Source organism: Tinamus guttatus, unplaced genomic scaffold (genome assembly GCF_059628265.1).
Source record: "Tinamus guttatus ecotype Peru unplaced genomic scaffold, ASM5962826v1 Tinamus_guttatus_pri_ptg000287l, whole genome shotgun sequence".
Taxonomy (NCBI): domain Eukaryota; kingdom Metazoa; phylum Chordata; class Aves; order Tinamiformes; family Tinamidae; genus Tinamus; species Tinamus guttatus.
In genome coordinates this window covers 2,908,533-3,030,428 of record NW_028288821.1, presented here as the reverse complement: position 1 = coordinate 3,030,428, position 121,896 = coordinate 2,908,533, and the positions used below count along the sequence as shown (strand labels likewise).

General features: G+C 56.7%; 6 protein-coding genes across 10 annotated transcripts; 5 read left to right on the top strand and 1 right to left on the bottom strand.

The window, feature by feature from the left end:
- The first annotated feature begins 476 nt into the window (after positions 1–476).
- On the top strand, positions 477–1,982 carry BMP15 (bone morphogenetic protein 15). The gene is made up of 2 exons (XM_088527628.1): positions 477–786; positions 1,151–1,982. The coding sequence occupies exons 1-2, from the start codon at positions 477–479 to the stop codon at positions 1,933–1,935; spliced, it is 1,095 nt and encodes a 364-aa protein (XP_088383754.1). The 3' UTR covers positions 1,936–1,982.
- Positions 1,983–6,293: 4,311 nt separating this feature from the next.
- Positions 6,294–26,547, top strand: PHKA1 (phosphorylase kinase regulatory subunit alpha 1). Of its 3 annotated transcripts, XM_088527477.1 has the most exons (33): positions 6,294–6,431; positions 6,739–6,897; positions 7,403–7,450; positions 8,042–8,210; positions 8,650–8,732; positions 9,017–9,097; positions 9,530–9,628; positions 10,068–10,214; positions 10,405–10,458; positions 11,514–11,636; positions 11,737–11,832; positions 12,592–12,699; positions 12,912–12,990; positions 13,544–13,678; positions 14,775–14,884; positions 15,128–15,272; positions 16,071–16,149; positions 16,582–16,757; positions 18,768–18,944; positions 20,110–20,204; positions 20,415–20,554; positions 21,108–21,264; positions 21,470–21,549; positions 21,811–21,889; positions 21,990–22,119; positions 22,486–22,587; positions 23,019–23,134; positions 23,481–23,519; positions 24,516–24,560; positions 25,080–25,250; positions 25,785–25,838; positions 25,972–26,172; positions 26,275–26,547. In XM_088527477.1, exons 1-33 carry the CDS (start codon positions 6,354–6,356, stop codon positions 26,446–26,448), a joined length of 3,729 nt encoding a protein of 1,242 aa, XP_088383603.1. In that variant the 5' UTR covers positions 6,294–6,353; the 3' UTR covers positions 26,449–26,547. The 3 variants fall into 3 exon arrangements, with proteins under 3 accessions (XP_088383603.1, XP_088383605.1, XP_088383602.1); XM_088527479.1 differs by lacking the exons at positions 18,768–18,944; positions 23,481–23,519; positions 24,516–24,560; XM_088527476.1 differs by lacking the exons at positions 24,516–24,560; positions 25,080–25,250; positions 25,785–25,838; positions 25,972–26,172; positions 26,275–26,547 and having other exon boundaries at positions 16,582–16,661; positions 23,481–23,579.
- A 1,004-nt stretch (positions 26,548–27,551) lies between these two features.
- Positions 27,552–49,726, top strand: HDAC8 (histone deacetylase 8). 2 transcript variants are annotated; one of them, XM_088527480.1, is made up of 11 exons: positions 27,552–27,651; positions 27,812–27,864; positions 28,442–28,572; positions 29,834–29,975; positions 32,084–32,196; positions 33,279–33,356; positions 33,881–33,989; positions 39,537–39,709; positions 41,011–41,105; positions 48,516–48,621; positions 49,638–49,726. In XM_088527480.1, the coding sequence occupies exons 1-11, from the start codon at positions 27,571–27,573 to the stop codon at positions 49,658–49,660; spliced, it is 1,104 nt and encodes a 367-aa protein (XP_088383606.1). In that variant the 5' UTR covers positions 27,552–27,570; the 3' UTR covers positions 49,661–49,726. The 2 variants fall into 2 exon arrangements, with proteins under 2 accessions (XP_088383606.1, XP_088383607.1); XM_088527481.1 differs by lacking the exon at positions 49,638–49,726 and having other exon boundaries at positions 41,007–41,105; positions 48,516–48,622.
- Positions 49,727–52,341: 2,615 nt separating this feature from the next.
- Positions 52,342–52,788, top strand: CITED1 (Cbp/p300 interacting transactivator with ED-rich tail 1). Its single transcript, XM_088527646.1, has one exon. The coding sequence runs from the start codon at positions 52,342–52,344 to the stop codon at positions 52,786–52,788; it is 447 nt and encodes a 148-aa protein (XP_088383772.1).
- A 1,064-nt stretch (positions 52,789–53,852) lies between these two features.
- Positions 53,853–58,277, top strand: RPS4X (ribosomal protein S4 X-linked). The gene is made up of 7 exons (XM_088527475.1): positions 53,853–53,916; positions 54,087–54,164; positions 54,545–54,725; positions 55,396–55,493; positions 56,693–56,864; positions 57,328–57,485; positions 58,116–58,277. Exons 1-7 carry the CDS (start codon positions 53,914–53,916, stop codon positions 58,215–58,217), a joined length of 792 nt encoding a protein of 263 aa, XP_088383601.1. The 5' UTR covers positions 53,853–53,913; the 3' UTR covers positions 58,218–58,277.
- Positions 58,278–108,616: 50,339 nt separating this feature from the next.
- Positions 108,617–119,837, bottom strand: TSC22D3 (TSC22 domain family member 3). Of its 2 annotated transcripts, none has more exons than XM_088527470.1 (3): positions 119,454–119,837; positions 109,482–109,533; positions 108,617–109,022 (listed from the first exon to the last, which is right to left on the bottom strand). In XM_088527470.1, the coding sequence occupies exons 1-3, from the start codon at positions 119,774–119,776 to the stop codon at positions 108,777–108,779; spliced, it is 621 nt and encodes a 206-aa protein (XP_088383596.1). In that variant the 5' UTR covers positions 119,777–119,837; the 3' UTR covers positions 108,617–108,776. The 2 variants fall into 2 exon arrangements, with proteins under 2 accessions (XP_088383596.1, XP_010216163.1); XM_010217861.2 differs by lacking the exon at positions 119,454–119,837 and adding an exon at positions 109,750–109,900.
- Between the last annotated feature and the right edge of the window lie 2,059 nt (positions 119,838–121,896).

Here is a 121,896-nt window from a genome sequence, read left to right as displayed (position 1 = left end):
AAGCAAGGCGCTCCTGGCCCTTTAAACCCTGATTGGGACCTGGCCTTTAAAATGGGCCAGGGAGCTGGGACTCCTCTACCTGCTGGATCAGGCTGGCGAGGAGCAGGTGGGCTGAGCACGCTGGTCTTCCCCTCCCCACCCCACGCTGCCTCCCTCTCTTCCCTGCTGCTTTTTAAGGTCCCCTTAGCCAGGCCCCTCTCCAGTTGGCTTTGCCCCTGGCCCTGAGGCTGGGTTTTAGTCTGGAATTTGCACCCTTTTTTCTTGCAGAGCTAGGTTTTTTTGTGGTGCTTTATTTTTTTTGCCAAGCTGAAGAGGTTGGCATGGATGCGGTGGTCTGAGAGCAGCTGAGAGCACCTTGGGCCCTACTTTGGCTAGTGCCCCCCACTCTTGCCTCTCTGGGGGAGGAGGAGCATGAGCGCAGGGTTCCCCTAAGTCCCACTGCTCACCAGCCCTCCATTGCCCTGCTCGTGCCCACCATGGACCCCCTCGCCAGCCTGCTCTTCCTCGCCGCGCTGCTCTCCTGGGCGCTGGCGGCACTGCCGGCCTCCCGCAGCCCCCTGCCCGCCGGGCCCTCGTTGCCGCTGCTGCAAGCGCTGCAGGAGCGGGCACCGGGCGGCCGGGGCTGGCGCGCGCCGTCGCCGGCCGGCGGGCAGCCGCTGCGGTACATGCTGCAGCTGTACCGCCGCGCCGCCGACCGCCAAGGACGGCCCCGCCGCGACCGCCGCCTGGCCACCAACACCGTGCGCCTGGTGCGGGCCAGCTCCCCCGCGGGCCAGGCCTGGGCAGGTAAGGCACAGGGGTGAGGGCCCTTGGGGAGGGCAGAGGCTGGTGTGGGGCTCTTCCCCTAATGGTGTTGCTTGAGCTCGTGTGCTGGAGGTGGTGCAGAGCTACGGGAGGGTACCCAGCACCCGCCCCTAATATGCCCTTGATAGGGTCCTGTGGGCACCAGCTCAAACCCTGCTGTGGATGTGGTTGTGGGCACCGTGCTGGGTGCTTCTGCCCACACTGTGTTGTTCCTGGCATCCTGGATGTGACACCAGGCTTTTTCCTAGCTCTGGCATAACCCCAAGAGGGATCCTGCGCCCTGGTGCTGCCCAGGGCCATGCCATGCCCGGACAGTGCCCAGGCGCTGACTGCTGCTTCCCTGCAGGTCGCTGGTACGTGCAGCCCCTCACCTACCGCATGGAGGGCCGGCGCGCGGCCGAGCGGCTGCTGCGCGCCGTGGTGCTCTACCCGCAGAGCCTGCCCATGGCCCATGGTCGCCTCCTCTGTGCCCTGGAGCCCACTGCTACCGCCAAGGTGACACCGGCACCACCAGTAGCCCCCCGGCGGCCCCGTGGCTGGGCTGAAGCGGATGTCACGTCGTACCTGGCAGCGGGCAATGGCAGCGGGGCAGCGCTCCACCTGCAGCATGTGTGCGTCTGGGCCAGCAGCACCAATGACACTGCCACCACTGTTGTCCCCAGCGAGCCCTTCCTGCTGCTCTACCTGAACGACACCCAGGCTGGCCTGCAGCCCCGGCCGGGGGCCGCCGCGCTGCCGCCGAGCCGGCGGGCCCGTGAGGTGGCCAGCGCGGCGCAGGAGCTGCCCGGCCCGCCGCGGGAGCCGGCGGGCACCAAGGGCGAGTGCTCGCTGCGCTCCTTCCCCGTGAGGTTCGCCCAGCTCGGCTGGGAGCACTGGATCATCGCGCCGCACCGCTACAACCCGCGCTACTGCAAGGGCGCCTGCCCCCGGCTGCTCCGCTATGGCTACCACGCGCCCAACCACGCCGTGGTGCAGAACTTGGTGCACCAGTTGGTGGATGCCAGCGTGCCCCGGCCCTCCTGCGTGCCCTACCGCTACAGCCCCATCAGCGTCCTCATGATCGAGCACAACGGCGGCATCCTCTACAAGGAGTACGAGAACATGATCGCAGAGTCCTGCACGTGCCGGTAATGCTCACGGCCACCGATGCTCTGCTGTCCTGCGTGCCTGCTGTCTCTGGACTTTTTAGAGGGCTCACATTGCTTTTTCCTCCGGTGGACTGGACTGTCCTGTGGCCGTCCCCCGTGTCAGTGTGGCGCTCGTCGGGCAAGTTTTACAGTAGCTTTTTATGTGAATTGTGAGGTTTTTAAAGGCAGGAGCCTGCTGGGCCCCGTGCCAGGGCTATTGCCCTGGGACCCTGCGGTTGCTGCCTGCTTTGGGGAGGGCATCGGCCCAAGGTCCCGGCCTGATGCTTTTGGAGAAGAGCTGGGTCCCAGGACCAGAGCGCAAAGCTCTCGGTGCCGGCTGGGCCTCTCCTGCTGGAGCAGGGAGGGAGAGCTCTGTGTGGGCTGGGCTCTCCCATGTCCCTTCAGCCTGTCCCCATGCTTGTCCTCAAGCCAGCACTGGCTGCCCACAATCCTTTCCTGCCCCGTTGGCCACCCATGCCAGCGGTGCTCCTTCCTAGCTCACCGGTATCCCAAAGTGTCTAGTCCTGGCAGTGTCCGGACCTCACTGGGCTGGGGATGGGGCTGAGGTTGCAGGGGAGTGGGGTGGGAAAACCCTCTGCTCCTCTGCAGTTCCCCCTTTGGGGACTGTGGAAACTGGAGGGACCTGGTGAAGGGGTGACCCCAGGTGCTGGGGACCAGGTGGCTGCCCATGCAGGGTGCTGCCCTCTGCCTTCTCTGCGGTCCCCTCCCTTCCCCTCTTTGACTTGCCATGGTGGCAGGGCTCAGGTCTGCCCCTGGTCTGGGGGCTTGGACCCTCATCACGGTCTCCTCCTGTCTTCTCCCACCCTTGCTGTGCCATGTGGCTTGGGCTCTGCTTGGCTCCGGGACTGTCCCTGGCTCTGGATGTGTCCCTTCCACTTCCAGGCCTCCTGCAGCCTGGCTTTCTATTTATTGTTGACTGTGTAAATAAATAAAATGATGGATTTTGCTAAAGACCATCTAGGCCTGTCCTTACTGCATCCATGGGGTCTGGTGGCTGCTCTGCAGCCAGACCTGGGGTGCAGCAGCTCCGTGGGGATGCTTCTCTGCCCAGTGCCTGTGCTGGGTCTCCCTCAGACTGTGGCCGAGGTGCTGACCTGGGCATCTAGCCACAGGGGTTATTTTGGGAAGGTGTCTGGAGAGCGAACCAATCTGTTCCCAGGCATGATGCCCATGTTTGCAAACCAGGGGTAAAGTCCCCTTTCCCTGAGGCGGGGGGGAAAAAGGTGGCAGCCAGGGCCGGTGGAGGAGCCCGGCAGCCAGTCCCGCACCTTCGCCACACTGCCTGCTGCCAGGGCCACCAAGGCCTCAGCTTGTGGCTGCTGCTGGGATCTTGTATCTTACTTGGCCTCCAGCTTGATCTCTCTGTGCCTGTTCATGCTTCACAGTGATGCTTGATCATGCCCTGCCCTGGTCCCCCTCCAGCTCTCCCAGACCCCAGGCTCTTCTCCCCATCCTGCTGGGGTGAAAGGCTGGAGGCCCTTCAGGCTCCTTTCTTGCCCTGCAGAGAGACCACCTCGAGCAACAGGGCTGCGGAGAGGGAATGTTTTCATTTTAAACCTTGCAGAACCCTTGGGGGCAAAGAGCCCTGACCACCCTGGGAAGCTTTTGCGGGTGAATCATTAGACATGCAGTGTTGGCTCATCTGGGCAGGAGGTGATGAAAGTGCAACGAGTTGGGTGTGCTCCGAGCCCTGGATGCCTCCAGTCCTTCCCCCTTGCCACCACTGTGGTAGCCACAGGAGGGTCAGCACTTGCCGCTGCCCTCCAGGAGGGTCCTGAGCGAGAAGGGGTGCTCTGCCCCCTGGATGCCCGCTCAGTACTGTGCCAGCAGGACCTTGCACCTGCCTGCAGGGTGCCCTCCCCTGTGTGGCCACAGGGCTCATGTTGCCCAAGGTGCCCAGCGAAAGGGCTGTTGTCCCGGGGTGACCCCGGCCCTGTGCCAGTCTGGGGAGGGCAGAGCTCAAGGCACTGTGGCAGCAGCTGCTCCTGCCACGGGAGACCCGGTTGGTGTCGTCTGCGGGGAGCAGGGGGTGATGCCCACATGGGCCATGGCAGAGCTGGGGTGCTGCAGGTGTCCCACGGGTGCCCGCGCTGCTGACCCAGCTCAGCGCCCAGCCCAGGGGAGGACACAGGCAGCATGTGGGGGGCAGATAAGAGGCAGTGGCCCTGGGGGTGGCCTGCGGGCCGGGACCGCTCAAATATTTGTGCAGGGCCATGACCGGGGAGGAGCAGTGCCTGGCCAGAGGTGCAGCAGGCCCTGAAGCGGCAGCACCATGGCAGTTCCCGTCCCCCTGGTCCCAGGCAGGGGCACCCACCTGGTGCTGCTCCTGTCCATCTTCCTGCTGCTGACCAGCTCCATCCAGGTGGGTCCAGTGGGGACCTGGGGCCACCTCGGAGCAGCTGGGGTGTCCCCGGGTGACCGGCAGCGTGGCAGGGCCATGGCAGGGCACGTCTCCTTTCCCCTGCATGGAGCTGGGCACGGGAGAGCTCAGCACCTCCTTCTCATCTCCATCTCCGGGGGGCACAGGGAGGGCAGGAGCTCCGGGTGCTCTCCGGGACGGGCACGGGGTGCGTGGCCGGACACCCAGCCCGCCGAGTGGCCCGCATGACGCCCTTCTGGAGGATGATGGGCAGCAAGCCGCCGGGTGCCCACTGTCGGCACAGCCTCGAGTGCATCACCAAGGCCTGCAGGTGAGCGGGGACCCCAGTGTCCCCAGTCCCAGGACCCCACATGAACCCCAGCCCTCCCAGCGCCCCCAGCCCCAGCACCCTGCACGACCCAACCCCACCCATGCCCTCAGTTTGGGACCTCTCCATCCCACCCTCCACGTCCCCAGCCCTTGCACCCCATGTGTAACCCAGCCTCAGCAATGCCACCAGTCAGGGTCCCTCTCCCATCTCACTCCATACTGGTGCTCCCAGCCCAGGGGTGCCCCAGGGTCCCCAGGCCCAGGTGACGCTGGCATGAGGACCCCTGGCCACTCTGTCTTGCAGGGCCGGACGATGCTCCTTGCCACGGTATGAGTGCTGATGGCCACGGCCGTCCTGGGAACAGCAACCTCTCCTGCAGCAGGACCACAGAACAACGGACACCCCACGGACAGCTGGACATGCCGGACTCCAGAGAAGCCCCGCAGCAATGCTGTGCTGGCTGCAGGTGGCCCTGCAGGGGACAAGAGCTGGATGGGATGGTCCTCTGGACAATAAAAACTCTCTGCACGATGGCAACTTTTATGGGGCCTCTGCTTCCCTCTGGGAGCAGCAGGGCTCCTGTGGGCCAGACCCCGCAAGCCACCACACATGCCCAGCCTTGGAGCGTGGCCCAGGCCATCTCTGCACTGGAGCCCCGGTCTCCCTCAGAGAACGATGGGGACGTTCCCATCCCATTCCTTCTTGCAGACACCCCACGGGAGTGACCCTCACGCTGGGGATCTGCCAGCGCAGGGGCAAGAAGTGCTTCCCCCTGCGAGCTGCTCCTTGCACCGCCAGCAAGGGAGGGGACACAAACTCCCTTGGGCAGCAACAGGAGTAGGAATCCAAGTCCCCTGTGCCAGAGGTGCCTGCTCAGCACAGTGCCAGGGGCAGGGGCAGCACCCCGCATATGTGGGCATGTACCCGTTTAGTGGATGTGTGTGTCTCTGTGTGTGCTTACAGACATGTATGTATGCGTAGGTCTCTACATGGGTACACATGTGTGGATGCATGTACGCGTGTGTACAGGCGCATGCCTAAAATGCACGTGACCTTGCGTGCGTGCTCACACGTGTGTGTGTGTGCAAAGGGGGGCACACGTGGGTGTGCTCACATGCATGTGCACGTGTGCCTGTGCACGCGTGTGCACGCATGTGTGCATGCTTGTGCCTGTGCGCGTGCACGCACGCGTGTGCAGGTACGCACGTGCACGCGCACACAGCTGCCCACGTCCGCGCGTGCACGTCTGCGCGCGGGTGCTCGCGCACGTCCACGTGCACGCGCGTGCACGTCTGAAGCGGCCGGTACCCGCGCGTGCCCCGGGCCGGCAGGGGGCGCTGCCCGCCGCCCCCACGGCCCCGCACGGCCCCGCTGGGGCCCGGCCCGGCCCGGCGCGTCCTGTCCGCTCCGTAGTGAGCGGCCCCCGTGGGGCGGCTCCGCGCGGCGCCCTCGGGGCTGCGATGGATCGGGCCGGGCCGGAACGGGCCGGGGCGGCCTGGACGGCGCGAACGGGCTGGGGGCCGGCGGGGGCTGCGGGCGCCGAGCGGGCTCGGGCGGGCGGGGGGCAGCGGCGGCGCTGCCAGGACCCGCGGACACGGCCAGCGGGCGGAGCGCGGCGCGACGCGCCGGGGCGGGCCGGGCCGCGCCGGGCCGGGCCGGGCGGCGCTGTCCCCAGGTCACCCCGGGCGCCGCCGCCGCCGCCGCCATCGCCATGCGCAGCCGGAGCAACTCGGGCGTGCGGCTGGACGGCTACGGCCGCCTGGTGCAGCAGACCATCCTCCGGCACCAGGTGGGCGCGCAGCGGGGCGGCCCTTTGCCGGGCTCCGACCTAGTGCCCCGCGACGGGGCCGCACCGGGGCCCTGGGGCTCCGCGGGCAGGGTTTGCCCCCGGCCCGGGCACCTGCGTGGCCAGGGCGGGCTGGTGGAGGGCAGCGGAGCAGGGGGATGTTGGTGGCCGGGAGCTGCCACCCGGGCCGAGCTGCTACCCGGACCAGTAGCGCTCTCATAGATTGTAGAATCGTTATGGTTGGAAAAGACCTTCAAGATCATCGAGTCCAACCATAAGCCTGTCAGTCGTCTCACCTCCTTCCCCGCAGGACCCGGTGACGGGCTTGCTTCCTGCCAGCGAGGACCACAAGGATGCCTGGGTGCGCGACAATGTCTACAGCATCCTGGCCGTGTGGGGCCTGGGCTTGGCGTATCGCAAGAACGCCGACCGCGATGAGGACAAGGCAAAGGCCTACGAGCTGGAGCAGGTAGGGGCAACCTGGTGCGGGAAAGGGCTCCTCCCCACCGGGAGCTGTTTGAGACCCTCTGACTGATTTGCTGTTTATGTGGCCCAGTTCTAGATCTGAAAGGACATGAGGACCTGTGGCAAGTGAAAATACAGGGACAAGGCTGCCCTAGGGACTGGGAAGGCTGCAGAGGCAATAGGAGAGGGTCCTGGAGGCTGCTCTTTGCAGACTGTTCTGGACCTAGGGTTTAAATCCAGCCTGAGATTCAGCTCTGGGCCTCGGGTGATGCAGGGACTCAGCCCCGGTTCCCCGAGGCGGGGGAGCTGTGTCCCACCGGCTTGCCCTCCCGCTTCCAGCCCCGCAGCTTGGCCCAGAGCGCTGCCTAGAGAGTAAGGACTGGAAATGTGAGCAGGGGCTCTGATTACAGACACAGGAGTCCTGCAAAGGTCAGGGACCAGCTGGTCCTGAGTCAGGGCTTCTCCTCCCTGTGTGGGGGTTTACGAGCTTGTTTTCCTTGTTCCTGCAGAGCGTGGTGAAGCTGATGCGGGGACTGCTCCAGTGCATGATGAGACAGGTAGGGGCTCGGGGTCATTTCTGCGAATCAAACGATCCCCTTCTTGCAGCTCTGATCCATCACCAGGACAGCCAGACCCAGCTACGCAGGGTCTCCCCATCCGTCCCCAATGAGCAGAGGAATGGCCCCCTTCCAAGAAGTCTTAAAATAAGCCTAGCTGGCATCCGTCCTGCTGCTGAGCTCTCTTCCTGGGAGCCCTAGTGCTGTGGGATGGGGTCCAGTAGAGGTTTTGCCAGCTGCTCCCTCTCCTGGGGCCTGGCTGACCCTGAGGCTGTGTAGCTCCTATCCCTTGAGGCAGTTTGGGCTGCCCTTGTCTCTCAGTGTGGTACAAGTGCAAAGGTGTCTTCTCCGTGGCTCACAGATTTGCTGCAGTGGTACCCCATGCTGAGGGTGGTGTGTGAGCTCGGACCTGCTGTTCTCCATGTTGCAGGAGCTCAGACCTGTGGCTCAGGCAGAAAGGCCGGGAGTACCTACTTGAGCAGCATTAGGAGCTGCAGCTGGTCCCAACATGGGACTGTCCATAGCTCTGGGGCTGCAGAACCTCCCTGGTGCTTGTTTGACTGGCGCCTGCATCCCTTTGCTCTTCTCCAGGTGGACAAGGTGGAGGCGTTCAAGTACAGCCAGAGCACCAGGGACTGCCTGCACGCCAAGTACAACACCCACACGTGTGCCACGGTGGTGGGGGACAACGAGTGGGGTCACCTGCAGATGGACGCCACTTCCCTCTACCTGCTTATGCTCGCGCAAATGACGGCCTCAGGTGATGCTGCCGCAGGGGCATTGTTTTAGACCCTGCGTCTCGGAGGGGAAGGGGCTCCTGCTGCCTGCGTGAAGCAGCCCTGAGCGGCTGCCTTTCGGGCAGGCCCCTCCATGGAGGAGGGAGGAAACCCTGGGTGCGCGGATCTCCAGGGCTGCCCACATCCTCAGCGTGTCCATGGTGAGGCCACCAGAGTCCCCACCCCAACCTCACTGTTGTCAGGTACTCACAACCCCCGAGGCAAACAGGGGTCGTTCACGTTCCCTAAAAGACACCATTTCTGTGAAACCCCATGGGAGTGGGAGTGCTGGGGCCTATCAGGACAAGACTGACCCAGAGCAGATATGCAGGGAGGAGGAGAGGAGTTGAGTCTCGATTGCTGCAGCCCTCTCCTAGCAGCTTGCGGGCTTAAAGGGACTCAAGTGAGTTCTCCCCGCTGCAGGCCTTCACATAATTTACAGCTTGGATGAGGTCAACTTCATCCAGAACCTGGTGTTCTACATTGAGGCAGCCTACAAAACGGCGGTGAGTAATGTCATGGGCCAGCAGGATGGTGCCTGGGCTTCCTGGGGTGGCAAGACAGCCAGCTGGTGCCTGGGACACTTACATGGCTCCCACGAGCTGGATGCAAAGTCCTGCTGGGAGCCTCAGCGCTGCTGGGTGCTGCTGGCTTCGTGACCAGGCACAGGGCCAAGGGAAGCTCTCCAATGGGCCGTGCTCCTCAGCAGAGGGAGCAGGGTCCTCTGGGGCCAAGGCGATGAGGCTCGAGGGCTTCCAAGAGTGCTGTGAACCCCTGTGTCTTTGCACAGGACTTTGGCATATGGGAGCGTGGAGACAAGACAAACCGGGGCATCACCGAGCTGAACGCCAGCTCTGTTGGCATGGCCAAGGTGAGCTGGGGAGAGGTGCTGGGAGGCCAGGGGGAAGAGGGGTGACACTGCTGCCACGGCTGGATTTGAACAACCAGTGGCCTCTTTCCTCTCAGTGGGTGTACGAGGAAGACTGAACTTAAGTGTTGGAGCAGAGGGTGCTGAACACCGAGCCATGCTGGATAGTCATAGTTCCTGGGCATCAAACCCCTTCTACTGGTGTGCCAGGATAAAACCATGTTTCTGTCACCTGATCTGTGCCTTTGCTGGGAGGAAAGAATGAACTGGGTTGTTCAGCAGGAATAACTGTTCCCCTCCCGGGTCCAGTTGGCTTCTCTTTCCCTGTTTAAAGTTGGGCAGCGTGTTCTGCAGTGGGGCTGGCGTGGGTGTGAGCTCTTACGGAAGAGCAGCCTGGGGGAGGACTCACTGCCTTGCGTCTCTACCTGCTCACAGGCTGCCCTGGAGGCACTGGATGAGCTGGACCTCTTTGGAGCGAAGGGAGGCCCGCAGTCTGTGATCCGGGTGCTGTCTGATGAGGTGCAGCACTGCCAGGTGAGTCCTGGCTGCCTCCTCCTGCTCCAGAGCCCCAGGAGGCAAGTGCCACCCGTGCTTGGCTGCTCAGCAGAGCACAGGGTGCCTGCAGCAGATGCATCCTCAGGGAAGAGCCCAGCATGGGGCAGTCTGGGGTGCCCTGGTATCGTGCGATCAGCCTATTCCACAAGTTGTGTCAATGCTACAGCAAAGTACTCCCTGTGGAGTGGGTGCTGATCCTAGCAATGAGCCCACAATTATATGGGTGCTGTCTCGCAGATCACCCCTCTATTCCTTGCCACGCTTGTTCCTTGATCCTTTCACATGGCTGACATGTCATATCATGGGATTAACTTTGATCCGGTGGGGTTATAGCGTGAGCAGATCTGTTACTGGTCTGTACAGGGCTTCCCAGTGCCAGGCCTAGCGGTCTAAGCAGATCTCCTTTCCCTCTGCCCAGTCCATCCTTCACTCGATGCTGCCGAGGGCCTCCACATCCAAGGAGGTGGACGCCAGCGTGCTCTCCGTCATCTCCTACCCGGCATTCGCTGTGGAGGACAGCAAGCTGGTGGAAACCACCAAGCAAGAGATCATCACAAAGCTGCAGGTGAGCAGCTGCCTCGTCTTGCCCTTGATGGGGAACAACTGCAGAACCCAACTGAGATGACCTGCCCAAACCCTGGAGTCCTCGTCTCCTCCAAAACTCACTCTAGGAAGGGTTGCCAGGGCAATCCCCTTCTTTTCTCGGGGAGGGCCTCATGCTTCTCCTGCTCACTAACTCTTTGCCTCCCTTGCAGGGGCGCTACGGCTGCTGCCGTTTTCTCCGTGACGGATACAGGACCCCCAAAGAGGTAAGTGCCCCGGCAGCAGCCTCGGCACTTGCGCGTCTCTGCTCACGTCCTGGCTCTTGTCATTGCGTATCTCCCAGGTTTGAGGGGCAGTAAGACTGCTGCCCTGTGGGAGAGCCCTGCGCTGGCCAGCCAGGGCTCCCAGGGTGGCATGAAGCAAGGACCAGAGGCACCCGGAGTGGACAGTGCAGTGCCCCTTTCCAACAACCCCCAGTTTGCAGCATCCCTTGGATCATGGAGCTGCGTCTGCCTCTCCCAGGCTTGCGTGCAGCTTATGCCCTGCCAAACTTGCCTGCACGAAGCCAAGGGAGACTTGCTACTTTGGAGAGGAAAAACAGGAAGTTTTGTAAGCAACAGGCATTTTAATGACCCCCGAATCAGGAAACAGTGCTTGAAGGCTCTTTATATGTCAACAGCTGGCGGGTCCTTAACCTGATGGGGCTCCTGTGGGTGCTTACCCTGCCTGGGACTCTTCTGTGCATAACAGCGTGAGCGCCTCTAACAGCTTCTCCTCTGCTGTGTCTCTTCAAACCTGACCATAATAGGCAACGTGCATCCCTAGGGCTCTCCAGAGCCAGAGAAGAGCAACACCGTCTCCAGTCTTGTTTTTCCCAGCACTTGCGAGCTTTGCCAGCGATCCTGCTGAGGAGCTGAGCTCCTTTGAGGCCCAGGAGCAACAGCATTGCTTTTGCCTGGAGTCAAGTGGGAGCTATGGAGCTTGTCACCAGGAAAACCTCTGCTCCCTGAGTCTCCTTGGCCTGGCTGTTTGCTTCTTCTTTGATGCACATAGCGGAGGCTCAAGCGGAGGCTATTGGAGCACTCTATGCTGCATATACCAGGGTATGGGAGGGCACTTCTCCGTCCCGACCACTTTCGTGTCAGTCAAACAGGCCGTGTATTGGAGGTGAAACTGCTTCTTGACTCTGCCACCACCAGCCATCATCCACAGAGGTCAACGGTGGTGGCCTTTGAGGCTGGTCGCTCTGGAGAGCAGGAAATCCATTAGCTTGAGGAGACCCTGTAAGGTGGCTGAGCCTGCTCTTGTGTCTTCTCTGCAGGACTCCAACCGGCCCTACTACGAGCCTGCTGAGCTGCAGCTCTTTGAGAACATCGAGTGTGAGTGGCCTCTGTTCTGGACGTACCTGATGATTGATGGGGTTTTCAGTGGCAACATGGAGCAGGTAATGGATGCAACACATGTAGACAGGGAAAGAGAGTCTCTAGCAAGGAGGGCAGGAGGGGGAAGGATGCCAGGAACCCTCACATCTCTTCTCCTTCCAGGTGCAGGAGTATCGCGAAGCCCTCGAGGGGGTCCTCATCAAGGGGAAGAATGGTGTGCGCCTGCTGCCAGAGCTGTACAGTGTCCCGGCGGATAAGGTGAGCTGCCTTGGCCTACATTGTGGAGGTGTAGGGTGATAACTGTCTCAGTGCCAGACAACTAAGATTTTACCAGATGATTTACCCAAATTGGGAGCAAAACAGCAAATGTTCTGCACGGAAACTCCATCTAAAAAGGGTGGTTAGGAATGGCGTGGAGTCCTTAAAAAACATCTTAAATATGTTTGGTAAATAAAATACTTTTTTTTTTTCTCTCCAAAACATGCCTTGTCAACTGAGAAAGGCGTGCTTCAGTGACCCAGTCTGTATTGGAGTCCTCTGAGACCTCAGGATGATCAGAGCTGTGTTGGAAGCTCTGTGTTTAGCTCCTGCTAAACACTCCTGTGTTTAGCTCCTGCTAAACTCCCATTCAATGTGACAGGAGTGGCAATGTCTCCCTGGGCTGAAAGCATTGGTCTCCTGCTCCCCAGGTGGTGCTAGAGCAGTGCTCTCCTCGCTGGTGTTTGTGTTCCTCGGTGTTCCTGGCACATGTCAGTCATTCCTTTGAGATGGGCTGCGCTGGGAAGCTCCAGCCAGCTGACTGTGTTGCCTGAAGCATGTGCCTGGGGGGAGGAATATAGCCAGGATATTTCCAGCCCTCTGTGGCAAATGCTTTTGGAGGTTCTTGTTTTAGGCCTGAAATGGCTGGGTTCTAAATGCACATTTTTCTTATCTATACATGTCTATAAATAATAATAATTTTTCTTATCCATGCTGTGACTGTGGGCTTCCTCCCTGACCTCCTGTTTCATCTTCCAGGTGGATGAGGAGTGCAGGAACCCCCACACTGTGGACAGAATACCCATGGGCAAGCTCCCGCTGATGTGGGGCCAGTCCCTCTATATCCTGGGTTGCCTCATGGCTGAGGTATGTTCACCCCTCGCTCTGGGGAGTGCTGAGCTGGCCAGGCTCTGAGCTCTAAATGGGCCACCTACCAAGGCATGTTGTTGGAGAGAGGAAAGTTGTGCCTCCATCGCCCAGGACCTCTTAGAGATGATTGTGTTTGGATTTGCAGTGGGCATCACCAGCTCTGCTCTGCCCATGCGATGTCCATCTCCTTATGCTTTTTCTTTCTCTAGGGGTTTCTAGCTCCTGGCGAAATTGATCCCCTCAACCGCAGGTTTGCGACTGTCCCCAAACCCGACGTGGTGGTCCAAGGTGAGGGGAGCAGACTGGTCCCAAACTCCCTCCTCTAGAGCAGATTTCTGTGCCCACCAGAGTGGGGCTCTGCCCATGCCAAATTTATGTGGGTGGCGCTGCTTCTGGGGAGCCACAAGTGCAGCAAGATCTCAGGCCTGACAAGCCAGGGCCCTGATTTAGAGGAATTTTCTCCCTCTGAGAAACTGTGGGCTCGTACCCAAAGGTGGCTGCATCTGAGCTGCAGCTGAAAGGAGATGGGGATGTATTTAATGCTCGTGAAGTCCTTTGGGGGTCTGGAGATTGCAAGGGGGGAGAAGATGGGATGTAAGTCCTTCTTGTGGTCCCCATGTTGTCCCAGGGGCAGGCTGAAAACTGTCCTGTCCTTGCTGCTTAAGAAGGAGGCTTGGAATAAGTAACTTATTGGAAGAGGGAGCAAGGATGGCCTTCTCTGTAGTGGGAACTTGTCCCTGAAGGACCCCAGACCGCTCTCTACATGATGTGGCGCCTTGGGGCAGCAGTGTCACCCCACTGTGCTCCTGCCTGCACTGAGCCTGCTCTACTCGCTCCGTAGTGTGCATCCTGGCAGAGACAGAGGGCATCAAAGCCATCCTGAGGAAGGAGGGCATCCACGTGGAGACTGTGGCTGATGTGTACCCCATCAGAGTCCAACCTGCCCGCATCCTCAGCTACATCTATGCCCGCCTGGGTAAGCTACACTGTGGACTTCTGAAGCAAAGGGGATGAGGAAGGGTTGGTCCCATCCCCTGGTGATGTCCTGTTGCTCCCTGCCTGGCTGATCAGGGCTTCTGTAGATCCCTGGGTCTGGGAACACTGCTCCTGCCAGAAGGGGAACAAGGGTGGCAGCCAGTGCTGTTTAGGGAGATTCTGGAGGGGACAAAGCTCTGGTGTTGTGGTTTCAGGTTTGGCCCAGGATAGGCAGATATTCTGAGCAGGTGCCTTTAGGATGGGCCTGGTATGGGCATAAAGCAGCTCTTGTTCCTGCACCCATATCACAGTGTTGGGGGCAAGTCAGGTGCCAGGAAAGAGTTCCGTGGCAGCCTCTGGTAGAAGAGTCTGTGGGGATGTTATTGCAAGGGGAGGCAGTAAGAGCATGAAGGGATGTATGTGTTGAGAACTTTCCACGCTTATTCCCTCATGCAGCAACTCCTTAGGCACACAACTTGTTTTGCAGGAGCTGCAGATCTAGCCTGGGCCAAAGAAACCCAATCTGTGACAAGCTGCAAGCGCTGGCTAATTTAAGACCCCAAAAGGCCAAGTGTGACATTGGCAAAGGGAGCAGGGAGGATCTGTGTGCAGAGATGGAGGCAAGTGCTGCCTGGCAGCTGCTGGAGCATCTCTCCATGGGCTGGCCATGGCCAAGAGGCCATGCTGCTGCCCTGTCCTGGGCTCCAGGAGCCACCCGGGAGCCTGGGGGCGCTGACACAGGTGTCAGCTTCAGGGTGACAGGCAGCTGCCCAGTGGCAGCCAGGTGCAGTGGGGAAAGCCTGCGCCAGGATCTGACATCTGCAAAGACCTGGAAGTGTCTGGAATGCCTGGAAGTGTGGCATTTTGTTGAGGTCAGGACTGGTCTTATGCCCCTGCTCCAACAAAGGTCTCTCGGGAGGGTTTGGGGGGCCAGGACATTATTGTCCCTTAGAGCTGTGCCAGTGGAAAGCTGACTTTGGGGCTCCTGAACCAGAAACCAAGCTTTTCTTGCAGCCTAGTAGCATGGTGTTTGGCCTGATACCATATGCCCTTTTGCCTGGTGGCTTGGGAAATTTATGTTGTTTTCTTCCCCACAGGCCGCAACAAGGAAATGTCCCTCACAGGACGTCCCTTCCGGCAGATGGGTGTTCTTGGCACCTCCAAGCTCTATAACATCAGGAAGAACATTTTTACCTTTACCCCGCAGGTGGGTGGCCCTGCAGGGCCGATGGGGCTTGTTTCCAGCTTGTGGGTGTCATGAAGAGGGAAGCATGAAGCATTTATTTCAGGCTTCCAGAGGATGGGGGGCAATGGCGATGGAGTTGAGTCATGTGGGCATGGAGATTTCTCCTGGCCGAGCTTTCCAATTCATGACTGGGGTGGCTGGTGCCTGTTCAGGGGGCTTGGTGGCTGTGGAAAGGGCTGTTCATGTCTCCTGCTGTCCTTGCAGTTCATAGACCAGCAGCAATTCTACCTGGCTCTTGATAACAAGATGATCGTGGAGATGCTGCGGACGGACCTCTCGTACCTCTGCAGCCGCTGGAGGATGACTGGGCGGCCAACCGTCACCTTCCCCATCTCTCACACCATGCTTGGTACAGCTCCTCCTGCCCCACAAGGCATTTGGCTAAAACTGCCCCAGAAAGCAGCCTCTGCTGGAGGTGGCGCGGATGAATGTGGGACCATCTAGGTGACAGGGACATGGCAGGGATTAGCCAGGCAGCAGCATCCTGGAAAGAGCTCCCTGCCCCAAGGACTCGTGCTGAGGTGGCGGTTCTCCTGGTAGCAAGCAGGGCTGCGGGCCAAGCTTTAGCACACACAGCTCAAAGGATGTTCCCTGGCAAAGTGCTGTTGGATGTCCAAGCAGCTAGGACTTTTGGGAGGTCTTAGGGGAGCAAGAGAGAGATTTTTAGGCCACGAATATAATCGCCCTGTTGTGAAAGTGTTCTTGGGGCTGTTCCTGCATCCCGGTTTGACTCTTCACCAAGCCCATTTGTTGAAGGTGTTTTTTTTTTTTTTTTTTTTTTTTTTTTCCTAGAGGACAAGGAGGAGAAAATAGCAAGCCGGAAGGAACAGAAAGCTCTGCAATAGCTCAGAGCAAAACCGGCTTCCCTGGAGTAACCCTCTCTCTTCTGACCCCCTTTTGTTATTGGGCCATTTCAGTTCCCATTTTGTACCTGGAAACCCTTTAAATGTCTAAAACATACTGTGGTCCCTCTACTGCCCCTTCTTCCCCTCATCAGCTCCCCATCTGCTGATGCGTAGAAACCCAGGGAGGGAAGAGGGGCTGTGAGATCCCAGGGCATTGGCACGTGCTTGTCTGTACTGGGAATCCAGGCTAGACAGAGTCCTGAGTTTCCACCCGTCCAAGTGCCTGTTTCTGTCCTCAACAGATGACACGGGCAACAGTGTGCACCCTGCCGTTCTGGCGACGCTGCGCAAGCTGCAGGATGGATATTTTGGTGGCGCAAGGTGAGTGTGGGAGACCAGGAGGCTGATGGCCTCGTAGAGCCTGGTGGGGTGGGCGCCAGGCAAGCCTGAGCGCTGGAGCTGACCAGTTCTGTGGGGCAAGAGGTGGGGCAGGATGTGTTGGGCCACGGGTGCACCCTGGGGCTACAATCCCGACAGCAGAGGTGGAAGAGAAGAGGTATCTCTTCACGCTGTTCAATCCACAGCTGGGGGATTCCCCTTCCACTTTGGGCAGCCCTTTTAGTGCCCTGTGTCTTGTGCTCTCCGAGCACTCATCTGAGTGGGGATGCCGAGCAGGCACTGGGATGCTTGTGCTCGCTCCCTGGCAAGTGCATCTGTCCCCACTGGAGAGGCCTGCCCTGAATCTAGGAGGTGAGCCCACGGGTGCACCGCCTCCTCGCTCCCCTCTCCATGACTTCCCCTCCTCTCGCCCAGGACCCAGACGGGTAAGTTGTCTGAGTTCCTGACAACGTCATGCCGAACACACCTCAGCTTCATGGACCCCGGGCCGGAGGGTAAGGTCTTTGCCAACGATTACGAGCTCGGCATTGACAGCTTTGAGGAGCTAGATCCTGAGGAGTGGCTGCATGGCTTGCAGTTAGCAGATGATGGTAAGGGGGAACAGACCAGATGTTTCTGTGAGCTGGCAAATGCTAAACTCACCAGTAAACCCCTAACTCCTGGCCTTCCCGCCAGAGCCTGCCATCATGTTCTTAATACACTTGGTTTCCACCATGCCTTTGTTTCCATCTGACCCTCCATCCATTAACCTTGCCTGTGTGACATTTAGAGTGACATTAGCAGGGTGGAGCGCTGCGTGATCTGCTGCGGCTGTGGTAGCCCCCTCGCCAGCGGCCCTTCCCAGACATGTGTTGCTGAGGTGGATGGATGTGGCTGTGGAGAGCCCAGGAGATGTTCTTGAACGAGCCTTCCAAACCTCTATAGCCCGTTTCACAGGGAGGAGAGGAAGCCGCAGCGTGCCAGATCCGTGCTGGGGCTTTGCCTCCAGTGTTTTGGTGCAGTCACTATCAGCATAGCATAGCAAGTGGTGCTGGCACGGAAAACACAGAAAGTACCTGAGATGGCAGGGAAGAAGCCAGCTTCCGTGTCCTAGCGCAGTATCTGGGTGTTGTTTTCACAAGGTCTTTAGCCCTTCCTGAGTAGGGCTGTTGGGCAGCCGCTCCAGTGTATGCTGAACTGAGGCTTTGCTGCCATGGACACGTTGCCCACCGGGGACCTGCCCCATACCTGTGCCGTGGTAGGCTGATCTTGCCCTGAGAGGGTGCCCCTTGCAAGCAGGTCTGGATGTATCCCACGACTTGATGCTGGTCCTCTTCCCAGCCTTCCCAGCATCTGCTCTGCCCTGCTCCGTCAGCGCATCTGTAGCCAGCACAGAGAAGACTCTTATGCTTCTTCTCTCGCATAACTGTGCTCCTCTCACCGTATCTGCTCTTGGGCTATGCCGCAGCCTCTAGGCCTTTTGCAGGCCCCAAGATATCTGCATCCCCAGTCTCAGTGGGGGACAGGGCCAGCAGCATACCCACTTTCGCCTCTCTGCAGCAGCTTAAAGCTGCTCACTTTTCAGTTTCTCCTGTGATTGGGTGCTACATCCAGACAGCCAAAGGGGAGGGTGTTCTCGAGGCCGATGCTGTAGAGGGCTTCTCCAGTATGTTGGCCTCAGCAGAGTCCCCTGCACAGTGTGCCCGAGTGGCCACTCTGCCTGTCAGAGCCTCCCAGGGCTGGCACAGAGCATCCCCGGCACATGCTGGAGGGGATGTTGTGCTATGCTGGCCTCGGAGACCCCCCCCAGTTCATCTGCTGGAGCCTAAAGGCCACAGAAGAAGCGATGCCAAGGCTGCATGGAAGGCTGCAACCTACCCTGTGTCCTAGCTGGGCCTTGGCTCTCTGAACCAGGTGGCCCAGGTCCCAGGAGCAGAACTGCACAGTGTCTGGGGACCCATGTGACAAGCCCCACTGGCTGCGAGCACGCGCTGCCAGCTCAGCAGTGTGCTGCCCTGCCTGACGGCGCGCGTGGGCCCGTGCAGGGGCACCCTCTGCCCCTGCACCACTGTGCGGCACTGCCTGCCTTCTCCTGGGCCAGTGGAGATGTGGCTTCCGAACGCCATCCTCCGTGCTTCATGGAGTGGCTCTGGCGCTCCTGTTACCACATGGATGTCCTTCGAGCAAAGGTGTCCCTGTGCAGGCGGGAGCACGTGCACAGAGCAGTTACTTGGAGGGGTTGGGACCTGATGGCACTGCCAGAAATGCAGAGCTGAGTCAACTCTTCAGTCCCTAGCAGGAGCCTAGACAGCTCAGAGGAGGCATGTTCTTCAGCTGGACAACCTCCCTGCAGCAGGACTCGGAGGGACCCCAAGCTTGGAGCTGGTAGCTGGTGTCCTGGGAAGCCAAGGCACTTTGGAACAGGGGTGTCACAGCTTCTGCGCTTCGTGAGTCCTGTTGTCAGCGTTGTCCTGCTGCTGGCGCTAGCCCTGCACTGTTGCTTCGTGCAGCAAGCGGAGCTTTGCCCGCGCTGGGGTGCAGCTGGGGAGCTCTGCCCTCCACGTGGGGTGGATGCCGAGGTGCCGCGTGACGCCAGCCCTCTCTTGTGCCCGCCCTTGCAGACGACTCGATCGATGAGGTCGCTCAGTACTTAGACCACCTGCTGCAGCGCACGGCTCCCCAGTCCAGCCTCCCTCCCACCGCCCAGCGGGGAGGGCTGAATCGCTTCCGAGCTGCCATCCACACCACCCGTGATCTCATGTCCCTGGCGTCCAAAGCTAAAGACCTTCACGTGCAGAGTGAGTAACAGCCCCTTCCATCCTTGCAGGCTCGGTGCACTTGGCACCCTCCAGGTGTGAGGTCAGGCGAGGTTGTGGGGCTATGAGAGGCTGAAGTGCCTTGAAGAGACTTCCTAGGAATCCAGGACCCTGTGTGATGCTCTAGGGATGTGCTGCTGGCTTTGGTGGTGATGGGCTCTTGGGTGTGGTGACAGCAAAGGTGGCTTGAAGCAGCAGCAAGGACCAAGACACCTCATCTTCCATAGCTTTATGAACGTGTCCTTGGGGCTGTTTCTAGCAGAAGGCAACAGCCTGGTGTCTAGTGTGTTTGGATCGCCCTCCCTGCTCTCCTGGGACTGTTTTGTCTCCACAGCTGCTGTGTTACTAACACGGGCAGCTGCCGACGGAGGCGATCCTTGTGCTCAGGCACGTGTCCTACCTGTGTGTCTCATTCCATCTCTTCATGTGCTCCTGGGACCGAGCTGGTCCCTCAGGCTGTGAGTGTCTCCAGCTCTGCTCCAGCCATTGGGTCCTTCTGCCTGGGTCTCTCACTACAGACCTGGTTGCTTCCCTGGCTTTAAAGCCAGGCAGTTGCCAGAGGCTGGTGGCCCAGGCTTTGCCGGCTGCTTGCTTGGGCACCACGAAGCGCCCACGAAATGTGGCACAGGCAGCAGATGAGAGTCCTGCTGGGCTGCTGAGGGCTGTGTGAGCCAGCCGGGCAGCGCTGCAGCCGTCCTCCCCGGTGTCCCTCAGGTCTGCGCCCAGCACGGTGCCGGGGAGGAGACCACTGGAAACGGCAGACTAGGGTTTGGGGGAAAACCAAAGGTGTGCTCAAAGGGCAGACTCTGAACCTCTTAGCTTCTTTCTCTGTGACCAGGGGCTCTGGACTGGCTGGAGAGTTTGCCTGAGGGGGAAAAAGCCCCACACGTTAAAGCTCACATTGTTAGCTCTGGCCACAGAGTATCTTGGAGCCAGTGTCTGCTCATGGAAACTCCTGAGCAGGAACAGGTCACAAGCTGCCAGCGCACCATGCCATTCCTCTGTGGCTTTGTGGACAGCACTGCTGACTCCTCCACCAGCAATTCTGGGAAGAAGCAGAGCGTTAGACCTCCTTTGAGCTGCTTCATCACGTGAGGATGGGAATTGGGATGGAGAGGTGTCCATGCTAACCCCAGGTTTCTTTCAGATGTTGGGATGTACATCCCCAGCAAGATCTTCCAGGCATCCCAGCAGTCTGTCAACTTGCTGAGTTCTCCTCTCCAGCATGATACGGATGGCAAGGTGAGCACATCCCCTCCCTGCACAGGACCTGGCCAAGGGGTGACGTCCCTTCCTCTGGAGTGGGACAGTCCTTATGGGGCTGCCTTGGGCAAGCTTGACATTTTGGATGGGATGGCTATGGACTAGCAGCCTTGGCCCTGCATCCTGACTGCCATGCGAGTACCAGGTGGTGGGAGTGTTAACCAGGACTGTGGCTCTCCCTTGCCTTAGAGCTACGTGCTCCACGCGGAGATGAACTTACCCAGAGATGAAGCTGGTGAAGTGGACTTCAAGGCGCTGGTGGACCAGCTACGTGTCTGCCCCACACTGCAGGAGCAAGCAGACATCCTCTACATGCTCCACACCCTCAAGTACGAGTGCTGAGTCCCACTGCTCTGTCCCTCACATTTCTACCTTTGTCTTGACCACGCTTCTCTGAACAGCCTTCCTACTGAGGGCACCATAGATTTGTCACTCCAGCACACGGACCTGGGCTTGAGCATCCAGGGCTAGCCGTGGCTCAAAGCACACCCTAAAGGTTATGGCAGGTCTGGTCACACCTCTCTCCCCAGCAGCGTGTGGCCAGATAACCCAGAGCCCGTGCACTGAGCAGGGCACCTTGAGAAGCAGGGCTGCCAATGTGTGTGGTGACCTCCGGTGCCCACACACTGCTGTGAGCTGCCCTGGCAGGAGCTGCTGCCTATAACCCATGCCTGTAACCCAGCATGGGTGACAGAGCACTGGAACAGGCTGCCCAGAGAGGTTGTGGAATCTCCTCTGGAGATCTTCAAAACCCACCTGGATGCCACCCTGTGCCATGTGCTCGAAGTGCCCCTGCTTATGCAGGGGGCTTGGACTAGATGATCTCTAGAGGTCCCTTCCAACCTTAACCATTCTGTGATTCTGTGATCTCCTTTATTGCAGGGGGCCTGACTGGCACACTGGGCTTGAGAGCCAGCCCGGGCCCACCGTGAAGGAGCTCCTCACTGAGCTGTACGTGCGTGTGGGGACCACACGCCAGTGGGCCCTGATCCGTTACATCTCCAGCATCCTCAAGAAGAAGGTGGAAGCTCTGGATGAGGTAAAACGCTGCAGCCAAGCCCCAGGGAGTGGGGTGACATGTGTAGGGGAGGATGCAGCAAAGAGGGCCGCTGAACCTTGGCTGCATCTGCTCAGGGGACATGTCCCAGACTGTGGCTCATGCCAGGGCCCAAGAACCTGTGCAGTGCCTGTCCCTGTACCTGAGCTGGAGGGCCAGCACCTGAGGTGAGCTTTTCTTTCCCCAGGCCTGCACCAACCTCTTGTCTCACCAGAAGCATCTGACCGTGGGGTTACCCCCAGAGCCCCGTGAAAAGACCATCTCTGCGTGAGTGTGGCACTTGCCTCTCCCCACATGTGCTGGGCTGGGCCACATGGGAGCCCCTTGCTCTGTCTGCTCTGGGATCCGCGGGTATAGGTGGTTCTGGATGGCTGTCCCCGTCTTTCTTGTCTGGGCTGTGTGGTGTGAGCTTTCTGGTGTCACAGGGTGAGGCATTCTGTGCCTCAGCTGAACAGGCCAGGAGAAATGTGGGTGTCTCTCTGCTCCTGAGACTGTAGCACCTTACCTGTCCTGTCATCACATCCCTAGCCCGTTGCCCTACGAGGAGCTCGTTCACCTCATTGAGGAAGCCAGCGAGAAGAACCTCAGTGTCTCCATCCTGACCCAGGTGAGGGCACAAGGCAGCAGGGAGGTCCCATTGCTGGAGCTGGAGGATGGCTGCCTGCTCTGGTGAGCAGCTGTGGGGTGACCTGTTGCTTCCCCTCCAGGAGATCCTGGTGTACTTGGCCATGTACATCCGCACGCAGCCCTCGCTCTTCGCTGAGATGTTCCGCATCCGCGTTGGGCTCATCATCCAGGTGATGGTAACGGAGCTGGCGCACTCTCTGCACTGCTCGGGTACGTGCAGCCGGACGGGTATCCCAGCTGGGGGAGAGTGTTGTCACTGCGGCACTTGGTTGATTGCCATTGAAAAGGGCAGCCCTTGGCACCAGGTCAGGAGCTTGCATGAAAGGTCGGGGGGTTTCAGCTGGGACTGCTGCCTGGCAGCACAGACAGGCAGCTTTGCGGCTATCTCCATTCAGACATACTGGGCTGGCATGGGAAAGAGTTCTTGTTATAGGCTATACCTGGAGTTAGCGTGTCTTTGGAGATGCCTCCTGTACCAGTACTTACTCTGTTAACACCCAGGCTGCTGTGTAGGCTAGAAATCGCCCAGTGGGGCTTTGGAGGGGGGACACTATCCCAACTCTCTGTTCTTTCTAGCTGGAGAAGCCACCGAGAGCCTGATGAATCTCAGTCCATCAGATGTGAAGAATCTTCTCTTCCACATTCTCTCTGGAAAGGAGTTTGGGGTGGAAAAGAGTGGTGAGTGTCTCCTTGGGGCTTTGAGAGTGTCTCTGGGCAAAACTGAACTTTAGTGAGGAGCGCAGTTAACTTGAGGCTTTCAAATCGTTGTTTGGGTTACAACCGTGTGTGTTGTCCTGCGTGTGCAGCACACGGGCTTGTTCTGCATGGCAGTGCTCCAGCAAGAAACCCTGCACCTCAGCAGGGTGGTGCTGAGCAGGTTTCCTGGGACCGAATCCGTGTCACGGGGCTGGCGCTCTGTGCTTCCTTAGCTCAGCACTGTAGTCTGAGCCAGGGCTGAAGCGTGAGGCAGCTCTGCCCATGGGCCTCTCTGTGCTGCTGGTTGGGAGAGAGGGCAAGGCTGGGTGCAGGTCTCAGCACGAGGCATCCAGGCAGCAATGAGAGGCTCCTCGGAGCCGTGGTACTGACCTGCGCTCTCCGCTCTGCTCCAGTGCGATCAGTCGACTCGGCTCTCACCACCGCCATCTCCATCCGTGAAGTGGGGGCTGGCGGGGCCACCAAGCCCGAGCGGGCTGGCATCGTCCAGCTGAAAACTGAGATCAAACAGGTAAGCGCAGGTGGTGCCAGCCGCTCCCTTGGACAAGTGCAGGAGACAAGCGACATGTGGACTGTCAGCACACGGACAATGCTCCATGGGAGAGCAGGAGGAGTCGAGTCCTGGGCTTTAGAGAGCCCACAGCAGCCTTGAGGGCCTTGCTCCAGCTCCAGCCCTGCACCAGGGGGGCTGTGGTATAAATCTGCAGTTGCAGGGGGTGGAAGGGTGCAGTAAGGGGGAACACAGGGTGCTTGCGGAAGTGCAGGGATGGGAAGGACCTCACAGGGTGCCAGGTGTGGACGGTACCCTGGTGGGCCTCTTCCAGGAGTGGAAACTTCATTTCCTTCTTCTCTTTCAGCGACTGGATAAACGTAGGCAGTCTCTGCCTGGGATTAAGGTGAACCCACCCTGGCCCTCCTACAGCCTCAGCTTTTATCCCTAACACCAGCCCCCAAGGCAGCTTCCATGCACGCCTGAACTAACGAGCTTTGCGGAGCAGGCTGCCGCAGCAGGGAGCTGGCTTCCCTCCTGGCCGGCCCTGGGCTCCGACCGGGAAGGAGGTCTGGCTTCCCGGGAAGAGGCCAGCGTGGCAGAACATGCTGCAACATCGCCCTTTGTGGGAGCTCCCCTTGCAGAAGGGCACCTGGGAGATGGGAGCTGTGCTCTGAGGCTGGACAGATCTCATTATACCTGCAAAAAAAAAAAAAACCCAAATGTGCTGAGCAGCATGGCATGATGTCCCCAGTGCTGTGACCAGCTGCGGCCCTGCTGAGGACTTCGATGGCAAACATACTACCTTTGGAGCTGGCCTGCAGCCTGCCTGGGCTGTTTTGTGCAGAGAAGAGAGGCTGGTGCCCAGCTGTACAAGATGAGGGACCATGTCTCATGCCTGACCTGTGTGCTGGAGGGGTTCTGAGCCCTCTGGGGTTGGGGTGGGGGGGAGGTCCTCTCCTCATGGTCACTGTGGGGCCCAACAGGCCTTCCTGCATATGGTCAAGCTGCTGCAGCGTGGAGCCTGGTGTCACAGGGAAGCAAGGTGCGTGGCAGGAAGGCTCAGCTGGCTCTCGGATCTGTGACCGAGCCCTCTTTGCCTGTGCCAGCTGCCAAGGGAGCATTCGCAGCCCCGCTGCAGGAGAGTGCCACTGTCACCTTGGCGCTGGCGCGTGGGGACCCCGTAGCTGCTCCATGCCCTGGGGCATCCCTTCCCCTCTGACACTAATGTGGGACTCTCTACAGCTCGACTTTCAAAACCTCCTCTCGTCTCCAGCTAACCACAGCCCCTGGGATAACCGCCCTGTGATCCGAGCTTGGTCTGCGCTGCTGCTGCTGCTCTGCTCGCCCCGGGACCTGCTCTGCATGACCGGGGTCTCATTTCTCTCCTTCTCTCCTGCAGGCCATTGATGTGCTGTCCGGAGAGGCGGATGCGAAGGCCCCTGTGGTAATGCGCGCTCGGTGGATCCGTCTGCGGCGCGTCCTGTGTGTGTAGCTGTGCTCGGGCGAGGGCTCTTGTCCTCTGCGCCGTCCAGGAGGGAAGAGCACGGGCTGCCCGGGCAGTGTGACCGCAGGGCAGCGCCAGCAGTGCAGAGCTGGCCCTGGAGCGTGGCCTGATGTCCCCATGGAGGCCTTTGGAGGGGTCCCCGGCCAGCCTTGCGGTGACAAGCAGCAGTGCAGTGTGCCGGGGCCTGGACATGTGGGCGTTGAGTCCAGTGTGGCCCCATCCACAACAGACACTGTTTGGTGGCCTCTTGTCTTAGCAGTGGCCCAGGCTGCTCTTCCGTGCTTAGCTAGCAGAAAAACAGCAGGGTGGAGGAAGGCAGGGGAACAGAGCGGCATTGGGAGCCAGAGTCAATGCTCCTTGGCCCTGGGTACACATGAGCCCTTAGCAGGTGCAGGAATGTGCTCTTGTGGGGTGTCTAACGCTGCCATGGTCTCTGTGCTCCTTGTTTTGTCCGCCCAGTCTCCTGGGCACACGGAGCTGCCGGGCAAGGGCTCTGTCACAAGCTTGCTGGAAGGCCAGGCTGCCAAGGACAGCCGCCAAGGGCAATGGCAGCGCAGACGGCGGCTGGATGGGGCCCTCAACCGTGTCCCTGTGGGCTTCTACCAGAAGGTCTGGAAGGTCCTGCAGAAGGTGAGCTGCAAGTCTGGCTGCGTTCCGTGCATATGAGCCTGTGGTCCCAATCACTGGTGTCCACAGGAGACTTAAGCAGCCAGGGGTGGCTGCCAAGGTTGGGTAGATGCAAGCTTCACAGCTGACACCTGATGGGGAAAAGTTGGATGGTTCCGCAGCCGGAGCTGCCTGGGCGGCAGGCAGGACCTACTTCATCATCCTTGCAGGTGGGGCTGGGTCTGCTCAGCTGCTTCCCGCGTTAGCCTGGGAGCTGAACTGTGGGCTCTTGGAGCCAGTGCTGGAGACGCAGCTGAGGCAGCTCCAAGGTGCTCCTAGGGAGCAGAGCCCAGTGCTTCGAGTGGTAGGGCTCCATCCAGCCCCTCCGGAGCGTGGCTGATGGGAAGAAGAATGACAGGCTGATCTGAACGCTGGGAGGAAAGCTGGGAGGTGGAGCTGGGGTGCGTGGGCAGCACACGCAGCCCTTTGGATGGGACCGTGCGGGTGCATTGAACCTGCCCAGTGCCGTAACCACAGTCTCTCTGGCTTGTTCTGCAGTGCCACGGCCTCTCCGTGGAGGGATTTGTTCTCCCCTCTTCCACAACCAGGGAGGTAAGAGGTTTACGTGGGGAACATGGGGCGGCTGGGCTGGCGCTGACAGGGGAGCAGCGCTGGGCAGAGGGCAGTCACGGCTTGCGCTGGTGACACTGTGCTCGAGGCCCGTTTCTTCCTCTGCTTCTTGCAGATGACCCCGGGGGAGCTGAAGTTCGCGGTGCATGTGGAGTCCGTCCTCAACCGCGTGCCGCAGCCGGAGTACCGGCAGCTGCTGGTGGAAACCATCTTAGTGCTCACCATGTTGGTGGACATGGAGGTCCACACCATTGGCGGCATCATTGCTGTGGAGAAGATCTTGCATATTGCCAACGACATGTTCTACGAGGAGCAGGTACGGGGCCAGGCCTCACACAGGGTTGACGTGGCTGGAGGCTGCCGGGGGTGCTGTCCCCATTCCTAACGCTACTGTTCTCCTTTCATGTGCAAAACGCAGAAGGCACTGGGTGCTGATGACCACATGCTGGAGAAGGATCCCACCACTGGCATCTGCATCCTGCTGTACGACAGCGCGCCCAGCGGGAGGTTCGGCACCATGGCCTACCTCTCCAAATCGGTTGCCATCTACGTCTACGACTTCCTGCCCACCGAGGGCTGCTCCATGCAGTAGCTCCTGGCGCTCCTCTCCCTACTTTGCAGACGAGGGGTGTTTCGGACAGCTTTTCCAGCCAGGTCTTTGGCTAGTTTGCGAGCAGCCTTCGTAGTTATGGTGCCTCCCGGCCCTGGCAATGCCACCGCTCCCGAGGGGAAGAGCGGCTCCCCAAGGGCTCTGTGTGTGTCCGCCCTGGCCCGTGTGCGGGCACAGACTGCGGAGCTCACAGTGACTGGACGCTGGAGCCCGCGTGTGTTAGGAGTGCCTGTTTGCATGGCTTCTTGGGCTGCCACCCCAGGCAGGACAGTGGCCAGGGGACGCAGCATGAGGACCCGCTGCCCTGGCACCACCTGTGCTGCCGCAGTGCCTGGCCCAGGGGTGCTCCCCGCCACCTCCAGCAGACTTGGGTTTTATTTGTCTGCTCTGTGCTGCTTTTTGCTCCAAGCCTGCAGGCTTTGCAAGAAGGTGACTTGGAGCCTTTACTCGTGTGCTGCTGCTGCTGGAAAATGTGGCCTTGCCCTTGGAAGCAGTTCACAGGGGGCTGCTTGGTTTGGTCTTGTCCCTGTCCTGGGGCTTGAGCAGATGCTGGAGCCCGTGCTGCTGCTCAGGGCATGGAGGACAGGGCTGTTATGGAAGTCAGGCCCATGGGGCAGCCCCACAGCAGCTTTGGGGGCAGAGTGGGGCTCAGGCTCCTCATGAGGAGGCTGGGGGAGACCTTCGGCTCCAGCCCCACGGCTGTGGCATGGCCCCCTTGGCCTGCAGCTGGGCCTTGCCACCCCGCTCTGGCCCCCGGCACTGTCCCCTGCCGCTGCATCTTCAGGAGGGGAGCGCAACAGACGATCCATGCGGGCCTCGGGTTTGTTTCTTTCTCCTTCTTTTGTAATAAAAATTATATTAAAAAAAAAAAAACCCACGCAGTGGGGGTTGATGGTGGCGGTGGGAGGCTGCAACAAACCGGCCGCGCCCGCCGTGCCCGGGGCTGGCGGGGCGCGGGGCGACCCCGGTTGGGAGGCTGTCCTCAATGGGGACTACAACTGCTCCCTTGCGGACTACAACTCCCAGCGTGCCCCGCGCGCGGCGGCACTCCCCGCCCCGGCGTGCCCCGCGCGCGCGCGCGGGCGGGCGGCGCTCGGTGCCGGCATGGCGGCGCCGCCGCCCGTGTACGTGCACAGCGCCGAGTACGTGGCCCTCTGCGACTCCCTGTGCAAAGTGCCCAAGCGGGTCAGCGCCGCGCCGGGGAACCTGCTGGGGCGGGGGCGGCGGCCGGGAGGCCGCGCGGGGCAGGCTCCGTTTGCTCCGCGGTGCCGCGCGGTTGGGGGGCGGTTCAGCCCGTAGCGGCGCTCCCGAGAGCAGCTCTGACCTTGCCCTTCTTCCTCTTCAGGCCAGCATGGTCCATTCGCTGATTGAGGCGTATTCCTTGCTCGACCAGATGAGGTGAGCGGCTCCGTGGCCGTGTCTTGCCCTGCCGGGGCTCGAGGGTGTGGAGCGGTTGCCGGGCCCCCGCTGGCGGCCGGTTTGTGGGGCGCGCGGGTCGCTCCGAGGGGCGAGGAGGAGGCCGCCCGCTCCGCCGATTGCAGCGAGCCAGGCGGGACTGAGATGGCCCTTCCGTGCTCGTGCCGTCCCAGCGCGGCGCTCTGCACCTCACAGCGCCGGGGACGGAGCTGCCATCCCTGCCGGAGCCGCTCTGAATCCCCCGAAGTGCTGACACAGAGAGCGATCGCGTTGCTTTGCCGTGTTGCAATTTGGGAGACTTTTGGCGGGCTGTTAAGGCTCTGCAAGAGGGTTGATGTTGAAACTGAAGTTTGATGAAGAAGAGCAGCGACTCCTTAGTAGTCCATTAGGCTCTTGAAATTGGGGGTGGGGAGGGGAAAAGAAAGGCCTCGCGTGGCTTTCCTTGCATAGAATCTCCCAACATCTTAAAAGAATCTTGGGATGCTGTTTAGTAATCCTGGATTATCCTGATATCCTGGAGCCTCCTGTGCTGACTGTCCTCCTTACCCTCTCCGGCTAGGATAGTGAAGCCCAAAGTGGCTTCCATGGAGGAGATGGCGAGCTTCCACACGGACGCCTACCTGCAGCACCTGCAGAAGGTCAGCGAGGAGGGAGACGACGACCACCCCGAGTCCACGGAGTATGGGCTTGGTAAGAGCCTCTGGCAGTGGAGGAAGGGAAGGTGCTCAGTTCATTTTCAACCTGAAGCTTTGCATGCTGCCTGGAGAGAAGAGTCTTTTTTTTCTCTTCAGTGTTTCTTGATTTACTGTAGTGCCTTTTTTTTTGACAACTGTTCACTAACTCTTTTGTTCCAGTGTGCGTTAATTGCCTGAACAAGGTGCTTATTTGGTTCATGCCAACTGAAAAAAAAAAAAAAAAGCCATTCTCCAGAGCCTACAGAACCAGGGGCCAGCTGAATTCTGTTTTAGCTCTTGTATCTTTGCAGGAGATAGCTGTGTATGAGATCTAAAAACCTTTTTGCCGGGACTGATGTGAGGCAGGAAATGAGCTGAAGTTGGCTACTGGGTTGTGAGGGTGTGATTGCAGGTGAAGGACATGGTTTTGCTCAGGAACTGTAAACATTGTGAGAACACTCTGGTCCAGAACAGACAGATGAAAAGTTTGTGTTTCATAGCTGAGTTGATTTTTGTTGCCTCATATGTAAACAAATGATGACATAGAGGGTTTTTTTTTTTTGGCTTTTCAGGAACACTCACTAGAGAGCTACAGGCTTCAAATTGTAGCAGCCCTGGTGGGTTCCAAAGAGGATCAGGCTGATCCGGTGTAGCCAAGTGCCCTACTTCCAGCTGGGAGCAGCCACCCACGTTTTCAGTGTGGCCAGCAGAGGGTCCCCTCGTGCTGCTGGGTGCAGCTCCCGGGGCTGCTGGGGCCTTTTGCTGCTCCTTGGGTGCAGCCCTGGGTTTGAGCTGAGCTGGGGGGTGGCTCCAAGGAGCCTGCTGTGGGAATGAGATAAGATTGTGTTCTAAAGATTGTATTTGAAGGAGGCTGGGCTTCCTTGTGGACATCTCAGTTTCTAGAAGGACAATGTACCTCAGTTGCTGTGTCAGGACTATCCAAAGAAGCAAGGTGGGTTTTTTTTTCCAAGGTTGGTATTGGGTCCAAGCAGGCCTGGCACATGTATTAGAAGTTGGCTCAAGACCTTCCCGAGAGCCATTTGAGCACAAGAAAACATCTTGATTGCTGACATATCTATCTGTGCTACCTACGGCACCTGGATCTGCTGCGTGCGTCCGAATGCGGTATCTGCTGCGGGGACCTTGTGCCATCCTCCCCGCGTGCTCCGAACAGGGAGTCAGAGCTGTGCCTGTGCATTGGTAGCTCCAGGCAAAGGGGACACGCTTCTCCCGGAGGGAATGGGCGCCGTGGGTGATGCTCCGGTTCTCGCCTGCAGGTTATGACTGCCCCGCTACGGAAGGGATCTTTGACTACGCGGCAGCCGTAGGAGGAGCCACCATCACGGCAGCCCAGTGCCTGCTGGACGGCAAGTGCAAGGTAGCGATTAACTGGCCTGGAGGGTGGCATCATGCAAAGAAGTAAGAAAACAATCTCTTCCCTTATATTTTTTTCACCTGGTGTCTGACCCTCTTAGCCCCCAGCTCTGCCCTGGGAACCCTCAGAGTGAAGCGATTGAGTAGAAGAGAGGAAGGTGGGAAGACAGGAGGTGGATAACAAAGGTCCTGGTGTGGGGCAGAGGCTTGAGTGCCCAGTGGTTTCTGCCGGCGCTGATCCTATTGTGGACTGAAACGTGGCTCTCGGGCAGTAGTATTCCGTGGTTTCTTGAGCCCTCTATCCAGTGATACCTGCTAATCACCGGGAGGCCAAGGGAGAATTGATTTGGCCAAGCACTTTGTGGTCCCTAGAAGAAGGGCTGTGAAAAGACAAATGATAGGTATTACTTCAAACCCAGAAAAGAATATGAATGTTTATCTTTTGTGCCTTTTTCTTAAGAGGAGTGAGAGTGCAGCACTGACCTCTACTTTTTTTTCCATGCTCTAAGAGTGACTGTTTGCTCTGAACTCTGCTCTCAATAGTCAAACCTCCAGAACAGCAGCGAGGTAGAAATTTTGTCCCTGAGTACTGTGGTTCTTCAGGGCTAAAAACACTTGTTTCTAAATCACTGCACTCATGACTTCTTGTCACACAGAGCCTGTGGTGTCAGTAAGCCTTGTATTCCCTTTTGTTTACTTTCAACCTGTCAACTGCGAGCTTAACTGCACGCCTCCTCCTTCTCCTGCAGCGAGGCAGAATGCGTGTTTGTTCCCTACGAGCCTTTCTGTGCTGTTCATGATTTTTCAAACCTTTGTCATATCCATCGTGAGTCATCTCTCTTCTAGGTTGAAGAGTCCTGTGCCACATTTAGTAGCTGTTTGAAGCATGTTGTGAACTATTTTTATTCATACCAAAGGCCTCCAGAATTTACATTTATTAGCAAAACCTTTCAAAAGTCTTGCTTGGCACAGAGAGGGCTCTGTTTTGTCCTGGGTGCAGCTCCCTCTGGGCTGGGGGTGGGATATGGGCCAATAACCTGTCATGAACTGTTCTGTTCTCATTCTGTGGTAACCTGGGCCTCGGCTGGCAGGTGTGAGGGGTGCTGGTACTTGCCTCTTGGGGCAGTCCTCAGGTCATGCTGCTTATCAGGTGCATCATCAGAAACGAGAGAATTTTTTTCCATGCAGACTCCAACAAATTCAAGTTGTGCCCTTTCAGCTTTATTTTTAGGGTCTTGTGGAGTGTTTGGTGACCAACTGCCACCAGACTTGTGTGTGTAACCCTGTATCTGGGAGAAGACTCCCCTGTGAGATGCAGTGCAGCTCAGCATGAGCAGGTCCTTGCCAGCAGTCTCGTTGCATCTTCCACCCACTTCCTTCCATTGAGAAGTGCAGTTACTGCCCCTTGCTTTCTGGTTTTGTTGACTCTCAGAAGACATCTCTGTCTAAATCTATGTGACTTCTTAATCTGAGACACTTTATCTTACACACCGGCTAAAATCTAGTTCCTAATGCAGAGTCCCCCCATTCTGTCTTTTTAATAAAAATATCACGTTTGAAATTTCTGCAGGTTACATCTTTGCCCTGCTTAATGTTTCTGGCTCCAATAGCTGCTGGTCTCAGTAATTCCCTGCCTCCTGGGCTTTGAATCCAAGCTGCCTCTTTGGAGGGATGTGCCTTCCTCCCTCTCTTTCAGCATTGCCCTTCTCAGGAGCTGTGACCCAGACCAAGCAGCTACAGGATGGCTAGTAGCCTGGACTCAAAGAAAAATGATCAGCTGGGGCTCCACAGTGGGGCTGAGACAGAGGGAAACATGCTTGGTAGCAGCCTTGACGTTTCCAGTGGCCCTGAATTGCCTGGAAGTACTTCAGCTGCAGAAGGCTGGGGTTTGGGTTGTGCAATGGGCAGAGATGCCTTGCAGAGCCTCTCCTCAGCAGAGCTGGCTGGTGGGAGCCTGCACCTCGGCAGTGCCAGCGCGAGCGGTCGTGTTGCCTTGTGCTCTGATTTCTGCTGCTCCTCACCCATCCCTTGACGGCTCCTGGGCCTCAGCAGAGCTGCGTGTCCTTCTCCATCCCTGCAACGAGGGTGGGAAACGCGAGGGCAGCGCTGGTCGTGGTGGTGATGCTCAGCCTCGTGACCTTTGTTTTTCACAGGGACGAAGCTTCTGGCTTCTGCTACCTGAACGATGCTGTCCTGGGCATCCTGCGGCTGCGCCAGAAGTTTGACCGTGTCCTTTACATCGACTTGGATTTGCATCATGGGGATGGTAAGGCCAGTGCAGGCTGCACACAGCAGAGCAGCACAGACTGAGGGAGGAGCAGCAGAGGTGCAAGCCTGTCGGTGCAGTGGAGTTTCTCTGCTGCAACAGCAGTGACTATCTCCTTTCAGTGCAATCAGATTCCCTCAATCCCCTTCTACCTTGTCCCAGATTATAGACAAGCCTGCTTGTCAGCTTGGTGTTGCTGAAGTATCCTGCCCTCCCCCAAGGATCTTTTGGGCAGCAGTCATGTATCCGAAGTGGCAAACTGCAGTAGTGATGTGTGCTAATTGCCTCTGTCAGAGGCTCTGCAGCAAGAAGACCTCTCCCAGCCCCTCATCTCCCATCCAATAATGTCTAATTGCTTATTGTCACCAGTGCAGGATTATGAGAGGGAAGCAGTCAGTAATAAATGATACTCTTAAAAGAAGGCTTGATGCTATAAAACTAAAGCCAGAGCAGCTCTTGCTGAAGTTGCTCTTTGCTTCAGGGACTTTATTTCAACACCATTTAACACTTCCTGCTTTCCTAACTTTTATGGTGTGTTTCATTTTACTCCATTTTCCCCCCACATTTGGTTTCTGTTAAATTCTCCTGTTATTTCTTTTCCTACCCTTGCTATTTTAATACGTCTTTTAGACAAAGAGAGAGAAAACAAAAAACAAAAAAAAAACCCACTGTGTTGAATTGCAGCAGTGCTGAGAATGTGAGCCCAGTAGCTCTGGCTCTAATGAGAACCAAGCCCTGGTCAAGGCAGCCTCCCTCAGCTCCCTCCCTCAGCCCCCCAGTGCTGCTAATGCAGGCACTTCTCTGAGGTATTATGATTCATTCAGTTATGGTTAGCATGAGAGTTGCCAAATTCATTTCAATTGTGACCTTTGCTGCATCTGAATGCAGGTCTCCACTTCTTAAGGACAGATTTATTGAGCCACATCTGGTTTTCTGTTTCATTAGTTCTGCTCTGCTTGCTGTCCCTTACTTGTTGAGCGGCTCATTTAGGTGTTTGGGCTCTGTCACTTACCTGAAAGATCCATGAATGCTTGTGTGTTTTTTTTTTTTTTTTTTTTTTTTCCTGTCCCCCCTTTCCATAGGTGTTGAAGATGCCTTTAGTTTCACTTCGAAAGTCATGACTGTTTCTCTGCACAAGTTTTCACCCGGATTTTTTCCAGGCAAGTTGAACTTGTGAGGTTTGTTTCAGTTTACACATCACTGACAAGGCACTAGGGAAGGGAGCTCTCGTCCTCTCAGCTCAGCAGAGGTTTCTCACTGCCTCCCTGTCCAGGGCATTGAGTCCTGGCCTGTCCCTTAACCATAGGACCATCTTTTGCTCTTAAAAGATGATGGTCTCTGAACTCTCCTAGCTGGATGATGGTTGATGCCCAGAGTCCAAGAGCCCTTTCTGAGGTGCCATGATCCCTTGCCTGTGGCAGCCTTTCTCTGCATGATATAGTTTCTGCCATCAGTCAGAGCTCCCTTGAAAGCCAGAACCTGCAGGACTTGAAAGCTTAGCTCTGGGATAGGACAGATGACTAGAACCAGGTGCATCAGAGCCCTTCCTTTTGGGGATGGCAAGAGGGCCACCAGCAGGCTGAGCCCTGGCTCCCTGTTCTCATATGAGACATCCCAACCCTCTTTCTCTTGCAGCTGATCCCTTTTCTGCCTAAACTAACTGTGAGACGTTTCTGCTGTCCAGGCACTGGTGACGTGACAGATGTTGGCCTGGGGAAAGGTCGCTACTACAGCGTGAATGTGCCTATTCAAGATGGCATCCAGGATGAGAAGTATTACCAGATCTGTGAAACGTAAGCCCTCTTGCTCTGATACAGTTTGTTTTCAAGGGATTTTTAGAGAACAGAGACTGCACAGCATTATTTATTTATTTACTGTTTTTAATTAAAGTCTTTCCTGTAGGTTAAGGTTTGTCCTTTCCCCTGTTAGAGTTTTTGATTACGATGAACACAGATAATCCTCAGACATTCCAGAGGCTTCGTCCAAATCCTTGGGTGAACTGGTTATACAGAAGCCTTTGTCGTGGGAGGGAAGGTCTCCGTGCTGTGGGTCAGCCTTGTGTGTTTAAGGGAAGGGAAACGTACTCTTCATAGGACTCTTAGCTGGACACTTCTGTACTCTTGGCTGGACACTTTTCTTCAAATAAGTGCTCTGAACTCCTAAACATGCGTGAGACACATGTTTGGGGCTGAGCTACAAATGTTTTCAAAGCACCTTTTGTCTGTCCCAGAAGAATGAAAGGCCGAAGCCGTTTCTGTCGGTGACAGAACTGCCTCTTGGCAGACCCCTGCATCGCTTGACGGTGATGTATCTCGCAAGCTGTTGTCCGTGCTGAAGCTGAGCTGTTTGCCTGGCCCTTTCCTAGGGGAGATTAACGTTAGCTGAGGGCTGCAGGATGTGGTAGCACATCCACCTCTTACCGTAGCAGCTGAGGGCTATCACTGCTCAGGATGTGTAGGGCAGTCCCACTGCTCGTGGCATAGCAGCCCTCTTCCTGCTGGGGCTTGTGTTCCCTAAAGGCCGGGCAGCTTTGGGAGCCAAACAGGCAGTTTGGAGCCCAGGCAGGACTAGCCTCTCGCAGACATTCCCAGTTGTCTGCATAGGTCCTACCAGAGGTTTCAAGCTGTGTATCAACAAAGCATCTAAAAAGCAATTTGAAAACTCATGGGCCAACAGGAAGGGTTCTGTCCTGACCAGGAGATGATCATACGTGTGATCATGGGTATCTCACCCAGCTGATGCCAGAGGATCATTACAAGCTCAAATTGCCTATGCTTTCCAAAGCTGGATAGGAACTGGAGCTGGTGACCTGCTCTGACACGGATTTTGGTAAGTCCGTTACATCCTGTGCAGAGCATTTCCTCGTATTCTTCTCCTTGGTGTCCCCTGCTGGTGAGAGGAGATCTGCTCCTTGGCAGCCCATTCTTCTTGGTGGAGGTGCTGTCAGCTCAGGTGTTCCCAGAACAAGAAGCCAGGGAAACATGATGCAAAACCGTCTCCTCTCCCTGTGTCTTGGGGGTAACTGCTTCCCTTGTCCCTATGGAGACTTAACCACTGCAGCTCAATGACCTAAATAAAGAAGGAGTTTGCTCATGGGGTCTTGGAATATGTACCCTTTGAACTTGCCCTTCCATAAATTACCCTGCTTGTGTTTGATTGCTTTTGTTGTAGATAAACTCCTACCCTACTTGTGGGTGGCATGACCCATGTATAAGTGCCTATTGTTTCTGCAGAGCAAATGGCTCAGGCGCCACTTAAAATATAGTGTTAATAATAGCTACTGTGTGTGAAAGAGGGGCAAAGTGTGACTTTTTCATTTTATATTTTTTCCTGGAAGGTCTGATGTACCTCTAAACGTTTGAAGGCAAAGGCAGCCAGAGATGCAAAGCCTCCAGGCTGGGGTGGGGTTGGCAGCAGCAGCACTGGGTGCTGGGCTGCTGCAGTGGGCAGGAGACGCAGCCCGGGCACGTTTCCACTCACAGCCCTCGGGGAGCCGAGCTGCTCACAGAGCTTCTCCAGCAAAAGGAAAGTTACGAGGGTCTGGCTAATCATAAGAGCATCCCGAATGACTCACTTGTTTGATCACCTTCCAAAAAATGCCCAAATTAATAAATCAAATCCATTCTGCTGGTATGTCAGTATACTTACCTGGAATCTGGATATTAATCTTTTGAAGCTCAAAAGAAAGGTGCCACATGTGAGAGACATTGTTATAAGTGCAGAAAACTAAAATAAGAAATAATCCAGAGACATTCAAAAGACAAAAAGAAATCTGAGGTATTTAAATTGCTATAACATTTCATATTGCAAACTGGCACTCAGTTCTACCAGGATTGAATCATTTATTTCTTTTCTGATTCTGTCGGTAATGTTAGAAAAAAAAAATCTGACCAGTGTTTGCCTGTGTTGTTATAAATGATGCACACCCACTGTGTTAATACTGTGCATAGAGGTGGATGCAGGAGGAGGATTTGACGTTAGCTAGGGCAGGCTGAGCTGCACGACAAAAATCTGCTTATCTGGAGGTTGGATTGTGGCCATTTTTCAGTGGCGAAACAAGATAGAAATGTGAGTTCCTTCCAAAGAAAGCAGGCAGAACCTTTGTAGCACCAGTGCTTTGGCATGCCTTGCATGTAGCCAAGAAAGATGCTATTATTTCTATATTTACAGTGTATTTTCAGTATTTACACAGTGAAGGAGGGATGGTTGGATTGGGCATGTATCTCAGCAGCCAGAGGCCCGGGTGGTGGCCCAGCCTGGTGGCACTGATTGCTCTCAGGGATGTGACTCCCACAAGCAGAGCCAGTTCCTCTTTATCTGATCCCATGGGCAGCTGCAGAATCCTGGTGGCAACGTGGATCTCTGTAGGTGGATCCCACCTTTCAGACTCCTGAAAGGTGGCTGGCTCTTTTTACACTTCAAGGTGTAAGTGCAGAAGGCTTAAAAAGCACCTTGTGGCCTCCAAAACAGGGCTAGCATGTCTCAGAGGCAATGCTAGCCAACAGCTTTGTGGAAAGCTGCCTTTCTCTTTCCCCCTCCAGCTTGCTTTTCCCACTAGCCTTGCACTGGCCAGCCCTGCTTCATCTTGTCCATCCCAGTTCTCTTAATTAAGTTTTAGAGCACTGGAAGCCTCGGAGTGCAAGGAGCAAGAGCAGGGAGTTTCCCAGGCTGTTTCTGTGCCGGTAACAAAAGGCCACTTCTCTGGCAGCCATTCCCTGTTTTCCTTGGGGAGCTGAGGGGGAATGAATTGGATGCTGGTGAAAGAAGCGTCTTGGGGAGGTCTGGAAAGCAGGGAGCACCCGCTCGTCAGCGCCCCGCAGGGAGGCACCGCGAGGAGCAGCCCACGGAGCGCACCCGGGAGCGGGAACCGGAGCAGTTCTCACCAGGGTACTTCGCAAACTGCTTACGGGGGATCAGCTGAAGCATAGGCAGAAGGAAGGGGATGGGAAGCACGGGTGGAAGGGATTGCTGGCGCTCCGTCAGTTTAGCTTCATCGTCAGGTCAAACTTTTAGCCTGTGCGTGAGTGCCTGTAAAAAAATAGAAGGAGCTGAGGCTGCAGAAAAGCCCTTCTGACTTTCCAAAACACCAGGAGGAGTTGCGCTCTGCCTGAGCACAGTGCAGAGAAGGGAGCTAAACTATCTTCATGCATTAATGGATATCCCAGGAGTTATAGAAAATGCCGTCGTGTCAGGGGGATTTTTTTTTTTCATTTGGGTAATATCTGTAATGTGCTTTGAAGATAAACAGCCCTGGGAGGCAGCGAACTTGGTTTAAAAGTCCTAATGCAGCCAAGAAAAACTTGCAGGGATGTGCCGAAAGACTCTTCTCTATCCTTGCTGGGAGATCTTGCTGAGGAATATTAAGAAGTCCTGGCTCAAGGCTTAGTTCAGAGTGGCTGGGAACAGTTTATATATGTCCAAGTCAGTTTTGGTCCTCCTTGCTCCAAAAAAGAGTAGCGCTACGTGGGCCTTGGAGCCGGAGAGCTGTGTGAGCAGAGGAGGAAACGCAGCGCGCATCCCTCGGAGAGGCCTTGTCGCTCTCTACACCTGCCTGAAAGGAGGCTGTAATGAGGCAGGGGTTGGTCTCTTCTCCACAATAGCTATGGGTAGGACAGGAGGAAATGGCCTCGAGTTGCATCAGGGGAGGTTCAGGTTAGATATTAGGAAAAAATTCTACACACAAAGAGCGGTCAGGGCTGCCCAGGGTAGTGGTGGAGTCACCATCCCTGGCAATGCTCAAGAAATGTTTAGTTGAGGCACTTAAGGATGTGGTTTAGCAGGCCTGGTATGGAAGGGCTTGCAGTTGTACTCGATATTGAAGGTCTTTTCCAACCATAATGATTCTATAATCCCTAGTTCGGATTTACCCTAACCTTATACCTACACTAAGCCATAACCCTACACTATCTTCATAACCCTATCTTTGGCTGGTAGATCATCATGTGGGTATATTTGTTTTTTCTCCAGCTGCTAATGATTCCTGTGGTTCCTTATAGCTGCCATAAATGACACCTATGTAACGTAGCATGGCCTGGTGCTCTTGTGTGCGGGTTTTCTCCAGAGGTGCCTGTATGCCCGTGGTTTGTGGTGTTCACAGGGCTGGTGACCTCCTGCTCACGGACTTCTGCCTTCACCGAGGGCGTTTGCTCAGTGGGCTTCCTTGTCAGGGTGCAGTGACTCAATGAGTTGCCCAGGGAGCGGCTCCCGACTGGTTTGTAACTGCGTATCAGCTGGGATCTGGAGATTCTCAGGTTCTCTGTTTTGCTGCCTTAGCCAAGGCAGAACCGTTCAATCCACGGATCACATCTGCTTCTACTTTAGGGAATTAAAAACACTATTGAGAAAGGAACATGTTTTTCTCCCTTATTTGCCCTGTGTTTTGTGCTCCCCAGCACAGCGTTGGGAACTGTATTATTCCCTTTGTGTTCCTCTAAATACCAAAAATCTCCTGAAGTAGAACCAAATGCACGATGTGCCCAGCAGCCTTCTCCAAGAGAGTGTTTCTAATAGCAAATGGTCAACAGGATGCCATCCTTGCCGTGCTCCAGCGTCTGCTAGATCCTCAGGGAAGTGCTTTTCTGCCTTAAGAGCCATATGGGAGAGTGTAGTGAGAAGTGGGACAGAATCCTCCTCTGTTTGTCTTTTCCCATCTTTGAGAGAGATGTTCAGGAGTGTTTATTCACCAGTCACCACTCCTCAGTCATCCTAACTGTTCCAATGAGGAAAAGAGATGCACTGCTATGCCGGGGTCTGGAAAAAGGTGATTGGGTTTAGTAGTGTAGGTGAAGGCAAACCCTCTGGGGGTTTGAGTTGACGTGACAAGTGTGGGATAGAGCAAGTGGAGGCTCAGGAAATCTTGATAGGCACCAGGTGGCTTCCAGGGAGAAGGACTCTGCAGGGCAAGGAGCAGGTTTCCCCAGCCCAGCACTGATCACACATCATCTGATTAAGGCTTCGTCCCTGCCTCTGTTTAGTGGCAAGACCGCAGCTCTTTGAGGTCTTGTCTCAAGAAACCACTGGGTCTTTATAGTGTCTTCACCTTACTTTTTAGATGTTGTTGAAGTAATGGTTGGCAAGGAGGCAGTGAAGTCTTTTATTTGTGGGTCTGTCAGGGTCTGGGGTATGTGGGAAGGCCCTGCCTTGGGCCCAGCGCTTCCGTGAAGCGCTTGTGAAGCTGCCAGCCTGCGGTACGTGCGCGACGTTGAGGCGTGGGGCTCCCAGAGCTACCTCTGCCCTGGCGTTTTGGAAGGGGGGCAGGTTCTGGCCGCCGCAGCCCTGAGCAAGGCAGCAGCATCCATTTGGCACGGGTACCTGTGCTCACCCCAGCGCCTCTCCCGCAGCGTGCTTAAGGAGGTGTATGCAGCCTTCAACCCAGACGCCGTCGTGCTGCAGCTGGGGGCAGACACCATAGCCGGAGACCCCATGTGCTCCTTCAACATGACGCCCGAGGGAGTGGGCAAGTGCCTCAAGTACGTGCTGCAGTGGCAGCTGGCGACCCTCATCCTGGGAGGAGGTGAGTACGCGCGTGAGCTTCGGGGTCCCTGGAGGAGCAGGCTTCTCCTGATGTGGCCGTTCCTTGGGAATGTGCTCTCTGGACTCCAAACCCACCTGAGTTTAGAAGGGTGGCTCATGTGGTCATCATGAGGAAGGCACTATAGCTGCTACAGTGCTGTTTTTACACAACACGAGATCCTTGCAATCATCAGGTCCAAATCTCAATGCTGGTCCCAAAATCCTGAGTTAGAAGTTACTTAGCTCCTCTTGAGGAGAGCAGAGGCTTTTTACTTAGCTCCTCTTGAGGAGAGCAGAGGCTTTTAACCCTGGTGAGCTCTGCCCGTGGCTTCTCAATGCCATCCTTGAGTCCCAGCGCGGCTCATCTGCCCTGCAGGGCTTCTCCTTAAAAGTGAGTGCTGTTCCTGAACCTACTGTCTTTGGATGCAGGCTGGGGCTTTGTAGAAGGGCTGGCTGCTTGCATGGTGTAGCAGGGCTCTCGATCCCCAGTGAAAGCTAAAGTGGACCAGTCTATGCCAGCTGCTTGTCCCATAGGGAGAGCACAGTGCAGGCCTCTTGCAACCCAGTGTTTCTATAAAAAACGCTCTGTTGGGGAGACCGTCCCAGCTCTGGGCCTTAAATCTCAGATTGAATACAGTATGCTTAGTCTAAAATATAATATACCTGGTACGGACTGTTTTGGAAAGGCACCTTTAAAGCAGAGAGAAACCTCAAGACTTTTACCAAGAAATGTGAGAAAACTTCCTCATGGTGAAAACAACAAAGCAATGTCCCAGCACCACAGCTTGCAAAGACATGACACGTTGCAGTTGCAGGATGAGGTCAATGCTTCCTGAAAAGCAAAAGGAGGGGAAGATTGAAGATTATGGTCATCCTCTCCTGGAAGAAAAAAAAAAAAAAAAAAAACACCTCTTGAAGCTCTTTAGGATCTTTTAAATTATTTTAAGCCACAGTTCCTCCTTGTGAGGACATGCCCAGTTTTGACCATTGCCATGCTCACGAGGAGACCTCATTTACTGGGAAAGCAGTTACAAGTTGAACTTTCTGTGATCGCATTTGTCCTCACATCTGTGGTGGTGCTCCAGAGCCCACTGATGAACGTCCCCCTTTCCTGCAGGACCTTTTGCATGTGACCTTGCAGCAGGAGCAAAATGCAGTGGTTGTGCGTGGCTTGGGTGGGTGAAACAAGGAGCTTTATTCTGCAAGCTGCTAGTTTTACCCTCACAGTTTGTTCCTTCTAGTAAAACCTCTCCCCCTCTCCTCCCTTGCCCCTTCCAACATCTCAATTCTTGCTGGAGACAGGAGGCTACAACCTTGCCAACACAGCTCGTTGCTGGACATACTTGACGGGGATCATCCTCGGCAGAACGCTGTCCTCCGAGATCCCCGACCACGAGGTAAGGCTTTGACAATCCCTCCCTTCTCCGGGTGAGAGAGCTCAGCCATTCCACCTAATCTCGGCCGCGTCCTCGCCGCTCAATGCCGTTTTGTTGAGAGACCCTCCTGTAACAATACTGCACTGTCCCAGCTACATAGTGGCTGCTTGTTCCCCAAACCCAGACCATCTGCATCTTTTTGTGAGGCATCTCAGAGCCAATCAACTTCAGAGCCTCAGGTGATTGCAGAGGGGATGGGGATGGGGAGCTCACCTGTTTGCTCAAGGAGCTCTTCAGGATGTGCACATGCTTTTGCAAAGGAAGAGACAGACCTTGCTCAAACTTCACATTTTAGCGCTGCTTTCACCTGCTTAAAGAAAGCACCAGGTGCAACTTTCAAACTTTACTGACTGGGAGTCCTCCAAAGGCAAAATGCTGTTTATATGAACTACCACGAAAGGCTTTGTAGCCGTATTGCCATTCCGACAGCTTTGCTTATACATCATTCTGCTCCTTATGTAGTAGAAAAAATGGATATGTGCTCTCTGGCTCCTGGCTTTGAGGTGCTTATGAGCTGCTAATAAAAAGGCACCAGGAAGAGTGTTCCTTGTGGCTGGGCTTGTTCCCTTACTATCCGCTGCAGAACCCCCTGAGAGCTGATTTGCAGCTGGAAGTGAGATCTGGGGGCTATAGTGTGTCCCCCAGGCACGTGGAATCACTTGCAGCTCTCTGTGACCTGTGCAGGTCTTCAGCAATGGAGCAAGGCAAGAGCCGGGTGCCACGTACGTGTCTTTGCCCACATATGGCCGTTGTGGGCTTGCCTCACAGTAAGGAAGTTTGTATCTTTGCATCAGTGTGAAATTTTTGTCTTCCCTAGCTGGGCATTGGGCTCGTGTCCTCTAGCAGGAAACCAAGGGCCTAATTTCTATGCTCACTAATAGCTCCAGATGCTCTTTTTCATATCAATGTATAATCCTGTTTTGAAATGTATTAAGCAGTTTGTATGGAGTATCCTGAAGCCCAGAAACACAGGCCAAGGCCCACAGTTTTTCAAAGGATTTCCTTTATCAGTTTTAAATCTGTATTCTTGCCTCTTCCCATCGGAGATAGTCTGTGTTTTAGCTCTTGAACTAGAACCAAGATCAACATTTTCTGAAACCAACTGTCCTGAGAGGATCATTGAGGAATTGTGTTTGTTTTCTTTGATATAACTTTGATGCAGTTATCTGCCCCCTCTCTCTCCTCCTAAATTGGATCATTTCATAATGCTGAACATAATATTTACTCAGCCAGGAGTAAAGGTCCCTCTAATGCTTTCATTTTGGATGCTGCAAGGTCATTTGCATTGAAACTGAGATGGCTGAACTTTGCCTGCTGAAGAGCCCTGTTGGCAGCTTGCCCTGAGCCTGGGCAGCCTTGCCCGACAAGCAGGAGGTAAAGTGGCTTTTGCGTTTGCTCTCATGTTACTGCCCAGAGCGCGAGATAAACACTGGGCACTGAAGCACGCCGGGTTGAAGGGGCATCTGATCGTCTGCTGTCCAGATTCAGGAGGAGCGTGTGGTGCTTTGAATGGCCTTACTGAGTGTCCTGGGTGCTTCGGACCTTTTGGAAAGGTTCCGTGCTCTGGGATCCTCCAGCTGAGGAAGCCCCAGGGGACTATGCATCCTTGCTCTGCGAGCGCGCAGTGTAAGCAAGGCAGAAAAGGATTAAACGTAGCTCTGTTTTGCACCCGCCTGGGGACATTTCGGCTCTGTGGGATCGTGTGCTCTGGCTGCACTCGCGGGACCCAAAGGCTGTGGATCAGCTGCTGACTGCCTGTGTCGGGGCAGCAGGCAGCCTGCAGGGTGTTCAGGGCTCGGGACCACAAAGCAGCGCTCGCAGGGCACTGCTGGAGCCAAATGCCTCGGGGAAGGGAGATGGAGTGCCAGTGCCTGGCACAGGGGGTGGTGACAGAGGACACTGCTACTGTGGGAGGAGGTCCTGGGGCAGACCGAGTGCCCTGGGCCAGTTTGCAGAGGTCTTCCCTCTTCAATCCTGTCTTTTTTTATGCTCTTTTCATAAGCAGCAATCAAAGGGGCAAGCTGCAGCCCTGCTAAGGTAACACAATCTGGACACGGTCCCATTCCTGAGCTGTCCATCTTCTCCAAGGGACCCCAGGAGGGCTGGAGCAGCAGCAGCAGCTCGGCCCTGTTGAGGGAACAAGCAGCACTTTGTTCCTGCTGCTGCAGCTCCCACAGGCGCATCCTGGGCTTCCCAAGAAGCGCAAGCTCCCCAGCAAAACCCAAGAGAACTGGGAAGCAGAATGAAGCCCTCCTTGGAGAGGGCCTTTTCCCCTTCCCAAGCAAGCTTTCTTCCCAGACCGTGTCTGCACTGCTTTTGCACTCACTGCAAGTGTAGTTGTTTCATACATTTTACCCCTTGTTTCATTGGGATGTTCTTAAATAATAAATATGGGCATGCAACGGGGAGGACTGGGCCTCCTTCGCCACGTCAAGTGAGCAGTGCTGTCCACAAAAGTGTCAGTTTAGTCTCCTCCTTTATCAGTGGCCAAGAGCAGACTCAGAGTATAAACATCAGTGCAAATAGATGTTCTCAGGATACTCTTCCAGCTTTCAGTGATTTATGGCCAAGAAATATCCTACTGTCTCTGAATCTGAAAGTTCTTCATGGCATTTCTTTAGTGATTTTGTTCAATGGTTTGTTTAAATTACTAAAACTAATAACCGTGTCCTTTGGCCAGGCACTTCTCAGCTTAGTTGTGCATTCCATGGGGAATGTCCTTGTTTTCTTTACTTCTTAATATGTTATGGATGCGTATCCTAGGGTTTTCCCTGTTGACATTTCCAGGTGTTTTGCAAAACATGGCTTATCCAAAAGAAATAGGATGTGGCATTGTCCTCACCTGGAACCCCCTGGAGCAGGCCGATCCATTCCAGGGAATGAGGACAACAGGTCCAGTGCAATAATAGTGTCTGTAGCACTGAGATTTCAAGTGATGAACATAACTATACCTATATAACATACCAATCCTATGGATGGATTTTACATATGTACGGCACTGTCATCCTGCATCTTTTGAGCTTTCTGCTTGCCTAATACAATCCAACATTGACAAACTTCTGGATAGGTTATTTCTGCCAATTCTACCCACCCTGTGTACTACAGTGTGTAAGCTTTACTGTTTTTTTTTTTGGTGGGAAGTTTGTCGAAAGATACCTATAATGATATGTGCTGGGTTGGCAATAGTTACCAGGACTTCTAATTTAAAAAGAAATGAATTAGAAGAAAAAAAAAAAAAAAAAAAAAAAGAAAAAAAAACAGGCTCATGAAACCTAGACATGGAAAAAATAATGGCTTGAAGATATCAAAGCTCCCCCTCCAAAGTAAACTGGCACCCAGTGCAAAACATTCCCTTTTGTTTATGCTCTGGGGCTTTATCTGGGTTTAGATAATGGAAGCGGTTGGGCTTCCACCACTTCCTTTAGGAAAATTCCAGTTTCAAAGATATTTCCATAACAGGACGTGCTCAGATTTTTGGTTAGGTCCCTCTGTTTGGTTTTGTCCCAGGATTCCCAGTGTGATTCCCAGATGACACCCACTTGTTCTCAGGACCTAGACCTCACGATCTGGGACTCCAGCAGCTCTTTTTGCAGTGTGCATATTTCATTCTTGCCATCCTTCCTTCCACCATAAAAGTTTTCTGGCCTTCTCTCATTTGAGCTGGAAATGGCATCTTTCAGTTAATTTGTGTTCATGTTTTCAAGTAAAATGGGAAGCAGTGCAGCTGTGTAGCAAAACCCTGAGTAATTTCTCCAGCTGCTTCGCACCCAGTTGCTTGGCAGTGGCTGAGGTCTGTGCCCGAATCTCTGGTAGGAGAAAGGCTGCAGCACACAAATGTGCTGAAAGGCTTCTCCGAGTCAAGGCAGGAGATTTGCCTTTGATCGCAGGCACTGTCTCTGGAAGACAAGCCCAGACCCATTGTAAGAAATATCTGTAAGTTCAGGTTTGTCCACATGGATTTGTATGAGATGGTTCAAACTGACATTGTCGGCGTGGTCAGCTTGAGGAGAAGGACTAGAGCTTGGCTGTGGAGTGGCACTGCCGACCTGCCCAGTGCTGGTGATAGGACCATTCTGGCCTTTGGTGACATTTCTGGACAGTGCTGTGTGATCTCAAGGAACAGGAGACTCTCTAGGGCATTGAGGATGCTGCTAATTCCAGGCTTAGCCAAGTAAACCTCATAAACATCAGAAAACATCATCCCCAGCCTGCAAAGGGCTCATTCTTTTCTTCTCCATCAGCTTTGGGAAAAAGAGCAGGGCAGTAAATGATGCTATGACAGAGGTGGGCCTCTGACAGTAACACGGTGCCCCTTGTGCCTGTGGCAGCTCCAGCCTTCCACAGGGAGCCTTAAAAATGCTGAACCTCTGCTAAAATGCTCCGGATTTCACTGTCTTCAAATACAAACCCATGTGGGGCAGAGGGAGTGAAGAGTCTTCTGAGGCTGTGACATTTCTTGGGCCTTCATGTGCAGCATCGCGAAGGCCCAGCAGTCAGAGAACCATGTGCTGCCTCCTTCACAGGCCAGCGCAAACACGCCGTCAGGCAGCTGTTTTGTTTGCCTCTCCTGAGCCTAAAGTTTATGATAGGAAACAGCTCTGCATTATTTTCCAGTCCTTGTTTTGCAGCCTTTCAACTAATGCAGGAACCAACGTATCCGCCTGTCATTCTGGAGGAAGTGTTATTCCTGGAGGCTCCGCTGCAGCCCTTGCTGACCGGAGCCATTTACCTGTCAGCGGGAGGTTAAAAGCTGAGGCTGGTAAATGAGTGGAGCTGTGAAAAGGGACTCACAAGTTGTGCTCAGAAGGCAACTGCAGCCTGACGGGTGGAGGGAGGATGTTTTCTCGTGGTCAGGCTCGCACCCCTCCAGGGTGGCTGGCAAGGAGGGGTCCCTCTCCGTCCCTTAAGCTCAGAGGCTGCGAGGGTCAGTGCGTTACATAAAATGCACTTTATCTTTTTCTAGCAGATTCACCTTGCATCAGAGCATGATAGAAGGGAGTCAGGAGCTAGGCAGTGCTTTGCTTTGCCTTGCTGCAGTGCCTGGACGAGGCACTTTCCAAAGCCTTTCCTGCTGATGGAAATCCCTTCTCCTCCTTTCAGTTGCTCCTTGGCTCGCAGTGATTTCACTGTATATGCAGAGTACATTCACTGTATTTTTTTCCTCCTTTTGTCCAAATATACTAGTAGAAGATATTGTAGTTCCTCATCTTACTGCAGGTTCCACACCAGTGCTTTGAGGGGCTGCCTGATTGCTGCTGTTTTGCAGTTGAGAATGAGACATTATCATCTTGCCTGAATCTTGCAGAGCCTCCAGAGAGAAGATCCCGCAGTAGCTCCTGCTGACTGGCTTTGCATATGTGGGGAGTCCTTCCGAGCTGCACATTTTTGCCCTCTAATCTTTCCCTGACATAAACCCAGGCTGCCTGTGCAGTGCTGCAAGGGCAGGTCAGCATGTGTGGGGTAGGCTGCTGGAAGCAGATTTGAAAATAAATGCGTCCCAATGGTGGGAGATTGGCTAGTAAGTCTAGTGGGCACGTTGGGTGAAATATTTACACAGCTATGAGATAACTTGAAGGAAAGTAGTGTGGACAATGTGTGTACTTAGGTATGTACGTGTGCGTGTGGGCACGGAGCTGGTGTCCATTTGTCACATTCCCAGGTTTATTCTGCTGCTTCTGGCAAAGACCCACTAGTGATTTAATAGCTTGTCAGCACCTAGGCACAGAAACAAAGGTTGGTACTTCCTGATCTCTTATTTTCTCTGCTTTAAATAGGAATTCCTATTCTGATTAACACAGAACCTGGAAGTGGAGCTGTCAGTCTGGGCAGCTCTTTGCGTTCGGCACCGACTTCCCGAATGGGATCAGCCTGACCGCAGTCCAGGCTGCACTTTCCTGCTGTACAAACCCAGGGCTCCACTGGCCTTTCCAAGGAAGCTGCTGCGAGTTCACGGCTGGGACGGGGCACTGCTGAGGCACATGGCTGTGAAGCAGCGAGCTTGCTTGGCTCTCAGGGTATTTCTCTCCCTTTCAGCCATGTTCCTTCAGATCGGAACTGGAATCGGGAGGACAATTTTAGACTTTTGTAAGATAGCTTTTTTTTTTTCTTCTTTCCTCTTGGCATATTTGTCAGATCTGGAGTTACTCACAAGAAAATACCCTTCTCATTTAAAGACATTATTACTTCTCCCCAATTTTTAAATTTCTCCTCTTGATGCCACTGAAATCACAGGGAGATGCAGAACAGCTCCTTCCCCAGAATGAGCGGTGCCTCATATCGCCCAGCTTGGACGTATCGGACTGATGGCACAAAACCACACAAAACCTGCTGTCCCAACGCCTGTGTGACACGCAGCTGAGAGCAGCTACTGCTTGGTCTACAACTACTGTGGTTTTAGCGTGCTGTTTCATGAAAACTGCAGTCAAGATTTTATGTGTATTTCCTCTTTTTTTCCTTCAAACAAGAGAGCTTGGCTGTGAGCTTTGCCAGCAGAGCCTGTGTGCTCTTGGAGAAGCTGTTCCCTGCACACACTATGTGAGTGCAAACTTCAACCAGACTAGGGCTCCAGCCCTTGGTGAGGGCTTCCCCAAGAACCTGTTGGCTCCTTCTACTGTAGCCATTTTCATTCTTTTTAAGTCGAAAAAATGCTAAGCGTTCTCCTCTGCTTGTCAGTATTTCAGCAAGGGCTCCCCGGAGCGCTGTCTGGGCCGAGAGGGGGAAAGATGTGTGGAACAGACTGCTTGAAAACTGTGTCAGTCCCGGGGCTGCCCGCAGAGACACTTGGTAGAAGGAACATTTGGGCTCTAGGGAGCTGAGCGTGCGCTGCAGGGCTGGTGCCTCCCGTGTGCACTGGTTCTTTAATCAGCCGGGAGCAGTCAAAGCAGAATGCAGCTTCCTGCCGTCCCATGTTGGTTTGGGGGATGGAGGGAATCTCATCCTGATGCTATCGATAGCATAGATCAAATGAACGACTCGCTAGGAAGGAAATAATGCACGATCTGTGTTGCTTGCTGATGAAATAAGACTGCTAGTGATAACATATAGGATTCTACGTGATCGTGCAAAGGTGCTGTGGGTCTTGTTGAGCCTGGAGAGACGTGCGTTTTAACGTGGAGGCACTCGGATTTTCCACCTTCCAGGTGCTGGAAGGCACAGTCATACCAGCAGGTGTTGCCCAGTGGTCGCCGTCGCTAACTTCAAGCAGGCAGAGGCACTGCAGAAGCACGACTTTGGCATACTTGAACTATGTGTTTCCCCTCAGAAGGAGAAAATATGCTTTTCCTTTTCACAATCAGGTACCTGTGGGGAGCCATCCTGCAGCCTCAGGCAGCCAGAGACCTCTCTTTTGACTCTCTTCTCTCCTTCCTGCAGTTTTTCACGGAGTATGGTCCTGATTACGTGCTGGAGATCACACCGAGCTGCAGACCAGACCGCAATGAGCCACAGAGAATTCAAGAGATCCTCAATTCCATCAAAGGTGAGTTCTCCACCCCGAGACAGCTCTGCTGGTTCAGAGGGACCAGCGTATAATAGCATTATGCCAAGTACCCTGAAGCTTCTCAGGTCAAAGTGGCAACGTATAAGCTCCATGTGTCACACACCAAGACTTTCACATTCATCAACTTTGAGAAAGGAAACAAAAAACAAAGGGGCTAAACGTCATTTGAAATGGATCTGATTTTTACAGGGGACCCATTTTCACCATCTCAGCATTTGCAAGACATGGTGGAACAGGCTGGCACAGTGGCAGTATGCAGAGAACCCCTATTTGTTCTGGGATCTCCTGGTTTGTGGCCAGTGTCTTGGAATTAAAATTCCTCGGGGGCGGCCCTGGGGAAGGAAGAAGCCTTCGAGCCACTCTGGTGGCCTTGTTCGTCCTTTCCACCTGCGCCAGCTCATGAAGCCCATCGAGGAAGGCAGGGGGTGACAGAAGAGATGAGAAGTAAGAACAAGCAGATACCTGGAAGCCCTCACCCCCTGCCTGGCCTCATCTAGGCAGCTCTTGGGAAAGCAGCAGGCAGCAAGTGGAGCTCAGACAAGATGGGCTCTTCTGGCAAGCCTGGGCTGTCCTGTATGCCACGCTTTGCACTGCACGGGATGAGTCCTCAGGAGCGGACTGATTTAATAGGAGCCACATGCCCAAGCTCTTTTAAGACCGTGGCATGCAGACAGCCCAAATTAAAGCCAGTTTTTATTGAAATCTTCCCAGCACAGGGACTGCTGTCCACAGTATGTCGGGTAGTGACTTGGATCATGCTTCCCTTGGCTTGTTAAGAAGATTAAGAAAAAAAAAGTAAAATTGCTGTGGTCTCGGTTCTCAGTTGCAAGGCTCGGCCCCATCCCTTGTGTTCGTGCAAATCCAAGGCCTTTCCCCGCCCTTCACAGTAGGGGTTACCTGGAGAAGCGGCCTCTGCAGTCAGCCTCCCCCCCAGGTTGAGATAGCGCATCGTGGGTTACGTCTCAGTGGAAACATCTTTGTCTCTTTCTTTTCAGGGAACCTGAAGCACGTTGTTTAGTGGAGCAGGGAAGAGGGAGCACCCCGGAGCACGTCCCTGGTGTTGAAGACGGCGCTGTTTCTGGCAGCGGGGCTGCAGGGGAGACGCGGCAGGAGGGGCTTTCGCTTCGTGGGTCGTTTGATTTGTTTCTATCTCAAAAAAGTTGCCAGGCACCACAGCCCTCCCCGGGCAGGAGCGTATGGGCCTCGCAGCTCCAGCCTTCCCGCGCCGACCCAGCCGCGCTCACCCCCTTCTCTTTCCTTTTTAAACAACACAGAGTTTTATTCTCACCGCTGGGTTTAAGGGGTGTTAAGAGAGGGGCCGCTCAGAGCTGCAGCCCCTCCGCAGCTGGGCCCTGGCAGCAGCACCAGCTTTTACCTCGTTGCCTTCCTGGCAGGACCACGGCCTTCGCACGACGCCTCTGAGGTGCCCACCCAGGCAGAGGTGCCAGGGCCAGCCAGAAAGTCACAGCCGTTGGGTTTTTAAACTGTTGGGCATTTTTTACAAATAAAATACTTGAAATACCCATGCCCTTGCTTCTGTTGTTGTGTTCCGCCTGCCTTCGGGGAGCTCTTGTACAGCACCTTCCATGGGTCGGTCTGTGGAGGTCCCACGAGCTCTCTGGAAATGGGGCAGTGTGGGGGGCAGTCTGGCTTCCACCCCCCATCTCCTTGACTTTCTTCCACATTTTCCTGTGCGATGCGGGTGCCGGGCTCATCGCGGGGCGAGGGCAGCACCCCCATGGCTGGATTGAGGGAGCCCAGCAAGGCACCCTGGCTGCTGCAGCCCCTCGGGACAGGAGAGCCGGAGGGGGTTTGTGACCGTCCCTTTGGCTCCGACAACGTGAAGCAGCGCAGAGTGTTTGTGGGGGCAGGTGAGTCACCGAAATCCTGTGCGGGGCTGGTTCTGGGCAGATCCCTCCCGGCACCAACAGGGCACTCCAGGGACTGAGGCGTTGGCCTCCCTTGTCCCCTTGTTCATCTGGGCCACAGGGCTTATATTTGTATCATTTATTTTAAAAAAATACCTAATGGATGTGGGAAAGCAAATTTCCTGTTGCTTTAATTAGCTTTCGCTGGAATAAATAGCAAGACCAAGGGCCGCCTGGCCTGGCCCGGCTTTGTTTTGATCCCTTGTTTTCCACTTCTGCTGCAAACAACAGGAAATACAGCACGGATGGAGCTCGGCTGGACGTGGCTCCCACGTCCCTGTGCGCTGCCCGGTGACCCCGGCTCTGCCCGCCTGCCCGCAGGATGCTCACGCTGGAACCGGGCTGCCCCCTCCGTGCTGGAGGGAGCTCCTCGCCCCGCTGGGAGATGTGGTGCTTCAGGGGAGAGAAGAAAAACACATCTGGGTTAAAATGGGGACCTTCCTAGCGCAGTTTCCCTGTTGTTGCACAGAAAGCCCCGGGCACAGGGTTGGACAGCAGTACAGTGACAGAGAGCTGGGCCACCCCAAAGTCGCCTGCCAGGGAAGTGAGGCACCCACAAGAGTGTCCAGGACCCTCGTCGCTGCGCTCGTCGCACCCCATTTCTTGCAGTGTGGGAGAAAGAGGGCCCAAACGTGGGCAGCAGCCTCCCGGGCCTGCTGCAGCAGCGCGGCTGGGAGCGGGCGAAGGGGATAGACGCTGGGGCTGCCCCTGCTCTGCCCCGCGCGCCTGCGTCGCCGCGGCTCTGCTGCCTCGAGGTGCTGCGTGTGGAGGTGTTTGGAGCCGGTGCTCCCCGGTGCTGGGGGAAGGTTGGGGACCCAGGGTAAGGTTGGGGAGCCAGGGCATGGCTGTAGTCCCCGGTGGCCCCCACATCTCCCCTGAGACAGGGAGCCCCCATGGCTCCCGCTCTGGCCCAGCCTCTCCTTCCCCAGCTGCTCCCTGAGAGAAAAGGGCCAAGACTCAAACTCACTAAAAACTAGAAAAACAAATAAACAAACAAGGAAGCATCAGCCTAATGTCTAGCAGATGGAGCTGTAATAGCATTAGGTCAGGGACTGCAGTGAAAAGGGGCTGGACAGCGCTGGCGGGGGGACATCTGCCACACTGGGGCAAATACACCGGGGTCACCTGCCTGGGGGCAGCCGGGGAAGATTCGGGCTGGGGCAAGGCCACCTCTCTGGTCTCAGGGTGACCTCCCTGTCACCTCCCCAGCTGCTGAGGGGCGTCTGGGGCTTAGTGTGGCAGAGGGATGAGTGTGGAGCGGGACACAAGGGCTGCGGAGGGGCAGCCCTGTCCCCCTCACAGAGCTCCCCATCCCCGTGTCCCCCTCAGCTGGCGGGCCAAGGCCCGTGTCACCCTGGCCAGCTCTGGCACCCCTGTCCCCCCGTTCTGCCCCCAGCCTGCACGGGGGAACGGGGGGTCCAACAGGGCTCCCCACACGGCTGGGGGTCGGGTAGGGACCCGTGCTGGTCCGAGGCCGCGGGACAGGCGGGCCACAAGGGGTGTCGCAGCCTGGACGGGCAGAGGGTGCGTGCGGGGCCACCAGGTGCGGGGCCACCAGGGCAGCACGGGGAGGACATGGCAGTCCCGGGGCCGCGGGAGGGAGGCGCCGCCGCGGGGGCCGCCCCGTCCCGCCTGCTTCGTCGTTCCCCGCCGTCCGGCCGCTATAAAGGAGGCGGCAGCGGCGGCGGCGGCAGCGCTGACGGGGTGGGTGTTGTGCGGCTGAACCGAGCGGCTCCCACCGCGTCCGTCCCCCGCAGGCCCCGGCGATGCGATGAGCTCTCTGCTGGCTGTGAAGGACGGCGACGTGGTGACCATCCGGCACTACCCCCACGGCGGCGAGGCGGGCGGCGGGACGCACCCCGCCGGCGTGGCGGCGATGCCAGCCCCTGCCAAGGCCGCCTCCTTGGCCCTGCAGCCCGGCCCCCATCTCCTGGCCAGCAGGCACCTGCAGAGACTCAACAGACGGTACCGTGGTGCTGCAGCGGGGCACGGCCCGCGGCCTCCCTGGGCCTGCGGGGCTCAGCCCTCGGGCCCGGGGGCTCCAGGCCCCCTGTGCGGCACTGCCGGCCCTGATATTATCGACTTGGACCCTGTGGACGAGGAGGTCCTCACGGCTTTGGTGCTGGAGCTGGGCCTCGACAGGGCCAGCGAGCTGCCGGAGCTGTGGCTCGGGCACAACGAGTTTGACTTTGCTGCGGACTTCCCGGCTGCCCACTGAGGTCGGCAGGTGCCTGGGAACGCACGGGGCGGCTGCCGTCGCGCAGGCCGGGTGCCCACGTTTGTGCTGCCCAGGCCCTGCGCTAGGTGCACAGACGTGCCCGGGTGCCCCGCGGGGATGAGCGCCAGGGGCAGGGAGGGAGCCCTGAGCGGCTGCTGAGCGGGCCCGTGCGAGAGGCGGGTGGGAAGGGGCTCTCCTCGGCGCCGGGCGGCAGTCGGAGAGGCGGAGGGGCTGGTTTGTGGGGCCAGGTGGAGGCCTCCAGTGGCTGCTTAATAAAACCCTGAAGGACGTGTCCCGCCTGGTGGTGCTCGTGTCTCTGCCGTGCTAAGTGCTGGCCCCTGTGGGGGCAGGTCCCTGTGCTCTGTGTGGCAGGGACCGTGGGGAGGTTCTGAGGACCCCGGCTTGCTCCCTGCCAGGGGATCCTGAGGGGTGGCAGGTCTTTGGGAACAGGCACAGGGCAGGAGGAGGGCACAGCCCCTGCTGGGCTCTCAGGTGGGGGACGTTCCTCGCTGGCTGTCCCCATCGTGCCACCCTGCCCCTTCTTGTCCTGCCACATCCCTACCCGGCAGAGCCACGTCTGGGAACACGGAGCCTGGGGCTGCTGCCCCCCGCACCAGTGCCGCAGACGGGCCGCTCTGCTCACCTGCCTTGCCCGGGCCACAGCCGTCGCAGGTGCCCAGAGCACCAGCAGGCGGGCGCGGGCCTCCCGCGGAGGCCGGGGGGCCGGGGGGAGCCCTGCCGGGCGCGGGCCTCCCCCGGGGACCGTGGGGAGCCGTGCCGGGCGCTTCCCGGGGCCGAGGCCGGTGCCCCGAGCCAGCTCCCGGCCGGGCGGTGAAGCGAGGCCTGTGGGGCCTCGGCTCCGCGGCTGCGAGCCCGGGCGGAGGCTGTGACGGAGCGAGGAGAGGGCGGCGGGGCAGCACCGGGCTGGGGTCCGTGATGGGGCCCCTGTTAATTGCGGTGCCCTAATTAAAACGCCGGGGCGGGGGGGGGGGGGGGAGTATGCGGAGGCCTCCGGGCGGCAGGGGGCGCCGCTCCGGGGCGCGGCGCAGGGGCGGGCGCGGCGCGCGCGGGCGGATGTAGGCGGCGCGGCGGAAGCGGCGGCCCTTTCGCCGAGGCAGCGCAGCCATGGTGAGCGCCGGCCCGCGCCGCCATCCGCCCGCATCGGCGCCATCCGCCCGCGGCGCCGCGCGCGGGGCCCCGCGCACCCGGCGGCGGCCGCGGGGGGGACGGGCAGCGGCAGCGGCGCCGCGCGCGGGGCCGGGCCCGGCGGCGGCCGGTGACGTTTTCCCTCTCTCTAGGCCCGCGGCCCCAAGAAGCACCTGAAGCGCGTGGCGGCCCCCAAGCACTGGATGCTGGACAAGCTCACGGGCGTCTTCGTGAGTGCGGAGGACCCTGCGGGGCCTTTTTCTTGGTGGGGGAGGCGGCCGGGGTCTGTGCTCTCCACCCTCCTCCATCGCTCGGTGCCGCTTCCCGTTCCGGGGGTGGCAGGTCCCTGCTTGGCGTCTTGGAGAACTCCCTGCAGCGGCTCAAAGCGTGTCCAGGGTGAGGGTGGCACTGAGCTGGGCGGCTTGGGGAAGGGGCATCTGTTCTCGGGGACCCTGCGAGCTGCTTCTCTATCCCCTTCTTCACCCCTTTCTGCGGGTGAAGCTGCAAGGCCCAGGCCTCCCGCAGCAACCCTCGGGTGTCCCAGGAGATGGTGGGACGCCTGGTGCGTTTGAGCAGCCCGAGTAAGGGGTCTTTTTTGCTTTGTTTTTAGGCACCCCGTCCGTCCACAGGCCCGCACAAGCTGCGCGAGTGCCTCCCGCTCATCATCTTCCTGAGGAACCGGCTCAAGTACGCGCTGACAGGGGATGAGGTCAAGAAGATCTGCATGCAGAGGTTCATCAAGATAGATGGCAAAGTTCGCACGGACATCACCTATCCCGCCGGCTTCATGGGTTAGTGAGGAGGGTTGGGGTGGGTATGGAGGTTGCTCAGCAGTTGTGGAAGATACATGCTGGAGGAGGGATGCCCCAGCAGGGACTGCGACCTGCAGAGGAGCCCATGCTGGGATTTTGGGGACAGAGTTGGCATTTTCATTCATTCATTATAGCATTTAGAAGCTCTCCCCTCTGTGTGGGGGGTGCAAGGCATGGGCTCCACTGAAGGGACATGGGTGTTTCTTACTGACTGGTAACAGTTTTGCTTCCAGTTCTCTGACTGGATCACTAGTGGGGAGAATGCTTCTGCGAACGCAGCTGTGATTTAGATCTTAGTGAGAAAATAGCTTAAAAGTGCTGCTGCAGATTCTCTTGGCACTGCAAGCAACTTCAGCTGTTAGCTTCTCTCTCTCGACCTGTTTATTGCTGTGCTTTTCCTTTATTACAGTAGGTCAGTAGCCTGCAGCTGCCTCACAGTGCTGTTCTAGTATGCTGGGGGAATATCTTGCAAGGCTGAAAAGACTTGGAGGAAAGGGGCTTGTTGAGTTTGGCTGTAGAAATAACTGCTTTTGCAGGTTTTTCTTCTGAGCAGTTAGGATTTCATTTATAGTTGTGCTTTGCTGCGAGTATGAACTGTAGGTCTGAATACCTCAGTGTTACCTCGTTTTATTTCTCTTTCTGAAATCAGATGTCATCAGCATTGAGAAGACGGGCGAGCATTTCCGCCTGGTCTATGATACCAAGGGCCGATTTGCTGTTCACCGTATCACAGCAGAAGAGGCCAAGGTAAGGAGCTTGATCTCGGTGTAGGCAAGAACCAAGCTGCGTTTTGCTGGGGCAGTGTCTCCTGTCTGGTATCTCCTGGACAGGAGCTGTGTTCTCTCTCCCCTGAAAGCTCCATCTGCAGCCCCTTTCCAGGAGATTGGAGGAATAAGGTGCTTCTGGAAACAAGCTTGCTCACAGGCAGGAGAAGTAATAACAGGAACAATGGATTCTGTGTGTGTAGCTTTTGGGTGTCCCCTTTACAGTTATCTGGAGGCAGAATGGGCCTTAAGTTGAAGGGAGCAGGTTGAAGCAGTTCTAGCTGCATGGTCTTTGCTTTGGCAGTGCTCTCCAAAGCTTGCTCATGAACTTCTGGGCTGGCTTTGCTGTTGCACAGGGTTCTTGAGCTCTTATGGAACAGACATACAAGGTATTTTTGAGACTGCCCGTTAGCCCTCCCTGTCTACAAGGGTACATACAGCTCCTTGGCCCGAATGTGCTGGTGCTTCAGAGGTGCAAACGTGTGCTCCGCTCCTGTGCTCCGAGCGAACGGCTCTGCGGATGCCCCCTGCGCTGCGGAGCAGAGAGCTGTCTGGGGGGGGGACTGTGCTCTCTGCAGCTCTGCGGGGGACAGCCCCAACATGTCTTTGTGGCCCTGGGGTTTGTTTTTGATGGCTCCCCATCAGTGTTGTGTTGCGTGTCCCTTTGGGGGCATGAAGGAGTTGAAGGCTGCGAGGAGAGCAAGCCCCTTTGGGAAGGGGTGTGGATTTCTTGTAGGCCTCTGTCTCCCCTGTGTGACCAACAGGAGTTTAAGGCAAATGGAGGTGATTCCACCTTGCAGATGCTCTCCTAGGACAAGGCACCCGGTGTTTGTAGGAGATACTGAGTGGGTGGCTTTCGAAGGGTTGGCACTCGTGTGCACTGCAGGATGCTGGTACCGACAGGCGCTCCTGGACTGCAGAAAGCTGCTCCCAAAACAGGTGTTGGCTGGTGGGGCTGTGCCGTAGCCGCGTGGCAGCCCTGTGAGAGGAGCTCCCGGGCTGTGAACGAGCAGCAGGGAGTTCCTGTCTGGTCTCCTCTGGGGCTCCCAAGTCCTGAGATGTATCTGGATGCACTGAGGCCTGGTGGGCCCTCTTGAGAGGAGGGACGTGTGTGTGTGTGTGTGTGCTGGACTATGGTGCAGCACTCTGCCTTGGCTGAACAGAGTGTGTTTTCGTTTGCAGTACAAGTTGTGCAAGGTGAGGAAGATCTTTGTGGGCACCAAAGGAATCCCTCACCTGGTCACCCATGATGCCCGCACCATCCGCTATCCAGACCCCCTGATCAAGGTGAACGATACCATCCAGATCGATCTGGAGACAGGCAAGATCACAGACTTCATCAAGTTTGACACAGGTAGGTCTCACATTCTCTGTAAGATTTTGTTCCCTGGAGTTGGGGAGCAGTGTGGAAGCTAAGTACAGCTGCTGGGCACCTCCCCTTGGAAGTGGCAGTGGTGGCAGCCTTCTGCATGGCTTTGTTTCTGTGTGGCATCTCCAGTTACACCTGCAGCTGGGATTCCTGTTAGAATGAGGATCAGTCAAGCTGCTTGCTCTGTAGCAAAAAGAGGCTTTGCCTTGATGCTGATGCAAGTAATGAAGTGTAGGTAGTATTTTTTTGTAGGTCTTGCTGGACCAAGGTTCTAGCAGGACATAGGCATTAAAAGTTGTGTCCCCATGTTCTGGTAGCTGTTCTGTATCCCTGCATTGCTCTGCCTATGCCATCCTTCTGCAGCAGTTTCCTGAAGGACCCGTGCGGATGTTGTTCATCTTGGCTCCTTGTGTAAACTCCTGTCTCACCAGCCTTTCCTTTGCCTTAGGTAACCTGTGCATGGTGACTGGTGGTGCCAACTTGGGCCGTATTGGTGTGATCACCAACCGGGAGAGACATCCTGGCTCATTTGACGTGGTTCATGTGAAGGACGCCAATGGCAATAGCTTTGCCACCAGGCTCTCCAATATCTTTGTTATTGGCAAAGTAAGTGTGCAGGAAGAGGATTGATCCTCTCTTGTTGGGTGCTGCCGGCTCAAGATGGGAGCTGTTCCTGTCTTTGGTAGGCGGATGCCTTCCCACCCTTGACACCTGCAGAGTGAAACTGCAGCTGTGGCATCAGCTCTGGCCCTGTTGCCTGTGGCTCTGCTTTCTGCAGGCTGAGTCCGGTAGGGGGAGGTTACTGTAAATTTAGGAGATGTGGTGATGTCTTCAAGAAAAACATTTGTGGCTTTTCAAAGCACATTAAAATTTGGAACTGTGTCTCAGGTGGTGATGTAGTCCTGGCAGTGACTCAGACTGAGAGTCCCAAGAGGCCTTTCTCTTAAGAGTTCTTCTTTTGCCACTCTTGTGGTCCCTTTTGTTCAGACTGTGGAAAGGCCGTTCCAGTTTTAGCTAAAATGCCTTCCTTGGGGATGTAAATGAAGCGATAGCAGGCTTTTACACTGCAGCTCCGTGCCCGGCTTCTGTTGAACAGACCATGTGTCTGTTTTTGTCTGGCCAAGGTTCAGGAGGATCAGAATTTTGCTCCTTTTTTCTCCCAGGGAGGGAGGGCGGGCAGGCTTTGTTCCTATCAGAGTTTCTTGGTTTGATGTGTTGTGTTTTTTCTTGCTTCAGGGCAACAAGCCATGGATCTCCCTCCCCCGTGGAAAGGGCATCCGCCTGACCATCGCCGAAGAGAGAGACAAGAGACTGGCAGCCAAACAGAGCAGTGGGTAACTCCAGCTTGGGTGCAGCAGCAGACCCCTCTCAGTTTGTCAATTAAACTGTTTACCAAACCGTAGTTTGCGAGTATTGTCCTTCCTCTGCCCCGATTCTTGGTCAATGTAGGTCTGAGAAAGTGATGGAGCAAATCCTGGGAGCTGTGTCCAGAGTAATGATGGCTGAGAACAGGCTTGGGAAGAGCCAGCAGGGATTTACTAAGGACAGGTGGTACCAGGCAGACGCTGAGGCCTTCTCTAATTACTTGCTGGGCTGTGGAGAAGAATGTGGTGGATGTTTCACATTTGGTCTTTTGCAAGCTTTCCAGCGCACTGCAGTCTCCTAATCATAGAAGAGTTTGTGATTGGAAGGCCCTTGGAGATGATCTGATCCTAACTCCTGCTTAAACCCACAGGTGAGTGCCCTCAGCTCACCTAGAGGGCAACCTGTTCCAGTGTTCAACAAAAATATTTCTCTTGCATTTGGAAAGGATTTCCTTTTGGGTTCAGTTGCGCTTGTTACCTCTTGTCCTGTCACTGGACACACTTTAGAAGAAATTGGCCCCATTCTTTTGACACCCTCCTCTCGGGTATTTATGCACACTGCTAAATTCTTTCTTAGACCTTCTCTAGCCTGAGGAATCCCAGTCTCTCAACCTCTGCTCATAAGGGATGGTGTGTCTCCCTGTAGCATATTGCCACGTCGTGTTCAACGTGCTGTCCATCAGTATTCTCAAGTCCCCTGTACTACACTGCTCTTGAGCTTGTTGGCCTCCAGCCTGTACTAGCGCCTGGGGTTATTTCCTCTTAGGTGGGGGATTCTGCACTTGCTTTGGACCTGTTAAGAACTTCTGTCTACTAATTTGTCCAGCCTGTTGAGGTCCCTCTGACCAGCAGCACCACCCTCTGGTGTAAGGCACTCCTGGTTCTGTGTTCACAGTGATCTTGCTTTGGTGCCATCATCCGGGTCATTAAGATATGTTTTGGTCCCAGCATCAACCCCTGGAGGGAAACGGGCTGCATACCCTTTGGTGCCTGGCAGGCCAGCCAGTTTTCTGATCGCCTCCCTGACTGCTTATCTCCTCATGCTTCATCAACTGTGTTTAAGGAGGTGCCCTGTTTTGGGCCCCTTATTACAAGAAAGACTTCGAGGTGCCGGAGTGTGTTCAAAAGGGGCAACGAAGCTGGTGAAGGGGCTGGAGCACCCTCTGATGCATCTCCACAGGAGGATGATGCCTCTGCTTTGTGCTCAGAAGGAAACTGCAGTGGGAGAGCAAAAGCCCACAGGTGAGTGCTCTCAGCTCACCAAGAAACAGCACATGGTGTGAGGAGGCTGCCAATGGCCACAAGTGTCAAGCAAAGGCGCCTGCGCCTGCTGGGCCGGTGCTCGTGATAGGGCAGTAGCAGCAGGGCATGGCTGGAGGCCATAAAGGGCTGGGGGACAAATGGAGCCAGAGGAAGGGCCTGGGCCTCCGGCCCTGGGGCAGCGCTGCGCTCCCCAGCTAACGAAGGCTGCGTTAAGGCGGGCAGTAGCGTCGCGGGGCCTAAAGCGGCTGAGGAGCCGCCCGGTGCAGGCAGAGGTTTGGACTGCGCCTCAGGAAGGGCGGCCGCGACGCCGCGGCCCTCAGAGCGCCCGCGCGGCCGGGCTCGGGGCTCCCCGAGGGCCGCTCGCTCCCGCTCCGAGGCGGCGGCCGCCGCTTCCCCGCGCGGCTCAGGCCGCATGGGGGCGCCCCGGCCTCTGCCGCCCGCCTCCGCGGCGGTGCCGCCGGGGGAGGGACGCGAAGCGGCCGCTGAGGCGGCGGCGAGGGGTGATGGCGGCCGCCGCCTGCTTGCAGAGCGGCCGGGGGCTCCGCAGGGCGCTGGCTTCACTGGCGCGCAGAGGCTGCTCAGGGCCCATTGCGAACTCCTAAAGGGAGGCAGCGTGGAGGGGTTGGCACTACTTAGCGCCCCGTGTGTACCCTCCTCCTCAGCCACGCGTGTGTCCCGTGTCCCTGAGAGCAGCGCTGAGGAGAACATAGGGAAAAGGTGCAAACTCCAGAGGGAACCTCCTGCTGAGCCCCCGAAGTTAACTGGGAGCCCCTGCTTCTAGAAGGGCCTTTGCCTGTCCCCGTGTGGCTGGACCCCTGTCTGATCTCAGACTTGATCAGCAGCTCGTGTATAACACAAAACCCAACCAGCAACGTGCTCATCTCTGCCTAGTCACCTCTTGCGTTCGCCTTTTTTCCAATGGCGGGGCTGGCCTACAGGGCCTGAGCTGACTTGTGGTATTTCAAAAAGCCCTCCTGCAGTAATGTGCACCCACTTTGGGAGCCTGCACTGTGCCCCACCACCCCTGCAGGGATTTCCAGGGAGCTGGAGCTGAGTATTTGGTGACTTGAGGAGTGACTTGTGGTCCTCTGAAGGGCGATGCGTGAGGTCCGAGTCACTGCCCCAAATTGTGCCATAAATTCCTAAGACTTTTGTTGGGGTCACGACAGAAGCTCTATTTAGCTACTATAGGAGAGAGCATCTGGCAGTAGAAACCTCACCAAGACGGTCTCTGCTTACAAGAAAAAAACAAGGCTTTTCTGGTACTTTCTGCCTTCTCCAAGAAACTCCTTGGCCAAGCAAAAGTTGCAATCAACGGCTTTGGCTTTAAGGAAACCCTAGGCCTCCATTGCACCTCAAGAGCAATGGGAGCTGAGGTGATAATGAACTAAGAAGGAACAGGTTTTAGCTAAGATTGCCGTTTTGCAAATCACTGCACGCTAATCCCGGAGCAGGCAGCTTCAGCTGACTTGTCGTTGCTGCCATTTGGCTTCTACTTGTGTGCAGAGACACAAGAAGCCCCCAAGGCGTTTCTTCACTGTCTTCCCTCCTTTTTGCTGCCATTGGTCAGGCCTCGGACCAGGGTGAATCTTGTGCCTTGGTTCCTACGACCCCTGCTTGGGGGAGAGGTGCGCCCTGCGAGGTGCTGGTTGCTTCTCTGTCATCATCAGTGGCCTCATGACTGCGTGTGCAGGGCACCCGGTTTTTGTGGCACATGTGGGTCCCAGATATCAGGCTCTGCAAGCTGGGCCAGACCCAGATCCCACGGATGGAGGGGGGATTCTTCCAGCCGCTGCTGTTCTGGCAGGTCTTCAGCAGAATTCTGCAGCACATTGGTGCTTGCCCTGGCATTACTGTCTAGAAGAGAAGCAATGAGAAGGGCCGAGTTGCTGCGGTGTTTTCTCCCCTGCACTCCTTCCTTGCCAGGGGCTTTTCTGCAGGCAGCACAGGGTAGTAGTGAGAGCTGGGCTTGCAGACTCTTTTTATTTCATTAATGCTCTGTTCCTGTGTTGCCTTTGCAAGCTGTAACTTGCCACCATGACCCAGCAGCTTTCAAGGTTCTTTTTCCAAGTGTTTGCAAGTATCTTATAACCTGCAGAGGGCCACACAGGACAAGGGACTCCCAGCCACTGCCAGGGCTTGGCACAGCAGCACAAGGCACTGTAGTTCACCAGCAGAATGTGAGGGATGCCAAGGAGCAAAAAATACCCACATCAGCTGCTGCTTTTAATTTATTTTCAGCAGGTTTCCAGCTCTGTGAGCACCCCAGCACTGCTCTGCCCTGCTCCATGGGGGTTTCTTCTTGTGCCACACAGCTGCGGGTGCCCTGAGAGCAGAGATGCAGAGAGATCCTGCAGGAGCAGGCGACTCAGCTGCATGGCACGTAGGTGGCATGCACTTCTCTTGCACTTAGTCAAGCTGGCAGAGCACAAGAGCTGGAGACTGCTCATTCCTGGGGAGAAGCTGAACGTAGTGGAATTTCTTCATGGAGCGAAGTCTCACGGTTGTCCTGCTGCAGGACAGCTCAATGATAAATGAATTGCTAGGCAAAACTGTAGCAGTCTATAGTTATTCCCCATCCCCTGTGATGCTCATACACCTTCTCATGACACATGGCAGTATAGCCAGAGCTGGTGGCTTGTTGCCAGAGCCCTGGCTTGCTGCTCCAACATGCCATGGCAAGTCTCCCAGGGATGAGTGCTTCCTACAGGGAAGTCCCTTAACAACACACGAGGCCAATGCAATTTTGCTCCTGTGGTCGTTTCCAAGCCTCACTAGCTATGATCTCCTTGTCAGCATTTGGCTGAGATCCTGGAGGAGTTCAGATCTGCCTGGTTATGAGGAAGGCTCCTTCTATGGGCCAGGGTGGCAGGAGTGAGTGTAGTTTCCCACCTGATGTGCATGTCTTCCTTGTATAGCTGATTATCTGGGACTAACCTGGTGCTGGAGGGCCTGGGTAAAACACATATTTGGGACTACCACAAAATGCTTCCAGCGTAGGTGGGATTTTTGAAGACTCTGTGCCTTCCACAAGCACAGCTGGGGCGTGAAAAGGCCATGGTCCTGCAGGCTTTCATGACTGAACCTCTATCCCAGCATGGCTGCAAAAGGTCTGGTCTAAATAAAGCCAGAGCTGCTTTGTGCAGAGCAGCTACCTTGCCGTGTTGCCTGCCTAATTGCCCTCTCGGATCTGGCAGGAGCTGCTGGAAGCGGAGGGACGGCTTCTCTGCAGAGTGAGCAGGAAATTGGGGAGGGCAGATGTTTCCGTGATAGCCCGGAGCCGTCGGAGCGGCGCGTGGGGTCGCTCTGCTCCCACAGATGGATGTCCCTGGGCCGGGCTCCGCAGGGTCACAGCTGTTTCTGCTGTGCAGCGCCAGAGTACACTGTGTTCACCCGGCGTCCCTTATTAAACCAAATGTTTATGCATGCCTCTGCTCCGGCGCGCAGCTTGGCCGCCCCGCGCGGAGCCTGCTCCTCTCCGCCGCTCCAGCTGCGCCAGGGCGGGAGCCCCGGCTGGCAGGAGGGCTCGGGAAGGGCCTGTGCGCTGCTAACCGGAGGAGCCTGCCTGCCTTCCTCGGGTTCCTCCCCGCTCCTGGGATCCCCTTCAACCTGCTCTGTCAGTTAGGGAGCTTCTGGTCCCTTTGAGGGGACACTGGGAGCCACAATTTGCTTTTTTTTTACCCTAGGGAGGGCTGAAACCCACCCCACCTCCCAAACCTGCCACCCTTTACCCCACTGTCGCTCTGGGCAGGGATTTGTGATGGATCTCGATGCTTTAGAAACGGCTCAGGAATTGCTTTTCTGGGCTCTCCAGTTTCTCCAGCACCCCAGGTCAGCCAGTGCTCCTGCTATGGAGCCTCCTAACCCCTCCTGGGGGCTACCGGCTCGTGCCGTCATGTGCAGCACCATGGGTTAGCACGGAGCATCTCCAGCACCCCCAGGCCTGCCTGCTGCAGAGCACAGCACCCTCCTGCCCGTCCCCTGGGCACTGTCAAAGCTAGCGCTAGTTTCTAGCACTAGCTTGTTTGCTGATCCTCCTGTTCTCACTGATCCTTCCAAACCCCCCTGAGAGACTGGGATGGCTCCATTTCCCCTGTGAGAAAGCAGCGGCATGCCTTAGGCAAGGAGGACTGTCCTATTGAGTTCATTTGTCACCTCGCCACCTCAAACCAAACCCAACCAAAGGGTTGGAAGCTTATGGAGTGCTCTGGGCACAGATGTGGTCTGGGGATGGAAACTGGAGCTTGGATCTGCTTCATGGACCTAACAGTTGAATAGCACCTTGGAGACCGGAATTATCCAGTATTATCTAGTATTAGGGTACATGCCAAGGGTGTGAAGAGAGAGGAGCATGAGATGCAGTGTCCCAGCGTGCAGAGCTTAACAGTTCAAGTAACACATCTAGGGAAGGACAGGGAGTAAGATGGGAAGAAGCTGGGGAGGATTGGTGCTAAACTGTTGGTCTTTTGGCTGGTAATCAGCTGACAGGTACCTTGCACGAGAGACTGGACTATGTTGGCAGACCTTGCAAGGTGGGGGAAGAACTGAAATGGGGCAGACTGCGCAGCTCAGATCTCAGTGCCTTTAATTCTGGAGTCCAGAAAGGAGACTGCGCTGATGGCCAGCCAGGTGACAGCGGTCCTGCACTGTGAGTTTGCCACCGTTTCATGACTCGTTGCGCAGGGAAGGCTGGCAGCCTGTTTCCCAAGAGCGCCGGCTTTTGGCACAGCTGGTTGCCCAAGCGCCTTCTGTGCCCCCGCCAAGTTGTGTACCACGGCCCTTGCGAAACAGTGTTGATAAACACTCCAGGGCATGCCAAGTCCTGCAAGATGACAACTGATGTGCTTAGGCTGGAGAGAGCACCCGGCTTGGTGAGAGGAATTTTCCACTCCGCTCCTGCAAGCGGAGTCTCACCCAGCCGGGGGACTTTCCCAGCTGTCTACCCAAATGAAGACTCATTTGCAAGGCTCCCAGTTGTCCCTGTCTGGGGCTGTTTTCCCTGGTTGTGCAGGGCTGCTCCTGGGCACAGGTGCAGGGAGGAGATGGCTGGGTTACCTGGTCCATGGCTGCACCCCGAGCCAGCCCCATGCCACCATAGGGCCATTCTGGTGTCCTGGCAATGAACTGCCCCTTGTCCTTTACTTGCCAGACACTTGGGCCTGTCAGGTCTGCACTGGACCTGTCCTTGCTGCAAGAATTTGTTTTTTTAGCATGAGCTACTCCTATTCTCCCGCATCCCAGCGCATGCAGGTGCTAGGTTACCTCACAGGGCCATTCGGGCTGACTGGATAAGCTTTGCCTCCCTGCTTCTGCTGTCTCCTCTGGCATGTTAGAAATAACTTAAAGACGGACAGGTGCCTTTTCCCTCTGAACCCCTGTGACTCTGGAAAGTCCATTTCCCACAGGTCCAAACCTGGCCTTGGTGAAGGGTTTCTCTTTCCTTTGGAGGAAAGATGTCTCAGGAAGAGTGTTACTACCACTGAGAGCACTGCAGGACATATTTGTAGCATGAAGAGGGTGTGCTCCATCTCATGCTGGCTAATGTATATAATTAACGTGTTAATACCCAGTTTAATTTGAACAGCTAACATCTCAGGGAGGTAGCTTGCCTTTTCCACCCTCCAGTTCCAGTGTGTCCATACAGTTTCTTTCTCTTGGTGCCAGCAGGACCCTAGTTAGCTGTAGTTAAATGATGACTTGAGTTTTCTGCAGGGCTGGTTTGGTGCTGGGATGGGGAACTAAGGACTTTGTCCTTTCCCCGTTCCTGGGCACACATTTTTGGCCTGCCTTTCCCCTCCCATCCTGCACGGCTCCAAAAGGAGATCCATGCCTGGGCTGTGGGATCAGTGGGAGAGGCAGCCAGTTGCAGGACATGGTCATGCCACACGATGCAGATCCTATGTGGTGCACAAGGGCACAGTGAAACACATGTCCCTAGAAAACACCTCTTTCCTCTTGCAACTCAGCCTGCACGGCACTTGGCATGCCCGGCTGCAAGAGGCCTGGGGCTGCTCCCCGTGGTCCCAGGACCTGCAAAGGGATGTGTTTTGAGCCATGAGATCACACATGGCCTTCCACCAAGTGCCTCCATGAGGCCTGGACCGTGTTGATGAAGGCAGGATTTAGAGGGCGCTTGGAAAGCCTCTATGTCCCAGCCAACAGCCAGGGGCAGTTGTGGGATCTGCAGCTGACTGGCCAGCAGGGAAACGGGATTATTGGGGGTGACATTTGTAATTCAGCAGCTGCTGAGCTCTGGTAGAACTTGATCCCTGCGAAACAGAGCCTTCCTCCCCACATCCCTGGGCCAGAGTTGAACGAACCTTTGTGGAAAGTTACTGGTACCAGGACACACGTGAACCCGAGACTGCTGCGTTCCCCTGTTACATCAGCGAGCCCCAAAGAGGTGCTGGGTTCTTCTTCCCATGTCCCCCACACCTGCCTTTGGGACATTCCTGCAATAAATTTCCAGTGCTTTGTCCAACTCGGCTTAAAGTGACTTAAGTGACAGGATTCTTGGCTGTTCTTTTGGGAAACTATTTCAGAGGCTAATGTAGAGACCTTGTGTTTGCTGGTGAGCTCTCTCTGTCCCTCCTTGTTTCTTCTTTTTTTTTTTTCTTCTTTCATTTGTTTTCTGTCATTTTCTTTCATTCTTTTCTTCCTTCCTTCATCTGTCTCTTTTCTGCCTTTTGCACTCTCAGTCTCTTTCACTTCCTCTTTCTGTTTCTCTGTTTCTGTTTCCCTTTCTCTCTTTCCTCCTCTCTTTTTGCTTCCCCCTGAGAACCGTCAGGCTGCCAGCGTGATCCTGCCACCCTGGTGCCTCTGTACCCATCACCCTGACATCAGGGCTGGCAGCAGTAGAGCTGGAGTGACTATACAGAATCCCTGCGATTTCCTCCAGGAAAACCAGGCACATTGCCTGGTCCCAGTGTGTTCAAGGGGAATAAAAGGAATCAGTGCCCAGGGAAAACATGGTAGGCCTCTCATCTAGGAGCCTGTTCTCTCTGTGCTCCCCTTCATCAAGGTCTAAACACGCCTGGAATACATGTGCTGGCCTTGTCACATGTTCATCTGGAGATGGACAGTCTTGGTGGGGTGCCCCAGATGGACAAGGTGGGCAGGGAGAAGATGTGTTTTTCTGGGAAGGCGCTGATGATACGTTGCCTATATTTAACTGCATTAGCCATGCTGTTGTGGCGATGCGGGTCTAAAGATACAGGCGAGACATGGTTGGAACAAGGAGTAATAGCTATTATTAGCAAGCCAGTGTCATAGGAGAAGTCAACCTTTGGGCACAGCAGCTCCTCTCCTCGGCCCGGGTCGGGTAGGTGGCGAGTCCTTGCTGATGGTGAGACCAGCACGGCGAGCTGCTGCTGGCAGAGCCAGGCACCGAGGCATTCCTGGTGTGGCTTGAGTATGTCTGCTTGGTGTGAGAGCCCCTTTGTCCCTGCTTTCTCTTTGCCCTGTCTTGGACCACCTGTACCCCCTGCAAGCTGGAGCTGCCCTGGCACTGCTCGCCCCCCGGGGGCACGCACAGTGGGCAGGGAGGTCTCCTTTGCTTCTCTGCAAATCAGACTGGCACCTCCCAAAGCCAGAGTGTCCTTGCAGGTTCAAACCATTCCGGATGCGCAGGCTCCGTCGTGCTCAGATGCCACCAGCTAAAAGCGCCTTGGCAGGGCACTCGCCTTGCTGCCTGCTGCCCTCTCCGATGCGGTTTGAAGGATGAGCGAATGATGAGGAACTGTACGGCCAACGGGCTGCCGTAACTAGAAGCTCCAGCTGGCGTCACGGCTGCTCGCGACTCGGGATTGTTTGTACCCTTCTCCATCCTGCTGTTCCCAGGAAAGGGCAGACAGCTGGAACAGGGTACTCAGTGGTTGTGGATTCTCCACCAGAGAGGGACAGAGCAAACAACAGTGTAAGAGGCAGCAGGCCCAGTCCTGCTCCCCGGATACCTGGGACATGTTGTTCTCTCCAAGCAATGATAGGGACAATCAATAATAAAAACAGGCAGCCTGGAAGGAAGCCTGGTGTCTAGCACTGGCGACCTTCAGGAGCTGGGTTACTGGAGCAAGCTCAGGCATTTTTTGGCAATGGCATGAGGAATGCTTCGTCAGGAGCAAGTACAGAGTAAATGCTGCTGCTGGACACACGCGGCTGAGTGTACGGCCAGCACTGCCCAGGAATGCGTGCCCGGTGGACTGGCACCCCTCCTCGTGCAGCCCCTGCTCACGCGGGAAGCCCTGCTGTCCTTCACACCTTGGAATAGCTACGTCCACACAGATGCTGCTGCAAGAGTTCCCATGCACGTACACGTAAGCACACACTGAGCACCTCCGCAGAGCGCTCGCTAGATAACAGCGCTCTCACGGACGCACAGATTTGGGTGCTCATTACCCAAATCACAGTACGCACAGAGAGGCAGGCAGAACGTCACGCACATGCGCACACTGGTGAGGCAGGCCAGCGAGGACTCTGAAATAACCCTGAGCACTTACATAATGACCTACGTTTACAAACCGCTGCACAAACATGACCCACTCACCAAGAACACAACATATCTCAGCAAGATTCTGATATAGCAAAAAAACCTACAGCACCTGGACAGAGTTTGTTGAGATCAGTTGGGTTTTGTGATGTGGCAAGGGAAAATGTTCACATTTATGCAAGCCAGGCCCCTGCAGAGCTCCAGCATTTCGGCTCAAGCTTTGCATAACAGCCTGGAAGATTCAAGCTGGCCTCCAAAGTGAGTTTATGTCCTGCAGGAGGTTCTGGCTCTTTCTGAACTTGTTGGGGCTGGAATGAAACTCAGGGCTTTGCAGTTTTCCAGGCAAGGAAGCACTGTGGGGCCACACACAGTATCAACACAACTGCCTGGCCCAACTTCCCTGCCCCAGCTTCTCTGGAAGGAGAGAGTCTCAGAACAGCTCCACTGGCACAAGGCAGCTCTTTTAAGGGTTGAAATCATGGGGTCTCAGCAGCTTAGTCTCTGGTTGAGCTCTCACTTACTGCCTGATAAAGATTTAGGGCATTTCTTCCACTTGCTGCCGAGAGAGAGCTTTCATGTCACTAACACAGCTGTGGCGAGTGGTTCAGGACATGTTTTATGCTGTGTCCCCTCTCCTGCGAACAAGGGTAGTTCTGATCTCATTGGAGAAGCTCTGGCCACAGCACTGAGATATTTTGCTGGGACTGCTTGGCAGCACTGGTGGAAAGCTTCCTCCTCACGCTGTCCTCGCCTGTTTCGGCCCCTCTGGGGGGCAGGTCCGTATCCCACACCTGAATTTGACACCCACTGATCCCAACTCGGCCAGCCCCGTCGGATAGTTCCTGCCCAACAGCTGCTGTGTCAATCCCTCTTTCTGCATCTCCAGACCTTGCTCAGGATGTCTCTCCGCTGGATATCCAAATACCTCAGCACCCATCATTCTGGCATCTCCAGCCCTATAGATTTTTCCTCTTCCACTGGGCAAATGAAACCCAGGGCAGACTACTTGTTCCAGTCCTTTGAAAGTGCCTGCAGCAAAGATCTGCCTAGAAAAAGCTAAAAATAGCCTACACTGGAGGAAAAAAGTGACTCTGTTGCTCAGAAAAGAGCATAGCTGGTTGCCGCCTGGCAAAAATGAGAGAGGAACCATTAGTTAAAAATAACGTCTGCTCACAGGGAGCCAGCCCAGGCCACTGAGTTCCCAGCTCCTCTGCAGGCAGCCTGGGTCTGTGGGGAGATCACACTCGTGAGAACTGCGCTCCTACACCGTATCTGAATAATAAACCCTGCTGAGCTCCCATCTGGGACAACATGGTGACAGGGAGACCCATCCAAGTGTCAGCTGGACACTTTTCATCCTTGTAGGGAGAGCTGCCCACGCTTCTGTGCCTCCTGAGCGGAGAGCAGCGTGGCTCCGGCTCCCTGATTCCTGCCTCGCTGCTGTGCTGCCGGCAGATGTTCTCCTGGGTGTGTGGGGAGCCCCTCTGGGCTGTGCTCACATCAGCATCGCCAGCCAGCACCAGGACGTGGCTCTGTGTCTCCGGGCAGACCTTTGTGTCTGTTGGCAGCTGGCTGCACCGGCCTTGGGTCTGTGCTGCTTCACCCACAGGCACAAGGGCGACCGCATCCAGCAGGAGGGAGCTGTAATTCGGTGGTAACCATTGCCACGTTGGGCAATGGTAGGGGCAGAAAACACCACAGCATGGCCAAGGGAGCAGGGACCTGGGGAAAAGGTTGCTGGTGCTGAGTCCCAGTGTCAGCGCTGACTCCAGTATGAGTCAAGCAGTTCGTCTCTCCTATGCACAGCTCTTTCTGAGTCTGCAGGCAGAAACCTGGGTGTCTCTCCCAATCAAGGACAGTTTGCAGCGCTGTTCATGTCAGCTTCAGATGAGCCTGGAGCCCAGCAGCTTCGCAGGCACTACCGTAGGCATTCGCTCTTCAAAAGAACCTTACATCTAGGAATAAAAGTAGCGAAGAGACCGCCAGGAGGAAGAAGCAGACTCCACAGGAGGCTGAGCTCAGTGCTTTTAAATCCTATCAGCTGGGTTATCATCTCTGGCTTACACTGGCTCAGCATATGGCCCGTTTCTCTTATCTCCTTGCTAGGGACTCCCGAGGGGCTGCTGGAAGTCACAAGCGAGCAGATAGCATCATGTGGTTTCTGCCACTCTGGGCCAGGAGCATGCAAGAGCTCCTCTCTTGGCACAGGAGAATGCGAAACAGAGCTGGAGCCCGTGTTTGGCCCCAGAGCTGAAGAATGAACCTGAGGCCATGAGGAAGTTCACAAATGTGTAGCTTTGCTGCTGTCTCTGATCTTGCCTATTCCTTGTCATACTTGGCATGGAACTGTCGAGGTGCTGCCTGATATTATACACCCTGGGCAGTTTTCTAGGACACCCATCCTAGGTGAAGGCAAACCATGTGGCTTCCCTGGAATCATCCACCACCTTTTAAAATCCTGCTAGGAGGCATCCCATCCCATTCCCACTGTTGCCTGAGCAATCCAACCCCATGAGCTCCAAGAGCCCAGTGGCTCCTCCTTGGTGCGTTTCCCCAGCCCCTGTCAGTGGGTGAAGTTGGTCAGCAGGGGGGATGCAGAAGATGCTGGATACTTTGTTGAGATGCTGAGCATTAGTGTTGGGCCAGCAATGTGGCAGTTTTCAGGATGGTGATTTCACAGGTTCGTGGACCCCGGAGGAGCGAGGAGGGCTTGCAAAAGGACACCACTTTTCTGGGACCAACCGGGCAGCTTCTTGCCAGGCCATAAACTCTCTGTGTAGCGAGTGGAGCATCTGCAGAGCTAGCACACTGCCTGCTGCCTTGGTCATTATCCCTTCCCCATCTCGTCTCGTGCTCAGTGACCACAGCCTGAGTCAGTGCATGAGGTCTGGTCATGCTGTGGCAGTCACCCTATCTGACACGGCTCTTCAGCCCCAGTGCTCAACATTCTTCTGTCACCCTAGCCACCATGGCACAGAGCTTGATAACAGGTTAATGCCAGGAGGTGGCAAAGCTTGCTTGTGTCTTCAGCCTCCCTGGCAGCCCTGGTGACCTGGTTCCAGGAGAATGGCCTCAACTCAGCACCAGCGAGAGGTGTGGGCAGAGCTCTGGAGTTTGTCTGGACGCCTGTGCCCTCCATTGGCACAGCACAGCGATGCTACTGGGTTGCAAAATGATGTTAATTTAAGCCTTGCTTCTTCCCCAGTGCCCCAGAGGCGCTGCCCCTGTCTGAGCAGCAGCAGCCCTGGGCACCGCCTGGCCCACCAGCTCTGCAGGGCTGAGAGCCTGTCCAGGAGATGGCAGCAGCCCCTCACTGTGCTTCGAGGCCTGGGGCGCAGGGCTGAAACCCCACAAGCAAGCGGTCCTGCTTGTTTTGCTCTGCTGTACCCTGGCTTCCCCATTCCCTGGCGCAGGGAGGGTGCGTGGGCAGGAAGGCAGAGCTCCCCACGGTGCAGCGGGTGCTCTTGGCTCTGGAGAAGCCAGGTCAGGGCAGAGGGCCTGGATGGAGTTTCAGTGGGGCGCTGTGGGAGGAGGACGCAGGGGACCCTAGGACACGTGTGGCGAGGCGCTCAGCACGGAGGCTCTCCGGGCAGGCACAGTTGAGCCGCGCTCTAAGTATCTCAGCCCTGCAAGGCGTTGCGGTTTGAGGCAGCAGCAGCATGCGAGAGTCAGAAAGAACAAACTGTTCGGCTGCCAGCCCTTCCAGCTTCTGCTTTCGAAGTTATCTAACAGCCCAAACAAACACTGAAAGCCCTGGTTTGGCGGCAGCTGGCCGGCCCAGCCCAGCCAGCACAGGGCAGGCACAGCCTGTTCCATTCCTGCAGCTGTGCTGAGCTTGCAGTGCATGCTCATCACTTTTACAGCAGGCCTCAGTGGGGGGAGTGAGGGGCTTTGCTCCCCCATTCCCCAGCTCCAGATCCACTGCAAACCCCACCTGGCACAGGGCAATCACAACATGACAACATGCCCTCTCCACCTGGCCCCAGGCGCCTTGCCAGTCTGCAGCCTCTGCACCCAGACCTCTGCCTTTCTATTGCCTACTATATCCCACCTGCACTGCAAGAGTTCAGCGATAAATCATTACCCTTCTCCTAGTTGCAACGCACATCTGTGGTTTGGCTAGAAGGGGAAGGTTGCAGACCCTCAGCTGCTCCTGATCCTTTCTTGCCCTGGTCTCTGCCAGACCCAGATTTGCTCTTTGGTTCTCTGCAGCTCCCTCAGATCTCACTCTGTGGAGCCAGTTGTGAAGCTGTGTTGGATCAGATGACATGATGGGTCTGTGCCTGTCCAGTAATGACTAGGGATCACTGCAAAAGCTACACTATTCTTGCAGAAAGGATTAATCAAGATACCTTGGGAAGGTGTCCCTGTGCTTTTTGGCTTCAAACAAGATTGTGCTGTGAGTCTGGCCTCTGACGAATGGCTCTGGGTTGCCAAACTAAACCCTACCTATGAGAAAGTAACTAGCAGGGTGACATACGTGGTGCATGGATGTGCTGCGGCCAGACTGTGTGCAGAAGGAGAGCTCTGCTCCACCAAGCTCGGGTGCTTGGTCTAGCTGTGCCACACTCCTGCAGGGCTGCAGCGGCTCAGGCTGGGTGCTGTGCCCGGAGCTGGGCGGCTGCGGAGAGCCTGGAGCACGGCGGCTTCAGCAGGGCAGCCCTCTCGGCCCCAGCTGGCAGCAGAAAAGGGAAGCTGCGGGTTGTGCCCAGGCTCTGAAAAACAAGGTTGTATTGCGCTATCTTGTCACAAGCGCTGAATTCACACGCAGGGGGTGAGGGTGGGAGGGGGAAGTGGGAAAGGGGTGGAGAGCTGTTACGTAAAGTGAGTCCTCTAGCCTTCCTTCCTGCTGCTGCCCGGGCTGAGGGTATATAAACAGCTGAGCTATAATTATCTGGAGATGGTGAGCAGCCTGGGCGCTGCGCTGCCACAGGCACAGCTGTGGGGCAGGCGGGCGCAGAGCTCGCCCAGGTGTGGGGCAGCCAGGCACCCCTAGGCCTCCGCGGGCTGCACTGCCCGCTACCTGCCTCTCTGCAGCCTGGAAAAGGGGAAAAGGGAGAGATCCTCGAAGAGGGAATGGAGGCTGAAGGAAATGTCCCCACAAAGAGAACTGGAGGCTGAGCTCAACCATTGGATTTCCCATTCCAAACTAGCCACCATGTGTGGAGGGATGGTACAGGGAGACGACACCTGCTTCTGCCTTCTTTTTTGTTTGTTTGCATTTTGATCGTTTTGGTGTGTCTTGGGAATCCTTCTGTTTCTGTTCCTCAACAACCAGTGTTTCTGACAGGGGCCTGCTGGGGAAATGAAGGCAAGCACCGAAGATCCCCTGTCCCAGTGTCAACCCTGACTCCAACACTGAGTCAGGCAGTTCACTGCTAACACAGGCAGCTCTTGGTAAGCAAGCCCTGAAGATGCCAGTCCCCCAAGCAGCCAAGTGGATTCCTGTGAGCTGCCTGACAGCCTTGGCACCTCACCTCGGCCTTGGGAACCTTGGGCCATGGTGCCCAGTTCTTTTAGAGCAGGTGGATGCCCAAGGACTTTCCAAATGCTGCACAGTACTGCTTGGCACACACTGCTCAGCCAAGACCCCAGAATCCCAACAGGCAGGCTGGGTGGCACTGGATGCAGGCCCAGGCCAGGTGCCAGGTGCCCTTGCCCTCCTGTAACACCCGGAGATATCCAGCTTGCTTCCCAAGGAGCACCACTTTCCCCAGATGACATCAGCATGCATTCACCAGGAGTGAGAGAGAAGTAGGATGTGTCACAAGGCTACAAACTACTGCCGTGATTGGGAAGCTGAGCAGCTATTTTGGCTGATCCTTTGGAAGTGCTAGTTTGGTAGCAAGACAGGGCAGAGGGGGAAGGACCAACTGGAGTTTGGAGATTGTCACCTGCTGCTGACTGCTGGTGAGGTGTCAAGAAAAACTGTCTGTGAGGGAACCAACATCAGCATATGTAAGCTGCAGAAAGAGGCTTCTCTGTATGCCTCTCAGGAGCACACTGCCCTCCACACTGCTGTTGGCAAGAGGTGTGTGGGCCGGTGTGGGTGATGGCTGTGTGCCTTTGGGAGCACAAGGCTGCTCTCTGCTCCTTCTCTGGGCCCACGTGTAGGTCATGTAGGGCCAGGCCAGACTGAGATAGCTCTAGAGTTTAGCCTGGAATTTCTGGAGTGAATAGAGCTGAGAATGAGGAACTAAAACATGGCACATTGCAGAAGGCTCAGCCAAGGGCTGGCTGCAGGGTGTGGAAAGCACTTGGTTTTACCCTGTGCTTAAAATTTCCAGCTCCTTCAGCCTCCTTGGTCTCAGCTGAACATAGTGTTCGCTTTCACTTCCCTGCCTGGCCGCCAAAACAGGCAAATGCTGGGAATTTTCCATGTCCAAAACAACCAAAAACAAAAATAAAACACACACATAAGAAAGCAATATTCAGCTTTGGAAGGAAAGAAGGAATCCATCATTTCCGACCCAAAGAACAATCCACACTCAGGGGAGAAAAATGAAAACAACCACCTGAAAAAGCAGAATTGGTCACAAATGTTCTGGGTCCTGGCTGCTCAACTGGAGCTGTTGGCTTGGGATGAGTGATTTCTCCAGTGGCTCCAGGAAGCCCAGCGGCCGGCAGATTGGCTCCAGGGCGATGTGCTGGGGTGTCTCAGGGCACTTTGGAAGAGCTCGTCGGCATGTGGCCAGGTCAGAGCTCTGAGTTCTGAGCCGAGGAGGGCCGGGCGTGATGTCCCAGCGTGAGGAGGTGTCAGCCGGCATCTCCAGCATCGCTAGCTGCTGCCCACACAGAGGGAAGCCAGATCAGGCATGGGCATAGCACTTCGTTTGAGTACCAGGTTGTGCTTCCTCCTGTCGCTCTTGATGGTTTGAGCCTGTTCTGTGCACTCTTGAGTTAGAGTCTCTGCTCTGTGGCTACTGGGTCCCATCCTTCCATGCTGACTTAAACCATTTGTACCTGATGGGATTCAGCTTAAGCCCAGTGCTGTTGTACATGAACTCCTTGCTTTCTTCTAGGTGTCAGGTATGCTCAGGAGGTTGTCACGTTTCCCTGTCCCCATATTACTTCCAACGTGCTTGGCTCTGGCTGAGAACAACCCTGAGTCAGGGACAGCACTGAGCTCTGTGTACTCAGTTTCTCAGAGCTACCAAATGACATATTTGATGACAGAACCACAGTGGTTCAGAAGAGACCCCCTCCTCTTGCAAGAGAGAGAAGGGGACAACTACCTGCACAGATCTCAGTTTGGAACAGGAATAACTTGCATGGATATAGGGACCGCCATGGCCATCTACAGTAGGTAGATGAGTCAGCGATACAAGCAAGTCTAATGCAAATAGGATTAGGATCTCTAATGCTTGTGTGTCCCTCTCTCCCTCGTGCTGTGCTGGATAGGTAACTTTATGCAATGACTTTTAACGGTACTAGAAAGCTATGGTGTTGTCTTGGCGACTCTCCAGGCTCGCAAGGCCGTGTCACTGCCGCCTGGGAAGGCAGCACAAGTTACTGCTAAGTGATGTAGGAAGGCCAGCACCTAGAGTGCTGTCTCACTTACCCTGCTCCACCTCTCCTCCAGGGAAAGGCGAACCCAGTATTAACTGTTCCTTTGCACGTTCCAGTTATTTACTCAGTGGGGCTCCCACTCCAAAGCACTTTGCTGATGAAAGACACAGGTCTGAAACAGGCATTTGGCTGATGAAAGATACGGTCAAAGTTGCCAGCAGAGCAAGTTATTGGTGTCCTTACATCAGGCTCCCAGGTTTCGTCATGGGGAAATGCATGGTCAGCACCCTATGCTCTGTAAAGCTGTCATTTGTGACATGGATCTGCTTCCATTTCCAAAAACAAATGGGGGAGCTGCTGTGGGACTCTGGTCCACCTTGGAATATCTAGAGTGGACCTGGAAAATGTGGGACTTTTGCACAGACAGCCTTAAAAACAGATCATTTTCTCTTCTTCTGCTCTATACTTGCATGCCCTGGAGACAGCGGGTGAGTGGGGATGGGCTTTTGGCCTAGCTCTACTGCAGGATATGCAGCTGGTAGGAGCAAGGGGTGAGCAAGAGGACTCTGGAGACTGTATGAACACGAGCAAGTCCTTGCGAGTCTGAGAGGATCCACTTTGCAGGTAAAGGCAACATCCTGCATCACGAGCACTAGTACACATGTCCAGACGGACACCTGCCCACATACTTTCCACACCTTCTTGCTGTTGACCAAATGTTTATCTTCCATGGATGCAAGCAGAAGGTGAAACTCTCCCATTGCAGTATCGTAATCCTGAAATCACCCCAGAGACACTCTTCCAGATTGTGCTTTGCAAACTGACTCATGATTTCGGAATAAAATCACTTTTATTTTGGAACGTGACATGCCCAGAGGGTGCGCTTGTGAAGCAGCTTTGGTGGTGAGCTTTCCCTGTTGACAGGCCCTGCAGTTATAAAACATCCCTTAAAGGGAAGCAGAGACTGTTGACAGTCTGCCGAGTGACCAGGAGTGCATCGGGTGTGCAGATGACTAGAAAGCACAGTTGTGCTGGGCTCTTTGCATGCCTCTGAGCTGGAGGCCCAGCTGTGCGCTCCCACCAGGCTCCTTCCAACAGGATGAGCTGACCTGAATGTTACATAAATCTCCTTGCGGGGTGACAAGATGACGCACAAGCCACAGAGCACCATGCTGACCAGAGCGCTAGTCTTGACTCTCTGGCAGGGATGGGACTGATTTTTCCAGCAGGCCCATTTGGCTTGGGCTATGCAGGGAGGATGGAAGGATCACTGCTTTGGCATATGCCAAGCTGCTCTGCACAGCTGATGCTGAGCCAGGACCATGCATGGCAGGGTATCTAATGCAATCCAGAGCTGCAGGAGGGTTGCTGATCCCAGGTGTTGAGTGTTTGTCCTCTCCTCTTTCCCACTGAGATAGCATTTTCTCTAGGGAAGAGATAACCTCCTCCTGTTTGGGTAGCACCGGCTCTGGAGCACTGGGTTGAAGCTGGGACTTTCGGTGTTGGTCACCCCTATGATCAGAGGTCTTTGCTGGATACCCTGGATGCATTTTACCATGGGAACCACTTCCCTGGGAGGCTGAGTGGCAGTTGTCTGGGGCAGTGTGAGGGCCAATGGATGGTCTTGGCAGTGGGAGCCCAGAAGATGTTGTACAGTCATTGTGCGACTGTGTTGGCATCGACTTAATGCAATTTGTTGCCCCTTTGAGGAGAGAAGCCTCCCTTGGGAGAGACTGTCCCCTTGAAAACATCCTCCATGTGGTGTGACAGGTCCTGCAGCGCTTGCACTCGCCTCTTTCCTCCATGCCCATGCGTGCAGCCCTTCGTGAAGCGCTCCTGTAAGGCCGGGGTGTGGGGTGAGCTGCCTTGAGATCCAGCCTCCTTGGCTGCCTTGCTTTCACTTACTGGTTATTTTCTCCCAGCACAAACAGATCTGGACTGACTTGTGGGATCTGTTTTCTTCCTTGGGCAGAGAGTTGTGCCAGGAAAACAAAGCTTCTTCCCTATCCCTCCCCTTTCTAATTGTTTCCGTACGGCTCTGATTTCACCATGTCCTAGAGCAGGATTGGGTTCCCTCCTTACATAATGTTGAAAACAAGGGATTTGGCACTGGTTGTTGGCTGGAGAGCATGTCCACCCTATGATGCCTCTGGAGCATACACCAGCTTCCAGGATCGGCTTTTTCAGGTACCTGAGACATATGCACCCTCCTAGGACCAGCAATGCTGGCCCTACCTTTGCCTTGCAGTTGGAGAACTAGCTGTGGTGCTTGCTGTGCCTTCAGCACGTGTTCCCAGGACCATTGAGGTGGGAGCGGAAGACCAGAAACCACACAAGTTCATGCTGTGAAAGTCCCAGCTGAGCTAGAAAGCAGTATCTTGGACACAAAAGACACTGCATTCAGATAGGCTTGGCTTGGGCTTAGTCTTAGGGTGGCCAGCAGGGCCGTAACACTCCAGCAGAGCAAGGAGTAAGACATATGGCATCTTCTGGGCTGTGTGCTGGGGCCTTTCACTGAGATGGGCTTCCCAGCCTTGTCCTGAGCCCTGCAGCTGCTGCAGTGTGTGTGTCACCATGCTGGCCTACTGCTGCCACTGTCCTCCCAGAAGTTGTGCAGTGTGGCCCTGCAACCACCAAAATGAAGTCCCCACATAGGGTCTGTGCAGCACAGTGGCATGTTCTGCTCTGCTCTACTTCAGTCCAGGCAAGTGGTAGGTCCTGCTGCTGAGCATCCAGATTGCAGCTGGATGAGGAGTTTCTGAAGTAGGTGCCAACAGGCACCTATTCAGTGATCAGCAGGAAGGTAGGATGTGCCAGGCCTTCACATATGTGGAAGCAAGGTCACCAAAGCCCATTCCTAAAGCAAAAGTGGTGGAGGAGACACCAGTTTACCCTTGTTTCCAGCAATGCTGAGTGCAAGGGCAGGTACTTTTCTGTGCCAATGGTTTGACTGCAGCAGCCACATCTCTGTCTCGCCTCTCCTCAGTCTGTATCTCTAAAAAAGGCCTATGTTGTGTTCCAGCCTCCCTCCACCCTGCCAGCTCCCAGGCCAGGGGAACCTGGCAGGCTGATGCTTCTGTGGTCACATCTGCAGCCTCTTTCCTTGGGTGGTGACTCCTGCACGGTGGTTTGTGCCTCAGCAGCCCGGCCTGGCCTGGCGTCAGCCTGCCCAGCGGGCTGGGACTCGGGCTTCGCGTGCAGACAGCATTGGCTCAGCTAAGCAAAGCCGTAGTGCCACGCATGGCCCCAGGCGCATGCTGTACTGTTTGCAAACAGGAGCTTTACTGGCATGTGCGTGCCGCTTCCTCCTGCCTTCACCCCGTGCGCCCAGGGAAGCATGAGGTAGCCTTGCCTACCTGCTCCCTGTGTGTGCAGCCTGCATTCCGCCCTCCTCTGCGCAGGGCTTGGGCCTGGGCCAGGGCTTGCTCCAGGAGCTCCATCGCACGTGCCAGTTACTGGGTCCACCTGTGTCCAGCACAGCTGCTGCCTGAGGCTGCCTAGTGGTTGCTCCTGGCCAGCATGTGTGCAGACAGACACAGCTCTCCTTTCCCAGGCGATGATCTGGAAGTGTATGCTCGACTTCACTGGAGCAGAAGTATCCTTTTTTTTTTTTTTTCCAGAAATCCTGCTTCGAGAAGAGGGGATATTGCAGAAGACACTGCACTGCTTAGAGGCTGAATCCAGGAGTCCTGAGTGCCAACACTCCTCTGGCAACAGCCCTGGGAGCCCCTATGAGCACCAGAGTCTGCAGGACTGCAAGGCTCTCGAGGTCTTCCCAACCCCTTCAGCAGACTTTCGTGATGCCAGAGCAGATGGGAGCCAGTTGGGTTGGACTGTGTGATCAAAGGACCATATTGGCAAATCTGCCTGGATAAATGCTTCAGCGCTGTCTCTCCCGCACTGCCAGGTACTGTTGATCAACATGCCCTCTGCTTGCCTAGCTCAGATCAGTAAAGTTTGCCATGCAGCTGTCTGAGCCAGCACGTGGCTGGGTGGCACAGTGGAGTGGAGCTCCTGCGCCACCTCTCAGGAGCTAATGAGACCCCAAAGTGCTCCCAGCCTGGGGATCTGAATCCCCAGGGAGTGAGGCAGGCCTGAGTGCCTGCGAGCGTGGTGTGTATCTGCTGCTTGCATCTGGGCTGACTCAGCTGGTGCTTCTTTTCTTTGCCATCATGCACTGCTTGGAGGTGCCAGGCTGGGGGGTGGGATGGGGAGGCTGTTCCTGGTTACGTGCCTATGAAGTGTGAGTCACACTAACTTTCAAGTGATGGGGAGATGGGCTGGAGCAGAGCTTTTGGGATGGGGCAGAGTTTGGGGATGCAGAAAAGATTCAAAAGCAGCAAGGTCCAGGCACCCCAGCCTCTGGGTGCATTTTGCAAGGCCAAACCATGCTGAGTGGCCTATGGCAGGTCAGTGCTCCCAGCACCTACCAAGCACTGGGACCTCCATGCAGACCTTGGTTGGTGGAGCCTGTGCTGACCTGGCTCCAGTGGAATTGAGCTCCATGGCCTGGGCCATGCTGCATCAGAGGGAAAGCGTGGTAGCAGCAATAGATTGCAGAGAGTGGAGAAACTTCTGAGTGGTGGCTGATTCACAAAGGACTTTCTGTCTGTGGAGGACTCACACTGCTTTTGTCCCCCGTCCTAGTTTCAATGCCGGCTGCACACAGTGCCCTTGTTTCTAGGTCAGTGAAGTGGTCCTTTGTATGCCAACAAATGTCGCTCTCTCCAGCCACAGGGTCTTTCCCTCTCTCCTCGGATCATACTGCTTTGTTTGCACTGGTTTTGACTGGAGCATAAAATATCTTCTCACGTGCATCTGTCCTCCTCGCAGTGCTGCCAGCCTGGCACAGCCAGGCAGGGAAAGATGCACTCTGCCAGGTTTGCTCTGCCCAGCAGCGCTGCCGCCTGCTCCCCCTTCAGCACTGGCAGGGCAATGTATCCTGCAGTGCTGCTGAGGCCGCAGTATTTGGGAGCAGCGATGCCCTGGGATGAGGCTGGTAGCTCAGGGGCCCCCTCAGGACCCTGGTGTGGAGGGAAGGGCAGGGGAAGAGCAGAGCATGGAGATGCTGGAAGGACTCCTCTGCCATCCAACAACCCAAGCTATAATTAGAGCTTGTTCACAAGGAGCCAACTGTCCTGTTGAGAGGCTGCCTACCCTCAGCAGGAATTAAGCCACCTTCCAGGAAGAGAAGGTGGCCGGTGGAAGACAGTGCGGGGACAATGCCTTGCAGGAATGGTCATACAGAGACATCACAGGAATGTCTTAAGCATCCTGGCTGCAGAAAGGGTGGAGAGAGAATGCTGAGATGCAGGACCTATTAGACCTGCCAGTCTCCAGCAAGCAGCTACAGGGTGAAGGATCTCTGTTTCACTCCATGGACAGGGTGGTGGGGTCCAGAAAACCTTCACCTACTCAGAGATGTGATGGAGAAGGTGTCACAGGTGCTGGTAGCCCCAGAGCCATGGCTGACTAGAGACTCCCTGTGTGGTTTTCCCAGAGAGTATCAGTCCCAGGGGTCTTGAAGTCAGACTTTGGCTTTCCCAGGTGAGGACTTGTCCCACACCAACAAGTGCAGAGCTATGCACAGCCCTGCCAACTGCCCCTGCTCTTGATCAGCAGTTGTCTCGCCAGCAGTGCTATCTTGTCAAGGGATCCCGCAGCATCTTAGGGGCTGGAATTACTCCTGGCATTTTGGTGTAAAAGTAAGCAGGCAAGACCAGATGTAATCAGAAATCATGGCAAGGCAGGTACAGCAACTAGAGGGGCAGGTCTGGGAGGAAGCCAAGATAGAGATTTTAACTAGTTACAGACTGAGGGCTGTGAGCAAAGGAACTGGACCATTTATTGCCCATCTTATTTTTGCTGGGATCAAAGACAAGGATCCAAGGACTCCCTTGGAGTTAAGGAATTAATCAGAATTGATTCTCCGGTAGCTTCATGCACAAGTGCTGGATCCCAGGGGATTCACCTACCCAAGCTAGCATGTGTATGCATGCGTGTGCACACATGTGCTCTGTATGTAGCTGGGTCCTAGGGGTTCCGTATATCCCTGGCGGGATGCGTGTGCATTTGCGTGTGCATGCAGGCTCTCCCTGTGCAGCTCAGTGCCAGTGGCACTGACAGTAATTGCTGCAAGACTATTCTTTCTGCTATTATGCCTTGACATTTTTTTTTCCCCTTCAAAATGCAGTATTTCATCATTTCATGCCTCAGGAACATAATTGCTCTCCCTGATTAGCTAAATCGAAACCCTGCATGGGATGGGGGCAGATGCAAGGAAGTAGAGGCACGCGGTCCCTCCTGGGTAGCACTGTTTATGCTCGTTGTGTGCTTCCTGTTGCTGTGGCAACACGACACAGCCTGTTGGCTGCAATTTCAGAATTGCCCATCTGATGGAAACACACACTGAGAGCTGGAGGCACCGGCAGGCCCTGCACGGCCCGGCGCTCCCAGCTCGCACGTCTCCGCGGCATCACTGCCGCCTGCGTGCGAGGGACACTGTCCCCACCGGCCTGGGGTCTCTGCTGCAGCCAGTGACGTGGTGCTGCGCTCGCGGTGTCCCTGCCTGCCCCTGGGTCCCTGGGGATGGCGGGAGGGCCCTGCTGCCCCGGCAGGGCTGGGCGCGCGGTGCCGGGGAGCAGGCTGTGCCTGCTTTGCCTTCCGAGAGTTGCGGTCAACAGGGGGAAAGACCCTTTCCCCACACGTGTTATTTATCCGTGCAGCCTCCAGGAGAAAGGTCCTCTGCAGTGCATACGTGCGCCCAGGCACACCTGCCGGGCGGCTCTTCCTGTGCCCTTTGGCTCCCAGATCCTTCTGTGTCCCCAGGTCCCTGTCGCTCCCCGTGAGGCTCCCAGGACATCCCAGGCTGTGGGGAAGGGTCAAGCTGGAGCTCCATGGCCAGTGGCAGAGCAAACTCAGACCCCTGCAGCCCCCTTCCTGGGCTCAGCCCCATCGCAGCCTGAGCAGGACACTCTACTGTGTGCAGGACACCCAGCGCCCGCTTTTTCCCTCTCTGCCTGGCTTTTTCTGTGGATTTTGCCCTTATTTCAGCTGGCAAAAGCAGCCCCCCTTCCTTGAGTTCTCCCTGCACCGGCCCCACCTCTCTACGGATCCCAGCTGTTCTTCCTCTTGTTTTCAGCCCGCTCCTATCATGGAGCTAAAAATAACCAGGAATTTACAGCCGTTGACCTTGAACTCCGCCAAGCGCAGCGCTCCCACTTGGTGCTGTGTCAGCAGGAGCCTCAGGGCGCATCCCGGGTTTCCCTCGCTCCGTCTGCAAATCCCGTCCCCCGGGGACCCGGCGTGGGGCTCTGCTGTCAGAGATGCTGCAAACCGGTCATGCAGGAGGTGCAAAATGTGCCACATGGGCACGAGGAGGGCCTGCCTTGGGAAGCAGGAGCAGGGCTGTGTGTGATTCCAGCCATGGGAGAGCCGGAGAGCTCAAGTCCCCAAGACGTCACAGGATTCTTTTTTTCGTCTTCTCTAGTCACGTATTTTTGCTGTCTCTCTAGCGGCATTCCTTTGCAAGCATTTTCAGCCTTGTATTTAGGAAAGTTTCCAAGCGCTCCCAGTGCAATCAGGAAAGCAGGAAACTCACTATTTTTGTGCTGTTGTCTTTAAAAGGAAAACCGAGATTGCCATGTAATCGCAGGGCTCCAGGAGCCAAGGCCTGCAGGAAAGAGAGACTTTGCAGACTGAAAGTGCCGAGTTGTTTCTTTTGGAGTTATCAGGTTGAGAAATTTGCAGCCATGTTTTGGGAGATCTGGGAAAAAATCCATGTTGGGGGTGTAGTTAGGCTGACAATTTTCAGTCGTCAGACTGCAGGGTTCCTGTCCTGTTCCCAGAGGGAACATCCCTACAGCTGGAGGGGCTGCTGACGTGGACTATCCACAACCATAGGCTCAGCTCCATCAGTCTGACAGAGTTTGTTGCCTTTTCAGCTACATAGCGAACAGCCCAATCGGTTTGGAGCCAGTTTCCCCTTGCAATAAGTAGGATCTAAACCCCACAGACTGTCTGAGATCCCCAGGTCTGCACCAGTGATGAGCTCATGTGTAGTCCTTTAACGCCTCTGCTATTTGAGGAACCTGGTCAGACGCTGCTGGCTCTGGTCCCAACCCCAAAGCTACTTTGTACCCCTTGCCAGTGGATTTAGTGGGACTCTTGGAAATTTACGGTCAGAAAATCCTGCCCTTCTTTTGGCTTCTTCTGTCCACCCCATCTGTTCTATCCCCCTAGTCTCTTTGCACCCCATACCAGGGAAATAGCAGGGGCTTGTTGGAGCCACGTCCCATGTAGGTCCCTCCATCGTGCTCACTAGCAAAGCTCACAGCAAGGATGTGCTATGGAGGGAGCTCCAGGGCCACCTGCATTTCTCAGCCAGAATAGGCATCAGCAAACACCAACAGGAATGTTTCTTGTGATTGTCCTGACCTCGGCAATAGTTACTCGGCCCCAAGTAATTTGCTTCAAATGAAAGTCAGCAGAAATCAGGTAGGCAAGAAGTAAATTTGAAGAAAAGCACAGCAGTGCTGGAGCGGCACTTTTGAGATGTTATCTAAGCGCATAGGAGCCTCTCTCTTGCCAACAGCAGGGGAAATCAGAGGCCTGTACTGCTTGCTGCAAACACTACCTTTCATTTGTCTGTTGTGTGGGGGACCTGGAGCTGCTCTCTCAGTCTGACTCCAGCCTCTGCAGACCCCTGGCACCACAGGACAGGGCCAGGACACTCTCTCATTCCCTACCAGAAAGTGGTCATGGTTGTGAGCACTCCTAGGAGGGGATGAATGTCTCCTGGCCCAAGGGGCTTCAACTTCAGCACGCAACAAGCAGAGAGCATAGAGGGTCTGAGCCTGGGTCTACCTGCAGGAACTCTGACACAAAATGAGCCGGGGCCCCTCCTGAAGGATGTGCTAGAGTGAGAAAGGGCCATCAGACTGAACAGGAATGTCTTGATCTGCTGCTGACCACTTTCAAAGTACTGAGCTGGATGGGTATGTGGTCTGATGTGATCTGGCTTTCCTCTTCCTATGGGTGACCCTGGTCCTGCTCAGAGGGAAACATGGGACCCGCCAGGTCCCCAGGATCCAACCTCAGATCAGGGGAGGAAGGAGGTGCTGCACAGGGCCCTGGTTCTCACACATGTGCTCGCAGCGACAGCACAGCGTGAGGTTTTGCCCTCCCCTCCCTGCCACAAATTAGCACACAGCCTGCTTAATTGCTTCCTTGTGGGATGAGTTTGGAGAGCTTCCACCATCCAGAGAGGGAACACTCTGACATCATGTGGGACACATGGTACAGCGCTGATTGTGAAGATGAAGCCAGGACACCCTTGGCCAGTTGGTCATAGCGCTGGGCTAGTGCTCTCCTGCCCTTATTTGTCCGGCTGCACCACCCAGCTTCCTGCTGGGACACAACCCATGCTGTGGTCAGAAGGCCTGTGAGCAGCCTCAGGCAAGTAGTGATGATTTCACTGCTGTGATGCAGGGCTTGCTTCCCAGCTCCGCCACTGTGGAGATCCTCTGTCCCTGCTTGGAAGGCGTGAATCATGCGGGTGGGGACGGAGCAAAGCTGCGGGGATGTCGGCGGGGCTCCGGGGCTAGCACCCGTCTCAAGGAAGACTCCTGACGCGGCCTGACGTGAGCCTGGGCCTTGGCTGTGAGTCAGTGTGACATGGGCACGGAGCAACTCAAACTGTGCTCTTTTCCTTGCACAAACCTAGTGGTGCTTGGAGGCTAACCGCACAGCTGGGCTGTACCCACGGGCCAGGGATTATCTGGGAGACAATGGCTCTGGTGACAGGGTGCCAGTGCACAAGCGTCAGGGCAGAAAATTGTCCTTCGTTGCAGCCCTGGCCATTGGCAGAGCACCCAGGAGAGAAGACGGCCTTGTCTCTTTTTTTTCCTCATTTTCCCTGCCATGGGCATTGGGTCCATCTGGGACAGCAGTAGCAGGAAGGCTGTAGCCAGCACAAAGGTCAGGATTAGCCTGGCCTGTTACATGGCCCAGGAGAGCAGGGCCAGCACATACCTGAATGGGGAAGCTGTAGCTGGGAGACAGGCATGGGCCAGGCCATCACCAGGAGCCGTTCAGCTGTAGCTGTGACAACTGCCCCGGTGACCCACAAGGAAGGAAGCACCTCTGTTTCTGGGCACACAGCCAAAAGTGGAAGATAAGCAGCTCCTGGCCACTGCACCATGGGGTGCCATGTGTAACCCAGCGAGCAAGGAAGGTCCATACAGGCCAGTCGGAGGCTGCACCCCTCTCTGTGCTTCCTGGGCACAGTGTTCCAGGTCCAGCTGGGGTGGCCACTCTTTGAGGCTGCAGGTGAAGGCTGGGAGGTGAGGGTATCATGGTGACCCATTGCTTCCCACCTCCTGCTGCTCGGTCCTGCAGCATTTCTCTCACTTTCTCCTCAGCTGTTAGCATTATCCTGTGTTCCCAGCATCCATCCCATGCCCCTGCTTACATGGAGGATGTCTGGAACAGGGGATATGAAACTGGTCAAGCTAGGCAGCCTTGACTTATCCAACTTGATCTTCTGCTAGATGCCTTCATTTAGCTCCTAAAAACTCTTGCTGCTGGTTTTGACTGTATCCAAAAATCCCAAGCAGCTTTGAGAGGAAAGCATCCAGTTCATGGTGATGAGGGGAATTTTCACCAAGGAGCCCTGGATGAGGATTTGCAGGACAAGATTTGCCTGACAGGGTATTTTCTTTAGCATCTACTTCATGCTGCTGCCTTATTGCTCCCAGCTCTGCTGCAGACATCCTCTCCCGGGAGCCCCCTCTGATACTCGTGCTTGTTTCAACCCATTTGCCATTGTAGCTGCTCCCGGTGCCTGGCAGGCTGTTCCCTACTTGGCCCAGGAAGGCCGGGAGCTGGGAGCTGGAAGTTGTCTGGTGAGGTGGTTGGGAAATCCACGAGTCAGGGCGCCCAGGGTCACAACCATCCCCAGCTGAAAACACCAAGCAGCTCTCCAGCCCTTTTCAGGGCATCAGGGAGTTCTGGGAAGGGTGGTGAGCGTGCAGGGAAAAGCACCATCAGGCAATGCTGCTGTTGCTCAAGGGATGCCGCTTGTTTTCTTTTGTGGTTTCTCCCAGAGCAGAGGCTCAGCTCATAGGAAGGGAGACCAAGAGAAGCAGGAGTGATTCAGCAGGCTTATTAAGTTCATTTATAAGGTTATTTTTCAAATGAACGCTGTGTGTGTGTCATGCCATTCTGGCCTGCTCTGCATCCTCTGCATCACTGAACTGCTGCCAGCTCAGCGTCTGCCAAACCTCAGCCTTTCCACAAAAACAACTTCAGTGGGCAATAAAAATGGGATAAACACAGCAGCTGGGAGCCCAGCAGCACCAGCTCTGAAATAGAGCCGTGTATGAGGCTCCAAGAGGGTGCTCCATGGGGCACCCTATTATTTATTTGCAAGCACCGGTGCTGATCTCAGCAGAGGTGCAGTCAGTAGAGACTCATCCAGGGCATTTTGAGTTGGGGTTGGGCATTCTGTGCAGAGAGCAATTTTCAGAGGAAAAAAAAAAAGGTGTTATCGGTCCCTGGCTCCCTGTCTTGCAACATTTCAATTGCTCCATTCGGGAGCGGATAGCAAGCTTGGCGGGAACAGGGAGCCACTGCCTCGCACAACAGATGTCTTGCTCAACATGCCACCGAGGCCAGAAATGCTCTGTGAAAGGAGCACCACCATGAGAAGCAATGGTGGATGCAACAAGATACAGAGCAGCCCACAGATTTGTTCCAGTCTCCCTTGGCATCTTCTTGGGAAGTACCGTACCTGTTCCCAGAAAGCGGTTGCACAATCTGGGAAGACTTATTTTCCCTGTGTGCTGACCTGCACAGGGGCAGAGGGTGGCAATGCACCAGCTGTCAGCTCATGTTGGTAGTTCTACCATAGTTGGGGTTGAACATAGTCACCCCCGAGGCCTGTTGGCCCCTGGTCCATGCTGCACTGAGGGACATTGCTTGAGGACAGCCCAAAGAATATCCTCCAAACTGCAGAACCCAGTAATAATATTTCTGCAGTTCATGTCTTCCCATTACCCCCATTACACCAAGGCTGTGGCTTATGGCACATCATTGTCTTCCCTGCTGTGTTCCTTGGGACTGCAGCACCATTTCAGCCATGGGGCTCTTGGTCCAGCTTTGGTGGCTGCTCCGTCTTGGGCAGTGCATCTGGAGAGCCCATCTGCACTCCTGGGCATTCCAGATGCTCAGGAAAACACAGGTGCCCCACAATAACACACATTTGCACCAAACACTGCATTTTCATGCATGGCTTTTTTTTTTTTTTTCCTGCAGAAAATCACCAATTGATGTGAGTAAAATATCAGCTCCCTGCAGTCATGCCCCTGCAGTGTCCCCTGCACCCCTCACCTCGCTGAGGGCTAATCTGGCTGCACAGCCAGGCCAAGGACAAGCCTGCGGACTGTTTTGCTAAAGCAGCAGAAAAAAAAACAGGTCCTGAGACATTCCTGCCTGGAATTTGTTTCAAAGCTTCTAGAGAGGTTACAACCTTCCAAGAAATGTGTCTCTGGGAACTTGCCCAGTGGGAAACAGGACAGACCCAGAACATCACAGCAAAGAGGAAAGGTTGAAAACAAATTAGAAATATAAAAAAGCATAAAAGTATGACTATTTATATAAACATGCTGGGCAGAAAAGCCAACACTTCATCCTCTGTTCTTTATTTGTTGTTGTTGTTGTTAATCTTTGATTTGGGAACTTGCTGCTATTTATAACCCTCCCCTTTCCCTGCAGTGGTTAGCGGCGCTGATCCCTTCCAGATGCGGGTTCCTCGGCAGCGCTCGCAGAGGAGGGGGAGGGCTGGCAGGGGACGGGGCTGACGCAGCACGGAGCGGCTGGGGCTCGCGGAGGAGCTCCAGCAGCGCCGGCCTCCGCTGACCGCAGCCCTGGCGCACGCTGGCCGGGGGCTTGTTGCAACTGCCGGACTTCCAGAGGGACGGAACTGGATGGGTGGTGGTGGTGGAGAGCAACGTGCAGCCATTGGGTCCTCACTGGGTTGCGATCTGCAAGACCTTTGGGGAGCTCTGGGATCAGCACGCGGAGCCCTTGGAAAGGTCTGGGGTACAGGATGCCCCCCGGCCAGAGCCCCACGGCCTTCCCTGGGCAGCCCGGTCCTTCCTGCGGTGGGGTCAGTCTAGAGGAATTGGCCACTGAGTAGGGAGGGGAGGAGACAAGATGTGGGGCTAGTGAGCGGCCAAAGCTCTGCCCCGTAGCTGCTGGCTTGGTCCAGGCCCTTTGGTCTAGCTGCACCCAACACCAGCGGATGAAGCTTTCTGTGTCACCCTTCCTTGACTGCTGATAGACCTGCTGGATGGTGACCTGGGATGCCCCTGGCAGAGGGATCCCCCCATGCCATGCATTGCCACAAAACACAACTGCACCAGGCAGGCTTCAGCACCCTGGTTGCTGCTGGCACTCAGCCTCCCTTGCTTGCCATTTCCCTCCCTAGGCAGGCACGTGGAGGGCAGATGATGGGAAGGAGGCTGTGAGCAGCCTCAGCACCTGCTTGCCGGTTCCTCCTCCATGCGTGCGTGGGGTCTGCCTGCCCTCTTAGAGGAAAGGCTGGAGGTGACGTGCTGTCTATAGGAAGTGTGATTGCCCCACTGTCTGCAGGCGGCACGGTCACTGCCGCGCAGCAGCTCTCTAAACCCAGTCACCTCCGCCACTCGCAGGGGGCTTGCCAGTCTGTGATCTCCTTGCCAGTCTGTGATCTCCTTGCCAGTCTGTGATCTCCTCGTGTCCCTGTGTCCCACCCCAAGCTGTGGGCATGGAGAGGGTTTGCCACGCTGGTGCGGGCCTGGACCTTGCTGTGCAGCAAGCTCACGCCTTGGCTCTTGCTCTGCGCTGCCCAGCGTGCTGGGACCGTGGGAAGGGGCTCTGGCAATACCACTTCCAGAACTGCTAAGCCAACCAGTGAGCTCACACTGAGACATCGCCGAGCTGACCGTCAGGTTTCTCCTTCCACTTTCCCCAGAAGCAGCTGCTGTACGTCTGGGGCTGCTAAGTGACAGGCTCTGTTCGTCACACCAGAGCCCGCCTGCCAGCTCCTGTTGCCTCAGCTTTGCCTCATCTTGCTGTCATCTCAATTCACTTCCCCCAAGCTCCTGTCCTGCAACTAGGCCAGGCTCTGCCTGGAAACCCTGTCACCGCATACCTCGCTGTCAAGACTAAAGTGCAGGACTGGCAGGGCCCCAAAATACGGCCAAGCAGGTCATGGAGCACATTGTCCCACAGTCGCATCCATGTGTGGTGTGCACCTTCACAGCCCTGCATGGCTATAGCCATGCAGTCTGCAAATACCCTTCCCCAAAGGGACCAAGAAGCCCCATGCAGGGCTTTCAATTGAACCCAGCTGTGTCTGCATTGCCCAGCCTGTGTGGCATGTACGTGGAGTCTGCAGAACAGGGACCCCGGTCTTTTTGAGCCCCTTCACACCCAGGCTGACCAGGTCTCCGGGCCTGGGCAGTTGCTATGTGATGGTGTGTTGGAAACTCTCCCCACCTCAGAAATGTGAATGAGTCGTCGCGGGTTCCTATGGAAAATATAAGACAGACGGTGCATCTTGCCCCTGTAAGCAGCTTATGTGGTGACTCAGCGGCTGGTATCCAGGACAGCAGGCACACAAACACGCAGTGCTGAGCATCCCAGGCGTGAGGGGGATCCCCGGCAGACCAGGCCCATGCGAATTGGTAGTGTGTCCACAGAGATGGTCTGTGTGTCAGAGATAAGGAAGGACTCCAGAGGTCCAAGCTCCCAGCCTGAACCTTGGACTCTGGTCAGGGAGGGAGGTAGAAATCCAGAGTTTGCCTTAGAAACTCCAAGGAGAATATACCCTGGGACTCAGGAAAGCAAGCTGAGGGTTTTTGGGAGCCTCTCTCTGGTGTGTCCCAGTGTGGGCAGAGAAGTGCTCCCCTGGGACAGTCCCTGGCTTTCCCAGATGAGACGCTGCAGCACTGGGGAGAGGCTGGGATTTTAAGTGGCGTCTCTGCTGTTTCGTTGTTTGGATGGTTTTGATGGTGATGTTGAGCAGGTCTATACAGTACCAGGGACAGCTGTTCTGTTTGATCCTTCACTGTCTTCCCTGGAAAAATTGCTCCTCAAGAACATTAAACCACAAAGCACCAGCAAGCAGACCTGGCAGGACCTTTGGCCTGGGGTTGTTAGGCCAGCTTAGCTCTTGAGTGGCCACGTCCCTTTCTGTCAACAGGGGATGATGGAAAGGAGTTTTCTCCATCGAGGCTGCAGCCAGAGGTTTTCGCAGCCACATGCAGGATTTCACAGCCATCCAGAGCAGGGTAGTGTGTTGCCTGCTCTGGTCAGTTGCTCTGGTCAGTTCTGCCCAGAGAAGCCTGCAAGTATCTAGGGGAAGCTCTGCGGAGACCTTCAGGTGTTGGAGGAGGCTCTGCACAAGCTGGAGAAGGGCTGGAGTGCGTTTCTGCTCGTAGGCTCACGCAGGCTGAACACAGAGCTGCCGTATGGTGTGGCACGTAGGAGGGATCCGTGGGTCATCCTGAAACTAGAGTCAGAGCCAGCTTCTCGCACACCAGCACAAAGGGCTTTGGCCTTCGCAGAGGGATCAAACATGTTCCATAAATGGGAGTGACGAGGGCCTGCCCTGGATGCCGTCCACGGCTGCAGCTGCTCGCTGCCGGATGTGCCTTAAGCTGGTAAACACAATAGAAAGCTGCTGTAATCTCCCCGCTGACCGGTTATATAACAACCTGGGCTCGCTGCTGGCCTGCTGAGCAGGGAGGAGGCTGGAGGGGCTCCTGCTCCGCTACCACAGCCCTGCTCTGCCACGCGTCCCTGCTGGAGATGCCCACCTCAGCAGCCATGGCACAACACAGCCCGTCATGACACCCCTGCAGTGCTGGCAGGTGAAGAAGGAGGGTGTAGATGTGGAAGTGGCCTGGCTGCACCGGGCTAAGCTGTCGGGCTGCATATGAGAGCTGGGGGCATGGAGTTGGGGACAAATACTGTGGGGACCTTCTGCGAAGGTGTGCATGGGCCAGGAAGCCTGGGGATCTGTGCTGGTGGCCCATGCCGTCAATTGTGTCTTCTGCAAAACCGAGGGACCCCCGAGGCAGAGGACGGTCACCTTCTGGCAGCACTCCCATGCATCCTAGGTATGGGAGCTGCAAATGAAAGGGGCACATCTGAACAGCTCAGGTCATGAGACCTGGGGTCCGTGAGACCTCTGAGAGAGGCAACGTGAAAAGAAGGGCTCCTACAAAAGCTTGGATGATGGAAAGGAAAAAGCTAAAAGAGGAAATTTTTATGTAACCTCAGTTTAACAGAGGGGGATTAGCATGCCTTGGGAGATGCAAAGAACATAACCAGAAAGCTGATGCCTGAGAGGCAGAGTGTTTATCTGTGTACAGCTTACCCCATTCCCATTCCTGGGACCTATGAACTTCCCCACTGCCTCTAACTGAGCATCTCCCCCCAGTGCTTTGCTAGCTCACCCTTGGCATAGCAAGATTAACCTGAGGGTGCTAGGAAGCATTTTCCCTGAGGAGAGGATGCTCAGAGGCACCTCTGCTCATCTCCCCCTGCTCCCTGTCACTCAGCTCTGTGCTTCTTGTTAGCAGCACAGCGAGGTGTCTGCATGCTGTGGGGTTGGAACTCCTGCACATGTGGCTGGTCCTGCATGGCCCCAGGATGCCCAGAAGCTGATGGGAAGAGGAGGCAGGTGTGTGCAGAAAAATGGCCATGTTACCGCTACCATTTGTGAGACGGGCTAAGCCAGATCTGGAAAGAACGAGGATACCCAAATGGGCTCTTGTGCCCGCCTGCTCTCATGATGAGCTGTCAGGGATAGATGTGTCCAGTTCCATGGAAGAGCGAAAAGGTGGCTGCAGTGGGGCAAGTAGCAATCCAAAGACCTGGGGGGTGCATGCAAGACTTGGAGATGTCCAAGCGCAGTGAGGAAGGGTAAGAAGACGACGTGGGGAGCCACGTCCTCCTACCTCGATGGCCCTGGCAGCGCTGGGGCCTCAGGCAGCCCTGAGTCACTGCTGGAGCCGCTGGGTCACGTCTCCTGGAGGAGGCACCTCTGTGGGGAGCCGTGCGCCGCCGGAGCCACGCGCTGCTGACGTCCGCTCACCCCATTCCGAGGGAGGAAGCCGAAAGTGCCAAGCTGTTGCCGCAGCAACAGTTGTTTTCCTGCACAGCCCTGGAGGACTCACGCTCCCACGGGATGTATTTTGGGGCTGGTTCCTCCACCACCACCCACCCCCCTGCCCGCACACGCTCTCTCATCTTCCTCGGGCTACCGGATGGAGTGAGTGGGCAGCAGCAAGCTATTCTGGGGCCATTTGAGCTATTTTGGGCAGTGGCTGTGAGACGCCTGTGGCCAGGCAGGTGGGGCTAGGCCTTGAGTTTCCCATTTCAAAGAAGTGCTCAGATTCAGGAGGAAATTGCTGAGGTAAGACAGGATGGAGGAAAACCCGGGAATGTCTGGAGAGAGCAGCCAGGTGAGACCCCCTGAGAGCTGCCACGAGGAGGCAGACTCACCCCCCAAAGTTTCCTTCTGACTGGCAGAGGGTTCGTGGGATGCTCCGTGCAGGTGGTCACAGCTGGGCTGCCTGGCTCTTTACAGGGCACTTTGCTCTTGGTTGAATGGTTTCTGCCCTGGCCATCTCTCGGCCCTGCAAGACCTGGGTGACCTGGAGGTCGGGTGGGAGCAGAGCATTTTGTACCCCTCCACCATGGGCACTCGCATCCATATGTATTCACACACACATCCTAAGTTGCGTGGATTGGCAGGTGCTCACCCCATTCACACCCATGGAAACTTGAAGGAGTCCAAATCAGAAGGGTGGATGGCAGAACCAAAGGCAGTTTCCAGGAGGACAAGAGGCACAGCAAGGAGCTGCAGACGTGGAGGCTAAGCAGGAATGGAGAGCACCACACTGCAGTGGGAAGGAAGCATCACCCCATGGTCTCTGCAGGGTGGCTGGGGATATCGTGCCTGAGCCCCAAGGAGCTGCTACACCCAGGTTTGTGCTGCCATGGGTGGGCAGAGCTTCCCAGCAGAGCTTTGCTAAGGGGAAGCTCAAGGTGTGCAGCAAAGGAAAACAAATAGAAAAGCTGGAGGAGCCTGCTTTGATCAATTTTCCGTGTCTCTCTTCTTTGTCAAACAAATGTTTCATGACTGAGAACTGACTAATTGAAAAAATGTATTTGGAAAAAAGTTTGTTTCTTCAACACAAAATCAATACTCTCAGCAAAGAAGTCTGCTAAGATGAAAACTGTGGAGAAGGAAATGTCGCTTGTGGAGAAAACAGTGTTGCAGGGTTCTACGAGCATCAGCCTTCCCTCCTGCTAACTCTTGCGCTCATGCCCCTGGCCAGCTGAGTTGGAGCCAACCTGCTTAGTGCTAGCTGAACACCCAGAGCCTTTCCAAAAAGAATTCCCTGGCATCCAGGTGAAGGACTCCAGGTGAAGGAATCCAGGCCACGTGGAGAAGCCTTGAGGGGTTTGGAGACACCCAGCTCCTGCCGTGACTCCTAGTCTACATCAAGGCACAGTGCCAGGGGGTGTCCTTTTGGTCATGGGTATCGTCGGGTGCCAGGGCCAAGGCAGGAGAGCATTGAATCATTTCTCAGGGCTGGGGATTTTTGCACTGTGTTTGCAGAGCTGCTATTTGAGGCAGGCTGGGAAAAGCCCAGTTCCAAGAAACCATAATGGCAGCTCTGCTAGGCAGGAATGTGAAGGGATCCAGCTGCCACCTGCTGAAAAAGCCTGTCATGGGTCAGAAGAATATCTGTGCTGCTGGCACAACCATCATAACACAAGAAATTGCCTAGCATCAAGATAGGTGGAGAAAAAAAAAAGAAGCTATTGAGCCGATCCTGCTAGAAGGGGCTAGACCCAACTCTTCTGAACCCTATGTACCCGCCTGAGCCTGGGCTCTGCCTCCCAATTAAGCCTGCCCACACCATCCTTCAGCTCCTGGCCTGAGAAGGGCCCAGCAAGCTGGTTTCAAAGGGAGAAGCTGTCCCTGGCCCTGCCATGGCACAAGTGTGCGAGCAGGTGGCACGGCCGGCCGCACGTGCTGGCCACGGTGGGCAGCGTGTGGCCGCTCTGCTGCCAGCCGTGCTTTTCCTTCTCCTTTACCCTACAACAGTTGGGTAAACAAGCGCTGGGAATGAAGATCTGACTCATCAACCAGCTCAAAAACACCCAAAACATGGTAGCAGGCAGAACAATAGCTCCTGCGAAGCTGAACGAGAGCTCGGCTGGGGTCCAGACGCAGGAAGAGGTGCGGAATGGGCTCCTAACATCCAACACAGCTGTGGTTTTGTGGAACTCTGGGCCTGAAGAGTCCCAAAAACAGAAAAGTGTTTTTCTGCATGATGCTGTTGGCGTGGAAGTAGGCTGGATGCCGCAAAACATCCTGCCCCAAGGATCCAGAGTCAAAGCAAAGTGAAAAGGGTCCAGAGTAGTTGTGTAGGACGCAGCTGATGGAGGTGGTTGGTATGAAGCTGACTATCTCCAGCTTCTAAAAATAAAATGGCAATACTATTGCAATCTTCAGCCCAGAGATGATCCTCCCTGCCAGCCTTCCTTCAAGCTTGTCAAGCATCATGCGTGACATCTTTTAGGCCTGAAAATTGGGTGAGGAGAGGAGAATTACCAGAAGAAAGTCGGCAGGAAAACTGCCTGTTTACAGGGTTTATGGCTTCAGTTAAAAATAATCAGTTCTGATGAAAAAATTAAGGCTGGAGCAGGAAGGAAATGTCCTGGTTTTGATGTGCCTGGGAACTGACTGTTGGAAGTGGTTTGGGCTGGAAAGTCCCTCTAGCTTCTTCCTCAGCCCATAAGGGCATCATATTGCATCAGAGCAGAGTCGGCAAAGTAACTTGCAGGTGGGAAAGGACTGAGGCTGCATCAAGCCCCAGGGATAACATGTCTGGGGTCTGGTTCATCTCCCCAGACTCTTTTGTGGACTTTCTTTCTCCTTTATAGCCCTGTTCTTATAGGGAGGTAGGGGGAAAAGGGCATTTTTGGCCCAGTGCCTGCTTGACACTGGAATGGGAGCAGTAGGCAGAAAGCAAATGCCCTGAACTTATATAGAGTGCTGTGCCTGGCTCCTGGCACCTCGCTGCCCTGGATGCCATAGGGATGAGCACACTGGGTGGCTGGCCTATAGGCAGGGGAGGATGCGAAGTTCATGGATCTCAAAGCATCCTCCGGGTCATGAAGCAAACACGCCGCCTTCCCTCCTCGGGCTCCTGGCCCGTCATAGCTGCAGGTGACGGGAGTGAAGTCACTCCTGGCACCTGGGCGGTGGAAGGGAGAACACGGGCAATAGCCCTGGGCCATGGGCAGAAGTGGGTGGCCCCCAGCTATGGGGCAGGGATGCAGATAAAGAATGGCAGTGCTGGTAGCCGGACTTTCAGCAGAGTCAGTGAGCACCAGCTGCTGTTAGACACTCTGTGAGTGTGTAACCACAGGGATGTTTTCTCTCCTTGTCTTGGGCAGCACCCAGGAAAAAACTGGGTGCCCTGTCCCAGCTCCAAGATGGTGCCTTGAGTAATTAGCACTGTGGTTTTCCCATGGTGTGCCTGTGCAATTCAGAGCCCTTGGCAGCCTCCAGCTGCTTAATCACAGCTAGCAAGGTGCAGAGCCAGTGAATGCTCCTGCCCCTTGCTCTGCTCGGTGGGTGCTCTCAAGGGGCAAATTTTCCTGTTTGTAGCAGGCAGGCAGAGGAGAATGATGTTGCTACAGATGACTGGAGCTGTGCAGGAAGCTGGTGGGATTCAGCACTTGAGGGCAGGGCATGCCGGAGCAGAGCTGGATGGAAATATTCCACCAAAACGTGTCTTTTGACAGAAAACATTTTTTTTTCACGAGAGTAGGGCTGATCAGGAGAACATCAGTGTTTCTGCTGGGGAAACAGGCAGGCAGCTCTTCTGCAGGACAGGGCAGACCCGCAGGGACTGGGAGAGGCAGGATGTCTCTGCATGCTCATGCATCCCTACGTGCGTGCTCCTTCCCTGCCACTGCGGTGCCAGAGGCAGTGGGAAAGCTGTGGGGGCCGTCCTGCCGCTGCAGCAATCCCCTTAGCATAATCCTTAGCTCAGAGAAGGGATTTGTTTTCCGGGGTGAGAAAGAGCTTCCTGCTCTCCGCAGGGCTATGTATTACGTTTACACGTAGAGAATGCGTGTGTAGCGTCACTGCTGCGCTGTGCACAGCAGGACAGATGTGGGACTGAGCAGAAACCCTTCCTTGAGCTCCATTCTGCAAGGGACAGCGTGTCCCAGTGGCATTGCTCACTCCTCGGCCCCGGGCAGGCCAGGGGAGCACTGGTGCTTTGCTTCCCCAAGCCTGCCTGGAGGAAGCCAGTGAAGGCAGCCACAGCGCAGCAGAGAGGCCTTTGTTGGGTGTGAGCTGCATATTCTGGCTCTCCAAGTGCTTCTCGTAGGTGTGAAAATTAGGGAAGAGCAAATAGTTACGGGAAAGCGAGGACTGCCTCCCACTGCCCTGCAGCGTTTTGGGCAGTGCTGGCTCCCAAGTGCACTGCTCTTCACGCACGGTCTTTGCAGCAGAGCTGGGAGCCGCGGACATGCAGCAGGACCCGCCGTGGTCCCGTGGGCTCCCCGGGAGCTGGAGGTCGGAGCTGGGCAGCATCACCGCTTGCCTGTGCAGGGCTGGTGTGCCGGGATGCTCTCCCTGGGGCTTCCCAATGGAGTGGCGCCGGGTCTGGCCAGGCGGGTTGGGTGCCAGCCGCGCACGGGGCTCAGTGCTCTGCAGTGCAGAGCGGCGAGTCAGCTCCAGCTGGGGAGGTGCTGGCACGAAGCCACTGTCCCAGGGTAATCCCTGTCCCTAGGCAGCCCGCAAACCAGACCCGCTTATCTCACAAACCTGTAATTCCACAATAATCCACCCATTAGCAGAGACATTTATTGGGGTGGGAGGAGAGCTGGCAAGACAGGCAGTCCCTTCCCATGAATGGGGTGTCCTCCCTGGCAGACAGACCAGTGAGACCTGCCAGGGTACCTGCCAGGTAGACATCCTCTTGAAACACTATGAGTTTCTGCATGGCACTTAGGAGTTAGCCAGGGAAGAGACACATATCCCTTGGATCATTAGACTAACTTGGAGCTATCTCCTTGTCTCCAGTCGCATTCATCTGTCTGGATATTGAGGCACCTTCAGACTTTGAAGCTGAGTCCTGGGCAGTCAACCTGCTCCTGCATCTTTGGCACAGGCACCTACATGGGGTTTTTCCCAGCCTCCTGTTGCACTTCTTGCAATTAGAGCTGCAATTTCTATGTGAAATGATGATGGTGATGATGCCAGGGAAGATGCAATAGCAGTAATTTGTATTTGCTACTGTTACAGCACTAAGAACAGCAATAATAACCCTGTCTTCCCAAGTCTGCAGCACTCATCCTTTTGCCCCTCTGAGTACTGCGGATCAGATCCTGGCCACCTTTGAATTCATTCTCAGCATTTAGGGGAATGGCAGGTGCTTGCAAGATACCCACATCAGTGAAAAGCCTCTTTCTCATCTCTGCTTCAAGAGCTGAATCACCAAAACACGGTGTGTTGGCAGCACCCCACGCACACCTTCCTTTGCAGCAAGGTCTTTCTGGCATCTCCGGAGTGTTTGCCTTTCTTGCGTCCCTGGAGCCTGCGGCTCGTGCGTGTGGCTGCGTGCGTGGCCCCGTGCGTGCGCAGGTTCCCACGGTGCCAGCAGCAGTGGCAGCACCAGCAGGCTCTGTGTGCGGGCTGGTGGCAGCCAGCTCCAGCCTGCCCCAGCCCCGGTGTCCCCTGCGCTGATGCAATGCGCCTGGCAGCGCCCCAGACCTTGGGCTGGCACGGGGACCCGCACGGCCGGTGCTGCACACATGGTGCGGGGCATGCCTCCTTGCACGGGATCTGAGCGTTTGCTGCAAGATCCCTCCTGGCGCACAGATGGCCAGGCCAGCTCGCAAGGAGGAGAGAGGCCTTGCAAAGGAGACACAAGGGCCCCGGGGAAGGGGAGCACGCTGACCCCATGGGTTGCCCAGGCTGCCGCAGACTGCCGAGTCAAGGAGCAGGAAGCATCACTGCCATAAGCAAGCCCTTTCCCTGCTGCTGCATATCCCCGAGGCCTAGGAATGGGGGTGGGCAAGTAGCTGCACTTTGTGCTGGCCCCCAGACCCATGGGGTCCCTGCTTCTGCCTGCTTTCCTCCTCCCTGGCCGCATCCTCCCTCCCGGTGTTGCGGAGGGGGCAGCGAGGAGCCCAACAAGAAGGGCTTTGAAGTGCCATTTCGCTCGCGCCACGGCTCCTGGGCACAGCGGGCTGGCACCGGCGGGACCCGGGCTAGCCTGCGCGGCGCGGCCCGCGCGGCAGCTTCAGAGGCGCCTGCGGCTCTTGTCCCAGCGTGGCGCTGCCTTGTTTTTGCCTGGTGAGGCGGGACAGTCCCCCGGCACTCCGTATCCTGCTGGGATATGTTCCCAATCCGGTGCTTGCGGAGCAGCAGGGCCAGCCGGCGGCGCTGCCCCGGGAGGGAATCGGGGCCATGGTGTTATATAAGAGAGCAGGTGCTGCCCCGTGGATGGGGACGGCGCCCGGGGAGGGGAAAGGAGACCCCAGCGGTGGCCCGAGGGGCCTTGCAACTACAAAGCATCCGGCTCCTGCATGGCTGGAGCCATCCAAGAAATCAGTTTAATTAGGAGCCTCCATGGGAGGAAGCGGGTCCCAGCTGGGAGCTGACACGGTCAATAAAGGCCGCCGGGGCCCAGCAATCCCTCTTTGCTGCCAAAGGGGAGGACCAGGGGCTGCTGCTGTGCTGCCTTCCCTTCCTCGGTGGCACTGGTGTGTGGCCAGCGCCGGGGCGGAGGTGGCCCAAAGTGAGCGCTGCTGAGCCCCCGCTGTGGCCCCACACCAGCTCTTTTCCAGGTGGGAAAGCTGACACAGCGGGTTTGGAGTCAGGATTCTGCTCACCTGCCGGCCCCGATTCCCGAACTTTCCATGGACCAAAGGTCTCCCTTCTGGAGAATCAGTAACAAGGTGCTGGCAAGCCCTGCAATTCCCTGAGCTCCATCGATTCCCACACCCCCATCTGGGACCTGGGAGAACTTTCCCATGACACAGACCTGGCTGCTGCCTCATGATGTCCTGTCATCGGCAAAGCCTGTTTTGGTTCAAATGAGCTTTTGCTGGGGAGATGTTTAGGCTTGAAGAGAAGAGCCAAGAAGAGGAAGATAGGACATTCATCCAGGTGTAGAGAGGGGAGGATGGAGGGTTGTACCGATTTTGCACTGTCAGGAGCATGAATAGAGTCCATAGCTCCCTCAGAAGGGCAAAGATTTTCCTCAGACCATCTCTAGACATCTTGTTCGAGCCACAGGTGGCCTCATCCATATCTTGTCATTCACTGCAGCAAGTAGGGCCATGGCTTTTGTCTGGATTGCCCTTCTTGGAAATGCTCGGTGAACCACTTCCCTGCCTCTGCCACAAACTGCGGTGCCTGCCACAAAGCTGGCCAAGAAGAAAAACAAAAAGCAAAGGCCTGGCTTGTGCATGGCCCTCCCAACGAGCATACAGCCCGGACAGGCTAGCCCTGGGAAGCAGCTCTGGATCTTGCCCTGGGAGCAACCCCTACCTCTACCCAGGGTGAAAGCCGCAGACTTCAGCGCGCAGAGCCAGAGCAAGCAGCCGACGGTGTCACCTCTCGCATGCGATACCGGCAGGCACAAGAGAGCTCAGTCAAAACAAACACGCTTGAACACCAGGCTGCATCGCCAGCCAGCTGCGGGGCCTCTTATCTGAGCGCGCGGCGGCGGCGGGCCGTGACCCCACTGGCTGCAGGGAAGCCAGCAAGCCTCGAGCAGCCTTGCCACGCGGATCCCTGCAGCGCCGCCGTCTCATCTCCTCTGCACGGTGCCCCCTCACCAGGCCCAGGAGGGGGCCCTGGGGACACTCTGCAGGTGCTGAGCGCCCTGGCACCCACTCTGCGAGCGGAGGGGTTTCCTAGAGGCTACTGGGCATTGGTCCTGCCGCGGCTTAGGGGCAGCAGGGATGGGGTTGGAAGTGCCTTCTCAAGGCAGCTAGCAAACGGGGCTCTTCCCCTTCACAGGGGTCATGCTCTCCAGACAGGGCCCCATAAATCACCCTGTTGGACTGCATGATCTGGGCATTTTTTTTGACAGGATTGATGGCTTATTGTAGAAGAAGTAGTTTACAGTAAGTGCCCAACATTGCCACAGCTTATCAGAGCCTTTGCAGAACAGGTGCCGGACTTTGCCACCTCCTCAGGTTCCCCGAACAGGACAGAGGTCATGTGCAAGGCATGGCTATGGATGGAGCTCCACGCCGCTCCTGGAGACGGACACAAGCAAGGGCTTGGCCATGCTTAACATTTCCCAGGAGCATAGACTTCCGAGGAGGAGGCAGAAGTGACCACGGGTGCATTCGGGGTGACGGGCAGGTAGCAGGAGCTGGGTGCGACCTGTGCCCACATTCCTGCCCTTGTATGGCAGCAAAGTGGCCCGAGATTCCCCTCCTCCTCACCACACCTGACTTGGTAAACACGTAAGGCACGCAGGAGTGGAGATAAGAGTGGGAACCGGGCAGTGCCATGGTGACACCTACACCCATGGATGTTCAGGACCTGGCTGATGGAGGGTGAGCACCCCTGGAGGCTGCTAGTGCCAGTAACGGGAGCAGTCCTGGGGTTTCCAAGCAATGCCACAGGTCAGTTGGAGCCATGGAGGTCTTCCATGATGGTCCCTACTCAAACCTGACAGATGACAATCGTGCTGGGCCATTCTCAGGTCCCTTGGCCCAACCTCCTTCCCTCACTCCCAACTCAGAGAAGCTGCAGGGATAGGGATATTTCCACCCACGTGTTAGGAGACATGAACAAAACGTACACCCTGGTCTAGCTACTCACCTCAAAAGCCAAGACGTGCATAGATGTGGCTTGCTGGCAGCACTTGGCCCCATTACTCCACTCTACCTAGGCTCGACAAGATCATTTGGAAGCCACCACAGCCTGGCAGCTGCTCTGGAGCTCCCAGCAGCAGGGACAAGCATCAGCTGAGCTGCTCTGCAGCTCTCCAGCCAAGTCCCACTCTCCTTACAAGGACTGGAGGACCTTGGGCCACACCGTGCGGCTCCACCAGCGCCCCAGCAGTCACACATTGCACAGCAGGGGAAGGGATCAGGCTCCCATGGGTGTCTCTCTCACAAAATCCAGTTACCCTTCGGTGGCAAGGGGAAGGGTAGCCTCCCATGCCACCAACTGTGAGAGTAAATGGCTATTGTCGGAGTCACAAAACTGTAAACGACGAGGGGCTGGCACTGTTCCCAGGCCAAGGCTGTTTCTGTTTGTTCGGGGAAGGCAGTCTTGCTCAGTTTGTGTCCCAGTAGCTCTTAGGCAATCTGCGTCCCTGTTAATCATTAAGATACTCTGGAAGGTTCGCAGGTCAAACCATGAATGTCCTTAAAAACAAGCAAAGGAAACGTGGGTGCTGAGCTCAGGATAAATTTCCTTTGGCTGTGTTTAGGAGTGATGGGAATCTGTCACAGGGGAACAGGAATGGACCAGAGGCCCGAGTGAGGAGAGCCCATGGCCAGTGTCACAGGCGTGCAAACAACTGCAGGCAAGACGGTGCTGTGGCCCTCGTCCCCACACTGAGAAGAGCAGCCCCAATGCCATGTGCCCCCAAGAGTGGCAGGGCCACAGAACACTGCTGTGCAGGCAGGTCAGGATCAGCCATACAGGGTGCCAGCTGCAGGGGACAAGGCTTGTCCCCCCTCCAGCAGAGTTGAGGCACCCGACTGGATCAAATCCCATGTTTGGACATCTGTGTCACCTGTACCAAGGCCACCAGCTGGATTCTTGCCCCTTTCCAGGTCATGGACCCTAGGCAGACCTGGGCTTGGGGTGGAAGTGGAGCAAAAAGAGTAGGAGGGATAGGAGGCAGATATGAGCCTTCACCAAGGTGCAAACCAACCTGTGCCAGTCAGACCTGTCCCTCGGCTGTTCTCCAGTCTATGCAAAACTTTGCTCCTGGATCTGAGCATGGTGGGCAAATCCGCTCTGCAGAACGCAGAGCCGGCGTGGTTGACCCCTCCGCCAGGGCAGGGTCATGGTCGTCCCAGGGCAGAGGGTTTTGCAAGGCAAGCAAAGCAGCTCTTGCTTAGGAAGGTCTGCACCACCTCCTGTGGTGGAGACAACCCCTCAGTGACTCGTGCCCTCTTGTAAGCACCGGCTTACTGAGCTCCCCGAGCCTGGCCGCCTGGATTTCCCACACTGATTTCCCTGGTGATTATACTGTTTCTAATGATCAATTAAACCAAATTGGCAAGGTCCCTCAGGCCCCTAAATCCTGGCTAATCCCTAGCACCTTCTTTAACTCACATTGCTCATTCATTATGTTTCAGTCCCCTGGGCAGAAATGTTTGCTCCAAGTGTGCCTCTTCCTACATGAAAGCCTTCCGGGTTCCCGAGTGTTTATCTGGCTTGAAGGACTTGCTGTTTCTAATTGATTGATTTGCTCTGGTGCTGTTTACGCCAGATGAATCTCCCTTTCTCCTTCAAGAATGAGGAAGTTCACTTTCTTGGGAACATTTCAATGCTCAGTGGTGCTCTTATCTCCTCTAGCAGATACCATTAACCTTGCAGAGCAGCCACGCTGGCCCTGGCACAGACTCTTCTCTGTCAGGTTGGGAGGAGCAATTTCATGATGTTTGTGTATACTGTGTCACTCTCCAGCCTCCCACGTAGCGCTCCCGGTCTTCACCTTCTGCAGTTCCTCTTGGTGCTACCGGTCACCATCATTGCCCGCTGTTTGGCTGCCTGGTCTAAACGGCAGCCCTCAAACCCCATCTTCCTCCCATGGAGGTGAGAACGACTGCTCTTCTCTAGCCATTCCTTCCTTAAGCTCAGCTCCTTGGGGCTGTTCAACCTTGTTTGTGCCCAGGGAGTTGAAATTCTTTGCGGTTTTGCAATGCCAGCTTTTGCCACTGGCCCATCCCTGGAAGATGCCCATCCAGAGGGCTGCCATAACAAAAAGCCACTCCACCATGCAGACAAAACTTATCTTTCCATACGTCCTGCCTTGTGGAGACTCTAGAGAGCTAGGTAGCTTTTTCCACACTGGGCACAGCAGGGCTTGACTACATCTTCCCTGTAGTTTTGCTGCAGCTCCATCGTCTGTGTGGGAGAACTTGAGAGTTGTTAGGATGCAGGAAAGCTTTATTACATTGGAACGAGGAGGCAGTTTTGGTGAAATAAGTAAAGGGGTTTGAAGCAGAGAAAGGGTACAGTCTCTGGGGCCCGTTGGCCATGAGCGAGAGGGAGCTGGTGAATGTACAGCCCGTGGGACTTTTCAGAGAAGCTCGGTTTGAGCAAGACTCTAGATCTCCTAGTGAAGCTCCTGTCTGGAAAAATGCACAAATTAACATCCGAAAGCAGAAGTGTCATAAGGTAACAGTATGCTCCTGGTGACAGATCAGAGGGTTAACACACTGGGTGAGATTTTGGAGCCTGATGGACTCTGGAAAAATCCCTTGGACAAGCAGCTGTGACATGGATTCTTAGGGAACCAGCCTCTCCAACATTTGGCTAATAGACTGGCCGCAGGCCACAGCCTGAGGATACAGCTACAGACCATGGGATACGGGCTACAAACCATGTTGGTGTTTCCCATTTTTTTCCAATGGGAAAACTCATCCTGCTGTCCATGAGGTTGCAAGGATTGCAACCAACACTTGAGTCTAGAGGCAAGGGCAGAGGGGAGGAGCTGGCCAGGATGGACGTCTTCTGCCAGCTCTGTCCAGGCTCTATTCTCAGTGGAGCGGGGAGAGAAGCGACTCGCTCAAGGACAGGCAGCACAGCAGGGTCACAGGACGTGTCCCCGGCCTGTGCATCCCACACATCTGCAGCATCAGTTCTGCTCTGTGCGAGGTGCTCATTGACCACCTGGGGTTTCTATCACTTTCTGACACCAGCAGTGCCTGCAGGCTGGGTTTGAGGCAGAGCATTGGAGACCACAAACCACCAGGGAACAGGATGTGCCCAAATGAGTGTGCCTGGCCGCAGCCCCCGCCCTTGCTCAGATCCTGATGCCAGAGCCCCTTCCCTGCGGACACTGACACCATCCCTCCTGGGCAGGTCAGCTCATGCTCTGGCAGGGCACGACAGCACCAGGGCTGAGTGTGTGCATGGATGAGCAGGCAAGCTAAACCACCCTTCCACTCTGGGATACTCATTTAGGTGACAGACTTGGTCTCCTGGAGCTGTTCTCCCTGTGCTGGTGGCAGGTGTGGAGAATGCACATCTGGGCTGGTTCCCGGTTGTATAATGTTATCTAACGCCAGGACAGCAACAGCCTCTCCGTGAGGACTCCCTGTACCCTGGTGGGAGGTGCTATCCGGATCCTACGCTGCTGCCAGTGCCCCTGGGCAGGCAGAGCTGGCACAGGGCATGGTTGCAGCACACCTGCGATGGGCAACCTTGCCAGCAGCTCTGCCAGAAACTGGTCCTGGCATGTATGCTAGAAAGAGCTGCCTTCTCCTCTCTTGACTCGAACCGCAGGGAGTCCCTCCAATCTCATCCCAAGTGGTCCCATCGTTGAACCAGCTGAACCAGTTGCTCTGAAGTTGTTGGTGTTGCAGGCTGGAGGATGGAGCCCTTTGGGAGCTATTCTAGCTTGATGAGGCTGGGGGAAGGATAAGGAAGCTCCATGTCTCTGCTCTCTCATGCTAGGAGCATCTTCCCAAGCTTCTGCGCCACCTGCACTCAAGTGACGAGTAACCCCTGTGCTCCCCCATCTGTTTCGCTGCAGGGAGTCCTGGGCAGGTAAGTGACAGTGTCCCTGGTCCAGCCCTGGTGCTAGTTCATCCACCTGCCTTCTGACGTCTCCTTTGAAGCATTTGCTCAGGGGATGCAGCAGTTGCACTTGCATTCTTGGGCAAATAATGCCCATGATCCCTGGGGAGCTCCTGTTCCCCTTGGCCATGCTCCAGGTGGCTCTCACTCCCTCCATTCTGGGCCTGCCAATAGGTAGCACATGGGTGCCCACAACACTGAGCTGTTCCTTGCTCAGATCTGGGAGCATGACTCATACACACTGCTCTCCAGCGGGAGCTTCCATTTCTTAACCCAGCTTTCCCTTTTCAAAGGGCTTCTGGTCCCATGAGAGGTCCAACACAGCAGGAGCTGGGCTCACTCAAGGGCTAGAGGTGATGCAGATGCTTGAGGAGACCGGGATCTCTGGGCTACATGGAAACTCTCAGCCATTCCCTCGTGTGCGAGGCTCCCACGAGGCTGGGCTGGGCTGGGACACTGCGTACGTGAGGAGCTGGGAGGGATGCTTGCATAAGACCGTCCGCTTTGGCGGCAGCCGAATTTTCCCAGATGGACTCCTGGTGTTCAGAACGAGTGGAGCACAGCAGGGACTGGCAGGGCAGGAGGTGCTCCCTGACACAGCCCTGACTGCAGGGCCATCATCAGGAACCATCAGGGACTGTCCACATGCACATGTTGGGCCACATCCTGGTCTGGAGGGGGCTCAGCCTCGCCTGGCAGGGTGGCATAGTCCCCTCCTTGCCCCACGTACACCTTGGCCCAGGAGGAAGGAGCGGGTGCACAGTCCCCCCTGCTGCCAGTGCCCTCTTTGCAGCAAGTCTGAGGCACCAAGTCCGTGCCAGGAGCTGTTCCGTGCCCCGGCATGCTGGTGCAGGCTCTGCCGGCTCCCCAGCATCCGCATGGAGAGACATGTGCGGGGGCTGGATGCTGCTGCGCGGGAGCCCTGGGCCGGGCCTGCATCACGCCACGCCTGGGAACACGCGGCTCAGGGCGGCAGCCGCTTCTCATTTTTGACAAATAAGCCGTTTCTTGGAAGCTTCCTGAGGCGGCGCCTTAACCCTTCGGGCACTGCGGAGCAGCAGGAAGTGGTGCAGCCTGTGGTGCAGCCTTTGATGACCACGGGAACGTGTTAACCCTCTGCTGCCCACGCCAGGGCAGCCACACAGGCCCCTGCTAAAGACATGTGCTCAGTGGGACTTGTCCCTGTCCCCTGTCTCCTGTCCCCTTCCCCCCCACGCCAGGATGCCCAGGATAGAGCACTGCTGAGCACTTCTTGTGCCCAGTTTGTCAAGCTGGGCCCTCTCTTGGGGTGGTGGGAAGAGGTTGGCAGCATCATCAACTTGTCTGATGATGGGAATAGCATTGGGGAACTGGTGCTCGTGTGCCCATGGAGGAAGTAGGAGCACAGGAGGGGATGGGGACTTGCTCAGCAGCACCAGGGAATGAACATTCCCAAGGCCAGGAGCTGCACCAAAGTGGCCATGGGAGCTCAGCAAGGCACAGCAGTGGCTTCCAGCAGTGGCATGTGCCCACCGTGGGGAGGGGTTTCTGCCTGGGTTGCCCTGTGCCATTGGCTTGTGCAGTGTCACACCACACTTGGGAGCGGAAAGGGCTCTGCCCACGGGAGGAGGCTCCTCTGGAGCAGCGGGGGAAGGCCGTGGTTTGAGGGGGCTGAGCTACTGCACTGCAGGGCAGGGGGGCCCCACCGGACTGTCCCCAATCCCCCGTGGGACATCCTGGGAGCCCCCAGAGGGGAGTGAGGATGGGCAGAGGCAGCAGGCAAGACTTCCCTATTCCAAGCAATGCCCTCTCTGCATCCCTCGCAGGGAGCCAGGGCACAGACCTGCTCACACAGTGCCGGGGCTGGCTCCCAGCTCAGCATCAGCCCTGGAAAAGGCTGGACACCCCAAAACGGTTTCAGGCTGAGACACTGGCCCATGTTTTGGTGTTTACAGGAGGTTGCCAAGGAGCCGAGGGTGCTCAGCACTGGCGGCTCCGTGATGACTCACCCCACACTAGGGCTGATTAAGGCAGAGAGCTAAAGCAGTGGGGAAAAGGCCTTGCCTTGAGACCCCATGTGTCTCACATACCTCCTGGCGCTGCTGGTACCCCCTGGCCTTTAAGGGTCACCCCCATGTCATAGGCAGCCTTAGAACCCACACCTCATTGGCATGAACATGGCTGGGGAAGCACACACCATCCCAGCTGCCTCCAAGGGCAAGGAAGAAGCTGGGGACATGGTCTCAGGGAGGAAAAGCTGCCTGTGCTGCCCAAGAGCTGTGGGAGCAAGGATCTTTTCCCAGCCTTAAAGAAGAAGAGGCGCAGGATCTTGCGCAGGCCCCTGGGATCCAGAGTAGGGCAAAGATGGTCAATGCCTGCCCAGTACCTACCACCCCCCTACTACCAACCCGTTCCCGACCACGACAAACAGTTGCAGGAGCCAGGGTGTATAAAAAAAGTAGAGTTTATTGCCACCTCTACCTAGATTTACACAGCGATGTCACTGCTCTGACAGTCTGACGTCAAAGCAGACGTCCCGTCCCTTCCCAGCGCGCTGCCGGGGCGCAGGCTGGCGGCTCCCTGAGAGCCCCATGGGCCAGAGCGCGTCCCCGCCGCTCTGCCCCGCGCTCCACGGCCGCCGCAGCCGCCCCACGGCGCGGGACAGGCAGCACCGCGCATCCGCTCGCAGCGCGGTGCCGCTCTGGGCTCGCCTCGAGGGCCCCCCAGCTGTATGGAGATGGGCACGTCGGCCCCTGGGCAGCACCCTGGTGCCCACTCGCCTCTTATCTGCGTGCGTTCACGCAGAGATGCGTCTGCAGAAGATACCCCAACTACAAAACCAAGCATTCCTTGTAATCCCCACGCAGGTGTGCGTGCAGCCATGCACTGTACTGTGCACGGCACTGGTGCTGCTGCTTCAAGTCAGCTTTGGTTTGCAGCAGGTTCTGGGGACACACTGGTATCTCTCGTGAAGCAACCGTCTTCCTCCAAGCTCAGTCTTTGCCAGACAGAGACCCCCCTGCTGCACAGTGCAGCAAAGGCCCAGGGCTCAGCGTGCGCCTTTTCCAACATTGTATTCCCACGTGTGCGCCCAAGGCCCCGCCGGCACATTGCAGGCTCCCAGGTTTCAGCAGAGCCCACAGTTTTCCTCCCTGTGCATGGTGGGGAGAGGCCGGCCGGCGTGGGGAGAGGGGTGTCCGCTGCAGCTCCGCGTCTCCTTCGGCGAAGAGCATCTCCGTGCAGGAGGCAGCAGCTGGCTCAATGTCTGGACGGGCTTGCCCGGGGGGCACCTCTGAGCACCCCTGTAGGTGCCAGGCTTTGGCAGTCCTCCGTAAGACGAAGGCGGAAACGACTTTGCGGGAGATTGGAAGTAGAAAGAGTTCCGTGGCTCTGCCCACCCCAAGGACAGAGCCACCTTATACCGCAGAACCCCCGGTGTGCTGAGCCGGGGCTGGTGCCCCGGGGCTCTGCTCCTGTGGGCTCAGCACCTCCGCAGGCAGCCGCGACTGGAACTTCTCCAGCTGCTCAGGGCTGGCGAGGGTTTTCAGAAGGCTGTTTTCTCGCTCCAGCTGGGAGTTTTTCTCCAACAGTTCTTTGATCTGCTCTTTCAGCACCTCCACCTCCTCCCGCACAGCGTACATCAGGTGATTTTTCACCAGGTCCTGCAAGGAGCCAACCAACAGCCCATTACTCCACGGTTAGACCCTCAGGGCTGCTTCCCCCCACCCTGCAGGGCTCTGTCCCCCCAGCCACTTGCCAGTCCAGAGCCAGAAGCAACCGCAGGCTTCTCCAAGCCCTTTGGTCTTGGCGCCTCCAGAGGCTTTCTCCCTCCTGTACTCCCCCAACGGCAGCTCCTACTGCTCTTGGGACCCGCGCTGCCTGGCCTCCACATGCCCCAGCACCAGAGCGGCCATCCCAGGCCCCTGTCCCCAGGCCATGCACTGGGCTGTGCCTCTCCGGGCGCTGCTCCCTGCGCACTGCGGCGCTGCCGGAGCCAATGGGCTCTGCCAGCGGCGGGCGGCAGACAAAGGACCCCAGCCCCACGGCTGCTCCCGGCCACGGCGCCACCGGCGTGGGGACCACAGCACCGGCACCCCGGGGTGCACGCGAGGTTGGCTCACCATTGCCTGCTCGATCTTGTTGTCGATGGCCACCACGCTGGCTCCGGAGGCGCTGGAAGAGAGCAGAGAGACAGGGCGGTTAGCAGCGTCTCCCACCTCCCCGGGCAGCCACGCTCCCCGCTCTGCGCCGCGCTCAGTGCCCTGGGGACCGACCGTCACTCTGCGCCGGGCCGCAATGCACTGGGGGCTGCAGGACCGCCGAGCCCCCCACTCGCCCCAAATCACCGAGGATCCCCCCGGGCACGAACGGCACCGGGGCTGCCCCTACCTGTTATCGAGCTTCACGGAGACCACGTCCCCCCCGAGCAGGGAGGAGAAGAAGGAGATAGAGAAGTTGTGGAGCTGGTAGACAGCCACCTCCATGGGGGACTGGTACACGCCGGTGCTCATGGCTGCAGCGGGAAGGCGGAGGTCTGTGCGCACTGCGGCTCCGCGCCGCCGCCGCCCGCTATAAGGGCGGCCCCGCGTCACGGGGCGTTACCGGGGGCCGGGCCGGGCCGGGCCAGGCCGAGCCGCCTCCATCCGCCACCCGCTGCTGCCCCCGGCCCCGCAGTTCTGCACTCTGGACCCGGCACCCTGCTCTGCAGCCCTGCACCCCGCTCTGCAGCCCTGCACCCCGACACAGCAGCCCTGCACAGCACCCCAGTCTGCAGCTCTGCACCCCGCACCCTGGCACTGCACCCTCCTCTGCAGGTTTGTGCCCCGGACTCTGGCACTGCACCCTGCTCTGCAGCCCTGCACCCCGACACAGTAGCCCTGCACCCTGGCACAGCACCCCAGTCTGCAGCTGTGTACCCTGCATCCCAGCACTGCATCCCAGGCCCTGGCATCCCAGTCTGCAGCAGAGCACCCTGGCTTTCAGCCCTGCACTCCAGCACAGCACTTCATTGTGCTGCCCTGCACCCCAGTGCAGCCTCCCTACACGCTGCTCTGCAGCCTGCATCCCTGCGCTGCATCCTGGGCCCTGGCATTGCACCCCTGTACACAGCTCTGCACTTCAGTGCAGCATTACTGCACCCTGGCACAGCAGGGTCTGCAGCCCTGGACCTGGGCACAGCACCCCGCTCTGCAGCCTTGCACCGCACTGCTGCATCCCCAGGCCCTGGCACAGCACCCCAGCCTACAGCCATGCACAGCACCTAGCACCCCAGCTCACTCCCCCCACGGCCCAGCTCCATACTCCCCTGTGCCTCTGCACTCTGACCCTGTAAACTGGGTCCTGCAATCCATCCTGCACTGCAACACGCCGCTTCTGGACTGTGCTGCCGAGCTGCGCACCTCTGCATCCAGGCCTGCACCCCTGCTGTCCCACACCCTGAGTCCCGGCACCTCATACATTCCCAGTACTTCCCTACTCCTCTGCACCCTCTCAATTCCCTGCATTCCCCCCATTCCTCTGCAACTCCACATATCCAAGCATGCCAGGGGCAGGGGGGAGTTGCCTGTGGACAGGCCTGCAAGGCACGTCTTCTGGCTGCCACTTTGGGGCAAAACAAGGAGACAAACAGTCTTGCTGGGGAGCTGCAACTCAGGGTGTGTGTGCTGCAAGGGACCCCGGGGCAGCGGGACCTTGATGGGGCTGCAAATATTCTCCCAAAGGGCAAAGCAATCAGTGTGCAAAGCAACAACAACAACAAAAAAAAACGCAGTGCAAAACAAAGAAAAATCGTCGTGCAAAACAAAACAAAATCGTTGTGCAAAACAAACAAATAACCGCGGCGCGAAACGGAACGCGGCCCGGGCCGGAGTGCAAACGGCACCGCCCGCCCCAGCCTTACATAACCCGCCACCAAAACATGTTTTGCGCCGCCCGCCGGCAGCCCCGCGGCCGGAGGAGGCCGCCCCCCGGCGGCCAGAGGCGGAACTGCAGCGGAGGCCCCTCTGCGCCGCTGCTCCCACTCGCCCGGGGCCAAAGGAGGCAACTCTGGAGAGGAAAAAAGCCGAGCGCTTCTTCTCCATGCGCCCCCGTCCCAAATGCACCCGGTCCCTGCTGACAACGGTGGCCGCTGGATTTGCCCTTGCCACACACAGGCAACATTGGCCTGGCATTCGGATGTCCTCCCTGCCACCAGCTCCGAGCCTTATCTCTGCCCTCTGGACCCCGCCGGACTTTGCTCAGTGCCCGGCGTGTGTCCCTGCCTGCTCCCTCTGTCCCCAGCCCTGCAGAGCCTCAGCAAGGACAGGAGGCAATGCCAAGCTCAGCCATGTCCCCACGCGCTGACATCCTGGAGGAAAGCCCATGCCAGGGCACAGCCTCGGAAGTAGCGCGGCTGGAGAGATTTCCCTTCACTTGCTGAGATTCAGGAGCACCAAGTTCCTGGGAAGGAAGAACACCAGCCACCGGGCTGCAGGACCACGCACCTCCCTGTGCCCTGCACACCCTGCCCCAGCACCCTGCATGCAGACATGTGGTGGCATTTCATGCCCAAGCAACAAAGGGTGCAAGGACTCAGTGCGGGGCAGTGCCCTGAGGCCCAGCAAGGAGCGGTGCAGCCAGGCACCTTCAGGACCCCCCCAGAAACACAGGCATGGGATGTTGAGGGAAACTTCCCCTGCTTTGCATCCCTTCCGGCAATTGAGACCCTTTTCCCCCTCTTTGTCCCTGCAGACCTGGCACATGTCCCCCCATCCCCATCCCTACTCACCGGTCCCTCCTCCTGAAGAGGCTGGGGGAGTACGGCGGCGGGAAGGCCATGTCGGCAGCCGTCCGCTCTCGGCAGCCCTTCTCCTCTCCCCGCTGCAGCCCCGCGCACCGGGGAGCTCTGCCTGCAGCCTGGGCCCCCGGCCCAGCTGGGTGTCGGGGCCGGAGCGGGCTCTGAGCGCATCCCCGCGGGGCCGGGAGGGGACGCGAGCACGGGGTGCACCCGCCGGGCGGATGAGCTCAGCTGCACTGAATCGGCCCTTTCAGGAGCCATGGGGACAGGGTGCCACCCTGAGCCGCGCGGGTGCTGAGCCGGGAGCGGGCGGCCGGCCCCCCCTCTGCGGGCAGATGAAAGCTGCTCTGTGTGCGCTCATCCCCGGGGCGGCCGCTGTGGGCAGGGGGGCGGCCGGGCCCTCTGCCCCTTGGCTGGGGCATCCCGGGGTGCCCACACCAAGAGGGGCCGGGACCATTACAAAAATGAGCGGAGGTGAGAAAATCCCGGCTCTGCTGTCCCTGCTGGGCTCTGCCCGGCTCTAGGAGCATGGTCAGCCGCAGCAGCAGGGAAATCAGCGCAGGGTGTTGGGACGGAGAGGTAGCCAGGCTGGGCCATGGGCTGGCTCTGCCCTGCGTGGAGGTGATGGGCTGTGCTCCCCACTGCCCTTGTCCCTGCGGAGTGGCTGGGATGAGGGCAAAGGTGCTTGGCATGAGGGTCCATGAGCTGAATCCCTCCCTGGCAGCAGGGTCAAGAGGAAAGAGTGAGCGAGGGAACTGGGGGGCTTCCCGGCTCTGCCATCGCCCCGGCGGCTGCCCACAGCTGTCACTGCCCTGTGACTGGGGTTTCCTCGGGATGATCCTGCGAGACATCCAGGCCAGGGATGCTCTTCTGAGATGCAGGTGCACGAGGCTCTGAGTATTTAGGAGTGCAGCCGGCACACCGAACCCCCTTCACCCATCCCTCCTGGAGGAATGTCTTTGGGAGGCATCCAAGGACCCATCTCATGAGTGAGACCTCCAAGGAGCCACGGGGACATCCAGGGGTTCCTCTCAGTGGCATCTTCCCCTAACCCCCAGCCCTCCTCTCTTAGCACTGGCCACCACCGCACATCTGGACGGGAACCAGCAACAGGCCAAAGATGAGACGAGCAGGAAGGGATGCGGGGCAGCGGCTGCAAGGCCTCCAGCTGCGCCTCAAGCGTCGAGGGGCCCTTTCCCAGCCCCCTGTGGCCCCGGCACACGCTTTTCCCAGTATGCTGGCCCCATTCCAGCGGGATCAGTTTCCTCTCCCACCACCCCCCTTTTAGGGACGCTAAATACACCCATTCTTACGCGCTCCTCTCTCCTCCTGAAGCCTCTATGAGTGGGTGCTCAGCTCCAAGGGGTAGCAGGCGGACACATGTCCCAGTGCCCGTGGACCTCCGCAGCCCAGCCCCGTGGTGGAAACGGAGCTGCAGGAACTGCCCATGATGCCAGGAGGAGTCCCCTGCTTCCTGCCCCCCCAACCCAGCTCAAGGCCTTCTTTGCTGCTCAGTGGCAGCGTTTTTGCCTTGCTCCCTTCCAAGGACTCCGCTCAATGGGAGGAAGGCCCTCCGGAGGGTCCGAGGCGTGGGAAATGTTTCTTGCCTGGCTGCCGAAACGTTGCAGAGCAAAAGGGGAAAGGCACCGAGCCAAAACTGCCCGGGCTGCTCAGCAAAGCCGCATCTCTGGCTTCCAGGGTCAGCGCGGGGAGGGGAGCAAGAGCCACAGCTTGCAAACACGCAGCTAACAAAGCCCAAATTCTGCGGCCATGGCCCTGCTGGCCCAGGTCACTGAGGATGCCCATGTTAGAACCATGGAGGGGTGGCTGGGAACACCGGTGATGAGCTGGGGATGTGAACTCACATCTGGGAAGGGCTGGGTGTCCCCAGGAGGGTGTCACCTGCTGTCACCCTGGGCAGCCCTGCAGGGCAGGGCAGTCCCTGCTATGCACCAGGAGTCCTGCGACGTGGGGACCAGCTTTGCGCCTGCTGGAGCATTGGAGGGCTCCTGCAACCCCCCTTGCCCCCAGGGCATCTCGCCAGCCAGCCCCGCTGGTGACACTGGCACGGATTGTGGCACGGGGACTCCTCCGAACCTGAGGAGCTGCGGGGCGGGTGGAGGGAGGCAGCTGGCAGCCGCCCATGTCCAGCTGTGGGGCGGCCCGCTTCCTCCGATAGCGGCGCTTGGCAGTACTCCCAGTCCTGGGCTTTCTGGCGTGCGCGCGCACACCCCAGCTCCGGCGGCCTGCTGAGAGCGGCACTTTTCCTTTCCCTCTCTAACTTTGCCACTGGCCCTGGTCTTGTGGCCACCAGCCATTGAGCCGGAGTCCCCTCGCTTTCCCCAAGGGTGACTCCAAGGTCACCACCCAACACGTTTCCTATGGAGGATGCTCACAGAGCAAGAAGTCCCAAGGCATCCGCACAAGGAAATCTCGGGGCGATTTCCCTGGGGATAGCGGGCCCTGTGGAGACACGTGCCCCCCCAGATACCTCCCCTTGCTCTCTCTAAGGCGCTTGGGCTTTGCATGCTACCGCCTGGGCAGACAGGGGTGCTCAGAGCCACCTCCACAAAGCCCCTTCCCACACGTGGGAGCTGGCAAAGCTCAGTCAGGTACGAGTTTGTTGGGGCTCTGCTGGCACACAAGCAAGCCGCCATGGAGAAGGTCAGGCAAGGACGCATGCCAGAGCTGCAAAGTTTCAGCCGAGCCTGTCATTAATCCCCCCGCCTGGCCTTTGCGAAGCATCCCGGGCATCTTGAAGTGAGGACGCTTCGCGAAGACTGCTGCCCCGCTGACATTTCGGGACAATAACAACATGAAAGGCAACAAGCCGTCGGCGCGACGGGCACCTGCGGCCATCCACGTGGCCCGTCTGGGCCGCCAGACGCGACTTGGCACCACGTGCCAGTGCGCAGGGAATGGCCCAAGGTTATTTGTAGCTTCTAAACAGCACAGAGTTGTTCTGCTTGGGGCTTCAGATCTGTCGCCCAAGGCATTCTGTAGCAAAATTCCCTCCAATAAATACGTACATACATATATATGTATATAAACACACACTGAGGGATTCTCTGCAAATGGAGGGTTCATGCTTTTTCACCACAAGATAAGCGGAATTGCGCTCAAGGCTGTTCTTACTGGTGGCAGCTCCAGTGTCTCCGGGCAGCGGAGGTGCCCGGCTGCTCTTTCCAAGCCGCTTGGACTGCGCCAGAGGGGGACGGGCCGTTCTGCCCATCACAAGAACAGCCTTTCAAGCCCTTCGTGCCCAGCGAGCCGGAGCTAAAGCTTGGAGCACCGAATGCGGGTCACTGTCACAAGCCAGGCTCGGGGTGCATCCTGCTGCGCTCGCTGCCGGAGCCCACACGCTCACCAGAGGGTTTTCCTGGTGCTCGGATTGCACCTACCCATCACGCTGGCCACTAGCCCAACAGCGTGCTCTGGTGCTCTGGGCTATTAGTATCACTGGGGTTTAGCTTGGCTGTGCCAGCTCCCCTTGGCCAAGGGGCAAAGCCTTGCAGCCACCTCCACCACGAGGAACAAGAGGCGCTGAGCTCTGAAGCTCCAATGCAGCTTAAGGAGCCTCCTTTCTGCAGAGAGCTGGGTTTCGGGGTACCAGCAGGCTCAGGCACACAGTGGCCCTGGGGGGATGCACGCAGGGTGGCCCGGGCGCCATGGCCAGGGGCAGCCCTGCGGAGCCCAGGGTGCAGCACGGGCGAGCTGCGTGGCCGCCAGCGGACCCGCCTCTTCCTCTGCACGCTCGCATCCAGCCTCTGCGGTGCTGCACATGTTGCCCATGTGCTGCTCCTTGCCTCCCTCCCCCTCAGCTCCCCAGGGCCTCCTCCACCAATCTGCGCTCAGCCCAGCCCCGCACAGGCACCGCCGTGTTGAGTAACAAGCAGGGAGCTGCTGCTCTGCCCGCCTGAGCTCACGGCTTCCCCTGCTCTGAACAAGCAGTTCTGCAAACACGGACACCGCTCTGGTGCCCCGGCCCTGCGTGCGGTGAGTCCCAGGGCAGCAGGATGCCTGTGATGGAGAGCAAGAGGGGTACGGGGGACAGGTCTGCACCTGGCTGCCCAGCACCATTTCGGGCAGTGGGAGACTTTGGGCACCCTGAACTCAGCTTGGCCAAGGCCAAGGGAGAGGTCTCCAGTGTGCCCAGCATCTGTGGGGCTCGGCAAGGTATGCTACAAAGCAGGGCCCACTGCAGCTCTGCTCCATGAGAGCAAAGCAAAGGAGTCCTGTCCATGCACTGGTCCAGGGAGGGAAGGGTCATTTCCAGAGCTCTGCAGGGACTGTGAGAGGGCACCGAGCTGGGCAGGGAACGCTGCCCCGGCCGAGCAGTCTCACACCCACACCTCTCTCACGCTCACACGTGCTCCTGCGCATGGCCCCGCTCCCAGTCAAAGCTGCCTTGTTGGTGGCCAGCCCACTCTCCGGGCTGGAATGTGCTCCCCGGCCCCGCTGCCCTTTAGACGCTGGCTCCCTCTCGTCCTGAATCACTACAGCCAAACAGCATGAGATGGATGGGAACAAGTGGTGTCGTAGCATGCTCCAAATGCCACCCGGGCACCACCTACCCAGGGTGCTTTTGCTCGCTGGCCTGGCCCTCTGCTGAGGAAACTAGTCCTGCTTGACTTGGCTTGTGCCGTGTTATCCTGCTTGCCCAGCCCAGCCAGGTGAGGGGTGGCTGAGATCTGTGGGCTGTGTGTGCTCACAGCCCCAGCTGCAGCAGATGTGTGTCTGGTCTCCCCAGGAGAGAGTGGTCCACTAAGCATGGCAGTAGGGAGCCTCCCCGAACTTGGTGCTTTCTTGCTACCCTGCACTGCCACGGCCTCCCCTGGCAGCAGGTCACAAGGCTACATGGAGGGGAGAAGCCCTTTTCAAGCAGGACCTTAGACACTCTCCTAGCAAGAGGGTTTCATGCAGGAATGCCAGCCCTAGGTGGAAGTGGTCTAGATCATCTCTACTTTGTGCATCCCTCACAGAATCCCCACGGACAGCCAAGAGAGAGGAGAGACAAGTAGGGGCCACCCAGCAGCCTGCACGTCCTCCTGAGACCCCCAGCACTGATGCAACCTCATTGCAGAGCTCAGGGCTTGAGTGATCATGGACCAAACTATCTCCAATGCCCCTGGAACTAGAGCCGAGTTCCAGATCTGCTTTGTCTCCCAAGCCATACTAGACTTTGGCCATGCATGAGTCATGGTACCCTCAAGACCTCTTCTTCCCGAACCAGTGTAAGGCACATCAACACAAACCCTCCTGGGTTGCTCAGTGCCAGCAGCAATGGGGCCCTTATCAGACCAGTTATCGGGGTGTTCCTCTGGCACCCACAATCCCCTGCTTTGTACGCTATCGCCTCTTGGGTATCTTGGCTCATTCCCCAAGAGGAGAAAGTTCAGGCTGGCGCAAAACAGCAGCAAACACAGGCGTTGGCACCCTTGCCCTCAGCGCCTGGGGCAGTGCCCCCCAGGCTCTGCTGGGAGAGGGGACATCATCCAAGGGGCTTCCAGCCCAAACTAGAGCGAGGTGTCTGCAAGCATGGGCTGATGGGGGATGCCACTGGTTAGGCAAAACCCACTGCAAACCACAGTGACCAGTGTCTCTCAGGTCGCAATATTCACTAGGGCGCAGAAACGGCTGTGTGGGGCCCGCAGGGCAGAGCGGGGAAGCGATGCTGCTCCTCCCGTGCCTGCAGATCGCAGCAGAGTTGCTTGGTCACCATAGTGGGGTCTGTGCTCAGTCCAAGGGCAGGCAGCTCTTGCGCCCACTGCCTTGGGTGAGGGCCTCTCACCCACGGGCCCTGTCACTCCCTTCCTGGGGGGACACCTGGGTGCTTGGCTCCTGCACTCAACTCAAGCCTGGCAGCCGGCACTAGGGCCGGCATCTCGCTTCCCTCCCACGCCCACAGTGCCAACTGGCTGTGGTGTGTCAGAGCAGGGGGGAATCTCTGCCTCTCCTGCTCCGATCTGCGCCTCGGCTGGGCGGGTTGCAGCCCAGAGCCGGCTTTGCCTCCCGCTGTGCAGCCAGGCGCCCGGGCTCCATGCCGTTTGCCTTGGCCGACAGCCTGGCTCCTCCTTCCCCACCTGAGAGGCAGCTCCGAGTTATGTAAGTGCAGGAAGAGCGTCTCCACCGAGAACGGCTCTGAGCGAGCCGCCTGCTCGGCGCAAGATGCTGGCTTCAGAGAGGAGGCGTGGGCATGCATCCCGGCGGCTTGCACGCGTGGGGCGGCCACGTGCGTGCCCACCTGCCTCACCGCGCCGGGCAAGGGAGCAGATGCTGGCGCCAGGGGTGGCCTGCACGCACGTGCACAGCCCAGGAGGGCGAGCGAGTGAGCACGCCTGCAGGTGCCTTGGGTGTGCAGGAAGCGGAGGAGATGGTGCCACGCTGGGCTTTCTCCATGTCAAGCCTGAGAGCTGCTGGCCTCCAACACAGTGTGGTCACTGTGCGTCTCTTGAGTCCTCTAGGGTGGCCACTAGCTGGTCACCAGGGTCAGTCCCTTCCCAGAGGTGCAGCCAGGAGTGCAGGACCAGAGACAGCTCTGTCTCTCTTCCCAGGCCTGGGGTCCCCCATCTCAGGACCTGAAGCCCCTGCATGGTCAGAGCCCTCCTGGTTCTCCTCTTCCATGGTTCCACGCACTGTACTGCTGCTCAAGGGGCACATAGGCCCGGCCCACAGGAGCCTTCTCTGAGCTGAGCTGACACAGCTGCAGCGGGGTCAGGGACGCTTTCAAGGGCTGGGAAATGCCACCGTGGCCAAATCTGTCACTAGTCAGCGCATGCCAGGGAGAGGCGCAGAAGCTGCTGAAAGCAGGACCTAGCAGCAGGGCTTTTGGATTCTCTCCTCAGCTTCCCACTAACTCTAAGGGGTGGCATTGCGGTTGTTTCCTGAGCGACAGGCTGCCCATCTCCTTGTGAGACCACCATGCACAGACGAGATGAAACCAGAAAGATGAGCATAAGGTTCAGGGGCCAAGACACACACCCAGAGGCTGCTGTTCTTCCTTGGGCACACAGGGCACCAACGAACAGAGGAGTACCACTGATCATCATATGTGCGGCACCCTGGGAACGGACTGTCACCACGCATGGTCAGGGTCCTGGGATGCCTGTCACACAAGGGAGTCCATGCTTATCCCCACCTAGTGTCCCTGCCATTGCTACCTGGCTGCAGAGCCCCAGAGCCACTCCTGCCCCTGCCAGCTCAGAGTCCCGCAGGTCCCAAATCTTGCCCCTGCACAGCTCGCCACCAGCACCCGAGCACTCAACCACCCTAGGCCTGGCTCCAGGGGTGTCCCTGGGGACCAGCCAGCTGCACCCACCTGTGGAAAAGTAGGAGGATGGAGAGCAGGGTCTGGTCGATGTTCCTGTTGCAGATGCCCTCGTTGAAGAGGTAGCAGGGGTCCCGCACGACGGGCTCCAGCGAGTCCTGGCGCATGATGGAGCTCAGCTTGTCAGTGTTGAGGTTCTTGCGGACCAGCTGCTCCTGCAGCTGCCGGAAGCTGCTCACGGTGGGGCTGCCCAGGTTGTTGTTCTCGCCCCCGGCCCCCTCCTCCAGCCCGCTCCGGTTGGCCAAGTCCAGGCAGCAGCTGCAGCAGTCGAGCCCCACGGGCGAGCGGCACTCCTCCGCGGGCGACGAGGACATCCCGGGCCGCTGCTCCGCGCTGCCACGGCCCGCCGGGGCCGCCTTGCGCACGGCCGCTGCCGGGGCTGCGAAGGGCGAGCGGCGGCGGGACGCGCCCGGCTGCGCAGCGCCGCGCTCCGCTCCGCGCCGCCCGCCCCGCGCCGGGCCCGGCTCCGCTCCCCGCCCGCCCGCCGCGCTGATTGGTACCGGCGGCCCCGCGCGCCGCCGCCCGCCCCGCCGCCGCCTCCCCGCCCCGCCGCCGCCGCCCGCCGCGCCGGGCGCCCCCCGGCCCGCGCTGCCCGGCCGCCCCCTCCTGCCCCCGCCGGGGCCGCCGCCGCGGGTCGCTCTTGGCACCCGTCCCACTGGGCACCCGCCCTCCGCCACCGCCCCTGGGCACCCAGGCCGCGGTCTCCCAAGGGTGCGGGGCAGCTCCTTGGGCAGCCTCCCCAACCCTCCTGGACCCACTGACCCCCTGTCAGGTAGCTCAGCATGGATGGGGCTATCTCCTTAGCTCACCCGTGTCTCTTGAAAGTCCTTCCTGCTCCCTGCCCTGTGCTGGGAACCGCAGGTGTCAGGAGTCATTCCCAGGTCCCCAGCAGGCACCTCCAGGGCGTTCACGGCCCCCACACCTGGCTGGACACATCACTAGAGAGGGTGGCAAGGGCTGACAGGGCCCTGTGGTGCTTCCCAGCATCTCCCTTAGCAAGCGGGGACCTCCTGTCCCAGGCTGTGCCTCTAGTGGGTTTGGAGCAGAGGGGGATTGGGTGGCCAAGGGTCTTTTGAGACTTCAGCGGGGAGCACCACATAAGCCTGCATGGGCCAAGAGCGGGGACAGAGAAGAAGAAATAGCAGAAAAAAAAAAGTCTCCAGGATGGCAGAAATGCCTGGAGTCAGCAAGCTGTAGCTGGAAACTGTTTGCCCAAGAGCCAAAAAAGGGGCACAGGTAGAGCATGCCCCAAGGGTGGCAGAGGGTGTGCAGAGTAGTCTTTAATCAACAGCAGTGTGCTGGGGACTTCTGTAAGCAAGAAGAGGAAATTTCCACAGAGGGAAAGAAATGTGACCTAACCGATGAGCCTGATGGGAGCATCTCCCTAGCGGTGAGGACCTGGCTTAAGAGCATGTGCAGGAACAAGGGAGAGAGGACAACTTCCCATTCCTGGAGCTGCTGCAGCCATCCCAAGGTCTGGAGCTCCTTCTGCAAGAGAGTGAATGGACTGTGGGAGGGAAGCTGGGCTTTGTGGGCTGATCTGTGACCATCACCAGGCAAGGATCCCTCCGAGGCAGCCATCCAGGTCCCTCTCCCCCTTGGAGGAGAAGCCATATGGAAAGAAAGGCTGGGAGCTGCTCGAGAAGCACTGGCTGAGGATCCAAGAAGCCACCATGACTACCCGAGGAAAAGAGAAGACAGTTTTGAAAGCTTGCTGCGGACAAGAGGGGAAGTGAAGGCAGCGGGAGGAAGTTTATACATAGGAATGACAAACTGATTGACGGAAGCGTTTGCAGAAAGCAGCAGTCAGGGGACAGCCGAGGGTCTGAAGTGCACGCTATTGATAAGGAGAGATAAAAGGGGTCAAAATCCATCTGGCAAGACAAAAATACCCAAACCAATAGGAGAAGAGGACAGCAGAGATCCTGCTGGGGTAGCAGCAGTAGCAGGCGATGTTGACGGGTCTGTTAATGCAGCCGAATAAAAGGCAGAAGTGCTCAGTAAACATTTCTGGTCCATATTTGGCAAGAAGGAGGAAGATGCATTTGTATCACATGAGAATGAAGTACTTTCCACTCCATTAGTAACCAAGCAAGGCACAAGGCAACGTCTACTACAGATAAACAGCTGTAAAAGCGCCGAAGGAGATCTTGGGCCAGCACGGTTAATTTTTTATAAATATGACAGTCCTGGGGAGAATCCAGAGGCACGTCAGAAATCTGCCAGTAGGCCAAGCCTTGGTGCTACCAGCTGAGGTGACTCGGGCAGTGGATGGCATTAGTAGGGCAGGCAGACGTGGGATGGGAGGAATGCGGTGAGCGTGTCCCACTGGGCTGCGCGGTCGGAGAGGTCTGGGTTTGCTCCTGCTGTGCCTCGCAGGAGCAGCTCTGTCACAGCATAGGAGATCCCTCAAATGTCTATGCAGAATCTGCCC

Bases quoted from the DNA above. Each gene is read 5' to 3' on its own strand.
- BMP15 (XM_088527628.1), top strand. From the start codon at position 477: ATGGACCCCCTCGCCAGCCTGCTCTTCCTCGCCGCGCTGCTCTCCTGG. The intron at 787-1,150 runs GTAAGGCACAGG...GCTTCCCTGCAG, and splicing joins CGCGGGCCAGGCCTGGGCAG to GTCGCTGGTACGTGCAGCCC.
- PHKA1 (XM_088527477.1), top strand. From the start codon at position 6,354: ATGCGCAGCCGGAGCAACTCGGGCGTGCGGCTGGACGGCTACGGCCGC. The intron at 10,215-10,404 runs GTGAGCAGCTGC...CCTCCCTTGCAG, and splicing joins AGATCATCACAAAGCTGCAG to GGGCGCTACGGCTGCTGCCG. The intron at 20,205-20,414 runs GTGAGCACATCC...CCCTTGCCTTAG, and splicing joins AGCATGATACGGATGGCAAG to AGCTACGTGCTCCACGCGGA.
- HDAC8 (XM_088527480.1), top strand. From the start codon at position 27,571: ATGGCGGCGCCGCCGCCCGTGTACGTGCACAGCGCCGAGTACGTGGCC. The intron at 27,865-28,441 runs GTGAGCGGCTCC...CTCTCCGGCTAG, and splicing joins TCCTTGCTCGACCAGATGAG to GATAGTGAAGCCCAAAGTGG. The intron at 41,106-48,515 runs GTAAGGCTTTGA...TCCTTCCTGCAG, and splicing joins CCGAGATCCCCGACCACGAG to TTTTTCACGGAGTATGGTCC.
- CITED1 (XM_088527646.1), top strand. From the start codon at position 52,342: ATGAGCTCTCTGCTGGCTGTGAAGGACGGCGACGTGGTGACCATCCGG.
- RPS4X (XM_088527475.1), top strand. The intron at 54,165-54,544 runs GTGAGTGCGGAG...CTTTGTTTTTAG, and splicing joins ACAAGCTCACGGGCGTCTTC to GCACCCCGTCCGTCCACAGG. The intron at 54,726-55,395 runs GTTAGTGAGGAG...TTCTGAAATCAG, and splicing joins CTATCCCGCCGGCTTCATGG to ATGTCATCAGCATTGAGAAG.
- TSC22D3 (XM_088527470.1), bottom strand. From the start codon at position 119,776: ATGTCCTCGTCGCCCGCGGAGGAGTGCCGCTCGCCCGTGGGGCTCGAC. The intron at 109,534-119,453 runs GTGGGTGCAGCT...GCTCTCTTCCAG, and splicing joins ATCCTCCTACTTTTCCACAG to CGCCTCCGGAGCCAGCGTGG. The intron at 109,023-109,481 runs GTGAGCCAACCT...GGCTCCTTGCAG, and splicing joins ACAAGATCGAGCAGGCAATG to GACCTGGTGAAAAATCACCT.